This window comes from Scyliorhinus canicula, chromosome 17 (genome assembly GCF_902713615.1).
Source record: "Scyliorhinus canicula chromosome 17, sScyCan1.1, whole genome shotgun sequence".
Lineage (NCBI taxonomy): Eukaryota > Metazoa > Chordata > Chondrichthyes > Carcharhiniformes > Scyliorhinidae > Scyliorhinus > Scyliorhinus canicula.
Genome location: NC_052162.1, coordinates 19,033,409 through 19,177,587, shown reverse-complemented (window position 1 = coordinate 19,177,587; position 144,179 = coordinate 19,033,409). Strand labels below are relative to the sequence as shown.

Below are 144,179 nucleotides of genomic sequence, written 5' to 3'. Positions count from 1 at the left end.
TTCCCTCTCAATTAATGCTGCAACTTTCACTTCCCTTTCCTCTCAGTTAATTCCGGCTATCCCATTCTTCCCCCTCCTCCAACCAGCTCCAGCTCAAAGCACTTGTGTTTCCCACTACCTTCCAAAGTACTGCACTCAAATATCACCCCCCCTCCCCCCTCACCCCCCCCCCCCCCCCCCCCCGCCCCCCCCCCCCCCCCCTCCCCCTGTCAATTCCAGCTTCCTGCATCCCAAAGCACACTTCCCGCCTCGGATTTTTCATGTTTCACCTTCCTCCCTTCCTTCAGCACCACATCTACAGGAGTCCTGCTGCGAATTGAGGTCACTCTGAACAGCTACATATTCCAGGCAGGTACTCACACAAATCCCTATCCACTGTGTGCATGTGACTGGAATCACTTCTCATAAATACATAAGAATTAGGAGCAGGAGTGGGCCATCCGGCCCCTAAAGCCTGCTCCGCCATTCAATAAGATCATGGCTGATCTTTTTGTGGACTCAGCTCCACTTACCCGCCTACTCACCAGAACCCTTAATTCCTTTACTGTTCAAAAATCTATCTATCTTTTCCTTAAAAACATTCAACGAGGTAGCCTCAACTGCTTCACTGGGCAGGGAGTTCCACAGATTAATGACCCTTAGGGTAATGAAGTTACTCCTCAACTCAGTCCTAAATCTGCTTCCCCTTATTTTGAGGCTCTGCCCCCTATTTCTAGTTTCAGCCGCCAGTGGAAACAATCCTCCCTGCTTCTATCCTATCTATTCTCTTCCACTGTGAAGGATACAAAATATCTGTTCAATGCCTCGACCGTTTCCTAATTTCCCATTATTAAATCCCCCTTCTCATCCTCTAGAGGACCAATGTTGAACTTCGCCACTCATTTTCGTTTTATATATTTGTAGAAACTTTTGCTATCTGTTTTTATATTCTGAGCTAGTTTACTCTCATAATCTTTTCTTTATAGCCTTTTTCATGGCTTTCTGTTGACTTTTAAAGATTTCCCAATCCTCTAGTTTCCCACTAATCTTTGCCACTTTGTATGCATTTTCTTTCAATTTGATACCCTTCTTTATTTCCTTCGATCTCCATGGCTGATTATCCCTTTTCCTACAGTCCTTCTTTTCCACTCGTATATACTTTTGCCGAGCACTGTGAAAAATTGCTTTGAAAGTCTTCCACTGTTCCTCAATTGTCCCACCATAAAGTCTTTGCTCCCAACTTCTCCCTCATCCCATTGTCGTCTCCTTTGTTTAAGCACAAGACACTGGTATTGGATTTTACCTTCTCACCCTCCATCTGTATTTTAAATTCAACCATACTGTGATCGCTCCTCCCGAGAACATCCCTAACTCTGATATTATTAATTATTCCTGTCTCATTGCACAGGACTAGATTTAGGATAGCTTGCTCCGCCATATGTTCCATTACATACTGTTTGAGGAAAATATCGTGGACACATTCTATGAGCTCCTCCTCAAGGCTGCCTTGACCGACCAGGTTTGACCAATCAACATGTAGATTAAAATCCTCCATGATAATTGCTGTACCATTTTTACATAGAATTTATAGAATTTGCAGTGCAGGAGGAGGCCATTCGGCCCATCGAGTCTGCACCGGCTCTTGGAAACAGCACCCTACCCAAGGTCAACACCTCCACCCTATCCCCATAACCCAGTAACCCCACCCAACACTAATGACAATTTTGGACACTAAGGGCAATTTATCATGGCCAATCCACCTAACCTGCACATCTTTGTGACTGTGGGAGGAAACGGGAGCACCCGGAGGAAACCCATGCAGACTCCGCACAGACAGTGACCCAAGCCGGAATTGAACCTGGGACCCTGGAGCTGTGAAGCGATTGTGCTATGCACAATGCTACCGTGCTGCCCATGGATCAGTTATTTATTTGTTTATTGCCCACCCTACCATGATGTTATTATTTTGTGGCCTATAGACCAAGCATATCAATGACCTTTTCTCCTTACTATTTCTAATTTCCACCCAAATGGATTCAACCTTTTTCTCCATAGAAATTATATTATCTCTCACGACTGCCTGATGTCATCCTTAAATTTCAGAGCTACACCACCTTCATTACCTTCCTGTCTGACCTTCCAAATAGTCTGATACCCCAGGATATTTAACCCCCAGTTGTGACCACCCTGCAACCATGGCTCTGTAATAGCCACAAATCAAACTTTGTGCCGTCATTTACCTTGTTTCGGATGCTACAAGCATTCAGGTAAAATGCCTTTATACTAGTTCTTATAGCTTTTTCTTGCATCCGTACACCTCCATTAATAACATCTTCTGAGTTTTCCTTTTTTCATATTTTTCCATGTACTTGAACCCACCTCCCCACGTGATAACCTGCGGCCTTGCTTCCCATTAACAATTATACTCCCTGTAGTTTTACCCTTCCCTTCTCCTAACAACTTAATTCCAATAGTTGTGGTGTTGAGGTGGTGGGAGGTGGGTGGCTAGTCCACACAGATTTTTGTCTGTGCACGAAAGCAGCTCCCAAAACACATCTGTGACAGTAGGTATAGGGAAGGGTTACTTTTTTCCATTTGGGTCCACTGAGAATAATTTTAACTGCTCCCAATGCCAGTTGAGTTCAGTTCTGATAACAACATGAATTAGTCATTGCACTTGAGGCCTGCTTGCTCTCTCACCATCTTCCAAGCTGCTCCCATTTCATTGTCTTCTCGCACATTCAGTTAGCAGAGGTTCTGTCATCAATGAAGTTCACTAAAGCACGAGGGCTGTTTACCCTCTTCTAGCCCCACAAACCAATATTCCTCTTTGAAATTTTCCTACAGCGCACACATAGTCAAAAATGTGATCTAACATCATTCTGTCCAACAATAATTCCATGGAACTAATACATTTTATGCCATGCAATCTGCTAGTTGCAATGCATGCCAAAATTTACTGAAAGACTGTTTAGAATGTGCCTCAGAAAGCACATCAGAATCAGAATAACAAATAGTCTCTTTGAAGGAAAGCACAACATTGACAGAAGTGGGTGGAGAGGGCCTTTGTATCCTGGCTTGATGCCTCGTCTTTCCTGTGGCACTCTCTTCTTTCACAGCCACTCAGGAGTTTCTGTCACTCTCGTCAAAAGCGGCTGCTGAATTTTTTGCTGCCTCTCTTTTTAAATTATGCATTTCATCACAAAATCTTTGTAATTGTGTGATATGTTTGTTCAGCTGTTCCTTGCCGTACAAACGTTTAATTTTGCCTGTTCATTGATCACACTTAAATAAAGTGATAAATAGATGTACAGATGGTGGCAGTTTGATGTGGTAATGAGTGGCTGAGTCTATATAACCACATGGTTATGTGCAGTGCAGCCAATAAAACATCTGTCCTTCTGTCCCAAAGGTGTTGTTCACTTAATCCTTATTTAACACTAAGTCTAGTCGATCCAAAAAAAAGCAGTGCATCCAATATCCCTCCAATTCAGGTCATATTGATGGTGCCTTTATATAAGTTACATTCCAACTCTGTTCAGACTGGACCTGTGAATTGAATCCCCTGAGCTTTGCTCAAGTTTCTACTTCTCCAGATTACAATCTAGAAGCATTGAATTCAACAGCAGCAAAGGAAGCCATTCAGGCATTGAAAGAGCCATGGATTGAATCCCACTCCCTCAATTTTACCTTCTCAACTCTGCATCCGAATCTCTTTTGAAAATTATTAGTGGTATCGGCTTCCAACTCAGATAGGCGGGAGGGGGTGTGATTATTTTGGTTGTTCTTGCGAGCGGGATTTTCCGGTCCCGCCGATGACGAACCCCTGCCATGGGTCTCCCAGCAGCTGGGGCGGGGGAGGGGGGGGGGGCAGTGAATTCAGAGGGACATCCCACTGACACCAGTAGGAACAGAGATCCCGCCGTCAGCCGACGGCAGCTGCCTCCCACCACCGAGAAACAACGTGCAGAAAATCCCATCCTTAATTTCCAATCTTAAAAAAAAATTCCATGGACAATCTCCGTTGTCCTTCATTTAAAGTTATTTGTAGGTGAGCAGAAGGCTTTGCAGCTCAATATGACTCACAATCCATTTTTAAATGATGAATTAAAATTAGAAAGCCTGCCAGCACCATTTGTTGATGGTCTAAGTGGCAGTGATGATCAAAGTGGTATTCATTTAGTAAATTTGTGATTGCTACTGATTTTAATGAAAGTAGCAGAGCTGTGGTGATTAATTGTTTACCATGAGGAGCTGTACAATAGTCTCAGGAAATTGTCATGTGGCATAAATCATATATACCATAAGTTTGTCTTTACTCCCACCCGTGAACTGGACCCTGTACCATTTATGAAACATTATAATGATGTAACGCTCCAGTAAATTCTGGGATAATGATTAGACTATTTATTAAGCAGCTTTTGTTCTTCACAGTAAGAATTGATTTTTTATTAAATGATCTATTTAGAGATGAAATTTTTCCTTCTATAATAAATTCCGAAGGAAATCAAATATATTTCTTTAACAACAACAAAAATATAAAAGCTATTACTATCCATATAAATAGATCATTCTTGATGCTGTGAATTTCTGTTTTATTTAGATCAGAAAGCTATTGTTCGGGCAAATGACTAGACTGAGAAAAAGGGGGAATGGACCAAACACCCCTGCATTAAAATAAAGAGTGCATGCTAGTCAAATGCTCTACCTCAAAGATCAGCAGAACACGCCAGCAAGGTTATTTACTGTTCGAACAACAGAGAGTCTCTAGTGAGGAGATAGTAGCCCAGATTTTAGGTGAAAGATTTAAGAATACAAGTTTGGAAATTAAACAATGTTCTGTGTACTGACTAACTGTATAAGCAGTCTGTATCTGTGACTTGGTGGAGAGAGCTGTATTAAAATGCTTTCCCTGGGAGAGCTGTATTAGAGGAGAGTGCTGCTTCACAGGTTTCTCTGGGGTAGTGCTCTCCATGCTTGACGAATATATGGTTGTAACCTGTCCCTGGATCTCGTGGTTAGTCGGAAAAAGTCCACCAAAACATTATCATATTGTTTCTCCTTAGATTGCCTTGAAATGGAAATGAAGGTGCACACTGATTATTATAGAATATAAAAGTATAGTTTATTATCCATAACTAATACATTGTTTAACAAAGCTAAAGATCTTAAATAACCTTACCATAATAACATGTGTGTTATTCTAATTCACCAACTCAGCTTTAAAATCTATGAAAGAAAATTAATAAACCATATGACAGAGGTTCTTTATGCAGTAGGTAGCGTTCCATTCTCCTGAAGATCCTGGTCTCTCAGGGAAGGCAGGAAGTCTTGCACATTTAGGTCAACCGGTGGGTGAAAGGTTACAGGAGGCAAGAGGAGTTAAAGCCACAATCAGATCAGCCATAACCTTACTGAATGGAGGAGGCTCGAGGAGCTAAATCACCTACTCCTGCTCCTATTTTGTATTGTTAGATTTCTTTGTTGCAGGAAAGAGAAAAGTTATGTAGGTTCCCACACTCTGGGTTCTTGTAAAACACGATGAGAGATTTATTAGGTGGAGTTGTTCATCCAATCTAGGATGGTGATCTGCCCAAAAGGCTGTGCAAACCTTCTGATGACGTCGTTACACATCAAGTGATGCTAAACCAACAGGAATGTATACTCTGATACATAACACCCCTCCCTTTACCTCATTAGTGCAGTGACAACAATTAACATTTATACAACAGATCCTTATGCATTATTTCTTTTTTTTAAATAAATTTACAGTATCCAATTATATTTTTGTCCAATTAAGAAGCAATTTAGCCAATCCACCTAGCCTGCACATCTTTGGGTTTTGGGGGTGAGACCCACGCAGACACGAGTGACCTGGGGCTAGGACTGACCCCTGGTCCTCAGCACCATGAGGCAGCAGTGCTAACCACTGCGCCACAGTGCTGCCCCATGCATTATTTCTATACATATATACAATTCAAGAAGACAGTCTCTATTACTTTTCGGTAAAATTTGGTGTTGTTAAACTTGGCTACTTGAGATCTTGGAAGTGTCCTCATTCCTTTCTGTCGATGATACTTCTTGGATAGTTATTTCAATATCTGCCACTTTAGGGATTGAAAATCCCCAGAAGCAGATTCTGAACTTACCACTGTCTCTGGTCTTTGTTCTGAAGTATTGCTCTTTAGATTTTCCAAGGGAATAACTTCTTGAGAAGTTTTGGCAAAGTTACTTTGTGCAGCAAGTAACTGATCAGCATGACGTTGCCGAACTCTTTCTTCATCCATCTGTATGGTGTATACTAGACCTGTCTTCACTAGGATCATAGCAGGTACCCATTTCTCATTGGAGGTGTAGCTCCTAGCTAACACTCTCACTCCGTGGTTGAAAGTTGCTTTTTAGAATTTTCATCCTCCTATAAATTTGTGGTTGTTGTTATCATTTGAACAATAGCATTGTCGGTGAACTTTGTGTGGGAGCGTGTATAGTGCTCTGACAAGATGTTAGGAATTTGTTTACTCTTCTTGCCAATGTCCTTTGGTTCTTCGACACTTGGATAGAATGCTTTAATGATTATACAAAACTTTTGGCGAATCCATTCATTGCTGGATGATATGGAGCTGACTTGATATGGTGTTTACCCTTTCCCTTCATGTAGTCCTCAAATTCCTTCGAAGTGAACTGCGTACCATTATCACTGACAATCTTCTCTGGTGTTACAAATCCTGCAAATATTTTGTTTAGTTTCTCAATGGTCTGATCATAGAACATAGAACATAGAGCATACAGTGCAGAAGGAGGCCATTCGGCCCATTGAGTCTGCATCGACCCACTTAAGCCCTCACATCCACCCTATCCCCGTAACCCAATAACCCCTCCTAACCTTTTTGTTCACTAAGGGCAATTTAGCATGGACAATCCAACAAACCTGCACGTCTTTGGACTGTGGGAGGAAACCGGAACACCCAGAGGAAACCCACACAGACACGGGGAGAACATGCAAACTCCACACAGACAGTGACCCAGTGGGGAATCAAACCTGGGACCCTGGCGCTGTGAAGCCACCGTGCTATCCACTTGTGCTACCGTGCTGCCCCATTGTTGTCATTGACTTCATTATTGTGACTTCTGGCCATTTCAAGTGCGTGTCCATAATCACTAAGGACATGTGACCCTCCAGTGGACCAGCATAATCAATGTGAATTATCTGCCATGACTGAGTAGGCCATTCTCTCGGATGTAATGGTGGAATAGGTGGAGTGTTTCTTAGTTTTTCACAGGATTAACATTACCCTATTTGAGCATCTAATCCTGGCCACCAAAAATAACTGTGTGCCATTTCCTTCATCGTCACCTAACCAGATGTCCCTCATGCAGGCGATCAAGAACTCTATCACGTAAGCACGGAAGAATAATCACATGGGTTCCCAATAGTAGAACTTTATTCTGTACTGTCAACGCATGCCTTCATGTGATGTCAGGCTTTATTTTTGCTATGAATGTCTAACAACGTTTCTTTTTGTACCAAGTCCATCACCTTCCCCATCATTGGATCGGTTCTTATATATCTTTGAATTTGAGATGAAATCACAGGTACATATCCACGAGTGAGAAATACAAAATATTAACAAATGTTCTTCAGGGACATGACTTGTAACAGCAATCGTGACAAAGCATCAGCATTTGCATACGGCTCTGACTTGCGATATTGGATATCGTACGTCTGTGTAGACAATACCAATGACTGTCTTTATAATCTACCAGCTGCCAAAGAAAATACCCGTATACAGCCCATAGATTGTAGTGAAGGGTTGACGATCCATCAAAAGAGTAAAATGACTACCCAAAGGTAACGGTGGATCCTTCTTATACCAAAAATGATGCTCAAAACTGCTTTTTCTAGTTGAGTGTCATTTATTTCTGCACTAAGAGAGCGCGAAGCAAATGGTATCGGCCATTCCTCTTCTGAAGGCATAATGTGCGAGAAAAACCCATAGGGTGAGGCATCACAAGAAAGTTGCAACTTCAGATTTGGATTATAACAAACAAACAGCCCTGATTTCTGTAAAGCTTCTTTCTCTTCGGCGTATGTATTTTCTCATTCCTCTGATCAGAGCCTTGCCTGTTTGGTACAAATCCAAGTGTTGCTAAATTCGGTACCAAGTTACCAAAATAATTGACCAGTGCTTAACAGTGTCCCATTCTGTGGACATGGTGCATCTAAGATAGTTGACATTTTCTTTGGCCCCTTGTGTGAATGATATGACCTGGGTAATTTATGGATGACTTGAAAAAGTCTCCCTTTTCCATTTTAACTCTCAGGCTGTAGCTCTGCAAATACTTCAGGGTAGCTTCCGAATTGTCCAGGCTTCCTCATTCACTTGAACCAGTGATGAGTATGACATCTAAATAACAGCGCATTCCATTCAACCCATTTAGAATTTGATCCATGGATCTTTGAAAAGGAGCAGGTGCAGATGTTATTCCAAAAGGAAGTCTTCTGTAATTAAACAGCATCACGATGGTGTGTAATGGCTGTGATTCGGCAGCCACATTCATCTGCAGATATGCCTGTCAAAGATTAATTTTACTGCATTTCTGTCCTGCAGAAGGTCCAGCAAACAAGTCTTTAATCAGTGGCAGTGGACAATGAGCTGCACACAATACTGGGTTAATAGTAGTTTTAAAATCTCCACAAATTCTCATTGAACTATCCTGTTTTAATACAGGAACTATTGGTGTTGTCCAATCACTTATAGCAACAGGTTCAATGACCCCTGTTCATACTAATCTTTCTTGTTCTTCTTCAACTTTTGGTCTGATGGCGAATTGTATGGTTCTAGCTTTGAGACATGTGCTGTCTGGCTTGATTTTTTTTGATGTCCCTCAACTCCAATCATAGAGCCTAGCAAATCTTCAAACATCTTCCCGTACTTCATCAGAGGATTGTTGTAAGTTGCTCTTTGAATCCACTAATTGATTGATTGTTTCCCAGTCAAACCTAATCTTAGCCAACCATGCTCTGCCAAATAAAGCAGGAACGTTTCCACGGACAACGTGAAGAGGCAGCTTCGCCATCTGTCATTTGTTCTACTTTCACCATAATGCATCCTTTAAATGGTACAATCTCTTCAGTATACATCTTTAGGATCCCAATTGGCAGTTTTAAAGGCAAATGCTTCAGCTTTTGATGATAACTTTTCTCAGGTGTTAACGATACTGCTGCGCAAAAATGTTGTTGGTTGCCCTGCATTGACTAGACATTTAGTTTTAGCTCTTGCAGTAGCTTGGTTGAGCTGTCTTTTGAGTGATGCTAATTGTGATACGACTAGATTGTTTAGCTGTGTATTTTTTCTTGCATCTTTCATCCGTGCTCAACATGCCTTGGCAATGTGGCCCTTCTTTCCACAGTTCCTGCATGTTTTTGTTTTACTTCAGCACTCTCCCACTGAGTGTCCAATCTGTGTAGAATGGTGACGTGGTTGCACCCTTGCAGCCTTGTTCTGTGAGGTCTCTATTTTGTGGATCTTTGCTCCAGTCCCTGTCTTTGAAGCTTCTCTTGTTTCTAGCTCCATAGATATGGCAAATTCCACAGCAGCTTTTAAGACTTCAATCACTTACAGTAAGCAGCTTCCTCTGAATAGCTTCACTGCAGAGTCCACAAACCAGCCTGTCACGAAGGGTATCATTAAGTGTTGCACCAAATTCGGAATATTATATTAACCTTCTTAAAATCACTATGAAGTGTAATATGCTTTCACCTTTCTCCTGACTGCGGTAATGGAATCAGACCCTTTCTACAATCATTAACAGCCTAGGACAGAAAAATTCCTCTGAGGATTTTCATTAGATTTTTAATGTAAGATTTATCTCCTGGTTTTACTGGGGGAGTCATCGAGTCATAGATGTTTACAGCGTGGAAACAGGCCCATGAGCACAGCTGGTCCATGCCGGCCAGTTTCTATCACTAAGCTAGTCTCAACTGCCCACAATTGGCCACATCCATCTATACCCTCCCTGCCCATGTAACTATCTAACTGCTTTTTAAAGGTCAAAATTGCACCCGCCTCTACCATTACCTCTGGCAGCCTGTTCCAGATGCTCACCACCCTCTGTGCGAAGAAATTTCCCTTCTGGTCTCTCTTGTATCTCTCTCCTCTCACCTTAAACCTATGCCCTGTAGTCCTAGACTCATCTACCTTTGGGAAAATATGTCAACTATCTACCTTATCGAAGCTCCTCATTATTTTATAGACCTCTATAAGTTCACCCCTAAGCCTCCTACGCTCCAGCGAAAAAAGTCCCAGCCTATCCAGCCTCTGCTTATAACTCAGACTATCAAGTCCTGGTAGCATCCTCGTAAATCTCGTCTGCACTCTTTCTAGTTTAACAATAACCTTCCTATAATAGGGTGACCCGAACTGAACACAGTATTCCATGTGTGGTCTTACCAAAGTCTTGTACAACTTCAACAAGACGTCCCAACTCCTGTATTCAATATTCTGACCGATAGAACCTCGCATGCTGAATGCCTTCTTCACCACCCTGTCCACCTGCGACTCCACCTTCAAGGGGGTATGAAGCTCTATTCCTAGTTCTCTTTGTTCTGTAACTCCCCCCAACTCCCTACCATTAACTGAATAGGTCCTGCCCTGATTTGATCTACCAAAATACATCACCTCACTTTTATTCAAATTAAACTCCATCTACCATTCATCGGCACACTGGCCCAATTGGTCAAGATCCTGTTGCAATCTTATATAACCTTCTTCACTATCCACAATGCCACCAATCTTGGGGTCATCTGCAAACTTACTAACCATGCCTCCTACATTCTCATCCAAATCATTAATATATACCACAAATAACAGTGGGCCCAGCACCGATCCCTGAGGCACACCGCTGGTAACAGGCCTCCAGTTTGAAAAACAACCCTCTACAACCACCCTTCGGTTTCAGTTGCCAAGCCAATTTTGTATCCAATTAGCTACCTTGTCCTGGATTCCGTGAGATTTAACATTTTCAACAACCATGCGGTACCTTGTCAAAGGCCTTGCTGAAGTCCATGTAGACAACGTCGACCGCACTGCCCTCATCTACCTTCTTGGTTACCCCTTCAAAAAACTGAAGTCAAATTCGTGAGACATGACTTTCCCCTTACAAAATGCTGACTTTCCCTAATTAGCCCTTGCCTGTCTAAATGCCTATAGATCCTGTCCCTCCGAATACCTTCTAACAACTTACCCACTACAGAAGTAAGATTCACTGGTCAGTAGTTTCCGGGCTTATCCCTACAGCCCTCCTTACACAAGGGCACAATATTTGCTACCCCCCAACTTCAGGCACCTCTCCTGTGGCTGTCGATGATTTAAATATCTCAGCTAGGGGGCTGGCAATTTCCTCCCTAGCCTCCAACAGCATCCTAGGATACATTTAATCAGATCCCGGGGATTTGTCTATCTTGATACACTTTAATACCTCCAGCACCTCCTTCTTTGTAATATGTACAATCCTCAAGACTTCACTTTTTATTTCCCCAATTTCCCTAACATTTGTGCCTTTTTCAACAGTAAATACTGATGAAAAATATTCATTTAGGACCTCTCCTATCATTTTGGATCTGCACATAGAGAACCCTGTTTATCCTTAAGAGGTCTTACCCTCTCCCTAGTCACTCTTTTGCCCTTTATGTATTTGTAAAAGCTCTTTGGATTTTCCTTTGCCTTATCTGCCAAGACAATCTCATGTCCCCTTTTTGCCCTCCTGATTTCTCTCTTAAATCTACCCCGACAAGTCCTATATTCTACAAGGGATACACTTGTTCCCAGCTGCCTATGCATGTCATATACCTCCTTCTTCCTTTTGACCTCAATATCCCGAGTCATCCAGGGTTCCCTACTTCTACCAGCCTTACCCTTCACACTAAGAGGAATGTGCTCACCCTGAACCCTAGTTAACACACTTTTGAAAGACTCCCACTTACCAGCTGTCCCCTTGCCTGTAAACAGGCTCCCCCAATCAACTTTTGAAAGTTCCCGCCTAATACCATCAAAATTGGCCTTGCCCCAATTTAGAATTTTAACTTTTGGGCCAGAACCATCATTCTCCATAGCTATCTTAAACCTAATGGAATTTTGGTCACTGGTCCTAAAGTGATTCCTCACTAACACTTCCATCACCTGCTCTTCCATATTCCCCAAGAAGAGGACAAGTTTTTCCCCCTCTCTAGTTGGGCCATCCACATATTGAATGAGGAATTCTTCCTGAATACACTCGACAAATTTCTCTCCATCCAAACTCCGAGTGCTATGGCTTTCCCAGTTAATGTTGGGAAAGTTAATGTCTCCTTCTATTACCACCCTATTTGTCCGGCAGCTATCTGTAATCTCCTTACATATTTGCTTATTGATTTCCCACTGAATATTTGGTGGTCTACAAAGTCATCTCACTCTTCTTATGTTTTTAGTTGTATCCATGTAGACTCAGTGGGCGAACCCTTGGACATATCTTCTCTCTGTACTGCTGTCATGTTGTCCCTAATCAAAAACGCAACTCCCCCTCCTCTCCTATCTCCTGGTCTATCTTTCCTATATCATCTGTACCCCGGAACATTGAGCTGCCAGTCCTGCCCCTTCTTTAGCCAAGTTTCAGTAATAGTTATAATATCCCAGTCCCATGTACCTATCCATGTCCTGAGTTCATCTGCCTTTCCCGTCAGGCCTCTTGCATTGAAATCAATGCAGTTCAATCTGTTTCTCTGCCATCCACTTTTCTCCTTTCTGGCTTTTGTTTCTATCCCTTCTTTACTACCCTCTGACTTCCTGTATTGGTTCCCAATCCCCTGCCACATTAGTTTAATCCTCCCCAACAACGCTAGCAAATAATCCCCCGAGGACATTGTTTCCAGTCCTGCTCAGGTATAGACCGTCCGACTGGTAATGGTCCCATCTCTCCCAAAACCAGTTCCAATGTCCCAAAAATCTGAAATCCTCCCTCCTGAACCATCCCTCAAGCCACGCATTCACCCTGTCTATCATGTTATTCCTACTCTGATTAGCACGTGGCACTGGTAGTAATCCCGAGATTACTACCTTTGAGGTCCTACTTTTTAATTTAGCTCCAAACTCCCTAAATTTAGCATGTAGGACCTCATCCCATTTTTTACATATATAGTTGGTGCCTATATACACCATGATAGCTGGCAGTTCACCCTCCCCTTTTAGAATGTCCTGCAGCCTCTCTGATACATCGAGGACCCTTGCACCCGGGAAGCAATATACCTTCCTGGAGTCTCGTTTGTGTCCGCAGAAACGCCTGTCTATTCCCCTTACAATTGAATCCCCTAGCACTATAGCTCTACCACTCTTTTTCATGCCCTCCTGCGCAGCAGAGCCAGCCACGGTGCCACGAACCTGGCTACTGCTGCCTTACCCTGGTGAGCCATCTTCCCCAACAGTATCCAAAACGGTATACATGTTTTGGAGGGAGATGACCGCAGGGGACCCCTGCACTGCCTTCCTACTCTTCCTCTGCCTGTTGGTCACCCATTTCCTATCTCTCTCAGTACTCTTTATCTGCGGTGCTATCCACGACTTCCTCAGCATCATGGATGCTCCAAAGTGAGTCCATCCACAGTTCCAGAGCCGTCAGGCGGTCTAACAGGAGCTGCAACTGGATACACGTCTTGCACGGGAAGGAGCCAGGGACAGTGGACATGTCCCTGAGCTCTCACATCGCACACAAAGAACATGACACGGGTCTGGGATCTTCTGCCATGTCTCAAACCTTAACTAAATTCTGTAGCAGCAGGAATGTTTTGCCTGCTACTCACTGATAGATGTTGCGACCTTTAGGTCCTCCGGTGTCTGATTTGCTATCAGAAATAACTACAACCTCTCTGTGGTAGTCACCGCTGTTGTATATATATCACATATGAGGTGTAATACGGTAAGGCTCCTGTACTACAGGTGCGGGAGTAGATCCCTGTCTGCTGGCTCCACCCAGTAGGCGGGGTATAAATGTGTGGGCTCCGAGCTGCAGCCATTTCGGCAGCAGCTGCGGGAGGCTCCACATCTCTGCGTAATAAAGCCTCGATTACACTCTACTCTCGTCTCGTCGTAATTGATAGCTCCATCAATTTATTAAGCCGAGATTTTTATAGCGATGGATCTCCGCATCAAGCCGGATCGCCTGCAGCTGCACCCTCAAGCCGACAACGCCAAGTCAGCCTTAGCACATTGGCTAGCTTGATTTGAAGTCCACATCGGATCTGCAACAGAACCACCCTCAGAGGCACAGAAGCTCCAGATCCTGTAAACGCGGCTGAGCTCCGATATCATTCCTTTCATCTGGGACACGCCTACCTACGCTGAGGCCATGGCTGAGGCCATCCGGGACACGCCTACCTACGCTGAGGCCATGGCACTACTGAAAGAGAACTACACTCAGCAGATCAACAAAATCTACGCCAGACACCTCCTGTCCACACGGCATCAAATTCCCGGTGAGTCTGTGTAGGATTTCTGGCAGGCCCTGCACGCCCTGGCGAGTGAATGGGACTGCCAGGCCGTTTTGGCTGTTGAACATTCCGAACTCTTAATTAGGGTCTCATTCGTTACGGGCATAGGGTCGCCGTATATCCGCCAGCGCCTCTTATAAGGGGCTACCCTCGACCTCGCAGCGACCAAGAAATTTGCGAACTCACTAATGGTCGCCTCCCGTAATGTACAAGTGTACGCCCCCGACCGCACGGCACCCCCCCTCCTGGACATCATGGACCCCACCAGCGAACATCCCATCGTGGCCCCCGCCAGCGACCGCCCTCAGCCAAACCCGAGCCTGCACCGCGCGGCAGCCAACCAACCCCGGGGGATCCAAGTGCTACTTCTGCGGACAGACAAAGCACCCCCGGCAGTGCTGCCCGGCGCGGAGCGCGCTCTGCAAGGCCTGCGGGAAGAAAGGACATTTCGCTGCTGTGTGCCAGGCCTGCTCGATCGCCGCTGTAACCAGGCCCATTGTCCCTGCACCCCCCACGTGCGGCCCGTGGGCGTCGCCATCTTCCTCACCTCAGACCACGTGTGGCCCGTGGTCGCCACCATCTTGCTTGCCTTAGGACATTGGCAGCCCGTGGGCGCCACCATCTTCCCTCCAAGAGGCCTCATGCGGCCCGTGGACGCCGCCGTCTTTAACGCCGCCCGCCACGTGCGCCGCCTGGGTGCCGGCTCTTCCCTGCCTCAGGACCCCTGCTCATCGGGCACCCCATTGGGCCGCTCATCGCCTGCCAACCAGACAGGGGCCTCCCAACACCAGCCACGCCTCGCCTCCATCACGATCGACCAGTCCCGACTGCACAACCTCGCGATCGTGTCGACGACAGTAAAGGTCAATGGGCACAAGACATCATGCCTTCTTGACTCTGGGAGCACTGAGAGCTTCATCCACCCCGAAACGGTAAAGCGCTGCTCCCTCACGGTACACTCCATTAACTAGAGAATCTCCCTGGCCACCGGATCCCACTCCGTTGCAATCTGAGGGTACTGCACCGCCACCCTCACCATCCAGGGCATAGAATTCAGCGACTTCCGGCTCTAAGTCCTCCCAAACCTCTGCACTGCCTTGCTACTCGGCCTGGACTTCCAGTGCAACCTCCAAAGTCTAACCCTGAAATTCGGCGGGCCCCTACCACCCCTTACTGTCTGCGGTCTCACGACCCTTAAGGTCGACCTGCCTTCTATGTTTGCAAATCTCACCCCGGATTACAAACCCGTCGCCACCAGAAGCAGAAGGTACAGTGCCCAGGACAGGACCTTCATCAGGTCTGAGGTCCAGTGGCTGCTACGGGAAGGCATTATTGAGGCCAGTAACAGCCCCTGGAGAGCCTAAGTGGTAGTTGAGAAAACTGGGGAGATAAACGGGATGGTCGTTGACTACAGTCAGACCATCAATCGGTACATGCAGCTCGACGTGTATCCCCTCCCACACATATCTGATATGGTCAATCAGATTGCACAGTACCGGGTCTTCTCGACAGTGGACCTGAAACCTGCCTACCACCAGCTCCCCATTCGCAAGGCAGACCACCTGTACACCGCATTTGAAGCAGACGGCCGCCTTTACCACTTCCTTAGGGTTCCCTTCGGCGTCACTAATGGGGTCTCGGTCTTCCAACGGGAGATGGACCAAATGGTTGATCGGTACGGACTGCGGGCCACCTTCCCGTACCTGGATAACGTCACCATCTGCGGCCATGACCAGCAGGACCACGACATTAACCTTTCCAAATTCCTTCACACCGCCAAACTCCTGAACCTAAGGTACAACAAGGAGAAGTGTGTATTCAGCACCAACCGCTTAGCCATCCTCGGCTATGTGGTGCAAAATGGAGTTCTAGGGCCCAACCCCGACCCCGATCGCATGCGCCCCCTCATGGAACTCCCCCTCCCCCACTACCCCAAGGCCATCAAACGATGCCTGGGGTTCTTCTCATACTACGCCCAGTGGGTCCCTAACGATGCGGACAAGGCCCGCCCACACATTCACTCCACTGTTTTCCCACTGACGGCCGAGGCTCACCAGCCCTTCAACTGTATCAAGGCCGACATCGCCAAGTCCGCGATGCACGCGGTCGATGAGACGCTCGCCTTCCAAGTCGAGAGCGATGCATCAGACGTCGCTCTGGCCGCCACCCTCAACCAGGCAGGCAGCCCCGTGGCATTCTTTTCACGCACCCTCCATGCCTTCGAAATTCGGCACTCGTCCGTCGAGAAGGAGGCCCAAGCCATCGTAGAAGCTGTGCGACATTGGAGGCATTACCTGGCCGGCAGCAGATTCACTCTCCTCACGGTCGGTCGCCTTCATGTTCAACACACAGCGGGGCAAGATCAAAAAATGATAAAATCCTGAGGTGGAGGATCGAGCTCTCCACCTACAATTAGGAGATTTTGTATTGCCCCGGTAAGCTCAACAAGGCCCCCCGATTCCCTGATCCCGAGGTACATGTGCCAGCGCACAAGTGGACCGACTCCGGACCCTACACGACGCTCTCTGTCTCCCAGGGGTCACCCGGTTTTTCACTTCATAAATGCCCACAATCTGCCCTACTCCATTGAGGATGTCAGGGCTATCACGAGAGATTGCCAGGTCTGCGGGGAGTGCAAACCGCACTTCTACCAGCCAGACCGAGCGCACCTGGTGAAGGCCTCCCGCCCCTTTGAACGTGGATTTCAAAGGGCCCCTCCCCTCCACTGACCGAAACACGTATTTCCTTAACGTAGTCCACGAATACTTCAGATTCCCCTTCGTCGTCCCATGGCCCGATATGACATCTGCCACCGTCATCAAAGCCCTCGACACCATCTTCGCTCTGTTCGGTTTCCCCGCCTACATCCACAGCGACCGGGGATCCTCATTTGTGAGCGATGAGCTGCGCCAGTACCTGCTCAGCAAGGGCATCGCCTCAAGCAGGATGACCAGCTACAACCCCCGGGGAAATGGGCAGCTGGAGCAGGGGAATTGGTTGGTCTGGAGGGCCGTCCAGCTGGCCCTACAGCCCAGAAATCACCCGACCTCCCGCTGGCAGGAGGTCCTCCCCGACACTGCGACTAATGCAACCCCCCATGAATGTCTCTTTGCCTTCCCCAGGAGGTCCACCTCTGGGGTTTCGCTCCCAAAGTGGCTGGCAGCTCCAGGGCCTGTTCTCCTCCGCAAGCACGTGCGGCTCCACATGGCGGACCCATTGGTCGAGAGGGTACAGCTACTCCATGCAAGCCCGCAGTACACCTATGTGGCGTACCCCGATTGCTGCCAAGACACAGTCTCCCTCAGGGACCTGGCACCAGCTGGGTCCCCACACCCCCCCGCCCCGGTGCCACCCTTCCTTCCACCAGGGCACCTCACCACAGCCCCCACTCTACGACAATCTGTCCTCCCCTTGGTCCTACCCGGGGATGAAGATGAGTCGACACGATCCCGGAGTCACCGCCGACCGAACCGACGCCTGTATCGCCACCGGGACTGCGGCGCTCTCAACGACGGATCAAGGCACCCGATCGTTTGAATTTGTGAACTTTCCCTAAAATGTTAACCTATGCATGTAAATAGCCTTCCACCACCCCCGCTGGACTCTTTTTTAACAGGGGGTGAATGTGGTAGTCACCACTGTTGTATATATATCACATATGAGATGTAATACGGTAATGCTCCTGTACTACAGGTACGGGGGTAGATCCCTGCCTGCTGGCTCCACCCAGTAGGCGGAGTATAAATGTGTGGGCTCACCGAGCTGCAGCCATTTCGGCAGCAGCTGCGGGAGGCTCCACATCTCTGCGTAATAAAGCCTCGATTACACTCTACTCTCGTCTCGTCGTAATTGATAGTGCAGCACTCTCTTCATATGAATTCCATGTCTCATAACCCTCATCAAATGTATCCTTGGCTCCCATTTTTCCCCCGGCACCTTGGGTCTATACTTCCTTCCTTAAGATTTTTAATGTAATGTATGGCACAAACAATCCCCTTTTCAAGCAACTAGGAATTATTTTCCATTTTGCCTGACTGTAGTTTGTGTGTGTGTGTGTCCGGTCCTGAGAATTTTCCATTGCTGTCCCACTGTTAAGTCGATAAATTCTTATTTTTCAGCGATTATTCCTGCCTCAATTCTCGTCACCAGTTTTCTTTTCTGTTATGTTTCCTTTGTTGCTGCAAAGAGAAAAGGTGTAAAACACAATGAGAGATTTATTAAGAGGTGTTGCTGATCCAATCAAAGTCCGCACAAACACTCTGCTGATGTCACTGCATATCACGTGACGCTAAACCAGCAGGACTATATTCTCTGATACAGAACATTTATGTTCTTATAATTTATGATTTTCAGACAGAGCACATTACCTGCAATATATTACCGAAGAAAGGGGAATGTAAATCAGTGAATACCCTATGTTCTTGAAAAATATGTTTTAGAAGCTAATTTATTCTTAGCATGTTGTGGCCAAACGACCACCTAAGATGGTGTTCTGCAAAGCATACTGAGAAAATTAGCCAAGTGCAAGAACAAGCAGGCTGTAGTCTAAATGAATATTGATGAGTAGGCTGCAGCCTGGACATTGCAAAATACAGGAAATAGGCCATCTCCAGGCCATCCTAGGGACAATAGAACTGTCCAGTCAATCACGCTTTTTTACCAGACACTCCTTCCATTTTTCATAGACATCTAGTACCGGATCAGAAAAATGTTCCCGACCCGAGTGTCTTGTTCAGTATGTCGATGACTTACCAATACCAAAGAGGAGTATGTAACAAAGAGGTGTATGACTCGACCAGGTTACCCTGGAAGACTGGAGGGACCCGCTTCACACCTGGCTTCACAACATTATCGAGTCACCTGTAAGCTTAAGCCCCACTCGACCCAGACATAACAGCCCAGACCTGACTAATCGGACCACTTTGATGATTACACCCGACGGTGCATCACCCTTCCTGGGAAAGGATTTGGAACCCGTAGACTAATTAGGATAGGGGATGAGGACAGGGAGCTCCCGGATACCGTTACAAACCCCACTGTGTGGCCCAATGAACAGACATGAATCAGGTGATGGACCTCATCCAGCTGATAGACATTCACAAGAGGGCGGATGTAAATGCCACTGATGCGCTCTGACAGACTCTCGGGGAGTACTATGAAGACTATATCACAGACCCAAACCCCTACCAGAGGAATTACACCAGATTTGGATAAAGTTGGCTACCATCCACAGAACATTCACTGAAGTAATACTGCAGACCCAAGAGGTAGAAAGGCAAATTAAAGAAAGCACCACCACCTGGTGGGATGATTTGTGGAACTGGGACTCAATCATCCAGATGCATCCATTCATTCACCTGATGTCACACCTGGCTGCATTACTGATTCTGTTTACCTTGATATATCTTATCATCCTCACAGCCCAATTCCACTAATGGAAAGCAAAGATTGCGCAGCGGCAAAACGTAGGACCCATACTCGAATTGTGGTCCCCTCTAATCCAATAAAGACAGAAAACCCACCAGGATGGCTATTTGCACTCATGGACAATTAATGCCTCAGACTCACGAATGTTTATTGTAATGTTTCTATGAGTAGCAGTAGAATGTTTAATTGTTTGTAATGTTAAAATTAGTATTAGAATGTTTGCCACTTTGTAAATACGAGATAGGAATTCATTATCATATAAGCGCCTGGGCCTTGCTTAACAGCTGAGTGACTGGGGAATGCCCGACAGATATTGGTCCTGAGTCTGTGATCCAACACGCTTTGCGTTCATGATCAAGAGGAGGGACATGTGGCCGAACGGCCGCCTAAGATGGTGTTCTGCAAAGCATACTGGGAAAGTAAGTCAAGTGCAAGAACAAGCAGCAGTCTAAATGAATATTGATGAGCAGGCTACAGCCTGGACATGACAATACACAGGAAATGGGCCATGCCAGGGACAATAGAACTGTCCAGTCAATCACGCTTGTTTGATAGCGGTACCTAAACTCCTTATTTGGAAGAGCCTCAGTGCCCCCAACACTTGCAGGCATGGCCATTGAGTGCCCACCCTGAAATCAGTGTGGCAGTCTCTGATCGGTCTTAATCAATCAGGGTGATCAAACCCTGATCAATTGATTCATGATGATCCAGGGACCGCCCAAAAGGGTGCGAAATCAACAAAGGATAAAGATGCCGCACAAGCTCAGAAACTCTCTCTGCAGCAGCCAGCAATAGGATAAAGATGCCGCACAAGCTCAGAAACTCTCTCTGCAGCAGCCAGCAATAGGAGCAGAATCACCAGTCTTCACCGGCCACCACAAGGAGGACAATCATGCCATCAACAGAAGAAAGGCCAGAGCCAGAGCATCAGCCAGATTGAGCACCAAGCATCGGAGACTGCAAAAGCCGACACACAGATAAAGGACAATATCTGTTTGGTTACTTGTCAGTCACTCGAATTAAGTCAAGGTCTAGTATTGAACTTTAGCACTCTGTAGGATAACTGATATTGATGGTGTGATTGCTGAACATTAATACTGTGTGTGAATAAACGTTATTGAATTAACACAAATTCGACTTGCAGTTATTTGCCCACCATATAAGGGTTAAAGACACACTGTGCAGCAGGGACATAACAATGTGACCAGCCTGGTGGAGGAAGTAAGAAGAGACCTTCAAAGGTGGGGCTCACTCCCACTCTCCCTGGCAGGGAGAATGCAGACGATCAAGATGAACGTACTGCCAAGGTTCCTCTTCCTGTTTAGATCCATTCCGCTCTTCATCCCCAAGGCCTTTTTCCAAAATTGTGACTGTCTAATCATGGCGTTTGTGTGGTGGGGGTAAGAACCCGAGAATTACCAAACAAACACTGCAAAGGAGGAAAATCAAAGGGGGCTTGGCTTTACTAAACCTACCACTGGGCAGCAACGGCAGAAAGAGTGAGGGGATGGGTACAAGAACCCGACAAAGATTGAGTGCAAATGGAGGAGGCGTCCTGTAAAGGAACAACCCTCCGGGCCCTGGCCACAGCAGCACTCCCATCCTCCTCAACAAGATACAAAATGAGTCCAGTGGTAGCGGCCACGCTGAGAACGTGGACCCAGCTGAGACAGCACTTCAGAATAGCCACAATGTCCCCCATGGCTCCCATATGCAGCAATCACAGATTCCCCCCAGCCATGCTGGATACCGCCTTCAAACGATGGAGGCGGGATGGGGGCACATTAACGGTATGTAGGGCACAGACTGGCAAGACTAGATGAACTGACGAGGAAGTGGAGGCCAGCAAAAGGACAGGAAATGAGACACCTCCAAATAAAACACTTCCTCTGCAAAGAGACAGTAGGGTACCCCGGGGGCCCAGAAACCACACTACTAGAGGACCTGATAGGCACACGCAACGAGAAAGGGGGCTATGTGGGAAAATATATGGACAGCTACTGGACAGAGCCCGGACTCCATTGGACGAGACCAGACAAAGATGGGAGGACGAACTGGGGACAGAGGTAGGATAGGGATTCTGGAGCGAAGCACTGAGCAGGGTGAACTCCACCTCATCCTGCACAAGGCTAAGCCTAATGCAGCACAAAGTGGTGCACAGAGCGCACCTGACCAGAACCCGAATGAGCAGGTTCTTCCCAGAGGTGGAGGGCAAATGTGAATGGTGCCAAAGGGGCACGGCCAACCACACCCACATGTTTTGGGCTTGCCCCAAGCTTGCTGGGTTCTGGACAGCCTTCTCCGAGGCAATGTCCAAGGTTGTGGGGGTGAGGATGAAGCCATGCCCAATAGTGGCAATCTTCGGGTGACAACGGGGAAGGGGGAGGAACCATAGACCGATCCAGAGGGCAACAAAATGCACATAGGGTCAGTTAAACGAAGGACAAACTAAACTTCTCTGTATAATAAAAGACATTAGCGCGGGCGAGGAAAATGTGATGTGTATATATACAACTGTTTATAAATATGGGAAATGCCAACAAGATTTTTTTTTTAAAGGGACACAACAATGTTCTATTAGCACTGAAGGAGAATTCCACTAACAAGTATACTGTCCCTTAGCTGAGATATTAAATTGGGGCTGCCGTCTGGATGGACATAAAATTCCAACGGCGCTAATTTGAATAAGAACAGAGGCGCTCTCTCCAGTCCCGGACAATATTTATCCCTCAAGCAACACGATTAAAACAGATTATCTGATCATCGATATATTACTGTACCCGCCAATTTACTGCTTCATCCCCAACAGTGACTGCACTTCAAAAGTACTTCATTGGCTGTAAGGCACATTGGGATGACGCTGTCAAAGGTACTACATCTCAGAGGTTTGATGTGAACTTCAACTATTTAGGTATTTTTCTCACTATAGAAAGCAACAAAGCCTGGGTCAATCAGGAGAAACTGAATTTTTACTGGAATCCGAGGTCAGAACGACTCATTGTCAAATTCTCTGGCCCTGAAAATGTGATTGTATAAGTTTGGAGTCTTATTTCCTCAGATGAACATTTCAAAATTGTTGGGGATGTGTTTTAGATGAGGGGGCCATGATTTGTGGGGTGCCTGCGCCCATTGGGTACAGATGCATTAAAATACAAAATTCATCTACCCACCTCATATCCATAGTTGCCTTAAGTAACATCAGTGCAGCTCCAGCCTCCATTTGAGTGCAGGCACCCCCTTGGACACCTCAAGATGATAAGTAGCATTGTTCAAAAGCCACCGACTTTAATAACTAAAAGAAATCAATTTATATCCTATGGTTTAATTCTGTTTATTTTCTTAAACTGTAGATTTGTACTGTTTTATGTCAACATTATTAAATTATTTATTCTCATTTCCTGCTCAGATTAAAGATTAAATGAAATCTTCAAAATGGGGTTTTGAATTCGGCAACCAAACATTCCAGAACAATCTCCCTAATGATGATATTACTAAAACTAACAGTTTCAGAGGCACACAAAGATGAAGGGCTGCAAAGACAGAGGTTTCGACAGTGGAAGGCAAGATAAGCTTGTCAGACAGGGAGAGGAGAAAGGAACACAACTGGTAGGGAATTAAAAAGTAAAGTGACTTCAAATTCTCATAATCCCTTTTGGTAGATCAAGGTTTGGCTGATTGTCAAATGTCATACTGGCTTGCTGCACTGTACAGCATTCAGAACTGCAAGAGCATCTTTGCAATCCGAGGGAGCAATTCTGGATTCCAGCACACTGCTGAAGATACCATCAGCAAGGGTCTTGCTAAACATTCTTCCTGTCTGCTCAATCACCCTTGCGTGAATGTCAACTTAACCAGCAGCTAAATCTACTTTAAGTTTCCCTTTTATTTCTAGAATAGTAACCTCAGCTATCTTAATCTTTTCACTACAGTAAAACCCGGAGCTGGTAATTAAATAAGATCCAAAGAACTGAAGACTGATGGGAAGTCATCATTTAATAGCCTTGTCATATCTTGGGAGCCCATGATGTGACTCTACATTTTGTAATTATTTTACACATCCCTCAATAATCCTTTGGCTCCTTACATGGCTAGGGTTAGGGTTAGAGTTACACGGCTGTTTAAAATTTCTTTTTAATCTTTTCTACTACAATTGTCATGGAATGCATTCAAGAAAATTTTCTGAATAATGTGTTGAAGGATCAACTATGAAAACAGACTATTTTAAATCTAGCATTGTGCAATGGGACAGGATCTTATACTAAAGGATCCTCTGGAAGTGTGATTATAATATGATAGTGATATCTTAAACTAGGGCCCAAAACTTAAACAAACCAATGAGATGCCCCACAATAGGTTGTTACATAAAAATAAGGGTTAATATCGAGTGTGAATTGAGAATTGGATAATTGACAGAAAACAGACGAGGGATAAACAGGCAATTTTCAAGCTGTCAGCATTGCAGTGGAGTGCCACAAGGAACAATGCTTGGGCTTCAGCTATTTGCAATCTACAATTAGATGACAGGATAAAGTGCAACATACTTTGCTGATCGTATGAATCATATGTGGGAAAGTAAGCCATGAGGAAGAGGTAAAGAGACTGCAAAGGAGTACAAGACAGGTTAAGTTATTGCACATAAAGGTGGTTGATGGAAGATAAAAGTGTAAAATTTTCCATTTCGGTCAGAAAATAATGCAAGCAGAGTCTCTTTGAAATGGTGGGACGATGGTGGGAAATGGTAGATGTTGGCACTCAGGGGGATTTGGGTGTCCCTGTACACAATGAACAGAGTGTTAACAAATAGATACAGCAAGCAATTTGGGAGACCAATGATACGTTCGCCTTTATTGTCAGGCGGTTGCTGTATAAGAGTAAGGCAATTGTTGCAATTATATTATGGTGACATCACACCTTGAATACTGTTTACAGTTTTAGTTTCCTTACCTAAGGAAAGAAATTGCTTTCGAGGAGGATTGATTCTTGGGGCAAGAGGCTGGTTCTGTGAGGAGTGATCAATTATTCTCTGGGGTTTAAAACAGGATGGCAGACAATCCCTTTGAAATATATACGATTTTTTGAGGCCTCGTTGGGTAAATTCAGAGAAGCCACTTCCCTGTCTGGGGATTCTAGAACTCGGGTACATAGTACAGGAGAAACTGCTTCACTTAGAGGGCTACAAATCTTTGGAATTCTCTATCCCAGAGGGCTATGGATGTTCCATGAATACTGAGTATATTCAAGACTGAGACTGATGGATTCTGGGGCATCAAATTAATCAAGTAATATGATGATAGATCAAGAAAGCTGAATATGTAAATGTTTCTCCATGATCTTATTGAATAGTGGAGCAGGACTTTTGGGCCAAATACTCCTATTTCTTCACTTCTTGTATCTACCATTTTCTCCCATCTGCTCTGGTAGCCATTCTTGTTTATTCTTAATTGAGTACAATAGTTGACTCTATTCTCTTCTGAATTATTTTTCTTTAATTACATACATAGGGCAAAAATGCAGGAACACTTCTTGGAGCAGTTCTACTGTATAAATAGGCCATTAATATATCTCTGGAAACCACAAGAGATGAATAATTCTGGGAAAAGTTCCCAAACAAGTCTTTAGGATTCTGATTGGATCTTTGAATGATTGCATACCCTGGAGTGAAGATTGATCATTACAAGCACAAGGCTAAAGGTTGGAGTAAGGAAACAAATACTCAGCTCAAATTTGGGTCATTTTGTTTCTGACAATTGAAGGATAATAGGTTTTGAAGCATTTTTCTTGTACGTTTTCTCTAGCGCATAGATAGTTTTACCGTAGCAATTTTGGTTTTGAAATGTGTTTTCAGATATTCTTATCATCCACTTCAAACCTTCTGAGGGTTAGAATTAGAATTAGAACATTGCAGCGCAGTACAGGCCCTTCGGCCCTCGATGTTGCGCCGACCTGCGAAACCAATCTAAAGCCCATTTACTCTATTCCATTATCATCCACATGTTTATCCAATGACCATTTAAATGCCCTTAATATTGACGAGTCCACTACTGTTGTAGGCAGGGCATTCCACGCCCCTACTACTCTCTGAGTAAAGAACTTACCTCTGATATCTGTCCTACCTATCTCCCCTCAATTTAAAGCTACGGCCCCTTGTGCTAGCCATCACCATCCGAGGAAAAGGGTTCTCACTGTGCACCCTATCTAATCCTCTGACCATCTTGTATGCCTCTATTATGTCACCTCTTAACCTTCTTCTCTCTAACAAAAACAGCCTCAAGTCCTTCAGCCTTTCCTCATAAGATCTTCCCTCCATACCAGGCAACATCCTGATAAATCTCCTCTGCACCCTTTCCAATGCTTCCACATCCTTCCTATAATGCGGCGACCAGAATTGCACACAATACTCCAAATGCGGCCGCACCAGTGTTTTGTACAACTGCAACATGACCTCATGGCGTGAGTAAAGGAATAGTATTCACTGAACACTAGCTAGGCAAGGCTTTTTTAAAAATCCCATCAATTGATATTTATATTTTGACAAATATTTTAATGTGGTCATTAAGGAGAAAATCAGGGTGTTTCTGTTTTGATATTCACACTCACAGTTATTAAATAAATCATTGGCCCCAATTTTGTTGGAGCAATGTGATGGCATCTGCCATTGATCTCAAAAGAAGATGCCAATGCAGACTTAGCAATCTCTGTAACGCCAATTCCAGTGCTTCCAATGTGAATTACAGTCCAGCATCAACTGTAAGGAATCTCCGGCGTTTGACATTTCACAAATATATATTAGCTTTTCAGACCCAGAGAGGTTGTTCATAACTAATTATGTCTTAAATCATCATTTAAATTCCTCATTCCACAATGTTACCATGGTGTTGCAATCCCAGATGATGCTACTACTGGACAGTGTGGCCCAGAACGGAACCCTCGCTCAATAGATCATAACTTTAAATTTTTGTTTGGTGATGTGGATGAACCAAGTTACAGGGCTACTGATGAACTTTTAATAAAAGAATAAAACATTTATTAAGCCTGAAAAGATTAACTATAATATACTACTCCTTCACTCCACCTATATCATTACACACATATACACAGATATGTAAGAATAACGTAAGTTACAAAAAAGCATCTTATACTCTAATGTTCCCTGTAAGTACACAGCCCATGTAAATCTGTGATTAGCAACCTACGCTAGTGAGTGGGCCACATGAGTGGCCCTCCTTTATCACAGTGAATTGGGCATTTGCAGTATCCATGACCATGAATAAGATTAAATTCATTTAATACACGCCAAATGTTTCATAAACAGTTACAGAAGATGCCGAATCATTCATATATTAATAGAACGGTCATCAACTTCAAATGGCAAAATCAAATGTAATATTTACACTTACCTACATTCATGTGACTTCCGGCTGGATCTGTTCTCCACAAACTTCCCAAGATTTGGATTCAAGGATGTACAGTGGCTTCGTAATTCAGCACTGAAGTTTCCATCTGTTAGTCTGTTGCACTTCCTGCATTTGATGTGTCCCACAGCAGAAAGGTCTGCATGCATGTATATATTTTTTATTCGCTCATTGGATGTGGGCATTACTGTTTGGATCAACATTTATTGTTCATTGCTGAGGGCATTGAAGAGTCAACCACATTGCTGTGGAGTCACATGTAGGCCAGACCAGGACGACAGATTTCCTTTCCTAAAGGACATTAGTGAACCAGGTAGGTTTTAATTCCAGATTTTATTATTGAATTCAAATTTCTCCACTAGCCAATGCAGGAATAGAACCCAGGTCCCCAGAGCATGACTCCAGGTCACCAGCCCAGCAACAATACCACTGTCTCCCCTCATGTTGGTCCAAATATTTACATCAATTTTGCAATGCAATACCGGAGAACTGGACTGGGCCTATTCAACCAAAATTTGCGAATATCTTTCCTCTTTAGATGGTTATTTTTGTCTTCATCCAGGACACAAATATGAAATAATTCCTCCTCTTTTAACAACCCCAAGCCTTTGACATAATATGCCACCTTTGCTCAGATCAAATTCAAATAGATTTGAGAACAATGAGAGGAAAGGCTTCAGATCACTCAAGAAAAGTGGTTCTCAAAACATTCTGCCAGTGCAGACAGCGCTTGTCCGTGTACTGATGGATCAGATTTAATTCCTTGATCAGCGTGTTTTTCTAACCTTTTTTTCAAGTGAATGTAGCCATATGAAGGTAACTGAGTGGGCATTATCTGCAGGTGCAGTGTGAATTTTCTTATGCGAGCAACTAATGTGGGCAAGGGGTGATTTTTCCCCTGCAATGACTCATTCAACAAGTTCAGGTGATTAGTGATGTTGGCGAGAAAAGTAACATCCAAAATCTAGATTTCGTCTAACTCTGCTGGATTTCTGGTAGAACTGCCAAGAAGCGACCCAGCACTTTACCACAGCTTAACCAGCGCACTTCAATGTGCATGATAAGGTCTCCGTATCCTGTTTCAATTTGGTCCATAAGTTCCACAAACTGACGATGTATTGCAAAGAGATCGAACAAATTCATGAGGCACGTTCAGATTATTGTCAACACAACAAACCCATATGCAATGTTGTTGGTATCTTTGCATTCACCCAGTACTACACTGATAGCCTCACTTGAATCTACAGATCTGAAAAGGTGCTCCGCCAGATCGGTGGTGATTTTTTGCATAGTGCGCGTGAGGATTTGCAGATTTTTAACACATTTGATAATTTTCTCTTGGTTTTTAAACCCAGCAAATAAAACATCTGGATGATGGATTCTTTTCACTAATTTACCATCTGAGAATGGCTTTTCAAATAACCAAGCTGGCTAAAGTCACTCATTTAATGCTTGTGTAAGTAGCTGCCTCTGTGTTTCATGACTTCCTTCAGATTTGTAAGCTGTTGAACACATTGGACGGAACCTACTGGAAATGTTGCCTCTTTGAGAGGAATAGCATGTTTCATAATGTTTGTTAACATTGTACTTTTTTGGAGCTGCTATCGCCTCATTAATTGCAGCGGTCTTTCTGTCTATTCAGTAACAAAATAATCCGGCTCCCAACTCCCTTTGCCCATTTTGCCCTCATCACCCGTTTTATTCCTTTTGGCTACTTCTTTCTCTGCATGTTTTAATTTTGCACTGGATTGTCCTCCCTCGCCATGCCACTTTAGGGCGGCACGGCAGCACAGTGGTTAGCACTGTTGCTTCACAGTGCTAACCATTGTGGGTCCCAGGTTCGATTCCCGGCTTTGGTCACTGTCTGTGTGGAGTCTGCACGTTCTCCCTATGTCTGTGTGGGTTCCCTCCGGGTGCTCCGGTTTCCTCCCACAAGTCCTGAAAGACTGTTGTTAGGTGAATTGGACATTCTGAATTCTCCCTCAGTGTACCCGAACAGGCGCCGGAATGTGGCGACTAGGGGATTTTCACAGTAACTTCATTGAAGTGTTAATGTAAGTCTCCCTATGACAATAATAAAGATTATTATTATTCAACACAAAGCGTCCATTAGGCAGGAGCAAAGATAAAATAATATTAAAAAGTGCAACCTCCCACATGTGCTGCGGTGACCAAGACCAAGACGGCCCTGCGCTTGTACGGAGTGCGCTGGGCGCGCTTTTGGTGCTGCATTGACTGGAGCAGGATGACACTCTGCAAATGTTTCAACTAAACTAAGCAAAACAAAAGGTCCTTGCGTCAAATGTCTTTACTAAATGAACTCAATGCAAACACGTTTGTTTTTAGAAAACAAATTGCAGTTACATTAAAATAAATTAATTTAAAACACAGGTACCCGGCCCCCATGACAATGTTCTACTCCCAGGGTTAAATCGTATTAGAAAGTAACACTCTGCTAAGATAGTTCAATTTGAAACTTTTTTCCAACTCCTGCCGATCTATTTGATTTGAGTTCGCTCGCTGTGCTCTTCCGCCAGTGAAAACTCTTTGAAACAAAATAGATTAGAAAGCTTGAATCCAGACAGTCAGTCACTCTGGGATCATCTCCGTTTTATACTGCCACTCAATTCAGTCACAGCATCATTGGCAAAAGGCAAGTGGATATTAACAGCAAGGTCAACTTCTCAGGAAGACCTTTACTTTCTGTTAAATATGTGAACCTGAGTTAGTATGCAGGGTTTAAAACAGGAACACTCGGATCATTAATCAGAATGATACCAACATCCCACAATGTTTCAGCATTTTAACTATCTGGGAGGGGGTGGGATGGCGGGAGGTGCTCACCATATGTAACAATCTCTGAACAAATCATAATTTCGCTGGAATAATCAGCGCTGGAAATCTCCGTGAACAGAATGGCCACCTACCTACACATCAGCGCAATTCTTCTTGAACAACGAGAACGTTATTTTTTCCTTTACCAGTTTGGGGGATTTTTTGAAATATAACACGTGGGTTATCAATCGTCATTAAGGCACCGAGAGAAGTAATTAAAAACCTGTTGATCTATTGAGGAAATCATTTTTAGATTCAAGTGTAGCTGGGCAGTCAGGTACAGCGAGGAGACAGAATCTACCTGAACTGGCACCATTTGCATTTAAAACATGTCGATATCCCACGCTGAAAGTTAATGTTTTTCTTTTGCAGAAGGAGAATCAAAGAAAAAAGATTGAATTAAATGTCAACCCATTTCCCCCAAATAATTCAGCTGGTACCACTTTTAGAATATGATAGAATAGCATTTACCTTCAAGGAGAGAAATGACCGCGCTTTGTCCTGGATAGTGTCAAGCTTCTTGAGATTTGTTGGAGTTGCACTCATCCAGGCAAGTATAGAATATTGCATCATACTCCTGACCTGTGCCTTGTATTTGGTTGACAGGCTTTGGGGAGTTAGGAGGTGAGTTACTCACTGCAGGATTTCTAGCCTCTGACCTGCTGTTGCAGCCACAGTATTAATAAGGGTAGTCCAATCAGTTTCATTCAATAGTAACCCCCAGATATTGATGGTGGGGGATTCAGCGATGGTAATTTCATGGAATGACAAGGGGCGATGGTTAGATTCTCTATTGTTGGAGGCGGTCATTGCCTGGCACTTGTGTGGCACGATGGTGACTTCATAGAATCATAGAATCTTTACAGTACAGGAGGCCACTCAGCCCATCAAATCTGCACTGACCCTTGGACAGAGTCCCCTGCCTAGGCCCAGGCCCCCTCCCTATCCCTGTAACCCCACTTAACATTTTTTGGACACAAAGGGGCAATTTAACATGGCCAATACACCTACCCTGCCCATCTTTGGATTGTGTGAGGAAACCGGAGCACCCAGGGGAAATCCACGCAGGCACGGGGAGAAAGTGCAAACATCACACAGACAGTCACCCGGGGTTGGAATTAAACCCGGGTCCATGGCGCTGTGAGGCAACAGTGCTAACCATTGTGTCACCATGCCACCCACTTGCCCTTTGTCAGCCCAAGCCTGGATATTGTCTAGCTTGCTGCATTTGGGCGTGGACTGCTTCACTATCTGAGGAGATGCAAATGGTGCCAAACATTGTGTAGTCATCAGCAAACATCCCCACTTGTGACCTTATGATGGAAGGAAGGTCATTAATGAAGTAACTGAAGATGGTTGGGACTAGGACACAACCCTGAGGAACTCCTGCAGTGAGGTCCTGGAGCTGAGATGATTGACCTCCAACAACCAGAACCATCTTCCTTTGTGCCAGGTATGACTCCAGCCAGCGGAGAGATGCGCATTGACTCCAGTTTTGGTTGGGCTCCTGGATGTCACACTCAATCAAATGCTGCCTTACACTATTTATTCTTTGATCCTTGATGTTGCCTCAGGAAAGTAGCATCTCTGATGTAGAAAAGTGGGTTTTCTTTGAAAACAAAAGACGAAATGATACATCGGCAGCAGACCTAGAAAAATGTCACCGAAGTAAATGTCACTGGGATTTTATTTCGGGGCGTGTTGGGTAACATTCAGCCCAGCAGAGGTGTTTTATTCCCCGCTCCTATTCTGGCTGTCTCGGTGCTGGAGTGTTTAAGAAGTGTTGCTGGGTGTGAAGGTGGGGTTTAAGCTGGGAGTGGGTCGGGAGAGGCGGAGACTCCCCTGTGCACCGATGCTGCGGATTCGCACATACACACACACACACACAAAGTGGTGGAGCTGCTAGAGCTGAGCCTCAGGCAGCAGAATGATGGCACCTCTCTTCATGTCACTCGCTCTTGTCACTTTCATTGTGGGTGAGTCACCTTCCTGGTCAATTGCACTTTGTATATTTCTCAAAATCTCCGGCTAACATTCGGGTTTTCGCCCAAACGATACTTTATTTGAAAGGATAATTCAATCTGGCTGCTTTACATGAGCGCATTGTACCGCCGCTGTGCCTAACCTATATATTGGAAGTATGTGTGTGTTATTTTTTAAAACCTTATTATCTGCAGCCGAGATGCTGTAGTCCAAGTCTGATGTGAAAGGAGATTCGGTTAGTGGGAGGGAAAGATAATGAATGTGGATCTGGCTGTGAATGCGGGATTGGGATGTATCGTTCCCGGCTTGGGGCAGGCTGCAGAGGGAGGTTTAAAACTGTTCTCAGGTTTTATTGTGGGAATGGAGTTGTCACCTCATTGACAAGGGTGCAGTTTATGATTGCGCTTCTCTCCCACTGCTAAAATAAAGGGACAGGGGATAAACTGGCGATCCCGCAGTTTGCCATACTGTAATATTTAATTTCTGGAATATTCAGGCTGTAAAGAGTTGCTCTTGTTCAGATTAACAATTAGACCTGTGATCACTGTCCTCGATCCAAGAACCGCTGCCCAATGAATATATCACTGCAACTGAATAAAGTGCATCCCAAAAGAGCTCAGAGTTTGAGTGGCTGATCCCTCAGACGGAACGATTGAGAGAGAGCTCAGGCCAGGATTGTCGACACCAGTGACTGGGTGAAATGCTTTGAATTCAGTAACACGGGATCCTGCTTGTGCTCCGATGTGGGTACAGGCTGTGCACCGTCCTAACTCTCCAATGTTTCTAAGATTGGCGGCACGGTGGCGCAGTGGTTAGCACTGCTGCCTCAGGGCGCCAAGGAGTGGGGTTCGATCCCACCCCCGGGTGGAGTTTTCTCATTCTCCCCATGTCTGTGTGGGTCTCACCCTCACAACCCAAAAAGATGTGCAGGCTAGGTGAATTGGCCACGCTGAATTGGCCACACTAATTGGAAAGAAAATAATTGGGTACTCTAAGTGTATTAAGGGGTGGCACGGTGGCACAGGGTTAGCACTGCTGCCTCACAGCTCCAGGGACCTGGGTTCAATTCTGACCTTGGGTGACTGTGTGGAGTTTGTATGTTCTCCCCGTGTCTGTGTGGGTTTCCTCCGGGTGCTCCGGTTTCCTCCCACAGTCCAAAGATGTGCATGTTAGGTGGATTGGACAGTTAAAACTGCCCCTTCATGTCCAAAACAAAGTTAGGTGGGATTACTGAATTATGGGGATAGGGTGGAGGCATGGGCTTATTTAGGGTGCCCTTTCCAAGTGCCGGTGCATACCCAATGGGCCGAATGGCCTCCTTCTGCACTGTAGGGATTCTATAAAAAAAACAGTATTGTCAGTCACAACCTTCAGTCTTTGAGTCAATTTTCCCTGACGAGGACTGTAGAGAGAATTATCAATCACAATGTGTTCTGAAAGCGTGTTGAAAAGTGGCATGTAATTGGATTACAAAAATACAAACGTTAGATTTGCATGTCACCATATGAGCTGACAAAATTCTTGATGGTGAAACTGTCCTTTCAATTCAGGCTCTCGATGTAGAAATGAAATAGGGATTTTAATGTAGGTTTTTGGTTCTAGGATGTTTCTAGGATCTTAATGGCCTATGTCAAGAAATGCCATCGTATCCTTTGTGGATCATCTAAACGCGGCTCTCTGAGGCTAATCTGCTGGCCAAGCACAACCCCACTCTCCTCTCCCAACCCTGCTTTAACACATGCATGTGTGAAAATTCTTCTTTACACAATACCGTATCCAATTTACACGTAAAAGAGGCGAGTTCCAATAGATACATCTCCAATTGATTTATATTCTACTGGCATCGCACCACAACATGTGAAATTGTTTTCAGGGTTTCACTCTGCTACCAATAATAATTGTTGAAGTCCTTGTTAAGTTAAATGCTGTTTGAGACATTTTCAGGAGCATGGCACATGATATAGTCATATCTTATTCAAGCTCCGAATCTCTCTAATCGGAAAACACTGGACAAAATGGGAGCTGCTGGATTGCAGGATAGCTTTGCCATGTTAATACAAACCCCAATGATGAGGCAGGCGAAGAGGTCTTGTCCATGAGCTAATAATAATAATAATCTTTATTAGTGTCACAAGTAGGCTTACATTAACACTGCAATGAAGTAACTATGAAAATTCCCTAGTCGCCACGCTCCAGTGCCTGTTCATTACTGTTGCTTTTAATTTTGGGATATTAATGCATTTTTTCTGAGCAGTGCCCTGCTCAAAGCGGCGAAAACCCCCAACCTGAGGAAATGGAGCACTTCATTTATTATACCTATTAAAGAATTGTATATCACTGATGGTTTAGAATTGTCAATCTACCATCCTGCTCACTCGAACCTTTGATATGTTAAAATGTATAATATGAAATAAATGATTCATTATCTTTCTTTAATCTTCCAGTGTATGCTATACCATACCAATAATGCTATTTTATCTATGGATGGTCTCAGCAAGCTGCATGTTAGAGATTTTAATTGATAGTTTTCACATTTCTGAATCCCTGTTTCGCTCATGGACACAATACAAACCAGCAAAAGCAAACACTGAGTTCCAGTTGGTAGGATCAATGAGTCTTAAAATGTACCATTCCTTCAAAGCATGACTTGCCAATGAATTTTAGAATAAAGACATTGGCTGGTGAGATTAGGAATTCACCCATTGGGAGTAAACGGGTTCAGCCATTGAAATTCGGTATAATGAATAATGAGAAGAGTTTTGATTTTATATAATAATAATCTTTATCAGTGTCACAAGTAGACTTACATTAACACTGCAACGAAGTTTCTGTGAAAATCCTCTAGTCCTTGTTCGGGTACACTGAGGGAGAATTCAGAATGTCCAATTCCCCTAACATGCATGTCTTTGGGACTTGTGGGAGGAGACCAGAGCATCCGGAGAAAACCCACGCAGACACGGGGAGAAGTGTAGACTCCGCACAGACAGTGACCCAAGCTGGGAATCGAACCCGGGTCCCTGGCGCTGTGAGGCAAAATAAATGTACTTAATCCAGTCAAATTCTATACTTGAGCTGGAATAAAAAGGAGCTTAATTCATTTGGAGGGAATTATTTGTCCTTGTATATAAAACACAGAAAGTTAACATTCGGAATAGAGCAGGCAGTTAGAAAGGCAAATGTTATCTTGGCCTTTATTACAAATGGGAAGAAGTATGTCAGGCTTTGGTGAAAGTGGACCTGGAGTTCTATTCACTGCTTTATTTTCCTGACCCAAGGAAAGAATTTGCCTTCAAAGAAGATAGGTTCCTGGATTAAGAGGGCTGTCCAATGAAGAGAGATTGAGTTGAATGGCCTATATTATCTGGAGCTTAGAAGACTGACAAATGATCAAATGAATACATTTCATAGAGGGTTTGACAGGGTAGATAATGTGAGGCTATTTCTCTCCTGGCTGAAGGATCATCTCTCAAAGTAATGAGTCAGCTATTTAGGACAGAAATGTGGAGAAATCTCTTCACCCAAAGGATCACGAATCCTTGGCCGTCTGTACCTCACAAGGCTATGAATACTCCGTTGTTGAGTATATTAAAGACACATCAATTGGGCACTAAGGGAATCGGGAAATATGGGGATAGTAAAGCAGGGTTGATGCAGAAGTTCAATCATGATTTTACTGAATGGCAGAGCAGGTTCAAGAGGCGGAATGGCCAATTCCAGCTGCTAGTTCTATATGTTTTTATTCAGATTCTCTATGATAGGACAGAATGAGAGGGATTTTATGCTTCTGGGATTTTTTTACAGTGGGAGTGAATGATAAATTGTTTGATCCAATAGAGCTTATGCCAGGTGAATGATTTTTTAAAATATATTCATTCATGGGATGTGGGCATCCCTAATTGCCCTTGAGAGGGCGGTGGTGCGCTGCCTTCTTGAACTGCTTCAATCCATGTGGTGTAGTTTTACACATGGAGCTGTTGGAAAGGGAGTTCCAGGATTTTGAGGCAGTAACAGTGAAGGAATGAGAAGGAGTTCAAAGTCAGGACGATGCATCCGCTGCCCTTGTCCTTCGAGGTGGTAACGGTCGCAGGTTTGGGAGGCGCAGTCGAAGGAGTCTTGGTGAGTTGCTGCAATGTATCTCGTAGAGGATACATGGTGCTGCCACTGTACTCAGTGGTGGAGAGAGTGAATGTTGAAGGTGTGCACAGGGTGCCAATCAAGGAGGCTGCTTTGCCTTGGATGGTGTTGAGCTTCTTGAGTGTTTTTGGAGCTGCACTCATTGAGGCAAGTGGAGAATATTCCATTACACGTCTTACTTCTGTCTAGTAGATTAGTCCAGTCTTTGTGGAGCCAGAAGGTGGGTTACTCGCTACAGAATTCACATCAGAATTCTCTGATGTACTCTTGTAGCCATAGTATTTATATGGCCGGTCCAGTTCAGCCTCTGTTCAATGGTAACCCACAGATGTTGATATTGGGGATTTCAACAATGGTAATTCTCTTGAATGTTAAAGGGAAAAGGTTAGGTTCTCTCTTGTTGGAGATGGTCATTGCCTGGCACTTGTGTGGCACAATGTTATCAGCTCTGTGGAGAAATACGATCTGTTGGAAATCTAGGCAAAGTGATGGATAGGAATTCCAAACGTTTGGGGTGTATAAGTATTGGATTGGATTGGATTTGTTTATTGTCACGTGTACCGAGGTACAGTGAAAAGCATTTTTCTGCGAGCAGCTCAAACAGATCATTAAGTACATGAAAATAAAATAAAAAATTTTAAAATACATAATAGGGCTTTTGCTTTCATTGCTGGTTCCTTGTTCATTGTACTGACGTTGTATTCTGTATGTGTATAGTATGTAAAATACGCACCTTAAATTCCACAGCTTTTGCAATGAAAAGTTGAACAGGTCTGTTGTTCTGAAATAATATCAGGGATATCTCAGAAGGTGGCATCTATAAGGTATAACTGATGAGGTCTTAGGGAATAAATTAACATGTTGACAGAAACAATCATTTAAATTCATAAATGCAATTTTACAATTATGCTACAACACCATCCCAAATATTGATATAGCAACTAAAGCATAGTAAACGTCCCAATATGGTCCAGTGAGAATAAATGCATGGGAAAGAGCAGAAGTGGGAGACAGTTAAAGAAGTTAATAAACGTATGTTTTTTTTTTAGTAATTCCTTGAAGGCGGGGAGAGAATTGCAAAAATGAGAGATGGTGTGGGAGAGAGTATCAGAGCTCAAGATTGAGAAAGGTGAAGGGAATGGCTTCAGATGTCATCAGATATTAGAGGGAAATCTATCATAGTCTGGAATAGAAAATGCAAAAAGACATGAACGTGCACATAGGGCTGGAGGAGTTTGGGGAGGGCTGCTGGGTCGCCGTAGTGAGGTCAAGGAGTGATTTGTAAATTGGGATTGTGGAAAAGGGAGCAAATAAATGTCGACAACGGAATGATAAGCAAAGAGGCTGGGATACAGATAGCTTAGCTTTGGATGTGATGGAGTCGATAAGCTCGGGAGGCAGGAATAAGAGTGCTGTGAAAGATTAAATTAGCATTTCTGAAAGTTTAAATCATAAGCCAACAGCAGGGGTGAGTTAAGATGGGGGAAAACAATTTTGCAAAGGTAGAAGTAGGTAGTTTTGTCAATAGATATGATAGTGTCTTCACGCTCAATTCCAGGGGCAACAGGATACAAACTTTGTGCACATTTAGATTCAACTTATGCAAACAAAGGGATAGAATTGGGGGGTTGCATGCACTTTGGATGAATTGTTAGGAAATAGAGATAGCAAGGGCAGCATGGTGGCACATTGGTTAGCACTGCTGCTTCACAGCGCTGAGAACCCAGGTTCGATCCTGGCCACATGTCACTCTGTAGGGAGTTTGCACATTCTCCCCATGTCTGTATGGGTCTCACCACCACAACCCAGGGTAAGTGGGTTAACCACACTAAAATTTCCCCTGAATTTGAAAAAAAAATGGATTGGGTACTTTAAATTAGGAATAAGGTATAATGTTAAATTTAAGTTTCATTTGTGTTTTTATATTGTGTGCTAAGAAAGGGTTAGAGCTTCATGTTAAACAAAGGTGCCTGCATGCCTGTGGGTTTTAGTTTCACTTTAAGCTTGCCTGCATCGTAATTGAGGTTTTATGTCATGAAAGCAATTTCAGGAGTAAAACAAACAAAACTGTTTTAAGTTGTGTTTTTGTATTTGTGTGCTCAGAAAGGGTTAGACCTTTAGTTAGCTTCATGTTAAACAAAGGTGTCTGCATGTCTATGGGTTTTAGTTTCACTTTAAGCTTACATGCATCGTAATTGAGGTTTTACGACATGAAAGCAATTTCAGGAGTAAAGAAAACTGTTGTTGCTTAGCAACCAGATGCCTATACTGAAAATAAAGAAGCAATCAGAATTCAGTTGGAACCAGGTACCTGAGAAGAAATCAGCTCTCATAGAAACTGCCTGCATAGGCAGGACAATAGAGAAAGTAGAGATATGGCAGCACAGTAGCATTGTAGGGCAGCACGGTAGCATTGTAGGGCAGCATGGTAACATTGTGGATAGCACAATCGCTTCACAGCTCCAGGGTCCCAGGTTCGATTCCGGCTTGGGTCACTGTCTGTGCGGAGTCTGCACATCCTCCCCATGTGTGCGTGGGTTTCCTCCGGGTGCTCCGGTTTCCTCCCACAGTCACAAAGATGTGCAGGTTAGGTGGATTGGCCATTATAAATTGCCCTTAGTGTCCAAAATTGCCCTTAGTGTTGGGTGGGGTTACTGGGTTATGGGGTGGGTGGAGGTGTTGACCTTGGGTAGGGTGCTCTTTCCAAGAGCCGGTACAGACTCGATGGGCCGAATGGCCTCCTTCTGCACTGTACATTCTATGAAAACAAGTCTGAGAAGCCAAAGAACAGATAGTTCCAGAAACCAATGAATAAAAAGGGGAAAGTCCCAGGAAGACTGAATTCAAAGGGAGAAAGAACCGGAATCTGAATAAGATACTGTTCACTGAAGTTAAAGAGGGGCAGAGAGAGGCTCCTAGTTGAGCTGCAAGGAGCAGACCTGGTGAAATTGGCTAGTGATAAACCAGATATCTGAAGTAATTCTAAGGTTGGTGACACCTAATACAGCCTTGTGAAGCAGTAGTGTTCTGTTGGTGTTGCTGGGTACCTGAGAGATTGTGTGAAAGTTTGAATACACATGCTATTCCAGGGCAGAGCCATACGGAAAGGAGTGATTTAAATCCTGGATGTGGATCCTCGGTGAAGGCATCCGAGAGGAAGCATTGCTTGGGAGAAAATTCCAACCGTGCTCTTCAGGAATGAGGTTTCTTAAACACATTTGCGTGGAAGTCAGAGTTCCATTGAGACTGGTTAGCTTACAGTATAAAAGCATCTGCGGGAATTTGCTGTGAAATCCACAGAAGCTATATTGGGTAGCATCTGTCATTTGGTTTCAGAGTGTGGTGTGTCTGACCACACTTCAGCTATTGGCTTATATGGACTGTGCACTTACTGAGAACATTAGAGTATAAGATATATCCTCTAACTTATGTGTAGATATCTGTGAAGGTATAGCTGGGGTGATGGAGTAATGTATGATAGCTAACCTTTTCTCGGTTAATCAAGGTTTAATTTTTTTGCTAAAAGTTAATTGGCAGTCCTGCGACTCTGTTCATCTATGTCTCTAAACAAAAAATAAAAAAGTTAGGATCTGTTGAGCCAGGGTTCCATTCTCAGACCTGACTGTCCAGCAGTAACATCAGCTGGGATCGTAACAAGATAACTTGGTCCTGCGAACTTCAAACTGAACAAAGTTATAGATTATAAATTACTTAATTACTTAATACCATACAATTAGTGTTTGAGAAGTTGAAGATAGTAATACAGAGATAAAGCTAGGTGTTGTCAACATAAATGTGAAGGCTGACTTCCATTATTTTGAATGGCTGATGTGCATCTGAAAATTAACAGGGTCCAAAGATGGGTCCTTGGAATCTCTGAAATAATCTAGTAATTCAGATGAGTTCAACATTCATTTTGTTCATCACCCCTTGTGGATTCCATAGTTTGACCTACTCCAGATCCCACCATTGGTATCATTTTAAAGGGGGTGCAAAAACACAGATTCTTGGGAATGCTGTGTACAAATGTTTGACGGTTACAGTACATGTAAATGAAGCAGTTAATAAAGCATGTGGCATCCTGGACTTTATAAATAAAGGCTAGAGTACAAATGCCTTGAACTAAACAGCTACAACTGGCGTATTGTGTCCAATTCTGGAAATCACATGGTAGGAGCAATGTGAATGACTTAGAGAGGGTACGAAGAGATTTGCCAGAATGGTTGCAGGGATGAGGGATTGGGTTAACGGATAAACTGGAGGAACTGGGATTGCTCTCCTTAACGCAGTGAAAGCTAAACTGAGATTTGACACAGATGTTTAAATTCATGAAAGGTTTAGATAGAGCAAATAAAGGCAAGAGTGTCCAATGGCTAAAGGACTATAACCAACGGACACAGATTTAAGCATCAGCGTCTCATGCAGGATCTCCAAAAGTGCAATGCTTCCTGACTGGTACATCAGCCTTCAGTTTTGTATTTAAGTGGGACATGAATCCAGAACCTTACGGTTGTGATTGTTGGATACCAACCATCTCATGGTCTCCACCAACTAGAAGGACAGGGGTAGAAGATGCACGGGAGCACTAAAACATGAAAGTTCACCTCTAAGCCACACACCATCATGATGTTGAACGAAATCACTAGTCCTTAAGTGTAATTGGGTCAAAATCTTGAAATCTCCTCCCTAACAGAACTGTGGGTGGACCTACACTACATAAACTACAGTAAGCCAAATATGTAAAAGATGCTTAAATACAATGCACATTTGTCCCACTTTATTGGCGCTTGCAATGGAATATGCAATATACTAACCAGCACTAAATCGGATACAGCATAGCCAGTGCAGAGTAGAAGTGTACTTTAAACAGTAACAGTGCCTTTTGCATCTGTACCACGCTTGTGGCATCTGCAAATGAGATTAGCAATGTAGAACAGTTTTGCATGTTGGGTCAAGGCTTCTCAGGCACCTGGATAAAACTGCCCAAACTTATGCAGTGAATGCTATTCCTCAGCTTCATTTTAGACAGGTCTATTGACAGAAACACGGTATGTTAGCTTATTGGACCAACCTGCCCCTTGTCTTCCCTTTGAGCCAAGTCACTAAACGCAACAAACTGTTTTTATTTTGTTTGATGGTCATCCTGTACTTTGATAGAAGAACAAAATGAACAGAAAACACACCAGACTTCATAATTTCAACACGTTTGAGCCAACAAGTTGCAGGATGATATCATACGTTTGGAACAAAAGGCTATTGCCATTCTCTCCACACCAGTAACCAGCAGAGTGAAAGATTTTCACTTTGAAACATATTGTTCTTGTGTCAATTAAGTAATGAAAATGAACTGTTGGTGGAATTTGACAATGCATCAATACTTTTTGCAATGAATGTATGCTGTTTAGCATACTCTTCCAATATTTAATTCCCTTCTATAGATTAATTTGTATTCCTACATAAATAAGAGTCTAAATGAGGTAAAGCAGCAAAGGCATAGAGGGGTGCTGATACACAAATCACTAACATTAGTGATAAATATGAATAAGGCCATAAAAAAAGCAAACAAATAAATTTTGGGGTAGAGGAACATTAAAAATGAAGGAAATTATTTTAAGCTTGTATACAACCTTAGTTAGACAGACTTTGAGTATTGTGTACAGTTTTATTCATCATAGGACAGAGAGTCACTGGACATGGTGCAAAATGATTTACAAGGACAATGTCAGAAATGAGAAGTTCTGACTATTAGGAAAGATTGCACAGGCGGGGTTTTTTTATCTCCTGAAGAAAAAAGGATGAGGGATGATCTAGCAGAGCTCGTAGCAGTTATAAAGGGGTTTCACAGGGTAGATGCAGAGCATATGCTTCCATTTATACGACTGTCCAAAAGTATGGACTATACATGTATAAAAGAGTCACTAATAAAGAATTGAGGAGGAACATTTTTTACCCAGAATGTAGTTAGAACGTGGCACTTATTATCGCAAGGATTAATAGAGACAAACAGCAATCCTTTTAGGAGCAAGCTCCATAAGTGCACAGGAGAGAGAGAGAGAAATAGGAGGTAATTTTGGTGGTTTCAGATGAAGTGGGGGTCTGTGCGGAACAAAAACTTGGAATGGACCATTTGGGCTGAATGGCTGGATCAGCTAGGACAAGAGCACACCATCACCACCAGCAAGCTTCCCTCCAAACCACACACCATCTTGATTTGGAACTATATTGTTGTTCCTTCATTGTTACCAGTTCAAAATCCTGGATCTCCCTCCCTAACAGCACTGCGCGTGTCCCTACACCACAAGGACTGCAGCGGTTCAAGAAGGTGGCTCACTACCACCAATTAGGGATGGGCAATAAATGCTGGCCTCACCAGTGATGCCCGCATCTCATGAAATAATGAGAAAAAACAGAGAGATTGTTGCATTGTTGGAGGTGCTGTCCTTCAGCTGAGGCATTAAACCAAGGCTCCATCTGCCCTCTGAGTGCCTTAGGATATTATACATTCATCTAATTAGAATAAGAGCAGGAGTGTTATCACTGCTGTCCTAAGCAACATTTATCAATCAGCTAATTAATTATCTGGTCATTATGGATGTTGTACGTAGCTGAATGGCTGGAGGTGTGTGGTATGAGGCTGGCAGGATTGATAAGTGTGAGGGTAAAGTGGAGTATCTGGATATTAGGCTTGAACCCTGAGTGGCAAGGCATGCTGCTGGATGAGTGATGGTGCACTGAAAAATGTCTGAGGCTGGTGGTATGGGTGTGTGTGTGTGAAGATGCATTCATTGAGCTTGTCCGGCCACATGAGGTCATTAGACGGCTTGTGTTAATACTGCCAGGCCTGTTAGTCCACATTTTGTGAATTGACCTCTTCGACTACCTGCTGCCACTGCCTTCTGAGGTTGGGCCCTCATGGTCTCTGGGCCTCTGTCTCCACTTGCCCACCTGCACCACTAATGCTTGTTGCGTTTAAGAGGAGTAGGCTGGTTGTACCAAGTAGTCGACAAAAGGTGCTGCTGGACTCTCCAGCTATACACCAGGGCTGCAGGCAGCATTCAGGAATACAAAGCAGCACCGGAGCCATTTGGAAAAATAAAAGACACGGCGAAAGATAAGGTGGCAAACAAAGTTTCTGCATTGTTTAGCATGATCTGAATGGGTGACAAACACTGCACCCAAGGAGTGGGCTAACCAATGTCTAGCCTTAAATTTCTAGCCTCTCGTTGGGGCCGATTCTCCAGTCGTGTTGCGCCCGGTGCAAATCCCTCTATGTTGAGAGAATTGTGGGTGAGCTCAGAAACGGGATTTGCGCTGGGCACAAAATCGATTCTCATGACCCGCTCCAGCTGGCATGATCAGGATCTCACTCAGAAAGGGTGAGCAACTGATCACAGCTAATTTGCATTCATTTTCATCTGGTTAGTGAGATTGAAGTGGAATGCAGCCGGCCAACCACCACCCAGGTGCAAAATACTAATGGTCCTTGCAAGCGGGGACCAGGTGGAGACCAAAGGGCGGCAAGGTGGTGAGTACCTCTCTCCACTTACCTCCAGTGAGTAAGGCGGCACGGTAGCACAGTGGGTAGCACAGTTGCTTCACAGCTCCAGGGTCCCAGGTTCGATTCTCGGCTTGTGTCACTGTCTGTGCGGAGTCTGCTGGGTTACGGGGAAAGGGTGGAGGTGTGGGCTTGGGTAGGGTGCTCTTTTCAAGAGCCGGTGCAGACTCGATCGGCCAAATGACCTACTTCTGCACTATAAAATATTCTATGAAATTCTATGAGTACAAGGGCACAGCAGCGGCTGGCAAGATACCATGGGAGTTGGGAAGGGAGGTGTCCTTCATAGAAACATAGAATCCCTCCAGTGCAGAAGGGGGCCATTCGGCCCATTGAATCTGCACCAACCTCGGCCCACTCCCCTGCCCTATCCCTGTAACCCCACCTAACCTTTGAACACTAAGGGGCAATTTAGCATGGCCAATCCATCTAACATGCACATCTTTGGGCTGTGGGAGAAAACCTGAGCACCCGGAGGAAACACAAGCAGACATGGAGAGAGAGTGCAAACTCCACAGACAGTCACCCAAGTTCAGAATCGATCCCAGGTCCCTAACGCTGTGAGGCAGCAGTGCTAACCACTGTGCCATTGTGCCGCCCAAGGGTGCTGGGTGCTGGGTGTTGGGGCTGGGCTGGGGGGGGGGGGGGCAAGTTGGGGATCTCCTCCAGGATGGGGGTTGCTTTGGGTCTATGAAGCTTTAAAGCGTGCTTTCTTTCAGGTTAAACACCCCTTAGCAGGGCAAAGCACAGCTGCAGCCTGTCAGTCCTAAAATCCTCTCACAGGACAGTGCCATTCCCGCACTGTTAATTCTGTGATAATTCTATGATAATGCTGCAGCTTGTTTCTTGGAGAAGTGTTTCACTCCCCTTGAAGTTTCAACAGGCTGTGGTTTCAATCTTGCAGTATGCCATAATTTATCCCTTTGTACTTGGTTGTTTACATTGAATTTCACATCTCACTGACATTTACAAGCCTCTGTGGTTTCAATGTTGAAGCATACCTGTTTTATATATTTGCACTGCTTGTTTACCTAGAATTCCACACCTCATTGACTGTTACAAACCTCTTAATTGACAGCTGACAGATATCTCAAAGGAGGGATAAGCTTTGTTTGTTTATATAATACATTATGATCCATTAACTGTGAAGTTAATGAGCAGGTGCCCTATCTGGCCATATTTTTTCATGAGGTTTTTTCTGCACTGAAGTGCTTCCCAAAAAGCGCAGGTGCTCTGTCTGACTGCAATTTTTTTAGACAGGATCCTTTTCAACCTCGGCTGTCTGAACAACATGGCTGCACTGGAGGTACCTTTCCACCATAGAAGCAGGTGGCACCACTCAGACATTAAAGTCCAGGGGTTCCTCAATAAGGACATCTTCGCAGCCATTGTTGAATTCTCTAGATTAATTTGATGACCATGCTTGAGGCCTTGGAGGTCTTTGTGGTCCCCGGGTGATAAGGAACATGGTTAGACAGTGCCATCATACAATGTTGGCACTATCTTGGCGCCAGGGGGCACTTATAGGTTGGCACTGACAAGGGGAGGGGCCTGAATAGAGGACCGAGGAGGGCGTGCCTGAAGGGGGGGGTGGCCTGAAAGGGGGCTTTTGGTGAACCCAGAGCAGGGTTTTTCTCACTTGCGGGAGGTGCTGATGACAGCGATTCAGGGGTCTTTGCCCTTGAGAAGGGGATGGTCTTTGCTGGTGAGAAGTGGGAGCCTTTGCCGGCGAAAAGAGGGGCTGGGGCTGTAGAGTTGTTCTGAGATTGGGGAGCCCATAAAAAAGGTGCCCGATTTCTGTGGATCCGGCCTTGCCGTGCCTTCAGGTCCCACACTTCACATCTTCGTCACAGCCCGGCCCCCACAAAATGACTAAGTGTGGGAAGATCACAGTGGGAATTGTGCTGGAACAGCAGGCGCGATTCCCACTGACTTTCCTGCCCGAAATGACAATTAGGGCACAATTCACAGGCCTCATTGTGCTCTCCCTCGAGTGAATCAAGCCCAGTGAATATAGGGAGAGGCAGAAAACCAGAACCGCGCTGGGCTCCAAACCGTTTGCGATGCAACAGGCCCACTCCCTTAGGCAAAATCAGAATCCCGCCGTAGCGGGGCGACAAACCAGTTATCACCACTGAAGTCCTATTTCCACACAATTAACGAGTGCGACCCCATACCTACTGACCTCCCGTGATTCAGCGGCCTCCCCAGTAAGTGGTCACTCTGGCGTCGATTAGTACTCCTTTTGAAAAATGTGAATGTGGTGGAACGGCTGCTGCGGGGAGAAAAGGAGGTGAGGAACCATCTTCGTTCACAGGCAGTGAGCCCAGGGGTGCTGGGCTTGCCGTGCCAGTGCTTGGGCTGGGGGGGGTGGGGAGGGGGGCAACCAGAGGGTGCAGCCTCGATTGGGGGTGGGCCACCATGTGGGGCTGAGGGTATCGGGGCTGGGAGTGGGCCCTTCAGGTGGGGGGGGGCTGGGGGTGTTGAGGGGGGGGGGGAGGGTGGAGACAGTTGTGTGCTGTTCTGATCGGCCAACCCCATGACCATGTGTTCTTGTACCGGCGGCTGGGGGCTATTGCTAATAGGGAATTGGTAATCGTGGTTAAGTGAGCACTTCACACACCCCAAGTGGATCCCTGTGGGTGGGTGGGCCATGTAACATGTGGGGTTAATTCCCAATCACACCTTGATGCATAGACACTGTGCTTGAACACTGCGGAAGGCAGCATCACAGACGCAGCGTCCAAGCTTTGATCACACCGGGGATGGGCTCCAGCCCCGGGCACAAGTCCATGGCCTGGTGTGCGTGGGCAGGGTGTGTCGGGTGGAGCCCAGGGAGGGCGGTGGTCTGGCGGAATGGGGAATGAGATTGGCGATCGGCCGACATCGCGGAACAAGAGCCAGAGGCATCATACTGGGTGAGGGTATTTTAATATCCTTCGTACAAGTATGGACAGCACGGTAGCACAGTGGTTAGCACTGTTGTTTCACAGTGCCAGGGTCCCAGGTTCGATTCCCGGCCTGGGTCACTGTCTGTGCGGTCACTGTCACGTTCTCCCCGTGTCTGCGTGGGTTTCCACCGGGTGCTCTGGTTTCCTCCCACAAGTCCCGAAAGACGTGCTTGTTAGGTGAATTGGACATTCTGAATTCTCCCTCCATGTACCCGAACAGGCGCCGGAATGTGGCGACGAGGGGATTTTCACAGTAACTTGATTACAGTATTAATGTAAGGCTACTTGTGACAATAAAGATTATTAAAAAGTGTACACCACTGCCCCAATATCCCGACGGTGCCACCCTACTATCCACACCCTCCCTCCCTTGCCCCCTCAAACCCTCCACAATGCCCCCTACCTCCCCAAAGGACACCACTCCTTACCTACCCTCCCCCCCCCCCCCTCCCCTCCCCCCCCTGTTCCGTTTGCTGGCTGCGAGACATGCCCTCACCAGAGGGGTGGAACTCGGGGGAGCTGGTGGGTCCATATTGCCACCCAGTGCCCCCTCCTCTAGTCGGTGCCCATCTGGCCCTGGGATTCACCTTGGGACGGAGGAGCAGCTGGTTCGAGCCCCAGCTGCCCTTGTGATATCTGGCTTTGCCAGCTCTGCCGGCTCCCTATTATCTGCACCATGGTGTCGGCACCTTCGGCGATCCTCCTCAGTGACTGGGACACATCCCACAGTGACTGGGCCAAGCTCCGCAGTGACTCTGCAATGCTCACCTGCGACTGGCACAAGCTCCTCAGCGCCTTGGCCATTTCCATCTGAGAGCAGGACAAGTCCCACAGCACCTCATCAAGGTCAGCCTCGTACTGGGTGACATCCCCCTGTGAGTCAGACAGTCTGCGGACACCCTCAGCCATGGCCATCACCAAATGCGCCATGCCGTAGACACCTCCACTAATGCTGCCAACATTGTGCACCAGGCTGTCCACTGCGGTCGCCATGCTAGCAGTGTTGGCCTCAGTGCCAAGCATTGCCGGCTCTACCTCCTGCGGCCGTGGCCTCTGGAACTCCTGCAATCGGCTATGGAGCCTGCTGGAGTGTCGCTGACATCTTGCTCTGGATTCCCCGGCCACTCAATAACGTCTCCACCAGTTCCGGGTAAACCTGTTCCAGGGGCCCAATATCTGACTGGGACCGAGCTGAGTCCTGGGATCCAGCAGCCCTCCAACTGCTGTTTCACCTGGGGGTTCCTGCCTCCACCTTATGTGTATCAGCACCTGTGTGGTGCTCACCAGGTTGTGCCCCAGAGGTCTGACCAGAAATTTGTCACCGAGGTGTGTGTCCCTGCACTGGTGGGCGGTGGGGATGACAGCCGTGACGCATCAGCTGTGGCATCCTTGGAGCTCTCCCCCAAAGTGGTCTCATGGGAGGTGAGGGGGTGGGGCCACCAGGGATGGGCCGGCACCGTTGACTGAAGGACCTGCGAGGGATTGAACATGTGATCAGTGGGAGGGGCGAGTCAGTCAGTAAGTCATCAACAACTCACATTTGACAGTGCATCCGGGCCTGGTGGATCCTCACCTCTGCGGCGTCCGCCAACCTCCACATTGGTGACCACCCTATCCTCGGCCACCTCCGTCACCTCCAGGGCCCATTTCTCGAAGGTCATGAGGATTCTTATGTCTGGCATCGTGCCACCAGTCTGGGTTCCTCTCTCTGCGATTGAGGGAGAACCTCTACTGCGGAGACACAGAGAGGGCATCGTTAACCGCATGTGCAGTTCACATTGCTGGGGTGGGCATTGGGGGGTGATGAGAGGGTTAGGGTGAAGGGAGAGGGGGTGAAGGGTGGGTTGGGTGGGCAGATGGAGGATTGGGGGGGGGTGCGCTGGCCGCGTTTGGGGGGTGGAAGGTCTCCGGGGGTGGGGGGCTGGCTAGTGGTGTCAACTCACCGGTGCTGCTCGGTGTAGTCATTGACCTTCTTGTGGCATTGGAAGCCAGTCCTCCTGGTCAGGCTTCTCGAACTGATGGCTGCTACCACTTCTTCCCAGTCCGCACTTGCTGCCCTGATGCTCGCCCTCCTGGACCCTCAGGGTAACAGGACATCCTTCCTGGCCTCCACCATATCTAGGAGCCTCCCCAGGTCTGCGTCTCCAAACCTTGGGGCCGGATGTCTCAGTGCCATGAGTTGAGTGGGATTGGCTGTATAAGTGCTGTTTAAGTGGTGCTCAACTTTCTGAATTCTCCCTCCGTATACCCGAACAAGCGCTAGAATGTGGCGACTAGGGGATTTTCACAGTAACTTCATTGCAGTGTTAATGTGCAGTTCACATTACTACTTGTAACAGTGACAAAGATTATAAAGATTATTATTATTTGGTCCCGTCCCTTTTGCGCCAAGTTCCCACTCGACGTCCCGCGGGACTTGGGTAAACCCCACGAGGTGCCCAAACTCTGGGCAGGTCCGCTGGAGGCCTAATCTGGGATTCTCCAGCCGCGTTGTGCTTCGCTTGAGTGCAACACGGCAAGTATCCATACGTTTCGAACAAAATAAAACACAAGCTTTACTCTACAAGTTCAGAAAAATAAAACAATTTACAATATTTATCTCATACTCCTACACTTAGGTTAAGTTTGAAGTCTAATTTCATGGATTTCTCAAAACCTCTAGTCAGATGTCTGTCACATTGTGAACCGACCAATCATGCTGAACCTTGCCTTTCTCAGTAGGGTTGGCAATCTTCACTGTTGAAGATCCTGCCTTGAAATTCTCTCCAAATGTTGCTCTTATTTGGACGGTATTAACAATGGCCCACCTCAGGGTTTCGAACTTACCTTCCAAGATTCCTTCTTCCTTGTTTCCCGAGTCTGCAATCCAACCTCTACTTACTGGTATAATTTCAGCTCTTTACTATTCAGCCAGCTTCATTGAACTGGAACTGCGCTAGTTTCTCTGAACTCCTGTCTCTCAACTGAGCCCTCTTCAATTACCAGGGCTTCCTCCGATTACCAGGACCTCTCCTCAGAGCTAATTGTAGCAGTTTGGATGCATGGAACCTCTTTCGCCTGCTCCTGACTCTCCCAAAACTGACTGCCTCAAGAAGAGGCTTTCACTGACCCTTGAACTGATCTGGTGAATTATCAAAACATTCCCAGAAGGTACCACTCTTGGTAGTCGGCAGGCACCAGTGTAACATTCATTAGAATATCCTGTACCTTAAATGTTACAATCTCCACACACCACTAATTTAACACCAAGGGACACAAAGATAACTTCAATTAAAAGCCTGAAATGTGAAATACCTTTTTGTCCTCAATTTTCTTTCCTGCTCTTCTGTAAAGGAGCAGATTGCATTTCTGTCTCCTCCACACCTACAATCTTTTGCAAATTCAGTATTCCTCCAATTCCTCCAGTAGTCCCTTGTGTTCCACCCAATTCCTTTGCTCCATCCTTGGTGACTGTACCTTCAGCTGCTTCGATCCTTGCCCAAACCTCTGTGTTGCCCTCACTCCTTCCTCCTTTAAGACCCTGCTGAAAACCCAGCTCCTTGACCAAGCATATGGTCATCTATGATCAAAATATCTCCTCCTCTGACACAGGTGCCACTTGTTATCTGATTATGGTCCTGTGAGGTGCAAGTTGTTGTTGTTGGGATCTCGTTTTTATTCTAAAGGTGGCAGGAACCATTTTGTTGTTTCCCCCAAGAACAATGAATCGCGTGTGAGGCTGAACAGGGAGTCCATCATCCCACTCTGCTACTCTAACTACTGAGGAACGGGAATTGTGATACACCAGGGAGATGGGATCCCAACACCACAGTGTTTGGAATCAATTCATTTGAATAAAATAGGCATTCACCAGCACCTATCAGAGTGTCCTGCATAATCATGAGAGAGGTTGTGTGTAAAACGCACCACTTGCCTGGTGCGTGTGAGCAAACGCTGTAGACCATGGTCTAAAATATCAGTGAAGCCTAAATTCAGCTCCCTTTACAGGAGTGTTCTAATTCATCACTTTGCCCTGGGAATAGTCCCCATTTCATTGGAACTCATATCACTGACATCCTGTTTGCTTGGCATAGAGGAGACAAGAGAAGAGGGAATGACTGTGTATGGCACCACACCTGCCTTCTTTTGAGACATCAGGATTTGAGGGGGTGATTAAAGCTACTTTGCCTCTTCGGATTAGAGGTCTGCTGTTATGAGGCAACACTGTATTTCCCACCTGCTGCCATTTTACACCAACCATGGTTTCACTGCAACTTTGCCGCAGGGCCTGGCAACATTCAGGACCTGTAAAGAGGCAGCAAGCCATCCGCCGCATTGTCTATCGTACGCGAATCCTAAGAAAATGACCACCCGCGCGCACTTCACAGCAAGGATGATTGGATAATAATCAGGAATTTTTTTTTTTATAAATTTAGAATGCCCAATTCATTTTTCCAATTAAGGGGCAATTTTGCGTGGCCAATCCACCTACTCTGCACATCTTTGGGTTGTGGGGGCGAAACCCACGCAAACACGGGGAGAATGTGCAAACTCCACACAGACAGTGACCCAGAGCCGGGATTCGAACCTGGGACCTCGGCGCCGTGAGGCAACAGGGCTAACCCACTGCGTCACCGTGCTGCCCAATAATCAGGAATTAGGACTGCCTTACGTTTTATCTCTTTTGCCGGGAACACCATGGCCGTTATAATACCCCAAATAACATCTTAGTTGAGATCAGATAACAACACATCTGAGGATTAAACTTGGGGTGTTCTGGATCGTGTGGGTCAGCATTGCACCATTTGATCTGTTAATCCATTAAGGCAGAAGGATATTGTGGAATGTCTATTGCTAAAGAAAAATAGGCACTTTGTTATCTTTTATTCAAGATTGGAATATGCTTATTTCCTGTCCCACTGAGAAGTGAACAGACTAATTCCCACTGCATTGTCAATGTTTCTAAAGCGCGGGAGGCTCTTGCCATAACACAATGATCTTTATGCATAGAAGGTGTTCTAATGGGTGGTGTTGAGGGGTGATCCCTTTTCTCTGACGGTGACTCATTTTTTCAAGTTGAAGGGGTTTCTACATCTGATAGGTGGCAGTGGTCTGCTGTCATTGTCCAATTCCTTCTAAGGTAGAGTTCGTCATGTGTCCATATTTGTAAATAAAGAGGCACTGATGCCGGCCTTTAAGATTGAAACAAACGTTTTGACCTTGTGAATCCCTTAATATCGGGGCTCCAGCAATTTTGAGACATTAGGCAATTCTTTTAGATTTCTGTCTCTTTCTGGCATTTCGGATTGTGTAAATTTCGTAGAATACTTTTATTCTTTAAAGCAAAAGGGGAAAAGACACAGAGGCCTTAACTTTTAATCTCCAAAATGCTATGCAAGGCAACTCTAAGAAAAGGGTCACCGCGATGATTTTGTCACAGTTCCTGTTTTTAGTTTCATTACAGTTTTAATATTTCAGGCATGTTTGAATAAAACACAGATGCTGATAAATCAGCAATGCCGTACATGATGGTATAATATAGCAATAACAGAAATACAGCGACGTGCATGACACATTATTGCCATGGCAACGTGGCCCTCAGTTTTCTTGATAATTGAATTACATTACAGTGAACAGCTAATAAAAAGCAAAGTAATTCTCTGATGTTCACACCCCTGTTTGTCCATATATGGAAGCACCAACAGAGAGCCAGCGATAATGGAGAGTCACAAGGTTTTGTGTTTGGGAGCTTTTTGGCGTAGCTATTACGGGTTCAACTTGGTTTACATAAAAAGCTATGCTGGAATGGAATGAAGTCATTATTGAAAACTACCCTGATTGTTATTGTCACCTGAACTGTCAGTGCCTCTCAGGATGCTGGTTTCGTTTTCTGACTTAATGTGACTACGTTCTGTGCCCAATGGCACGGCATTCCTCTACATTTTATTTTGGAACACAATTAAACCCGTTCTGTTGGATGTATTAGGTCACGCTGACCATTCACTTTGTACTGGAGCTCTGCGCTATCCTGCCTGCATTTCCATTGTTTCCAATTGGACCATACATATTATAAGGAGTATGGTCTGATATCATTAGTTTGGCAGAGTTTGGGTATTCAAACACACCGTGGAACCATGGTGTTTTAACTTTGAGAGAGACTCACAGTTAGGATCCTGTTTGTGTTGATTAACCTAATGGTGAAACTCTCCCGCAGAGGTTGACAGCTCAGTAAACTCCCACTCTGTTTCATTCTTCAGGATTAGATGTATCATGAAATTCCTTTAACTCTCCTACATGAAATACATAAAAGTCAGACAGGCTATAGATTGCCAACAAAATTAAGCCCCCTCAACACTGTCCCATGAAGTACTCCAATGCCAGGCGTCACTTTGGTTATGAAGGAATAAAACTCCTTCTATTGATCTAGTCTGACATACCAACCTCCCTTGGACGTTATGAATTGTACACGCTTAAAAATACAGGACTCATTTTCTGAGGGAGACAGAAAGAGGAGACTTTTATCACGTTAGTCTGCTTGAATTTGAACCAAACTGGAGCAGTATATTAACCCTGTGTGCCATTCACTCCAGCCCCGCTTGCAATGTTTTTACAGTTATACTGGACTGAGTTATATCAGTAAAAATAAAATGCATTTATACAACAAGGCATTGGACAAAGTGCAGAAAAGGTTCATGTGAACGGTCCCAGGGTTGAGGAACTTGAGTTGCATGAATAGATTGAAGAACCTAGCAGGGATTCGCAGATGTCATGTCCCGGGTATTGAAAACTGGGATGGTAATGAGCCCTGAGGTGGCAATCTTTGGGGTTTCGGAGGACCCGGGAGTCCAGGAGGAGAGAGAGGCTGACATTCTGGCCTTTGCTTCCCTGATAGCCCGGCGACGAATATTGTAAGTATGGAGGGACTCAAAGCCCCCGAGGGCTAAGGAAGATGGTCTGTGGCCTTAACCTGGAGGGAAGAAAGCAACTACCTGATCCTGGGCTGCTTTGACTGACAGGACATCAAGTGTAGCTTCGAAAAGCCCAACTATCTGCTTTCTGGGGTTACATCATAAGTTTGTTTTGACAGTGGAGGCCCTTATGAGAGCTTGACTGAGTTTTAAAAGCTCATGAATCACTAATCTCAGCCGGAATCGCACATACAGTTCCATTAGCAGTTTTAAGATGCTATTGAAGTGTTTTCTGTCTTTGATATGGTTATTGAATAAATGTTCGTTTTTACACACACTTGAATGAGCACTTGAGGGAATGTACGTTTCTTTCATTGGGTTTGGATGTTTTTTTCCAGTATGAATGGTTGTGTGAGTGTCAGCTCTATTAGATTGTTAAAGATTTACTTTTTTCAAGTCCACTTCAAAGACCTCCATTGCTTTAATGACTCCTGATTTCTACTCATAGTGAACAATAGATGATTAGCTATGGAAGCTACGGGGAAGTGTGGGGTGGGGGGAGGGAGGGGAGACGGGATGGGTAAAGAGCAGGTAGGGGATATAAAGGGCATGGAGATGTTAGAGAACATGGAAGGGTTATGAAGAATACAGGGGAATGGAGGGGCATGAGGTGCTTGAGGATGCATAAAGGTGGGACATAAAGGGTGAAGGGTAGGAGGTGTAAGAACAATATGGAGAACTGGTCTGATACTCCGAGAACTGAGGCCTTCAAACTACCACCTGCACTCCTTCGGCACAGTCTTGGGCCTGCCTATGGAGGTGGTGTACCAAAGTTGTGTTCCTCATATCTTTCGGCAACAAAAATATAGCAGGAATGGGAGGAAATAATAGTTTTGGGTTGGTGAGATCAGGAAATGGCCCGGTTTCCTCCCACAGTCCAAAGATGTGCAGGTTAAATGGATTGACTAAGCTACATTGGCCCGTGGTGGGGTTATGGGGATCGTGTGGGGTTTGGGCCTATATTTAGGGTGCTCTTTCAGAGAGTCGGTGTAGACTTGATGGGCCAAATAGCGTCCTTTTGCACTGTAGGGATTTTGATTCTATAATAAATATTACCCACCGTTCAAGAAAGGAGGTAAAGAGAAAAGGGGAACCATAGATCAGTCAACCTGAAATCACTGGTTGGGAAAATTCTGGAATCTGTTAATAGGGATATCAAATTTGGCCAACACATATGCAGGCAGCATCTTCATTAACCATCCTTGAAACAACGAGTGCCATGAAGGAAGATTGGGTCCAGTTCGAGGGCTATTTTAAGTGAGCTGTTTTTGACTTACATTTGCCAAGGCAAAAGTTGATGGATAACTGTTTGGAATTGCTGGAGCAATCTGGAGATATTTGCCACACAGAGTAAGAGAGGGAAGGCCAGTGGACAGTTATTGATAATCACAAAATGATCTTAAAATTCACAAGCAATAGCTCTCTAGTTGATTGGATTCACTCAGAGTACTCTTTCGGTTTGTGGTTTGGGTGAATGTTCAAGATTTTAATATCTTTAGAAGAAAGGAAAGTTTCTACCTATTGTATTCGCAGCTTGCTGAAAACTAGCTCACAAAAGTGGATTATATTTGATGTGTATTTGCTGTCATCATTGGTAGCAAACATGTAGAAATGTTACATTCGGAAAACTCCATGCTCCCATGTGAAGGGATCGTGAAATCTCTTATGCCCATCCAAGCAAGCATTTGGTTCTGGTTTAAAATGTCATCTGACAGATTGCTAAGGAGCTCTCCTGATAGTCTGGCAAACATTCCACCTTTGAACTAATGCGAGCAAAAGCAAATTAGCTGGTCATTCATCTCAACTGCTACCTATGGGAGCATTTTGTTCTCAAAATAGCTACCACATTGGCCCACATAAAATTGACTGCAGTCCAAAAGGAACTAATTGTACATGAAGTTCCTTGCAATGTGATAAATTCTTATGTTCATTCACTTCAGCTCGACAGTGTGCTGAATGTACTCCTCACTCCCATTAGCTTCCTGTATGGTATCAGAAAGCATGATTGTATTTCACGCAATACATATTTTAAAACAGTTGCAAGTCTTTGCTCTATTGAACCAGAACCAATTTCTGCTTTCACTGTTTAGCCATCTGCTTGGCCCTTAACAGCCTGGACATTGTGTGTTTCTATTGCTTCCTTACTGTAATCTAGAATGAGATTTAAAAAATTTTTTTTAACCATGATGTTATTCAGATGATTTTCCCCCTATGACCTTTACTTTTTGAATTTCTGCCACTGTTCATCAGCGGTGGAGGGATTGAATGTTTGTGGAAGGGGAAGCAATCAAGTGAGTTGCTTTGTCCTGGATGCTGTTGAGCTTCTTCAGTGTTTTTGGAGCTGCCCTCATCCAGGCAAGTGGAGAGTATTCCATTACACTCTGACTTGTGCCTTGTTGATGGTTTTGGAGGGTCAGGAGGTGGGTTGCTTGCTGTAGGATTCCTAGCCTTTGACCTTCTCTGGCAGCCACAGTATTGATATGGCTAGTCCAGTTCAGTTTCTGATCAATGGTAATCCCCAGGATGTTGATTGTCGGGGATTCAGCGATGGTAATGGCATTGAATGTCAAGGGGCGAAGGTTAGATCCTCTCATGTAGCAGATGGTCATTGCCTGGCATTTGTGTGGTGTGAATGTAAGTTGCCACATGTCAGCCCAAGCCTGGATATTGTTCTGGGTTTGCTGCATTTGGACATGGACTGCTTCAGTATCTGAGGAGTCGACTTCCGGTGATGGGGCTGTGCTGAGCAGTCACACATCAGGTGGCTCTCCTGCGAAAGACAGAATTATAGGCACTTTTAGCCAAATTTAGCCCACATAATCAGATTAATACATCCCCTTAACCTCAGCAGTACAAAGTACAGCAAAGATGCAAAGAAGCAGCAGTTTGAGAGGCTGCAAAGACATCAAAATGACAGAAAGGGATAGGAGCAACGAGCAAGCAGATCAGCAGACCCACAAAGTGAAGGGTCCCCGGTCACTCCTGAGAGAGGGAGACCAACAACCCGAAAGACGAGCTCCCTCTCCCCTCCACCCCCGCCAAGCGATGAGTGGAAGACCCTCCTCACCAGGGAACTAAAGGAGATGAGGCCGAAATAAAGGCAGCAGTCAAGGTGGTGGAGCTGCTGGCCACCATGCAGGTGTCTCTCAACAGTATGGAAGAGAGATTGGAGGCCCAGGGCAGCACTATAAAGGAGCCTCAATGGACCACAGCAACTGGACCGGCGCCCTGAGGCTGAACGTTAGAGATTGCTGGTGACCCAGGGGAGCCTGAAAGGGAAGGTGGAGGATCAAGAAAATTGGTCAAGGTGACAAAATATTAGAATAGTGGGCTGCCCGAAGGAATCGAAGGCAGGGACCAGATCGATTACGTGGTCCAAATGCTGGGTAACCCAATGGGGAGAGGCAGCTGCCCCAAGCCTCCAGAGATTGATAGGACCCACAGGTCGCTCTGGCCGAAGTCCAAGGCAGGTGAGCAGCTAAGAGCGGTCATTGCTAAGCTGCACAGATACCAGGACCGGGAAAGATCCTTCGCTGGACCAAACAAATGAAAGCTTGCAACTGGAAGGTACACAAAATCTGAGTCCATCAAGCCATTGAGGCAGACCTGGCAAAGCGTAGGGCGTAATTTAATAGGGCGAAGTTGGCCCTATACAAGAACAACATTAATTTGGGATGTTGTACCCATACCAGGGCAAGGAACATTATTTCATTGTCCCTGCAGATGGGTGGAAGGGTTTGCCTAAAAAAAAACCAGACTAGACTGACAACAAGGGAGCCCGCGATAAGGAAGACATAGCGGAGGCAGAGAGAAACAAATGGACAATTTGCTCGAGACTGCATCACCTCGTTATGAACAGGGGAGCCAGTTTGCAGAAAGGACAAAGCGTGTGCTGCAGAGTGCAGGAGAGGATGAGGAGGAGATAGAACAGATACCAACACAGTAGGCGTAGGAGGGAGCAGACCGACCCCAACAGATTGGCTTCAGCAAATTACTCTAGGAAACGTGGAACAAGATGGCACTGAAAGCAGCCACTTTGGAAGGTCCCTGAAGAAAGAGAAACTCTGGAGTGGAGGGCTTACCCGCATGGCATAGACACATAGCGGCCATGCTGGGTGACCCCTAGACAAAGGGAAACCCCAGTGCACAGGGGTACAGTGACCGCACCCATTTTTGATGGCCCCCAACAAAGGAAAACACCAGAATGCAGGAGCGTATCCTCAAGGTAAGTATGGTTGATCCCGCAGGAGAGGGGGCGGGGGTTCAAAAAATCCCCTCAGAATCGTCACCTGGAACGTCAGGGGACTTAACAGCCCAATGAATAGATACAGAGTCTTCGCTCAATTGAAAAGTATGAAAGCCGACATAGTCTTCCTCCAAGAGATGCACAAGAGGGAGAAAGGACCGTCTGCGGTTAAGAAAAGGATGGGTGGGATGGACGTCTCAGGTTATGGACGATAACCACAGGGGGTAGCTATACTGATAAGTAAGAGGATGGTGTTCACTGCGACAAAGACGGTTACAGACCATGAGGACACTACATCATGGTCAGTGGTGTCCAGGACGGGGCACCAGTGGTCCTGGTCAATGTGTACGCTCCCAACTGGGGCGACATGGAGTTCATAAAGAAGACCATAACGGTAATCCCTGACATAGACACCTGCAGACTAATCATGGGGGGGCGGAGTTTAACTCTGTCCAGGACCCACTGACAGACAGGTCAAACCCCAAAATGGGGAGAACGGTAGGCATGGCTAGAGAACTAGGGACATTTATGGAGCAGATGGGGGCTGTGGATCCAATGGAGGTTCATGCACCACCCAGGTGAGAAGGAGTTCTCATTTTCTTCACAAGTACACAAGGTCCATCCCCCACATCGACTTTTTGTAGTGGGGAAATTGATTCTTCCAGGGATAATATGAATGGAATACTCTGCAATCGTAATCTCCGACCACACTTTACATACATGGATGTTAGGTTGGAGACGAGTCATGCCCAATGCCCACACGACCCACTGGCTAATGAGGTCTTCTGGCAGAAAACATTGCAAGCCTTCGGTGAGTATATTGCTAACAACCAGAATGGGGAGGTCTCACCTTCCACGTTCTGGAAGGTACTGAAAGTTGTATTTAGAAGAGAAATTATCGCCTATACGGTGCACCGGGACATGGAAGAGAGGGTGGCTAAGCAGCAACTGATCGACTCCATTCTAGAGGTCGGCAGAAGATACTCCGAGGCCTCAACCGTAGGTCTTCTTGTAGAGAGGAAAAAGCTACAAATGGACTTTAACCTGCTATCCACCAGGAAAGCAGTGCACCAACTCCGCCAGACACGGGAGACTTTCTCCGAACACGGTGAGAAGACGAGCCAGCTGCTGGCTCCCCAGCTGAGAAAGTAGGCAGCCACGAGGGAAATAGCGACGGTGAAGGATAACAGAGGCGGACTAGTAGCTAAACCAAAAAAAGTTAACAAAGCATCTGAGACCTTCTACCAGGGGCTGTGGGTCCTCAGGGCCCCCCAACGGGGACATGGGGATGAAATGGTTCCTTGATGGGCTGGACATGCCAGTCATTGGGAATGATAGGAGGAGGAGGCTGTAAGCACTGCTAGGACTGGAAGAGGTCATGGAAAGCATTAGCTCCGTGCAGGCGGGGAGGGAACCAGGACCTGATGGGTTCCTGGCGAACTTCTACAAAACATTCGCGACAGCACTGGCCCCACATTTGTGGGACACGTTCGCAGATTCACTAATGAGGGGCACCTTGCCTCCAATACTAACACACCACCGTATCGCTGATACCCAAGAAAGACAAAGACCCAGTGGAATGCAGATCATATAGACCCATTTTGCTGCTCAATGTGGATGCGAAATACTCGTAAAAAGCCTTACTAAGCGGCTGGAGAGCTGTGTACCAGAGGTGATCGCAGAGGACCAGATGGGCTTTGTTAAGGGTAGACAGCTAACAGCGAACATCAGGCAATTGCTAAACATAATAACGATCACCCTGGAAGTGGAAGCTGGAAGTAAATCCGAAGAGGAGACAGAGAGCACAGAGTCTCACTCTATGCAGATGACTTGCTCCTCTACATCTCAGACCCACAAAGCGGCATGTAAGGGATCATGAAGCTCCTGAGAGAGTTTGGAGCCTTCTCAGGCTACAAGCTCAACCTGAGCAAGAGTGAAATCTTCCCCGTGAACCCGAAAAGGAAAAAGGCAGCAGTGGAGGGACTACCATTCAAACTAGCCCAAAGCAAATTCCACAATCTGGGGTACCAGATTGTCCATGACTGGACAGGGATTCGCAAGTGGAACCTGACCAGTCTAGCAGAGGAAGTTAAAAGGATCTACAGAGAGGGGACACACTCCCGCTCTCCCTAGAGGGGAGGGTGCAGATGATCAAGATGAACAGGCTGGCCAAATTCCTCTTCCTGTTCAGATCCATACCGATCTACATCCCCAAGGCCTTCTTCAACACGGTCGACAAAAATGATCATGGCAAGAACCCAGCAACCTCAAAAAGTTCCTACAAAGAAGAAGAAACATGGGGCCGTCCAAAACCTACAGTACCACCAGGCAGAAAGAGTGAGGGGATGGGTGAAAGAACCAGAAATGAATGGGTGAGGGTGGAGGAGACTTCCTGTACAGGGACGACACTCTGGGTCATCGCCACGGCAGCACTCCCATCCCCGCCAGCCAAACACTCAATGAGCCCAGTGGTGGTAGCCACACTCCGAATCTGGAACCAAATGAGACAGCACTTCGGCTTAACCAAAATGTCCACTATGGCCCCATCTGCGGCAATCATAAGTTTGTGCCTACCATGCTAGATGGCACCTTCAGGAGGTGGAGATAGGACGTGGGACACTGACCATTAGGAACTTCTATACAGAGGACATGCTAGCGACCTTAGAGGAACTGACAGAGATTACAGCTACCAATGGGAACAAACTCTGACACTTACAGGTGAAGATCTTTCTCCACAAGGAGACAATCACATAGCCACGGACTCAGAGACGCACAATGTTAGAGGAACTACTGGACGCAGGTAACCTGGGAGGGGGATTTGTGGAGACCCATGTGAATGATTATTAGATTGCGCACGCTCCCCACTGGATGAAAGACGCAAAAAATGGGAGGAGAAACTAGGGATGGAAATAGAGTGGGGACTCTGGAACGAAGCATAGAACAGAGTCAGCTACACCTCCACGTTGCCTCATGCAACTAAAAGTGGTGCATCCTGTTCTCCCTGTGTCTGCATGGGTTTCCTCCGGTTGCTCCAGTTTCCTCCTATAGTCCAAAGATGTGCAGGTTAGGTGGATTGGCAATGCTAACTTGCCCTTTGTGTCCAAAAAGGTTGGGTTTGGTTCCTGGATTACGGGGATAGGGTGGTGGTTATGGAGTTTAAGTGGGGTGCTCTTTCCAGGGGCGGGTGCAGACTCGATGGGCCGAATGGCCTCCTTCTGCATTGTAAAGTCTATGATACAGAGCACACCTGACAAGAACCCGAATTAGCAGGTTCTTCCCGGAGGTGGAGGACAAATGTGAACGGTGCCAGGGAGGCCCAACCAACCACACCCACATGTTCAGGGCCTGCCCTAGACTTGTTGCGTTCGGGACAGCCTTCTTCAAAGCAATGCCCAAGGTTATGGAGTTGAGGGTACAGCTGTGCCCAAGACTAGCAGTCTACGGGGTCGGAGCAGCCAGAACTATTTATGGGGAAGGGGGCTGACGAACTTGTCTTTGCTTTGCTAATCGCTCGAGGAAGAATCCTGTTCGGCTGGCAATCAGCAGCATCACCCACAGCGGCAGACTGGCTGGCGGACCTGTCGGAATTTCTCCACCTGGAGAAAATGAAATTCACCATCCGACAGTCAGTGGAGGCTTTCCACAAAACGTGGAAGCCATTCACCAACTTGGTCAAGGCCAATACCTGATAGAGAGGGGGGCACACAGGAGCCAACAAAACAGCAGGGAGAGGAGGTGAGGGAGGCCAGGGAGTGAAGAGAGGGACGTTGGAGTACGACTGGAACAGATATTAGGGGGCCTAGAGGAAGGCCACAAAGAACAGAACCGCAAAGAAACACTGAAAATGGGGGCGGGAGGTGGGGGGACGGGGGGGATCGGCAAAGGGAGGGAGGGGAAGAGAAAGGAGAACGAGATGCACAATGTAAATAGATTACATTCACCCACTGTAAAATTATTATTATATGTGATCTAATAAAGCATCCTGAAGCAACAAAAAGGAGGAGGTTAACTAAGGAGGGGGAAGCTGTGCCGATACCAATCGGAACTTCTTGTATATTGTACCTGATTCATATACCCTTGTATATTGTACCTGATTCATATACCCTTGTATATTGTACCTGATTCATATACCCATAGAACATAGAACTGTACAGCACAGAACAGGCCCTTCGGCCCTCGATGTTGTGCCGAGCCATGATCACCCTACTCAAACCTACGTATCCACCCTATACCCGTAACCCAACAACCCTCCCCCCTTAACCTTACCTTTTTAGGATACTACGGGCAATTCAGCATGGCCAATCCACCTAACCCGCACATCTTTGGACTGTGGGAGGAAACCGGAGCACCCGGAGGAAATCCACGCACACACGGGGAGGACGTGCAGACTCCGCACAGCCAGTGACCCAGCCCGGAATCGAACCTGGGACCCTGGAGCTGTGAAGCATTTATGCTAACCACCATGCTACCGTGAGGCCCCAATATACCCTTGTATATTGTACCTGATTCATATACCCTTGTTTATTGTACAGTGTATAAAATTAAAAACTTTAATAAAAGCATTTTCAAAAAAAATTATCTGAGGAGTCGCGAATGGTGCTGAACTTTGTGCACTTAGCTGTGAACATTCCCACTTCTGACCTTGTGATAGAAGGAAGGTCATTGATGAAGCAGCTAAAGATGGTTGGGCCTAGGACACTATCCTGTGGCACTCCTGCAGTGATGTCCTGTAGTTGAGATGATTGATATTCAGCCACCACAACCATCTTCCTTTGTGCTTGGTATGACTCCAACCAGCAGAGAATTTTCCACCTGATTCCCATTGACTCCAGTTTAACTAGGGCTCCCTGATGCCATACTTGGTCAAATGCTGCCTTGGTGTCAAGGGCAGTCACTCTCACCTCACCTCGGACATTCAGCCCTTTTGTCCATGTTTGAACCAAGATTGTAATGAGGTCAGGAGCTGAGTGACCCTGGTAGAACCCAAATGGAGCATCCATGCGCAGGTTACGGCTGAGTAAGTGGCACTTGATAGCTCCTTCCATCACTTTGCTGATGGGGCGGTAATTGGCTGGGTTGGAACAATATTGGTATCTTTTTAACAGGCTATGGTCCTCCAGGAGGTCTGTCCTAGCTGCAGTTTTCAAAATGTGTGTTTGTAAAGCCACCAGAAAGCTGTTTCACTTCTCACCATTCTGTGGTTAGTGTGTAAATGCAACTTGAATCTGAATTCAAGATAGCAGAGTGAAATACAGTAAGACTTCTTGCAAGATGAAGTCTCACCATGCTTCACTTCGGAATCAGTTTGTACCGTAACACCTAAGTTACAATGCACAGATTTAGTGTTAGTACAAACCATTTTTGCAGACGACATACCGAAGAAAAACAATAGAGTGAGTGCGACATTGATTGAGTGACGAAAAGGAGTTGACAGGCAGAATTTATAATGGCATAAGATAAATGATGGGAGACAATGAAAGGCAAATGCAGGGTTCCAGAGAATATTTGAATTGTTAAAAAGCCGTTTGGCTAATGTGGAGATTAACCCTTTAAGGGCAACACAGCAGAGTAAAGGTCATGTGGCCTGGGTGATCAACCGGGACTCGGTATGGAATCACCCCCATGGTGAGCAAGGCTTCTAGGCAGAGACATTTTGGGTGAAAGCTACAGCCATGAGGTTGCTGTACAATCCTTACTGATAAATGTACCTTATGGATTTGTGATATAACTGGGAATACATTCTTTCTGCTCTGCATCACGTGATGTATAGTGATGTCAACAGAGTATTTGTGAGTGTTTTGAGCAGATCATCATCTTGATTGTATGAGCAACACCCTAAAGAAACCTCTCATCATGTTTTATAAGAATCCAGACTGTGGGCACTTCCATATATTTTTTCTTTGCGGCAACAAAGAAATATAAAAGTCTCTGACAGCTAAATTGGAGTTGGCAACATGAAAACCTAGAGAAGTAGAGTAAGACTTCAGTGGCCGAGAAGGCTGGAGGTGGCCTCTCTGTTGCTTCCAACAGGTATCTGAGCTTTTGGAGCCTCACAGATGATGATTACATGACCAACCAACCAGGAAGACTTCCAACCAGAGTGTCAACCCTAACGATAGTATCCACCCCAGTAATTAGAGAAATGAAGCAAATTTATCTGTAACACAGTAGGAGAGATTTCCAACAGTTTTACATTAAAAGATTACTTGCTGGAAACCAAGAAGTGCTGTTTGGAAATGCATCAACAAAGAAGCATAAATTCAGGATAGGCTGAGGGGAGGATTGAGTGAAAAGATAACAGAATATAGAGTAAACAAATGCTAGAAAAAGTTGTATTTCATATTTGAAAACAATAAATTTTATTAAAGGTCCCTGCACTGCTGAGAGAGTAAAAACAAAACACCTTCTCTCAACAGGAGACTTTTCCTATGTACTCTTTATTTCCTGTAATTCACAGGAGGTCTATGCTCACTCTGCTATAATGTCTGAAATAGCCATTCAGTTGTATTCAACCACTACAAATTCATGGGAAAAAAATGAAATCGGACGGACCACTGTGCATTGACCAAGGCACAGTGACAAAGTTGAACCTGCAAAGTCCTCCTTAGTAACAGCTGGTTTAGCTCACTGAGCTAAATCGCTGGCTTTTAAAGCAGACCAAGCAGGCCAGCAGCACGGTTCGATTCCTGTACCAGCCTCCCCGGACAGGCGCCGGAATGTGGCGACTAGGGGCTTTTCACAGCAACTTCATTGAAGCCTACTCGTGACAATAAGCGATTTTCATTTTTCATCTGGGGACTTGTACCAAAGTTGGGAGAGCTGTCTAAGACTAGTTGAGCAACAGCCTGACATAGTCATACTCACAGAATCATAATTTACAGACAATCTCCCAGGCATCGCTATCACCATTCCTGGGTATGTCCTGTTTCACCGGCAAGACAGACCCTGCAGAGGTGGTGACACAATGTATACAGTTAGGAGGGAGTTGCCCTGGGAGTCCTCAACATCGATTCTGGACATCATGACATCTCATGGCTTCAGGTTAAACATGGGATAGAAAACCTGCTCATTACCATGTACTGTCCACCATCAGCTGATGAATCAGTACTCCTCCATGTTGAACACCACTTGAAGGAAGCACTGAGGGTGGCAAGGGTACAGAATGTACTCTGGGTAGAGGACTTCAATGTTCATCACCTAGAGTGGCTCGGTAGTTCGACCGCAGGCCGAGCCTAAAGGACATTTAAATCAGTGCACTGTAACCCAGACCTGCATACTTGTTCCAACACACGTTATAACTCATCGAGAGCAGAGATTAGGAACAAATTCATAACCAGGAGGTTCAGAAAAGAAAAGAACATTTTGTAACAATAAGTCTTGGGTTAAGTGAAGAATGGGGTCATGCAAGGCCCAGGAAACAGACCTCATGGAAGTAATTATTAATATGTAAAATGCTTCAGAAGACCAAAAATGCAAACTGAGAATTTAAATTTTTTTTATTGACATTATTCTTCAGATTAAGATTTCCCCAGAGGTTTTACAAATAAGAATAGAAAACTTGAGCTTAAAAGTAAAATGGCGAAACTTCTTAATTCCCTTTTTTTTTAAATACTTAAATCGGTCAAATTTAAAATGGTGATCAATGGAGTCCAGCTTTAATATACCTACTGAAAAACAGGAACAAAGTAGTTTGCAATGCCATTTCATAGATGAATATAGAAATAGGAGTCAAATTAAAACCAAGGAGAAAACATCATGTGAGCAACAGAGGATGACAATAGGGGAGGCATTGAGGCTGGGAAAGAAGTCAAACATTTAAGAAGGAAAAGACAGACTTTGAAACTGAATAATTCAAATAACATGAAAAGAAAGAATAAAGCATTCTGCTGAGACATAACAAAGGAAAAACAGACTCGTAAAAAAAACACGTAATGAACTTACACACGATAAACCCATAGATAATGACAGCAAAATGGCAGAAATATTGGCCAGGATGGCAGGGTTACCCTCCTGCCATCTGAAGAGGCAGGAAGAAACACATCCCACCTGCACTGCCCTGCAGTCATTTATGCTCCAACGGGCATTAATTGGCTGGAGCTGGGACTCCAGCTCCTCACTCGGGAGGAAGTTCATTCTAGATTGGCCAGCAGCTCTGCAGTGCCAGAAGCTGCAGTGGACAGGACTGGGACTGCAAGTAGATCCCAAAGCCTTAGTCCTGGGAGTTTAGGACCAGGTAGGATTTGGGAGCTTTAGGGCAGAGAGGGTATGTGAGACCTGGGAGAATAGACAGAGAGGGATTGTAGTGTCGGTGGAGAGGCCAGACAGGAATTAGGACCTTTGTGGTGTAGGTGGGTTGGTGTTAAAGAAGAACTCCTGTTGGAGTCACATCTTCCCTCCCAAGGCCTGAACCTGATTTATTTAGGAGTTTCTGCCATATTCCAGGAATCCTCCCGCAGCCTGATAATTGAGGCTGGTAGGAAACAGTCCTTAAGAGGTCAATAACTACCCATTTATGGGGTTTGGTTCGGGAGTCAGACACCCACCCCAGCGTAAAATTGTGGAGAAGTCTGGATGGGCAAACCCAGTGGCGAATCCAGCTGTGGAAATTTACTCCCGCACCTACAAACCTGCTGGATTCTCAGCTTTGTTTCCATGATGAATTTTTAGTTGATCGGAATATTTTTCATTTTTTGAAATGCACCTTTGGCCTTTCCAATCCTTCTTATTTCTAGGTTACACCTTTTGCCCAATGGTAACGTTCTTCCAAGGTAACAAAATTTGCCAACCTGTCTGATATTTTCATTCGTCACTGTGATCTTGCATTCTGGCTTGATTTTCTTTTTGAACACAACTGGACATTTTGGGCGGGATTCTCCAGTCTCCGACGCCGAAATCGCGTTCGGCGATCGGCCGGACACTCCCGTTTGCGCCAAAATCGGGGGCAGCGCTGCTTTTGTGATGCTCCGCCCCTTCCAAAACGACAATTTCGCAGAGTACGCCGCGCACTATATGGACGGCCTCAGGACGTCACCAAAGGCCCTCCATATCACTCGTGCTGCCCGGTGTAGATCGTTGACCTTTTTCCGGCACTGAATCCTCCTGGTCACCCTCCCCGAGCTCACAGCTGCCACCACTTCATCCCAGGCAGCACTGGCTGCCTTGTGACTGACTGTACAGGACACTCGGGGGAACAGAACATCCCTTCTGGCCTCCACTGCATCTAGAAGCCTCCCCAGGTCAGCATTCCCGAATCTTGGAGCCGGTCTCCTGGGGGGCATTATTGTGAGCTGGCTGGGGCTGGCTGAGCAAGTGCAGCTTTTAATAATAATCTAATAATCTTTATTGTCCCAAGTAGGTTTACATTAACACTGCAATGAAGTTACTGTGAAAAGCCCCTAATCGTCACATTCTGGCGCCTGTTCGGGTACACGGAGGGAGAATTCAGAATGTCCAAAATACCTAACAGCACGGGCGGAATTCTCCGCTCCCGGGAAAAATCGGGAGGGCCGTCGTGAACTCGGCCGCATTTCACGACGACCTCGGAGGCCATTCCTCGCCCCCTATTCTCCCCTCCCGGCGGGGCTAGGAGCGCCACTCCGTAAATCTCGGCCGTAGGGGCGTAGCGCCGAGAATGACGCGATCGGCGCACCTAATGACGTCAGCTGCGCATGCGCAGGTTGGCCGGTTCCAACCTGCGCATGCGCGGCTGACGTCACGACGCTGACAGCTCGAACCCGCGCATGCTCTCAGCCGCCCCGCAAGACATGGATGCGGCACAAGGATCTTGCGGGGCGGCGGAGGGGAAATAGTGCGTCCGATTGAGGGTCGTGTGGGTCATAAATACTGATATAGACCAGTTGGCCTAATGGGCTAGTACTGTGCTGCAAAAACTTTGTTCTTGAGGATTTAACACTTTTTCAACTTTTCAACCTGATATCAACATCAAGCGGTCTCCGATGTGGTACTGTATGGATTTCATTCGTCATTCAATATTCATACAATATCCCAGAAAAAACTCCGAGGTCAGATATAACAGTCAAATGCTCCCTTGAGACATTAGTGCCAATTTCAAAGATGCAAAAGGAGATTTATTTCACAAACTGCAACGTTAATTGACATTGCTTGGGCTTTTGCGTCAATGGCAAGAAGAGTTTGCTTTCTTGGTGGAGCACAGTAGTTTGATTTGTTCTCCCAGTGCACACATAGCACATATCATCAAGTACAGGACCAGGTGAGAAAGTAGTAATAATTATATCTTGCTTAACTCCTCCACCACTGGAGAATGAGCATGCAGGGGTTGAAATACATGCAGCAATCCCCTCACTCAATCCTCACTGGCCTTGTGCTTGCATTGTTTTGAGTGTGCTCTTCCCAAGCCCAATTGTAGTATGCAAAGCATTGTCTTTGATGAGATGAGCTCGTTAAGTACAGATCTAGAATTCATGGGATTAATACCACACCATGTGGCTCACAATTAATATCAGCTATGGAATCTATTACGTTCTGGTGCTTGGCCGATCGAATAAGTGAACTAAAGAACGTCTAGTTCGTGACTAGTTAATTCCTTATTGTTAAACAATAACGTGGGTTAGATAACCATAAGAAAATTATCAAAATCTACTAACCATTATAAATATCTAAGAGCTACTACAATTGTGACTATCCACTACGACAATTATCTCCAACTCCCTGAGGTAACAGTGTCACGTGGTTGTTCTCTACTGCCACCTGCTGGTTGGAGGTCATATCTAATACTATTTACATGATTGCTTCTGCATATCATCACAGAGTCCACTTGAAACTTTGATGCAGCATCATAAGGAGTTAATTATTGACTGCTGAATATCAGCACTTGATAAAACTGGGGGTGTATTATGGCTAACCACATAATGATGCAGAATATCAGTATTAACCGGGAGGCCTGAGGAATTCTTCATGCTCTTCGTTGGATTAGCAATCTTTATTTTTTTCTCTAGTTCTAAATTAATTTAAGATTAGAATATTCTGTCATGCAGAGCGATTCCAAAGGATTTTCAAATTGCAAACCCTGCTTTTAGACTGACATATGTTATCTTTCTGTTTTCTTGTTGCAGCTTCCAATGCAATTCATCCAGGCCTCCAAACTATTTCCTGTCCCCTTGGATATTTTCCTTGTGGAAATCTCAGTGTATGTCTGCCACAGCCTCTACACTGCAACGGCATTATAGAGTGTGAAAATGGAGCTGATGAGGATGAATGTGGTAGGTATAGGATGGGTAAAGGTTGGCATTGGGTGCAGGAATCTGTCGCGGAGTTTTTCCGGCCTCACTACTAATGATATTGTTTAAGCTCTTGTCCGGCTAGGCTAAACTAGGCTCAGTAACTTGTCCAAAGCAGTTTTACTGACGGTGTCACACAGGATGAAAACACGCATGCAATTATAGTTTCTTGCAGATCTTCCAAATCTAGATTTTTTTCAAATGTGGTTGCAAAAAATTCTAATTAACTTCTCTTCAAATACCTCAAAGTGGGCTCAATTTTGTATGTGCTCAGATATGAAAGTTAGTTTCGAGTTTATCCCGAGAGTAAAGCCTAACTTACTGCATCATTTACTTATTTAATTATTCCCATTTCAGCTGACCTCCATGGCTGGCCAAACCTTGTAGATTGGTACTTTAACCAAGTTAAGCGCACTGATGGCGAACCAGAGGACTGTTGTGAGTAGACACATGTTTTACTCCATTTGGAGATTGATGTTTCCGATATGGAAAAAATAACTTACTCTATTACTGAAATTCTAGCATGCTCATTTTGTGGGCAGGCAGGGGCGCACAGTTACAACTGGACTTAAGTTCCTGAATGAAAAAATGTATTCCATTTTCCAGAATTGCATCTCTCGCTTTACATAGAAAAAGTTTTCTCCAAGCAAATAAAAGTATAACTCACAACCTTATGATATTGTATAAAATGTGTTAACTCTTAACTCATTGACAATTATAACCTTCCTTCTAGCACTTGACATGTACCCAGAACAGTGCACGTGTAATGGTATGGCCATCATCTGTGAAGACTCAGGGTTTCTCACTGTGCCAGTGGTTTCCTCAAAAGTAATAAAACTGTAAGTAATTTGACTATTCTTTCACTTTAGTAATGCAATCAACAGCAATGAAGTGACGGATGTCCTCATTGGACACCCATCAGTGTTTTTCAGAAAGCACAGTAAGAAGTCTTCCAACACCAGGTTAAAGTCCAACAGGTTTCGGAACACTGCTCCTTCCTCAGGTGAATTCCTCATTCACCTGAGGAAGGAGCAATCCTCCGAAAGCTAGTGATTCGAAACAAACCTGTTGGACTTTAACCTGGTTTTGGAAGACTTCTTACTGTGCCTACCCCAGTCCAACGCCAACATCTCCACATCATTTCAGAAAGCAGTTCTCCCATCTAATGATCAGACCTTTCCATTACACGTTACACATCTTCCTACTTGACAACAAAAGAAGGCTTTTACTCATCAAGCTCACAAACCATGAACAATCCATCTATTTTCAAAGGAAGACTGTGTATAAATACATGCAAAGTTTTGGGAGAAGAAGTTAAACCAGCGATCCCATTCCTCCCTGTATTTTTATAGTGACTTTTCCCCCTTTAGTATTTTTTTTGTCTGTGAACAAGACTGAGAAAATGTTTTTAAAGAAAATAATATTTAGCAATTAAATGATTCCAGATGTTTTTTGGATGTTCTTGCTGGAATGTAAGCTGGAATTTTCTGGCCATGTCAGGGCAAGACCTGTCACGGGAGATTCAGGGGCCCAGCCAAAGAGACTTACAGCAGGACTGGACGATCCCAGTAGCTGGCTGGGGCCAGAAAATCCCGTCCGTAGAGTGGAGAAGGTATCGATCCTCCAGGACAAGATCGCAACTAGAATTGTATTAGGATGTTATTTTTTTCCAATGCATAACCCTACAGCAAAGCGATCGTTTTTCCCTGAGTCGGGGTCCAATTGTTTAATCATTTCATGAGACGTGGCACAGCTGGCTAGGCCAACATTTGTTGCCCATCTGTAATTGTCTTTGAGAAGGCATTGGTGAACCGCATTCTTGAACCATGATCCATGTGGTGCAGGTACACCCACATTGCTGTCAGGAAGGGAATTCCAGGATTTTAACCCAGTGACAGTGAAGGAATGGCAATGAGCGCAATTTAACAGAAAGTGTCATTTTGGGCGCAAATGGCGGGGTATTTCTCGATGCCAGCATTGGCGACGTCTCAGACCATATTTAACAGCACATAGTGCCGAAAATCAGCCACCGCATACTTCTCGCCTTGACTGGCTGTCTCGCCGTCTGGTTCTCCAGACTCGCGCCACAGCTTCTTGCCGCTAACAAGAGAGAGCTGCTTTTAAACGCTCCCTCACCACTCGCTCCCTGTAAACACACAAGCATGGTAGTGCGCAAACATACTCCTTGCTACGGCAATGCCGACCTGGCCAGCTTTTTCAATGCTGTTGATGTGAGACGGGCATCCTGTTTCCCGAGGGAGTCGGAGGACCAGCAGCAGGGTCAGCAAGGCCGCCTAGGAGGCAGTGGCAGCAGCTGTCGGTTTGGAAACATAAGGGGCTACATTGAATAGCCTTCCCGGAGTCAGCAGCAGGGGTTGTGATGTGGAATAAACCCACCACCATTGATTGCAACGCCAGCACCAATATGGTGCTACCTGCTTATTGGAATGATATCTGCATGTAACTAGTGCTATCCGCACTGTTGATTGGCTGCATACATTAATAGGGGGGGGGCTCAAATCGTAGCTTCCTGGCACTGGTGAAAGCACTCAATACCACTTAAGCTTGTGTAAATAAATATTGAGAGATTGACAAAAGGGCACAGAAAATCATAGCTTATTTGAAGTTCAGTTAACTGTCAATCAAGCAAAGACCATACTTCTCTCTAGCTGTGTGAACAGATTGATCCTTTTATGAGAGTCTGGGCTCTCATCCAAGAATGCATGTATAGTAACTTCTAAGGAAACTATCATAAACATAGGTGGATTTTTTGTTTACATAGATACAAGTTACATTTTACATAGCATCTCACTCCCAGTGTAGACCCTCCCGGGAGGATAGTTCCTAACAGACCCTGACTTGGGCCTGCTTTTATCCTATGGTTTGAAGCCCCCCTCCCCCCCCCCCCTACCTAGGGAGCTTGTGGTCAATGAGCCCCATTGGGAGATCAGTGATTGTTTCCTCACCATGTTAAGGGCCTAAAATGTATCAAAATAACCAATGATGAAGTCCTAGAAAACTGAGGCTGGCCTTGTAACCAGCTCGCCTTGGGACTTGTGGCCAGCTCCGATCTGTGAACAGGGTGATGGGTCCAACTCCAATCTGCATCCAGGAAAACAGTGGGTAAAGGGCACTATATAGCAAGGATAATTCGTTAAGTTGTGAAATTTCCTGACTTGATAGCAGAAATCCATCCCTTAATCCAAATTCTACTTCACCCTCATCCCACCATCTCTTCTGAGTGCCAAGCTGCAGATGGTATCAGCATGCACCTTTCACTTTCCTTCACTCCCATCATCATAATCCCACCCTTGCACCACTCTCCTTTCATACACCCAAGAAGTGCAACGTGGCCAAGCAGAGGAGGAACACCAAAAAGACTGTGGTGAATAGACACCACAATGAGACATTGTCTGTTATTTAGAGAATGGTATAGAGATGAGATCTGCATGTGTAGGACACAGGACATTATAATGCAGGTACCAGATCACTAGAGGGTGAGGTTGCATATTAGTTTAAATACTATAGGATTTATTGGTTCTGTATGGAATGTATATTAAGTCATGGAAGAGTCATAATTTGCCATGGAGCTTATGAGGGGCTACTGTGGGTAGGTGGGGGCTTGAGTTAGCATTGAATTGACCTGAGGGCTATAAGGGTCCATGAGGGTGGGGTGTGGTGGAGCGGCATGGCTCGTCTTCAGATATCCATGACAGGTGGTGGACAATTAAACAACTCACTGGAGGAAATGGCTCCTCAAATATCCCCATGCTCAATGATGAAGGAGCCCAGCACTTCTGTGCAAAAGATCATAGAATCCCTGCAGTGCAGATGGAGGACATTTGGCCCATTGAGTCTGCACCGACCCTCAGAAATAAGACCATAAGACATAGGAGCAGAATTAGACCACTCGGCCCATAAAGTCTGCTCCGCCATTCAATCATGGCTGATATTTGTCTCATCCCCATTCACCTTCCTTCTCCCCATAACCCCTGATCCTCTTATTAATCAATACACCCTAGGAAGGCCCACTCCCTCCATGCTATCCCCATAGCCTACCTAACCTTTGGACACTAAGGGGTAATTTAGCATGGCCAATCCACCTAACCTGCATATCTTTGGACTGTAGGAGGAAACCGGAGCACCCAGAGGATACCCACACAGATACGGGGAGAACGTGTAAACTCCCAGTCACCCAAAGTCGGATGCAAACCCAGGTCCTTGGTGCTGTGATGCAGCAGTGCTAACCACTGTGCCACCCCCAAGTCTGAAGCATTCACAAAAATCTTCAGCCAGAACTGCTGAGTGGATTATCCATTTCAGCCTCCTCCGGAGCATTCCGGCACACAGATGTCAGTCTTCAGCCAATTTGATTCACACCACGGGATAGCAAGAACCAGCTGACCACACTGGATTCTGCAAAGGATATTGGCCCTGACAGTATTCTTCACAATAGTCCTGAAGAATTGTGCTCCAAAGCATGCCTCACCTCTAGCCAAGCTGCTCCAGTACAGTTACAACATTGGTATCTACCCAGCAATGTGGAAAATTACGCAGGTGTGTCCTGTACACGATAAACAGGACAAATCCAACCCAGCCATTTATCTCAATCATCAGCAAAATTATGGAAGGAGTCATTAACAGTGCCAACAAGCGGCACTTACTGAGCAATAACCTGCTCATGGAGGCTCAGTTTGGGTTCCACAAGGGTCACTCAGTTCCTGACCTCATTACTTCCTTGGTTCAAAAATGGACAAAACGCTGGATGCCAGAGGGGAGGTGAGAGTGACTGCCCTTGACATCAAGGCAGCATTTTAACCGAGTATGGCATCAAGGTGCCCGAGCTAAACTGGCGTCAATGGAAACCAGGGAGAAAACTCTCCACTGATTGGAGTCACACCTGGCACCAAAGAAGGTGGTTGTGATGGTTGGAAGTCAATCATCTCAGCTCCAGGACATCACTTCAGGGTTGTCTCCTTGGGCTAACCACATTCAGCTGCTTCATCAATGACCTTCCTTCCATCATTAAGTCAGAAGTGGGGATGTTCACAGATGACTGCACAATGTCCAGTACCATCTGCGACTCCTCAGATACTGAAGTAGTCCATATCCAAATGCAGCAATATTTGGACAATATCCAGGCTTGGGCTGATAAGGGGCGAGTAACATTTGTGTCACACGAGTTCCAGGCAATAACCATCTCCAACAAGAGAAAATCTAACCATTATCACCTGACATTCAATAGCATTGCCAATGCTGAATGTCCCCACTATCATGGGGGTTACCATTGACAACACACTGAACTGGACTAGCCATATAAATTCTGTGGCTACAAGAGCAGGTGCGAGGCTTGGAATCCTGTGACAAGTAACTCACCTCCTGACCCCTGCAAAGCCTGTTCATCTCCAACGCACAAATCAGAGTGTAATGGAATACTCCACACTTGCCTGGGGTAAGTGCAGCTCCACAACACTCAAGAAGCTCAACACCATTCAGAATAAAGCAGCCCACTTGATTGCTCCTCCTTCCACAAATAATCAATCCCTCCACCGCCGATGCACAGTAACAACAGTGTGTACCATCTACAAGATGCACTGCAGTAACTCGCCAAGGTTCCTTAGGCAGCACCTTCCAAACTCACATCCACTGCCACCTCGGAGGACAAGTGCAGCAAATACCTGGGAACACCACCCTGGAGGCTCCTCTCCAAGTCACTCACCACACTGGCGTGGAAATATACCGCTGCTCCTTCGCTGTTGTTGGGTCAAAATCCTGGAATTCCCTCCCTAACAGCACTATGGCTGCACCTACATCTCTAGGACTGCAACAATTCCAGAAGGAAGCTCATCGCCATCTTCTGAAGGGCAACTAGGGATGGGCAATAAATGCTGGCCGAGCCAGTGAATCCCACATCCTGTAAATGAATTGAAAAAAAAGAGAACTCAGATGCGAACTTAATGGCTACACAAGAAGGCTGAAATAAACACAGAAAATGATGGAAATACTCAGTAGGTCTGGCAGCACCTGTGGAGAGAGAGGATGAGTTACTGTTTCAAGGTGCTAGCCTTTCATCAAAACTGTTCTAATGAAAGATTATCGACCTGAGTTGCAAACTCTATCACTCTCCACAGATTCTGCCAGGTTTGCTGTTCCACAATTGTCTGTTTTTATTTCATATTTCCAGTGTTTTGCTGTTGTACATCAGAAGGTTGTTGGCTGAACGTGCACAATTAAATGCTTGGTGAATTAGATAGCCTGCCTGAAAGCCTGCATTCAATGTCAAGGAGCAGGGTGGCATTCTCCATGGCGTGAGGTTTTGTGTGGAGCTTGGGAGTCCAACTTTTCCAGCATGGAAATGGTAGCCAATAACCCAGTGCTGTTCTCAATGTCTCGTCATATAAAACCAAAACTGCTTTTATATCTTTCTGCATCTCTGTCTCAACCTAGGTGGCTAATGGGTAACGACATCACAACACTCGTTGATGACCAATTCACTCGGTACAAACAAATGGAAACACTGTGAGTATTTCCCTAATAACAAGAAAAACAAATTATTTAGCCCTTGAGCCCTTCACAAAGCAATGTAACCAAGTTCTGGCTGATGGTTAATATAATTTTGGTTATGCATAATAAAAAAAGAAGGTGCTGAACTCAAAGAAGAGTCATATTGGACTTCACATATTAACTCGGATTCTCAGATGCTGCCAAGCCTGCTCAGTTTTCCCATCATTTTCTGTTTTAATTTCAGATTTCCCGCATCCACAGTATTTTGTTTTTAATTTGGCATTTATAATTTTTCTCAAGAGTTGGAGAGCAAACGACATCAAAGGCAAACAGAAATGATACTATGGGAGACGGATGTATGCTTATTGGTATTGGCAAGTCTTTTAGGGAGATGTTCCTCTCTGAGTGATAATAGTCAGTTACCTGCGCTCCCCCTCCTCCACTCCCCCTCCCGTGGAGAAGCATCCATAGATAAACTGATTCCTCTGAGCCACTTCCTCTTTGCCTCATCATAGAATCATCATAGAATTTACAAACGTGCAGGAGGAGGCCATTCCGGCCATCGAGTCTACACTGCCCCTGAAAGAGCACCCAACCTAAACCCACACCTCCACCCAACCCCTAACCCAGCAACCCCACCTAACGTACGGGGCAATTTAGCCTGACCAATCCACCTAACCCGCACATCTTTGGACTGCGGGAGGAAACCGGAGCACCCGGAGGAAACCCACGCAGACACGAGGAGAAGGTGCAGACTGCGCACAGACAGTGACCCAAGCTGGGACGAACCCAAAGCCGGGTCCCTGGCGTTATGAAGCAACAGTGCGAACCACTGTACTTCTCATTTGTTCTTTAGCTAAAAATAGCTGCAAATTATAGATAGCACATGAACTGGTGTCTTGTGGAGAATTCCCCTCACACTTGAGTGTCATCATCATATCGAAGTACTTGCAATATGCTGGCACTGTGTGGGAATAGGCAATGGCCATTTTACACAGTTACCTATCGACCTCTGATCATCAGTTTGAATACACAAGTACAATATAAAACTGCAAGAATGCACAAAAAATAACCCATTACAACATTTTGGGATGATATGACTATTCACCATGTACACCTAATTTTTCCCCATTCACAAAGAGCGGAATCTTGTGGACGCAACAAGGGTCTTGATTGTCGGCTGGGGAGCAGGGGAGCCGCTGGTGTAACCTCTTTTCAAGAACACCTGTTGCACCTTGGGCCGTTTTTCACGGCGACCCGCAATTCTCCGGCCCTTCTGGGCCGAGCGGCCTGACGTTCCCGACCTGTTCACGCCGGCGGCAACCACACCTGGTCGCTGCCGGCGTGAACATCGCGTGAAAGATAAGTTTGGGGCCTGTGGGGGGGCGGAGGGGGGATCGAGCACCACGGCCGTGCTCGGGAGGGGACTGGCCTGCAATCGGTGCCCACCGATCGTCGGGCCGGCGTCTCTAAGAGACGCACTCTTTCCCCTCCGCTGCCCCACAAGATCAAGCTGCCACGTCTTGCGGGGCAGCGGCGGGGAAGACGGCAACCTGCGCATCCACAGCTGACGTCACTTAGGCGCCGCCGGCCGCGTCATTATCGGCGCGCCGCCTTGACGCCAGCGTCAAGGCCCGGTGGCCGAGTTCCCCGCAACGTCGCATCTAGCCCCCCGGGGGGGAGAATAGGGGGTGAGGAGTGGCCTCCGACGCTGTCGTGAAACTCTCCGGGTTTCATGCTGGCGTCGGCCATTGCGGAGAATCGCGCCCCTAATGTCAATCAAGCACCTAATATAGGAGCGATGGGCCTTCCCCTGGTGTCAAGGACACCTTGGGTGGGATTCTCCGCCGGCGTGATTCTCCGTTTTGCCGGCGCCCGGGGTTGCCCCACAATGGGAAACCCCATTGACCGGCCAGCGTAACAGAGTATCCCGGCAGGGGGTCGGGGCAGAAATGTGGCGGTGCAGGGCGGAGAATCCAGCCCAAGGTCAGAAGCACGCTTGACTCATAAAATTGCATCTACTGGGAAGGGGAGACAGTTCAAGCCAACTGTTTTCATGGAATTTCAGCTGAAAAGCAGCCAGTAATGATTCAGTGAAAAGACACATATTAATAACTAACTAACGCAAACTGGCAGCAGTCTTGTGGAATGCATGATTCTGCCAACAAATCTTCTCCACGAGCATAGAACATAGAACAGTACAGCACAGAACAGGCCCTTCGGCCCTCGATGTTGTGCCGAGCAATGATCACCCTACTGAAACCCACGTATCCACCCTATACCCGTAACCCAACAACCTCCCCTTAACCTTACTTTTTAGGACACTACGGGCAATTTAGCATGGCCAATCCACCTAACCCGCACATCTTTGGACTGTGGGAGGAAACCGGAGCACCCGGAGGAAACCCACGCACACACGGGGAGGACGTGCAGACTCCGCACAGACAGTGACCCAGCCGGGAATCGAACCTGGGACCCTGGAGCTGTGAAGCATTTATGCTAACCACCATGCTACCGTGCTACCGAGCAAGTTTTCTTTTATTGAAAAAAACAATGTTGAACTTGTTGATTGTTAAATTTCAAAAACTGGAAACACTTGGCAAAACATTTGTATATGTGAACCTGTGTATAACAAACTGAGCATATCTTGATTCAAGTTGGAGTTTTTTTTTAATCTGTCATTTTAGCCATTAAACAGAATAATGACAATTTCCTCAAGCTGGTCCATTTTTAGCTGATATGGACATTAAAAAATACTCTGATGGGAGGATTTACAGTATAACTGCAATAATATTCATCTTAATAGGGCAGCACAGTGGCACAGTGGTTAGCACTGCTGCCTCGCGGCACCAGGGACCCAGGTTCAATCCTGGCCTTGGAGTTTGTACGTTCCCTCGCGATTGCATGGGTTTCCTCCGGGTGCTCCGATTTCCTCCCACAGTTCAAAGATGTGCAGGTTAGGTAGATTGGCCATGATCATTGTGAAGGGTTACGAGATAGGGCGGGGGAGTGGACCGAAGTAGAGTTCTCCTTCGGAAGGTCGGTGCAGACTTGATGGGCTGAATGACCTCCTTCTGCACTGTGGGGATTCGATGGATAATCAACAGACTTAAATCTCTCTCTTCAGGTAAGAGTACATTGGCGACCAACAGACTTCCACATTAGTCATGGAGGTGTGGATCAATGAACATAAATGCCAAATCAAAATAATGAAAAGAGAAAACAAATAAGTTTAAAGCTTTTAATCTGACCGGCCCTTCAGACCTTAATCCCTCTGTTTTTGGATTTAACTTTACTTTTTTGCTGTTAGCCATCCCAGCACTGAAAAAGCTCTGCATCATTGGAAGTGTCGCCTTACGAATAAGACATTAAACTGAGACCCCCATCTAAACAATCTCAAAACACTATTTTAAAAAAGGGGTTTCCCACTGTCCAGGTCAACATTTATCCTGCAATCCACATCACTAAAACACTTTGGCTGGATTTTCAGGCCCCTCCTGCCAGTGGGATGTAGCGGTTCTGACAAAGTCCACCCCACCGCGGTGGGGCAGGTGAGCCATGCAAACGCCAATAGACTTTGGCGGATCTCAAAGATCCTGCAAGCAGCCAATGGCTCCCTGCATCTGTGGTGGAACAACCTCCGGCGGGAGGGAGGATAAAATCCCAGCATTCGCCACCTGTCTCTCATCACAATGCAGACGCCAGTAAAGAGTATTGCAGCTTCAATAGAACCGATGGCAGACCCTCAACTAAGAATGGCCATGGACTAATTGCCCTGTCTAACTCTTCCTAAACACACAGTACAGCTCTGCTAGTAACAGCACAGAGAATAGACAGCTGCCTGCAGAATACCTTCCAGAGCATGATGATCGTGATGCATGCTTCTGAGTTCCAGAGCTTTCAAGATCAGACAACTATTTTCCAAACAGCACGCTTTTATGGAATCATAGAATCATAGAATTTACAGTGCAGAAGGAGACCATTCGGTCCATCGAGTCTACCCTGGCCCTTTCAAAGAGCACCCTACTTAAGCTCACACCTCCACCCCATCCCAGTAACCCCACCTACCCTCTTTTTGGACACTAAAGGCAATTTATCATGGCCAATCCCCCTAACCTGTACATCTTTGGACTACGGGAGGAAACCGGAGCACATGTTGTTTTTGCTATTTTAACAATGTAAGTCAAGTGCAGCCACTGTAATAAAACCCCTGTCAAATTACAGAATTGATTGTTGTAGAGTAGATCCTGTCATGTACAGTTATCATATAATAAAGATTTTCCAGTGCATACAAGGTACCCTCCATTCACTCTTCCATCAGTGGAGACTCTGAGAGATGTCAATGAAAAGGAAGTCATTGTCAGGAAGAAAGAAGATCATTGCAACATTTTCAGATTGAAAGCTAGCATATTTCAAAAGCTGTACTGATTTTGTGTCACACAAGTGCCAGGCAATGACTGCTCCAACTAAAGACAAGCTAACCATTGTATATTTTATCTATCACAGAGCAATTTAAAGATGACACTATTTGCTATGTGCAACAGGTTTATTTTAGTAAGAGTTTTAAAATATCTGTGCATTCACAAAATCTCTGTAATCATGCTTGCAACTCAACGTCTAGTCGCTACTGTGGCATGTTTACTTCGCTGAGTCCACACCCAGGCTAAACCAATCAAACAGAGTGAGCATAGATCAGTTACAAAAGAGAAAGTGGTGGAAAATCTCAGCAAGTCTGGCAGCATCTGTAGGGAGAGAAAAGAGCCAACGTTTCGAGTCCGATGACTCTTTGTCAACCAGACTCAACAAATCAAAAACAGAACCATTGAAAAGTGCACTAACCTTGACATTCAATGGCATTACCATTGCTGAATCCCTCACTGTCAACATCCTGGAGGTTACCATTGACCAGAAACTAAACTGGACCAACCATATAAGTACTGTGGTTGCAAGAGCCTTGGGTGACTGCCTGGGTGGAGTTTGCACTTTCCATCCCTGCCTGTGTAGGTTTCCTCTGGGGGCTCCCATTTCCTACCTGGAAGAAACTAACACAGACACAGGGAGAAAGAGCAAATTCCACACAGACAGTCACCCAAGGCTGAAATTGAACCCGGGTCCCTTGCACTGTGAGGCAGTCGTGCTAACCACTGTGCTGCCCCATTTCAATGAGACTGACCATCACCGTCTCAAGGGCAATTAGGGATGGGCAACCAATGCTGGCCTTGCCAGGGGCATCCAAATCCTGTGAAAAAATGTAACAAGTTTTTGTCATCCAATTATTGCACCTTAAACAAATACTTAAAAATTAATTGATCCTCATGGTGCCAAGGACCTGAGTTCGATCCTGGCCCCGGGTCACTGTCTGTGTGGAGTTTGCACATTCTCCTCGTGTCTGCCCCGCCAACCCAGAGTTGTGTAGGGTAGGTGGATTGGGCACGCTAAATTAATTGGGGAAAAATTCAGAATTTAATTGGTGAGGCACATAATCTGATGTTAATCATGCACCTATACACTGACTAAGTGAACTGGGATGTCGCTATTGAAACTCTAGTCATTGATGCTAAAACGTCACAGGAAGCACGGTAACTTTGAAGGCAGCACGGTAATTTCTAAGGCAGCAAGCATAGTAGTTAGCACAGTTGCTCCACAGCTCCAGGGTCCCAGGTTCAATTCCCGGCTTGGGTCACTGTGCAAAGTCTGCACGTTCTCCCCGTGTCTGCATGGGTTTCCTCCGGGCGCTCCGGTTTCCTCCCATAAGTCCCGAAAGACGTGCTGTTAGGTAGTTTGGACATTCTGAATTCTTCCTCTGTGTACCTAAACAGGCGGCAAAATGTGGCGACTAGGGGATTTTCACAGTAACCTCATTGCAGTGTTAATGCTTGTGACAATAAGGATTTTTTTTTTTTTTAAATACCACCCTCACACTGTTAAATTCAACTGAAGATTTCTGTGCTGTGTCTGTGGTTGAGTATTGTGCGAGTCAGTTGTAGCCGGTCAGTTCTCTTGCATCTTTCTTGCTTGATTTTGAAGTAGATTTCTGTGATTTCTTTCACAGGGTGCTGCAAAACAATTCGATTCGCTCCATATCCAGCAAAGCATTTTCAGGACTTTTTCAACTGAAGAAACTGTAAGTATTTAAAACTTGAGGTCTTGTTAAGTCACTCTACTCCGGGGAATGATAGACCTGAATATTACTGATGTTCAATCCTTAGGCTTTGTGATTTTGAAGGAGTGCCTTATTTTCCATGGCTCCTCGAAAACTCCACAAGCTTAAGTGTAAAGTTTGCCAAAAAAACTGTACAAAGTACAAAGAACTAAGAACAATAACTTCAGCCCTCCAAGCCTGCACCGACCATGGTACCTGTTGAAACTAAAACCATATCCTTCCATTCCCACCCTATTCATATATTTGTCTAGATGCCCCTTAAATGCCGCTATTGTACCTGCTCCCACCACCTCCCCAGGCAGCGTGTTCCATATATTTACCACACTCTGTGTAAAGAACTTGCTGCGCACATCAGTTCTAAACTTTTCCCCATGCACGTTAAACCTATGTCCCCCTAGTACTTGACTCTCCTACTCTAGGAAAGAGCATCTGACTATCCACTCTGTCCATGACACTCATAATCTTGTAGATCTCTATCAGGTCGCCTCTCAACCTCCATCGTTCCAGTGAGAACAGACCGAGTTTGGCATTGTACAATTCTGGTAGCCACACTACCAGTTTTTATCTAATCTCTCCTCATAGCTAATGCCCTCCATTCCAGGCAACCTCGCTGTAAACCGCTTCTGTATCCTCCCCAAAGCATTCACATCCTTCTGGTAGTGTGGCGACCAGAATTGTACACAATATTCTAAATGAGACCTAACTAAGGTCATGTACAGCTGCAACATGACTTGCCAATTTTTATATTCAATTACCCGACCGTATGCCTTCTTGACCACCTTATCCACATGCGTTGCCACTTTCATTGACCGGTGGACATGCACGCCCAAATCTCTCCGCCTGTCAGTACTCGCAAGAGTTCTACCATTTATTGTGTAATTCCTACATGCATTGGACCTTCCAAAGTGCATTACCTCACACTTGTCCGGATTAAACTCCATCTTCCATTCCTCTGCCATTCCTCCGCCCAAGACTCCAACCAGTTTATATCCTGCTGTATCCTCTGACAATCCTCTTCACCAACCGCAACTCCACCAATTTTTGAGTCGTCCGCGAACTTACTAATCAGACCAACTACAAATCATTTATATACACCACAAACAACAAAGGCCCCAGAACTGATCCCTGTGGAATTCCGCTGGTCACAGCCTTCCATTCAGAAAAGCACCCTTCTAATGCTACCTTCTGTCTTCTGTGCCCAAGCCAGTTCTGTATCCAACTTGCCAGCTTTCCTCTGATCCCATGCAACTTCAACTTTTGTACCAGTCTACCACGAGGTGCCTTGTCAAAGGCTTTACTGAAGTCTATGTTTACAACATCTACTGCCTTTCCTTCATCTATCATCTTCGTCACTTCCTCCCGTACCAGCCTCCCCGAACAGGTGCCAGAATGTGGCGACTAAGGGCTTGTCACAGTAACTTCATTTGAAGGCTACTTGTGACAATAAGCGATTTTCATTTCATTTCATTTCCTTAAAAAACACGATTAAATTAGTGAGGCACAACCTCTCCTTCACAAAACTATGCTGTCCATCATTAATATGTCCATTTCGGGCAGCACGGTGGCCTAGTGGTTAGCACAGCTGCCTCACGGCGCTGAGGTCCCAGGTTCAATCCCGGCTCTGGGTCACTGTCCATGTAGAGTTTGCACATTCTCCCCGTGTCTAAGTGGGTTTCACCCCCACAACCCAAAAAAAATGTGCCGGCTAGGTGGATTGGAAACACTAAATTAACCCCTTAATTGGAAAAAATAATTGGGTAATCTAAATTTATAAAATAAAATAAAAAATAAAAAATTAATATGTCCATTTGTTTCCAAATGTGAGTAAATCCAATCGCTAAGAATCTTTTCCGATAATTTCCCTACCACTGACGTAAGGCTCACCGGCCTATAATTTCCTGGATTATCCCCGCAGCCTTCTTAAACAATGGAACAACACTGGCTGCTCTCCAGTCGTCTGGAACCCCAGCTGTAGCCAATGAGAATACAAAGATTATTGTCAAGGCCACAGCAATTTCCTCCCTTGTCTCCCTCAGTTTTCTGGAGTAGATCCCATCAGTCCCGGGGGACTTATCTACTTTAATGCTTTTTAAGATGCCCAGCACCTCGTCTTTATTAATATCAACATGACTCAGAATATCTACACACTCTACCCTTTACTCCTCATCCACCAAGTCCTTCTTTTTGGTGAATACTGAGGCAAAGTATTAATTTAGTATCTCTCCCATTTTCTCTGGATTCCCTCCAATATCCTTGAATGGACCAACCCTTTCTCTGGCTACCCTTTCCTCTTTACATATGTATAACATGCCTTAAGATTTTCCTGAATCCTGTTTGCCACCAACAACATTTCATGACCCCTTTTAGCCTTCCTAACTCCAATCTTAAGTTCCTTCCCACTTGTTTTATATTCTTCAATGGCTTCATCTGTCCTAATGCCTGACGAATGCTTCCTTTTTCTGTTTGATGAGGTTCATAATATCCCTCGTTATCCAGGGTTCCCTAGACTTGCCACCCTTATCTTTCGTCCTCACAGGTACATGCCGGTCCTGGATCACTCTGGTGCAATGCTGAGGGAATGCCGAATTGTCAAATGTGCTCTTCCCTGGATGAGACACCAAACGGAGTCTCCATTTAGGTTAAAGATTCCACAGCATTACTTGGAGAAGAGCGGGGAGTCCTCCTGGTGTCACAGCCATCCCACAAACTTAATGAACAGCCGCAAAGCCAACAGCTGTTTGTGGGATCATACTAAGTGCACGTTGGCTACAGCATTTCACTGTGTAGCAGTGAAAAGTAAGTTGCGTGAAATACAAACAGACAGTGCTGGGAAAATTAAGCAGATCTGACAGAGAAGCAGAGTTAATGTTTCAAGTCCATTATAACTTTTCTTCAGAGCCTCAGCAATTTTCATGAAGCGCTTTGAAACATTTTTTTCGAGTGGTAATAAGGTGCTCTAACAATGCGAATCCTCCTTCTTTGAAGAGCAATAATCTTTTTACTCTCTTACACTAGATTTCTGAGTAACAACCAAATCTCTGTACTGAAGCCGGGACTCTTCCGAGACCTCCATAAGCTTGAGTGGCTGTAAGTGTTTCACATAGTTTTGCGTTTGACCTCTGGAATATTTCTCCTAATATGGTTCAATTATCTTATTTTACACTTAAAACCTTCCACTATTAATCAACACTGAAGCAAGTCTTGAGTGCATTAATAAAAATTAAATGCTGACTGTTTTCCAATGCTTAAGGAAATTTCAAAGTGATAAAAGATCAAAATTCGGAGAGATCAAAGCAAAATTCTGAGCAAGTGGTCAATCCGAAATAAGACAGAAAATGAGTTTTTCTGGAAAGACAACACTCCACAGGCTATGAATGTTTACAGAATATCGTTTAATTTTTAAATAATTCAGAGTATTTGTGTTGTGTAAGCGCCACTAAGTACAACGGAGAATAATGGGAGGGAATCTCTGACCTCCCGCCGGGTCGGAGAATCGCCGGAGGGCGGCGTGAATCCCACCCCCGCCGGCTGCCGAATTCTCCGGTGCTGGGGCTTTGGCGGGGGCGGGAATTGCGGTGAGCCGGTCAGCGGTTGCTGGCAGCGCCCCCCCCAAGCGATTCTCCGGCCCACGATGGGCCGAGTGGCCGCCCGTTTTCGGCGGGTCCCACCGGTGTAAATCACAACAGGTCCTTACCGGCGGGACATGGCTCCACGAGCGGCCTGCAGAATCCTCGGGGGGACGCGGGGGATCTGGCCCCGTGGGGGGGGGGGGGGGAGGGAGTGGGGCGCTGCCAGCAACCGCTGACCGGCTCACCGCAATTCCCGCTCCCGCTCCCGTGCATACGCCAACTCGTGCCGGCCGGCGGAGGCCCTTCGGCACCGGCTGGCATGGCGCCAAGCCCATCCATGCCGGCTGGCGCAGCGCCAAACAGTCCGGTGCCGACCTAACCCCTGAAGGTGCAGAGGATTCCGCACCTTCCGGGCGGCTCGGCGCCGGAGTGGCCCACCCCGCCGGTTCGCGGAGAATCCCGCCCAATATATCCAAAATCTTTCTAAAGGTTTCTAAATTCAAGTTTTTAGGGGATAGCTTAACTTCCAATGTGGGATGGGGACCTTGCATCTTCTATTTGATGTTTATAGACGTTGCCAGGGTCTCATGCGTCTGGCGCCACTGAACGACAGGAAGGACAGTGACTCACCTGATCAAGGAGCTGCGCTCCGAAAGCTCGTGATTCCAAATAAACCTGTTGGGCTTTAACCTGGTGTCATTAGACTTCTTACTGTGCCCACCCCAGTCCAGCCCCACCCCAATGCAGCATCTCCACATCATGACCACTGAAGGAAGCAAGTGTCTACTTTGTGATTTTCCAAACATTCTCTTTGGCCAACACATTCTAATCTCTTTATGTACAACGATCAGCACCCTTCTTATCCTTAATCACCCCCATTTACATTCCTTTTGCCTTCTGTCCTCGACATCTTTGCCCATCTCCACTTATCACTGGCCCCTATCCAGTCCCACCGCTCCAAGCCCCCTCCCCGGACTACAGCATAAATCTGACCCCATTTCCAGTTCACTCTAGCTTTGAAAAAGAGTCATCCAGAGTAGAAACCTTGGCTCTCTTTTCTCTCCACAGATGCTGTCAGATCTGCTGAGATTGTCCAGTATTTTATGTTTTTGTTTCAGATTCCAGCATCCGCAATAATTTGCTTTATGTCTCTTTGGCCAGCCAAAAGTCTGGGTGTTGCAGTTGACGGGCAGATTGAAGTCATACAAGCTGGGACTGCTGCCAGCATTTCTCCAGATGCCGGTGTTGAAAAGGGCTTGCAGGGTGTTCAGCAATCTGTACTCCAATAAATAACTAGGATTACTGAGCTGCAGCCCCAGAGGAGTGGTAGTGGTTCCAACGGTCACATCCCTGCTATCCTCTCTCAGGATAGCAACATTGGTGCTGCCACCCCTGTCACTCTCTCCATGCCCTTCCCGTGGCTGACAGCCAGCTAGCTCAGGCTGCTGCCAGCTATGTCAGGAAGTCATTATCTGGGCCCGGAGCTGCTTGTAGTCATCCTCTCAGGCCATCTGCAGTCTCCTTCACTGAATGTCAGCATCCTTGTGCCTGCCATGTGGTAGCCAATAGGACAAACTGTGTGGGAACACCAGGATAGGCAAAGGCACATGAAAGACAGGCAATACTGGAATGCACAGAGGTGATTAGTTTACCCTTGTAAGCTATATGGCATGAAATTTTGGGATTGTTGTTTAACGTGGATTTGGGGTTAACATTACAGGTATGATATCCTTCATTACATGTTTTTAAGGTAAAGATAGATAGTTTTTTGAAGAATAAAGGGATTAAGGGTTATGGTGTTCGGGCCGGAAAGTGGAGCTGAGTCCACAAAAGATCAGCCATGATCTCATTGAATGGCGGAGCAGGCTCGAGGAGCCAGATGGCCTACTCCTGCTCCTAGTTCTTATGTTCTTATTTAGCTAGTTCTTTGCCTAGATCTGGGCCTCAATGTGCGTGCAGTCAGTGGCAATCTGCAGCAAGGGAACTTGCAATTCAAACAAATCCTCATTCCCGCTCCACCTGCTTGTCAGGTGTATGTCGGCTCATATGTGACATTAGATCAAGACTCAATTTGCATAACTGATTTCAAATATTGCGTAGGAGTCACAGAGTCTCAGAATCATACAGCACAGAAATGGCCCGTCACATCTGCGCCGTTCAAAAACAATCACCTAACCATTCTAATCCCATTCTTCAGCATTTGGCCCATAGCCTTGTACGTCATGGGGTCACAACGCACGTATACTGGGGGACATTGACACTATGCTGGATAACAAAATCAACAACCGCCTGGCAAAAGCAATCTCAGTGTTTGGTCAACTCACTCACAGACTTTGGAAAGTACATGGAGATTGCCTCACAACAAAGATCAAAGCCTGCTATACAATGGTTCTTAACTCAAAGACATTGACACAGGGGTACACATTCAATTCAGACCAGGTGGCAACCTCTTCAACTTGCAACGGCTCAAGGCTTACACAAAGGTTACTGAACAGCTACTGAATGAACTCTTGCTCTTGCACATCTAAATACTTCTTAAATGTTATGAGGGTCTCTGCCTCCATCATCCTTTCACGCAGCTAATTACAAACTCCTACCATCCTCTGGGTAAAAGGTTTTCTCCTCACCATCTCCAGAAGGTGAAATTTGAATTCAATAATAAACCCACAGCTACTAGACTCCTCAACGACTCTCCCTCGGACTGATCTGTTCCCTGTAAGAACACTATTCACGACGCCCTATGCCCCCTCATGTATTTGCTTTGTTTGACCCCAGCTTTGACAAAGAGTCATCGGACTCGAAACGTTAGCTCCTTTCTCTCCCTACAGATGCTGCCAGACTTGCAGAGATTTTCCCTTTCGTTTTCTCCTCACATCCCCTCCTAACTTCCTGCCCCTTACCTTAAATCTATGAAGTCAGTGATGGAGGGATAGATGGAGGTATTGGCTTTGCACTGTACTTGGTGGTTCTGATAAATGGGTTTATTTGGAGGTTTCTGAGCGCTCTCTGATGCCTCAACTTCATTTCTACATGTCCCCGGTGAAATCTCTTGATGTGTCTTCCCAAATGAAACTTCTCCATTTAAGTCGTCACAAGCCAGGGACTCCAATGAGTTGGCGGAGATATTTAATCTCTTCAGGAATGCTTTGAGGCCATCTTTAAAGTTCTTTGCTGTCCACCTGATAATCTCTTGCCACCATCGAGTTCAGAGTAGAATAGTTGCTTCAGGTGTCTCAGATACCCTCAGTTACATACTTAGACACATACCTTTCTCAAAGTCTACATATTTCTCAGGCTCTAAATTTCTGATCTCTTATGATTAACAGGAACTCTGCATGATATTGCTCAAATGTAAAAGGACAGTAATTCTGAGTACATGTGACTTTTTTTTAAAGGTACAGCCAGCTCTGATTCCATGGTAACTAAGATTGTCCTGATTCTGACTACTTCAGATTACAAATTCAATGAAGCCACCCAATTCCTAATGCTGACTTTGATTTGTGGTATACGTATTACAGTGCTGTAGTTGTAAAGAACTTTGATTATTTAAGAGATCAGCCATCTGGTAATCTAAATTATCCTTCTGTTGTAGCATCATAGACAACAACTTAATCGGAAGTCTCACACAAAAGACCTTTGTCGGCCTGAAGTCTCTCTTCTTCCTGTAAGTAATTAATGATCGAAACATCTTTTACTTATTGACAAGGTTTCTCTCACAATAAATTAAGATGGTGGCATCGTGGATCCCAGTGGCTAGATAGAGGTTGGTCATTGAAGAGTTTGCGTGGCAGTTAGGGCTCATTAGCTTTTACATTACGTGGAATTGTGCAATGTGAACAAGTGCTTTTCTACCAGCAGCGAGCTATGAACTAACGGTTTTCAACAGCACGAAAATATTATACCTGCTGAATTGTTAGAATCATCGGACCAACGTTAATGATAAGGCAGGGACAGAGAAGGGGGTGCAGTTTTGTGAAAACGCATTTTCCTCAGATGCTGCTGAATTTACAGCAGGAGGGCGACCTCCCTCACTGGCTCCCTTTCCCGATTGGAAGGCACCCACTGCCAACTGACCCCACCCCCAATCCTCCCAAGGGAGCCTTTGCTCCCAACCTGCCGTAACACAACCCCCCCCCCCCCCCCCCCCTCCCTCCCCTCCCACACCCGACTACTAACTCCCCACCTGCACCACCTGGTGCCTATCTCCATCCAGGCTCCAGAGCTGACTAGTGGAACTGTTTGTAATCTCAGCTGTGGCCACCACTCCTGGTGGCGCCACTACAACTGCAGAGTTGCAAGATTGCCCACCAGTTCTGTGAGGCAGTTCTCTTGAGCGAGAGGCAGAAATCTTGCCCGCGGCCAATTAAAGGTCCTCAGAGTGCCACCCATTTTTTTATACTCGTCTGAGGACATTTCCGTCTTGAGGGACCCTCGTGCGTTCAGATCTACTTCAGCAGCACTCACTCCGCCTAGTGGGGCTGCCAAAATTCCAGAACAGCCTTGGGAATCAGTAATAATTCTGTATGTTGTGGAAAGAACAATTTACAAGCAATATGTTACATGTAACACATAGAAACGTATAAAATTCTGACAGGGCTGGACAGATTGGATACACAGATGTTGTTTCCTCTTGGCAAAGAGGCGTCTACAGCAAGGGGTCACAATCTCAGGAGACAGGGTAGCTCATTGATGACCGAGATGGGAAGAAACATCTTCAGTCAAAGGGTGATGAACCTGTGGAATTCTCTCCCGCAGAAGGCTGTGGAGAAAAAGGTAACTTAATGTATTTAAGAAGCAAATAGACTCTAAAGGCATCAAGGGGGATGGGGAGAGTGCAGGCATATAGCATTGAGACAGAGGATTGGTCATGATCATATTGAAGGCTCGAAGGGCCAAATGACCCACGCTGCTATTTTCTATGTTTCTATGGTATGAAGTGCAGTCACTAATCCATGGACAAACACAGCACCCAATTTGTGCAGAGAATCATAGAATTTACAGTCTCGAAGTTGGCCATTCGGCCCATCAAGTCTGCACTGGCTCTTGGAACGAGCACTCAAGCCCACACCTCCACCCTATCCCCATAATCCAGTAACCCCGCCTAACATTTATGGACAATGAGGGCTATTTATCATCTAACCTGCACATCTTTAGACTGTGGGAGGAAACTGGAGCACCCGGAGGAAACGCACGCAGACATGGGGAGAACCGTGCGGACTCCACACAGACGGTGACCCAAGCCTGTGGCCCTGGAGCTGTGAAGCAACTGTGCTAACCACTGTCTAACCACTGTGCTACCGTGCTGCCCCATAATCTCATAAATAACCAATGGTTGAACAGTTAACCTATTTTGATGTCAGTGGTTGAAGGAGGAGTGCTTTTCGGGCAGCTGCTGTTTCTAAAATGGAGGGCGCGATTTAGTGAGAAAAAAACCGAGTCCCGTTTTGGGCGCCAAGATGACCCCACTATCAAACGTGATTTTGTTTTGTTTGACCTCAGCGAGGAACATTCCACTGAGAAACACCCCACTATTCGCGCCTAAAACGGGACTCGGATTTCTTTCTCGCTAAATCGCGCCCTCCATTTCAGAAGCAGCAGCTGCCTGCCGAGGCTGCACTTACGTCCCCTCCTGCAATGACAAGCTCATTTAAATATGTCTGCGCCCAGCTCAGTCGTCAGTGCAGGAAGGGATCGGGGCGCCATTTTATATGCTGCTCCAATCTCTCGACACCCTCAGCCACCCCACCACGGCCTCCGGACACCACCCAATATACCTCTTAGGGGGTCCTTGAGCGCTCCCTCACCCCGCCTAGCACCCTGGCGGTGCCACTGTGAGGGGGGGGGGGGGGGGGCGAGATGACAAACCAAGCCCCATCCTTTGAAAAGCGAGCGAGGATGAGGGCCTTCCTGGTCCTCCGGGCATGCCGGACCCTCGCCACCTCCAACCTCGGTCGGATCCCTCTAGTCCGCCCTGAGCTCATCCTCCAGCCCCTCCATGTCCGGTTCCTCCTCAGTGCGCGCAAGGTGTGCGCAAAGCGAGATGTACGCCATCTATTGTCCCTGGATCTGGAGCATCCCGGGAATGGCAGAGAATCCTGCAGTCCAGGCATCTTGACGGGCTTGGTCCAGGTCAAAGTTTATGTAGTCGGCCGCCTGGGGAAACAGGGCATCCGTGGGTTCAGGGATGCACTTGTGGGCTGTAGGTTGGGAAATGCCACAAAAGGTGGCAATGCCATCTTTGCTCACAAAGAGCCCAGGGGTGCTGGGATTGCTACCCCTGTGCTCGGCTGGGGGTGGGGGACCCTCTGCAGGGGTGGGCCATCATAGTAGGATGGGGGCCAACTAGGACTGCAATAGTTCGCAACAACACCATGTCAACCCCTGGATCGCGTGTACCCATTCCGGAGGCAAACCATGTCCCTGTCTGTCTTCCCAACCGACCACCCATAAACCCCCCAACGACTGCCGAGGCCTCTGGCCGTGCGACTGGAGGCTATTGCTAATAGGGAATTGGCAATCATGGGTAAGTGACCACTTCACACATCTCATGTGGATTCCCGTGGTTAGGCGGGCCATGTAACATGTGGGAGTCATTGCCTATCATGCCAATCACACCCTGATGCCTGGACACTGTGCCTGAACACTGTGGGAGGCAACACTGCACACGCAGCAGCCAACATCCAAACACCCAGGGGATGGGACACAGCTCTGGGGACATGTCCACGGCCTGAGGGTGGCTAGGTGCCATGGGGAGGGGGCTGGAAAGATGGGACAAGGGTTCGGACGTCGGCCCGCATTGCGGAAGAAATTGACAGACGCATCATACTGGTTGTGCACAAGGTGTTTAATGTGTTTAATACAAGTCCCCACTCTCCCAATGGAGGGCCCCGGAATGTTTGTCTGTGCCACATGCACAGCCGTGCCACTCTGTCCCTTTGAGACACGGCCTCATCAGAGAGGGGGAACTCGGGGGTGCTGGTGGCCACTCCATGGGACAGGTCTGGGTTGGAATTCAGCAGCCCCTACTCCTGCTCAGTGTTCATAGGGCCCTGGGGTTCACCGTGGGACGGAGGGGCAGCTGGTTCGAGCCCCGGCTGCCCCTCCACCATCGTGTCAACGCCCTCGGCCGATGCTTTTCAGTGACCGGGCCAAGCTCCGCAGCGCCTCAGCAATGCGCATCTGCGACTGGGCCAAGCTCCGCAGCGCCTCAGCAATGCGCATCTGCGACTGGGCCAAGCTCCGCAGCGCCTCAGCAATGCGCATCTGCGACTGGGACAACGTCCGCAGCGCCTCGGCCATTCCCATCTGAGAGTGGGACAAGGTCCGCAGCGCCTCGGCCATTCCCATCTGAGAGTGGGACAAGGTCCGCAGCGCCTCGGCCATTCCCATCTGCGACTGGGACAAGGTCCGCAGCGCCTCGGCCATTCCCATCTGAGAGTGGGACATGTTCTGAAGAACCTCATCAAGGTCAGTCTGGTACTGGATGACATCCCCCAGTGAGGCAGACATTCTGCCAAGACCCTCGGCCATGGCCGTCACCGACTGTGCGATGCTTTGGGCACCTTCACTAATGGTGCCGACATTGTGCACCAGGCTCTCCTCTGCGGTCGCCACCCCAGCAGTGTTGGCCTCAGTGCCACGCATTGCCGACGAAATCTCCTATTCCCGTAGCCGCTGGGACTCCTCCAAGTGGCTATGGGTCTGTTGGAGTGATGCTAACAACCCCCTCTGAATGCCCCGGCTGCTTCCTATCATCTCCAACAGCTCCGGGTAACCTGTTCCACAGGCTCAGCATCAGGCTGGGACCCAGCTGGGTCCTGGGATCCAGCAGCCCTCCAACTGCTGTCTCGCCTCGGGGTTCGAGTCTCCACCTGATATACATCAGCAGCAGTGTGGTGCTCATCAGATTGTGGCCCCGAAGCCTGTCCACTAACATGTCCCACCGAGGTGTGTGAGGATTGCGCGACTATAACGGTCACTATCCTCCGAGGTGGTCTCCTGGGAGGCAGGAGAGGGTGCCACCAGAATGTGCCGGCACCATTGGCTGGAGGACCGGCAGGAGAATGGACATGTGGTCAGTGGGAGGGATCGGTCAGTCAGTAAGGCAATAACAACTTTCCTAGCCTCCTATTCTACACTAAACTACCCCCCCCCCCCCCCCCCCCCCCCCCCCCCCCCCCCCCACACTCTACTGACGGTTAATTCTTCCTAAAGAAGTCAACGAACGGCTGCCACTTCCGGGCGAACCCTAACATTGACCCTCTCAAGGCGAACTTAATTTTCTCCAGACAGAGAAAGCTAGCCATGTCCGATAGCCAGGTCTCTGACTTCGGGAGCTTTGAATCCCTCCAAGCTAATAATATCTGTCTCCGGGCTACCAGGGAAGCAAAGGCCAGAATGTCTGCCTCTTTCTCCTCCTGGATTCCCGGGTCTTCGACACTTCAGATATCGCCACCTCTGGGCTCAGTGCCACCCTTGTTTTCAATATTTTGGACATGACGTCCGCAAACCCCTGCCAAAATCCCCTCAGCTTTGGACATGCCCAGAACATATGGACATGGTTTGCTGGTCCTCCCGCACAACTTGCACACCTGTCTTCCACCCCAAAGAACCTGATCATCTGGGCCACCGTCATGTGAGCTCGGTGAACAACCTTAAACTGTATCAGGCTGAGCCTGGCACATGTTGTGGACGCGTTGACTCTACTCAACGCGTCAGCCCAGAGACCATCCTTCAACTCTCCACCTAACTCCTCTTCCCATTTGTGTTTCAACTCCCCCGCCTGCATTTCCTTTGACCCCATAAGCTCCTTATAAATGTCCGAAACCCTCCCTTCTCCCACCCACACTCTGGAAACTACCCTACCCTGTATCCCCCTTGGTGGTAAGAGTGGGAAGGTTGAGACCTGCCTGCGTATGAAGTCCTGCGCAGGTACCTAAATTCATTCCCCCCTGTCAGTTCAAATTTCACCTCCAGTTCCCTCAAGCTGGGAAAGCTCCCTTCTATAAACATATCGCCCATCCTCTCGATCCCTGCTCTCTGCCACCTCCGGAACCCTCCATCGAACCTCCCTATGGCAAACCGGTGATTATTGCAAATTGGGGACCAGACCGATGCTCCCTCTGATCCCACATGTCTTCTCCATTGCCCCCAGACTCTCAGGGTTGCGACCAGCATGGGGTTGGTGGAGTAGCATGCCGGCAGGAACGACAGAGGCGCCGCCGTTACCAATGCTCCCAAACTAGTGCCCTTACAAGATGCCGCCTCTACTCGCTCCCACGCCAATCCCACTCCCGTGGCTGGGCTCCAACATCCCTTTTTTAACTCGAGGGGTCTTACGCACCCATACAAGCCCGAGATCATCTTGTTGATCTGTTTAAAAAAGGACCGAGGAATAAAGATGGAGAGACACTGAAACACAAACAGGAATCTCGGGAGAACCGTCATTTTCACTGCCTGTACCCTCCCAGCCAGTGACAGCGGGAGCACGTCCCGCCTCAGAAAATCCTCCTTCATTTGGTCCAGTAGTCGGGCCAGATGAAGCTTGCGCAGCCGTTCCCCTTCCTACGCCACCTGGATGCCTAAGTACCGGAAGCTTCCCCCTACTACTCTAAACGGCAACTCCCTAATCACCTCTCCTGCCCCTTGCCTGGATTGCAAACATCTCACTTTTCCCCATGTTCAATTTATACCCCGAAAACTGGCCAAAATCCCCCAGAATCCCCATAATTTCTTCCATCCCTTCCAGTGGGTCCGACACATATAAGAGCAGATCATCCGCGTATAGCGAGACTCTGTGCTCCACCCCCTCCCTACCCGCCCCGGACCAGTCCCTTCTAGCCCTTTGAGGCTCTCAATGCAATTGCCAGCGGTTCTATGGCCAGTGCAAACAACAGCGGGGAGAAGGGGCACCCCTGCCTCGTCCCCCGGTGCAGCCTAAAGTATCCCAATGTCAGCCTGTTTGTCCGAATACTTGCCACGGGCGCCTGATATAGCAGCCTGACCCAGTCAATGAAGCCCCACCCAAATCCAAGCCACTCATTCCACTCGGTCAAATGACTTCTCTGCGTCCATTGCGACCACTACCTCTACGTCCCTACCCTCTAGGGGCATCGTGATAACATTCAACAGCCTTCTTATGTTGGCCGTCAACTGCCTCCCCTGAACAAATCCCGCTTGGTTTCCCCCCCCCCCCCACCAAGGGGGGGTGGAGGGAGGGTCAGGGGGTTGCATGGAGAGTTGAGGGGGGTGGATGCTCCCTTGGGGAGGGCATTGGTTTCTACGCACCATGCTGTCCGGTGTAGATCATTGACCTTTTTTCGGCACTGGAGGCCAGTCCTCCTGGTCACACTCCCCGAGCTCACAGGCAGCACTGGCTGCCGTATGGCTCATCCTCTGGGACCCTCGGGGGAACATCCCTCCTGGCCTCCACTGCGTCGAGGAGCCTCCCAGGTCAGCATCTCTGAATCTTGGGGCTGGTCTCTTCGGGACTATTGTTGTGAGCTGGCTGGGGTTGGCTGAGCAAGTGCAGCTTAAATTCTGCTTGACCTTGTTAGCAGTGGGCTGGCTAGCTTGGTTCCGCCGAATCAGCTGGCCAGCCTTCATTAACAGCGAGAAGCCCATGAGCCCTCGTTAAGTGGACCAATTAACGTTGAATAGCGTTGCCGGCCTTGATGGGTCCAGCACCAGGAAGCCCGTGGCAAGTCCCGTTCGCTGCAACACTTAGAAACATTCCGGAAAATCGCGCCCTGTGTCTGAATCTGAAGAGGAGCTTGAATCCACAACCTTTCAATTGAAAATTTAAAATGTTACTAAGTTAAATAAAATGTAACTTGGGAGTCTCGTTCTGTAGACTGTAGAGGAAAAGGTGTGATAGTTTTGCACATTATCAACAGATAAGGAGTGATAATGAGCGAGATTTACTGGCTGTTCGCACCACTGCCTTCACTGCTGAAAAACTCGCGGCGGGATGGTCGGCAAATCCCGCCAATGATATATACTATGAAATGAAAGTAAGAAATAATGCTATACACGATGGAAAGGATTTGATTAGTAAAACCATACAGCACAGAAGGTGGGGCAACCAATAATCCTGCAGTTTGCCGAACAAGAGGAGTAATATTTCTGTCAATCACGGAAAGTTGCAATTGTGGTGCATGTATTATGGCAGCCATTCACCACTGTATTGCATTGTACTATGGTGTTGCCCTTCTGTGCTCCACCTATGGACTATTGTATGTATTACACTGCATTGTATCATGTTGGTGCCTTTGTGGAGTGCCCCCTTGAGGGGAGGTATATGGAGCTGCAGGCGGCCCCCAGTGCAGAGCAGTCGCAGGCAGGCACAGTTCTAGATGATTAAAGCCCACAGTTCACTTCAAGTCTCCGACTTGTGTGAATTGATGGTCATATCAATTTAATCAGCTACAACATTGCGATGGAGGCAGCCCTCAAACCTGACCGACTGGAATTCGACCCACAGGCCACTGAAGCCAAAGGGATTTTTTCGCACTGGCCTACCTCGCCGCCTCCTACTCGCCGTCCATCACCGACGAAGAGAAACTGAGCCTCCTCCACGCCATCGAATCTCCGTGCAAATCGAGGAAGCGACCACGTACGCAGATGCGGTCGCGATCCTGAAGCGGCAATACGTGAGGCTGGTGAACAAAGTGTTCGCGCGGCATCTCCTCACCACTCGCCGCCAACGCCCCGGGGAATCGCTGGAGGAGTACATACGCGACCTGAAAGTACTTGCGCGAAGCTGCAACTACATGGCCGCCGCGACCTCACAACACATGGAACTCGCCATCCGGGATGCCTATGTGGCTGGAATCCGGTCCAACTATGTCAGGCAGCGCCTGCTCGAGAGGGCCACCCTCGACCTAGAAGAGACGGTAAAACTAGCCACCTCCCTATAAGTAGCGTTTCAGAGCCTCACCGCTTTCCCCTCTGACTACGCAACCCCCCCCTCGTAGATACCCGACCAGAGAATACCCCAGGCCTGTGCCGCGCGGCTGCCCGCCCAACCCGGGGGGGCTACTATTTCTGCGGCCAGCACCAGCACTCCAGACAGCATTGCCCGGCTCGGAACGCGAACTGTAGCGACTGCGGCAAGAAAAGACACTTTGCAAAAGTTTGCCTGGCTAGGTCCAAATCCTCCAAATCACAGGCCTGACTCTCAGACTCACAGACCGCGCAGTGTGGCTGCATGCCTGCCGAGTCCGCCCCCTTCAGACACGTCACCCACCTCGTGTTGTCCATGGGGGCAGCCATCTTCAACTCTACACAACACGTGCGACTCACAGGGGCCGCCACCTTGGCTGCCGTCTCCTACGCGGCCTGCCATGTGAGACTCATGGGGCCGCCATCTTGGCCACCATCTTCATCGCCGCCCGACACGTGCGACCGTGGGGGCAGCCATCTTGGGACCACCCCACCACCTCTGACCACGCTGGCTACCCGCAACTTGGCGCAGTCACGCCCAAAGCACCTCAGGAACTCCATGATGACCGTCCGGGTCAATGAGCACGAAAAGCCCAGCCTGTTTGACTCCGGGAGCACGGAGAGCTTCGTACAACCAGACACGGAAATCCACCTCCGGGGTCTCTCTTCCAGCCTGGCTGACAACACTGGGGCCCGTACTCCTCCGAAAACACGTGATGAGCCATAAGTCCGACCCCCTGGTCGAGAGGGTCCAGCTCCTTCACGCCAACCTCCTGTATGCCTACATGGTGCACCACGACGGCTGACAAGATACAGTCTCCCTCCAGGACCTGGAACCCGCAGGATCCCCTATGACCATCACCTACCCCCCCCCCCCCCCCCCCCCCCCCACCTACACCAAACAGCATCCCCGCCCCTACATGGCCTCCACACCCCCTACTATACCCCCTTCCTGACCTACAGGGATAAAGCTCCAGAAGGCACGCTCCCGGAGTCCACACCCGTGCCCGCACCGACGAGTTCAACACCCATGCCCACAGCGAAACCAGAGCTCAGGCGATTGCAGCGCACGATCAGGGCGCCGGACAGACTAAACCTGTGAGCCACTCCCCACTGGACTTCCACAGATGCTGCCAGACCTGCTGAGATTTTCCAGCATTTTCTCTTTTGGTTTCAGATTCCTACATCCACAGTAATTTGCTTTTATTCACTGTTGCTCGTGTTGTACTGTTATTAACTCACACCTTCAACAACCTCTCAGGAAAAACATTTCTGAGCTGAAGAGTGCAGGAGAAATTCTAACACACGCCACATGCTGCAAGTTGCCCTGCTCCAGTATAATCTGACCTAATGTTTCAGCATAGTTTACAATTTAATTGCAGAACACCTTAAAGAAAAAGTTGTCCCATTTCTTTCTTTAGATATATGATGAACAATTCATTGGAACACATTCCGAGCATCTGTACAGTATTGCCAGAACTGAATTGGCTGTAAGTATGAGAATACATAGAAGCACCTTATATAATGTTAAATACTGTTTGGGAACGATATGACAGTGCTGCATACCTGTTGCCTACCTGTCCCTGTCCAACCCCACACTTACCTGTGGCCAGTTGAGACCCATCAATGTTTAATAACCACCCTTCATAGAATCTCTTTCATAGAATCCTGACAATGCAGAAGGCCAGTTGGCCCATCGAGTCTGCACCAACCCTCCGAAAGAGCACCCTATCTATGCCCAATCGCCCGCAACCCGACCAAACCTTTGGACACATAGCGGCAATTTATCATGACCAATCCACCTAACCTGCACATCTTTGGGCTGTGGAAGGAAACCGGAGCACCCGGAGGAAACCCAAGCAGACACTGGGGGAATGTGCAAACTCCACACAGTCACCCGAGTGCCTGGCGTTATGAGACAGCAGTGCTACCCACTGTGCCACCGTGCCACCCTTAAGGTTTCCCACACCCATCCATGGCCTCCCCTAAAGTCTCCCACCGACCCCCTTGTTTTTTTCTTCACCCCCTGCCCTGTCCACTTCCATGCCCCCCAATGTCTCGCCGGGGCCCTGTTCCAGGCTCCTGGTTCCTCTTCATCAGGTGACTCACTGAGTTCCTAACAGTGGACACCACTCTCAGAGGCACTGCCTGGACAAGAGAGCTGCCAGCTTTCTCATTAGCCTGTAGCTCTCCAAGACAAGACCGACTCTCAGAATGAGTTAAAGGCCAGTTAAAGGCCCAATGCAAATTAAATGGCTGAGGGTAAGCCAGTCAAACACAGGTGGGCTCACCTCCCGACTTTTACACTGGCTGCAGGTACCCTATGTAAAACCTCATGATCTCATTCACTCGTCTTAGCTGAGTTTTCTATACTTTGATCCCTAAAGGAAAGCGCGGGTGCACCACATAGTTGTATAGCTTTCTGACATGCAAACTTTAGAATCACATATGAAAAAAAGGCTATATGGACAAAGCATTAGAGGGTTTCTCGTGCTTATTGATCTTCAACCTAAACATAATTTAATGGAGAGCAAATGTAAAAGTTTAATGTGATGTAGAAAAGACGCAGGTGATGGGGTGGAACTGATTTTTTTAAAACATGAATTACCTTGCACTATACACCTGCTAACCTTCACACTTTGTTTCAATTGAAACAGGGATATGGAAGGGAATCATCTTGTGTCCATTGATAAAAAATCTTTTCAGACATGCAGCAAGATTACTGTCCTGTGAGTATATCCATGGAGCAAAACCTCTGCAGTAGACTCATTGGGTACGATCTTCGTCCTGTCTTCAGGCAGGAATGGGGTGACAGTCAGAAAAAGCGTGACAAATAGCCACCACATTCCCGCTGATGTACAATTCACTGCAATTTCAGAGTAGGCCAGGAGACAGGTGAGCTGTACACAAAAGAAACAGCAAGTCAAATTAAATTTACAAATCAATGTTGTTTGAAGGAATCTGAAGCAGCTTGCTGCGACTGGGTGGGAAGGGGTGAACTGGCTCACCCCTATTCAACCTCCTCGATTGGTCACATCAAAGATTGAAGTTTTGTTAGCCCACAAGTATATGCCTTTTCCAAATCAGGATGCTGTCCTGGCAAAAGTCAGCAATGGTATCATGTGTGTAAATACAGCCATAACTTGCGAGTCTTCAAATCCGCCAGAACCGTCAACATTTTTGGTCATTTTATTCTTCTCTGGGGTCTACCCCTGTGGCATTGCTTCTCTGGGGTCTACCCCTGTGGCATTGCTTCTCTGGGGTCTACCCCTGTGGCATTGCTTCTCAGAGGTCTACCCCTGTGGCATTGCTTCTCTGGGGTCTACCCCTGTGACATTGCTTCTCTGGGGTCTACCCCTGTGGCATTGCTTCTCAGAGGTCTACCCCTGTGGCATTGCTTCTCTGGGGTCTACCCCTGTGGCATTGCTTCTCTGGGGTCTACCCCTGTGGCATTGCTTCTCTGGGGTCTACCCCTGTGGTATTGCTTCTCTGGGGTCTTACCTGTTTCAGCATACTTCAGCATACACCTTACTTCTTCAAAGAGCTTCTATTCCCACATTCATGTCTTCTTATTCATCATGTGTAGGTCACCCTTGAAGATATTTTCCCTCATCCTCTGCATGTTGATATATCCAATATCTTATCACTGCAATACTTCAGGACTATTTCTTCACTACCTGGAAATCTGAAACTCGCTCCCCTAAAATATTGAGATTGCGGTCAATTGAAAATTTCAAAACTGAGTTTTCTTTTCTTGGGCAACTGTATTAAGGATTTGGAACCAAGGTGGTTAGATTGAGATATAGATTAACCATGATCTAAGTGAATGACAGAACAGACTCAGGGGCTGAATGGCCTACACCTGTTACTAAGCAAACAGGAAACAAAGGGTAGTCATAAATAGGTTTACTGCCTGGTTGCCTTAAATACTCACAAACATGTGAGTTAGGAGCAAGAGTAGGCCATTTGGCCCTTCGAGCCTGCTCCGCCATTCAATAAGATCATGGCTGATCTGATTGTAACCTCCAGTGTACCCCCGATAACCTTTCACCTCCTTGTTTATCAAGAATCTATCTACCTCTGCCTTGAATATATTCAAAGATTCAGCTTTCACTGCCTTTTGAGGAAGGAGTTCCAAAGTCTCACTACCCCTTAAGAGAAAAAAAAACCTTCTAATTTCTGTCTTCAATGGGTGACTCCTTATTTTTAAACAGTGAGCCCAATCCTAGATTCTCCTACAAGAAAAACATCCTCTCCACATCTACCCTGGCAATATCCCTCAGTATCTTATATTTTTCAGTTAAGTAGCCTCTTACTCTTCTAAACCCCAGCATGTACAAGCCAAGCCTATCAAATCTTTTCCTATAAGAGAACGCACCCACTCCTGATATTGGTTTGGTGCACCTACTCTGAACTGCTTCCAATGCATTTCTATCTATCCTTAAATAAGGTAATCGATACTGTACACAATACTCAGATGTGGTCCCATCAGTATCCTGCAAAACTAAAGCATAAACTCACTACTTTTATATTCAATTCATCCTCGCAATAAACAATACCTTTATATTGGCTTTCCTAATTATTTGCTGTACCTGTATACGAGTCTTTTGTGATTTATGCACCAGGACACCCAGATCCCTCTGAATCTCAGAGCTCTGCAATCGTTTGCCCTGTAAATAATATGTTTATCTTTTATTCTTCCCAGACAACTTAATATTTCCCATATTATCCTCCATTTGCAAGATATTTGCCCAATCACTTAACCTACCTGTTCCCTTGTAGCCTTATGTCCTCTTCACAACTTACTTTCTACCTATTTTGTATCATCAGCAAATTTGGCAACCATACCTTCGATCCCTTTGTCCAAGTAATTTGTATGAATTGTAAAAAGTTGAGGCCTCAGCATGAATCCCTGCGGCACACCACTCGTTGGATACCATCAACCCAACCAGTGAAAGACCTATTTATGACTACCCTTTGTTTCCTGTTTGCTTAGTAAAAGGTGTAGGCCATTCAGCCCCTGAGTCTGTTCTGTCATTCACTTAGATCATGGTTAATCTATATCTCAATCTAACCACCTTGGTTCCAAATCCTTAATACAGTTGCCCAAGAAAAGAAAACTCAGTTTTGAAATTTTCAATTGACCGCAATCTCAACATTTTAGGGGAGCGAGTTTCAGATTTCCAGGTAGTAAAGAAATAGAAATTAGATCACCCCTAACTCTGCTATACTCAAGGGAAACGTGTCCCCATAATTTAATCACTTTAGACTTGGTATTGTACTGGTAAATCTACACTGCACCCAAGACCAATTTAGCCTTCCTGCCTACAGCACAACCATTAGAAAAGTTGAAATCCTCCTGCTCAGCTCTTTCCTGTACTTAGATGTGTCTGATGCTGACACCTTCAGCCTCCCTGGCTGCTCAGTGAGGTCAAGTCTGGAAGTCCACAAATCCCTCTCAACTCATTTAACTTGAGATATACTTTTACGTTCCATAATACGAAAATGAAATGAAATGAAAATTGCTTATTGTCACGAGTAGGCTTCAATGAAGTTACTGTGAAAAGCCCCTAGTCGCCACATTCCGGCGACTGTCCGGGGAGGCTGGTACGGGAATCGAACCGTGCTGCTGGCCTGCTTGGTCTGCTTTAAAAGCCAGCAATTTAGCCAAGTGAGCTAAACCAGCCCCTAGTTTATTGTTTATTGCCCCTAATATTGTTACATTAGTCAACGTGAAAGGGCTGTGATCTGTGTGCAGTAAAGGAAATGTTATTCAAACATGTCAAGTATACAAATGAATGTGATTTTAAGCCCCCGACAGGACCAGGATCAGAAGTTGGAGGAACTAAAAATAGTGATGCTGGCCTTGTGGACTCCATCCCGCCCTTGAGCCATTTTACCAAGTGCAGGTTGTGAGAGCTGGGGTGATGTGACAAAGCCACCTGCCACACACAAACTGGTAGCCGATCCAGCTTATTATGAGCCACTTCTGGCCAAATTAACAAGACTGCCTGGAATGTCCCATTTGATCACAAGGTCTGTGTCAGTGATGGGGGCCAGGTTAGATAGCACCCGGTGGGAATTCAGGGGATCAATTCTCCAGCCAGGTCTGAAGACCATCCCTGCCTGCCTGGGTGCAACAATAGCCACAGGCTGCCCTGTGGAGGTGCTCGCCGATCCCTGCAGTGGTTGCCTGGCTGCAAAATTAAGCTATTTTTCAGTTTAAATTTTTTAAAGTTGGAAAGAGGGCACTTCCATTTTGAAGTGTCTTCTGCCTCTCCCACCTTCCAAGGCACCTTGCTGCTTCTTTTTGCCTTGAAAGGCCATTGATACCCCCCCTTAATTGGACAGTAAGCCTACCTCTGGCCGTTAATTAGCTGCTCCAGGGGCATGCACTTGAAGTGACTGTTTCCCCAACAGTGCGGTTTTCTGACCCCATTTACACCGAGAGTGGGATTCAGAAGCCCGCAGGGGAAATCCAGTCCCGAATTAGTTGCCTGTGTTTGTGCAGTCTCGATAAAATGATTGGCTTTCTGTGATCATGTAAACTGGGCCTATTCACACACAGCTCAAATTTTACTTCTGTTGATTTTCTTGCCATTGAAGTTAATGAAAATGAGAATCAGACATTTTGCTTGAGACTATATACCAATATTTTTCAAAGATGCTTTTTTTAATTTAAACTTACATCTTGAATTAGTGCTTTTTCATTCTAATCAGAATATTTTCTTTCTTATAGGGTTCTCCGCAACAATAAAATCAGATATATTAAGGAAGATGCATTCTCAACAATGCCACTCATGGTAGAACTGTAAGTGTTTCTTTGGCTAAATCTTTTGGTTATAATTCCTCAAAATGTTTCACTTTGACAATCCACATGTACTCAATTAAAATTATAAAGGGAGACTTTCCTCTAACCTATTCCCAAATACAGTAGTGCCTAAAAATGGATACAATGAAAAAAATAGACATTAAGGGGGTGATGTTCCGGCCACGCTACGCCCAATGAAGGCATGAACCTAAATACATTTAAATAGATTTGAATGTGCAAAGGCACCTTGATGCTGAATCAACCGGGAAAGTGCTATGTTCCCACCCCTCAGCATGACATGGGAATCATTGCTGGCCTCCAATAACAGAGACCAGATGTGATGACCACGTCAGGGGCCCCGAGGTCATTGTAGCCCCCGAATGGTCGGGGACCTGTCAGGGCAGTGCCCTGGCACTGGAAGGGCCCCGATGCCAGCAAGTAATGTTTGTGGTGTGGGGCTGGGGTCAGACCAGTGATCAATGTTCAGTTGGAGGGTGGGGGGGAAACTTGCCATCAGTTGGGGGGGTCCGTGTCTGTAAAGCTGTACTTGCCAGTGTGATTAGGCCCCACTCCTCCCAAAGACTCCACAAAATACGTCCCCATTGCAGCTGTGCTGTGAGATGGCTTTCACAAACATATTCAGAAATTTTGGAAAAAATAACAGGACCACGGATATGCAATTCACAGCTCCTGACACTCAAAGTTAATCTTAAAGCTCAGCATTCTTACTCGGAAACCGTCCAGATAATAAACTTGCCCCATTAACATAAATCCTCTGGTCTTCCACTGGGATTTAGCTGCAACCGCCCTTCAGAAGCATCAGGTTTGTCAGAGGATACAACAGGATAATAGATAGATTGGAATCTTTGGCACAGAAACGGCAGATGGAGTTTGATCCGGACAAATGTGAGGTGATGAATTTTGGAGCATCAAACCTAGTTATGAATTATACTGTAAATGGCATAACCCTTAGGAACATTAACATACAGAGGGATCTGGGCATGCAGGTCCACAATTCCCTAAAAGTGGCAACACATGTCACCAAGGTGATTAAGAAGACATATGGCATGCATGCCTTCATCAGCCAGGTCATTGAGTACAAGAGTTGGGAAATCATGTTGCAGCTATATAAAACCTTGGTTAAGCCGCATTTGGAGAATTGCGTGCAGTTCCGGTCACCACATTATCAGAAGGACGTGGAAGCTTTGGAGAGAGTGCAAAGAAGGTTCATCAGGATGTTGCCTGGTCTCCAGGGTGCTGGCTATGAGGAGAGGTTGAATAAACTATGACTGTTTTCACTGGAAAGACGGAGGCTGAGGGGAGACATGATAGAGGTCTACACAAGTGTGCTTGTTCGGTGAATTGAACATTCTGAATTCTCCCTCTGTGTACCCGAACAGGCACCGGAATGGGGTGGCGAGGGGATTTTCACAGTAACTTCATTGCAGTGTTAATGTAAGCCTACCTGTGACAAAAATGAAAGTTATTATTATTACGATTATTATTATGAGAAGCATACACAGGATGGATAGTCAGAGGCTGGTTTGGTAGCTGAGCTCTGGATTTATTTCTGCTGTGCTCTGTACTCGTTGAGCTTGCACACTGCGAGCAGAGGAAGATCACTTCCTAATATTTCAAGGATTAAAGCCCACTTCACTTCACTCCAGCCACAGTCCCCATTTTCTTTGAAGCCTCCATGACATTATTCAGTTAAACGGTTCATTTGTAAATTGGGAGGAAAAGTAAGTTTTGCAATTTGACTTTTAAATGTAAAATCTGAGTGTAGAGCTCTGAGTATTTAATACTGACCCATTGGTTGTTCCACCAGTAGCTCAGCTTTCAAGGTTAAGAGTGTGTTTAGATGATTAGGAATGGCCCAGGTTTAATCCCTGGTCTATGCTGAGTGAGTCTATCACGAGCCCAAAAGAGGGTTACTACAATTTGCCTCACTACTTCCAGTTAGGCAGGGGATAGTTGGGGACATTTTGATGGGCATTCAAAATTATGAAGGGAGTGAACAAAAAGATCATTGGTCATGTTTGATTGGTAAATTAAAGATAAAAGGCCATGATGTCAACTTACTCATTAAGTACAAATGAGAGCAGCGTAGATTAAACTTCCTTCTTGCAAAGAGTTTTTGAGATGTGGAATGCTTTGCCCCAGGTAGTAATCTGATGTTCTGTCCACTTTTCAATCCTGATAGGCTCCTGCATTGTAGATCTTAGCTTTGGGTTATTAGGTTATTGGCTGTACCACTTCATTTCTCTGATACTTTGGTCTTCCCTTAGCACCGTCCTTCTTTATGGTTCCAGACTAGATTCCAGACAGTGGTTAGAACCTTAATTCCTACTCTTACGTTAAAGTGTATCTTCTCAAACCATGAATTACTTAATGTTGCAGGTTGAGTGAAGCTTTGATGTGTTTCTATTTTGTGTGTAGACATCATCATTAGTACTTCTTACATGCTGTCCTGAAACACATGGCACCAGCTAGGTACTCCACTGACTATAACTATTGATTGACCTCAGAATCTCCACCATCTGGTAATTGGCATCACCATACCTGAAAATGTGGCCTTTATGAACATTTAATCCTTCACAATATATCTCATTCTTCTTGGGATAATTGTCCCGGGTTCTTTTCCCTCGTACTTTCTTTGACATGTTCTTCACACACTGTCCATTTCTCTCTTTATTTTTAACACTGCCATCACTTTACATTGTGCAGCCTTTTTAATATGAGGTTAGTTGAATAGATCTGTAACTCAACAACCAACTTTGTTAATAGTTTAAAAGTCTCTAGATTGGTTGGCAGCTAGTTGGCATGCCCAACATACTCTTCCTAATGCTTCTCTGAAACAAAGTGCTGTAACTGGTTTGGCCTGACTCATTTTAAATTATTTTCAGTACCATACCTCCGGCCTGGCTGGTTGCTCGGGCTAGATATCACTGTAACACCCTGGTGAACACGATGCACACTTCCTAGCCATACAAATGAAACCATCCCTGTGATTGGGAATGGGGTCTCCATCTTTGGGATAAGATGGATATTAATTTTGCTTCACCACACTTGTACAAACTAAGATCCCCAGAACTTCAGCCCAATGTGTTTTGTGTTGCACTAATTTATTCAAAGGTTTTGTCTGCTCTTCTTTCTAAGGGACTTGTCTTCGAATCAGATTCAGGAATTGTCTCCCTTGATATTCAGAGACTTTGAACATCTCCAACAGCTGTAAGTTACTGCATTTCACAATGTTTACTCCTTTCCTAATATTCAGTCATAATTTGGTCTTCTCCATTATTAAGATGATGAGAAAACATGGGCCAAGAATTGGTAATTTGACCCATCAAAGCAGTTCTTTCACAGGTCCTGTAGCATTCACTTTCTCAAATAATCTATGTCCCTGGCCGCGATCTACCTGAATGGGGACAGAATCCCGTAGTGTGCAGGATTAGCCGGGTGTTTCCCAGCGCTCACAGTGATACCTGCCCGGCGATCCAATGCCCACCCACATAGATCAGGGGCCTCAGTCTGAATTCCCTGATGAGGCCGCACTTAGCCCTGTTTTGTGCACTGAGGAGCTCCATTGGCCGGACCTCCTCAGTGCAGCGAGAGATCGGGATGCCATTTTTAAATAGTGTCCCAATCTCTCGAGCCCACGACAAATGCCCCCCCCCCAAAGCCCCAACTCACTTTCAGGAGGTCCCCATGGCCCCCTACACCTACGAAGGGCACACCCCAGCCCAATCACTGGCATGCAAAGAATTGCCAGCTTGGCACCTTGGCAGTGCCATCTGGGCACCTTAGCAGTGCAAGGCAGACACCCAGGTAGCAGTGCCATCCTGCCCAGAGGACATGAACCTGGGAGCCTCCAATCCCCTGGGAGCCATCCACAAATGCTGTTCTGTCTGGTCCCCTTTTTGAGGAGACCAGTACTGAATGGCACTAACTTAAAGTCTCCAAGGCAAGGGAGTTAGATCCCACGCCTTGGGTAGATCTCGGGAACACATATTAGATTGAGACTAGCTGTCTCACTCTAGTATGCAGATTTGCGAGAAAGTGGCTCAATGGGCGGGATTCACATTGCGATGTCTGCGAGATCACATTATCTCTCGCGAGGCATGGCAGGCCGGAGGTAGATCTCGGAAGTGGGATCTCATACAAACATAGAAAATAGGAGCAGGAGGAGGCCATTCAACCCTTCAAGCCTGCTCCGGCATTCATTATGATCATGACTGATCATCCAACTCAATAGCTTAATCCCACTTTCCCCCCATATTCTTTTATCCTTTCACCCTAAATGCTGTATCTAACTCTCTTGAAAACATGCAATGTTTTGGCCTCAATTACTTTCTGATAATGAATTCCACTGGCCAACCACTCTCTAGGTGAAGAAATTTCTTCTCATCGTTGTCCGGAATAGTCTACCCCATATCCTCAGACCGTGACCCCTGGTTCTGGACACACCCACCATCGGGAACATCCTTCCTGCACCGACCTTGTTTAGTCCTGTTAGAATTTTATAGGTTTCTATGAGATCCTCCCTCATTCTTCTGAACTCCAGCGAATACAATCCTAACCATTTCCATCCCTCCTCATACGTCATCCCGCCATCCAAGAATCAGTCTGCTAGACCTTTGTTGCAATCCCTCCAGAGCAAGAACATCCTTCCTCAGATAAGGAGACCAAAACTGCATACAATATTCCAGGTGTGGCTTCACCAAGGCCCTATATAATTGCAGCAGACATCACTGCTCCTGTACTCGAATTCTCTTGCTATGAAGGCCAACAAACCATTTGCCTTCTTTACCACGTACTGTACCTGCATGCTTCCCTTCAGTGACTGGAGTGTGAAGACACCTAGATCTCGTTGCACAATCCCCTCCTAATTTATGGCCATTGAGATAATAGTCTGCCTTCTTGCTTTTGCTACCAAAGTGGATAACCTCGCGTTTCTCCAAATTATACTGCATCTGCCATTCATTTACCCACTCACTCAACTTGCCCAAATCACACTGAAGGATCGCTGCACCCTCTTCACAGCTCACCCTCCCACACAACTTGGTGTCATCAGTAAATTTGGAGATATTACATTTTGTTCCCTCATCTAAATCATTAATATATATTGTGAATAGCAGGGGTCCCAGCACTGATCCCTGTACTAGCCCACTAATCACTGCCTGCCAATTTGAAAAATACCCGTTAATTCCTACTCCCGGCATCTACTGGTCACGTTGTGCCGTGCACATTGCAATCAATTCCATTCCACCCACTAATTCTGTAGAATATATCCCAGCCCCCAAAGGTAATTAAGCAAACCCCCAAAATATCCATTCCCATTATTCATTCTTGATCAGTTGTTCTCCATTGATCGCAGATCTTTGGTTCCAGCAGCAAAAGGATTATCATGTTCCAAGAAAATGTTTGTAGCCCTTGTCCATCCCTAACCTGGAGCCTCCAATCCCATTCCAAGTATAGCCCGCTCTGAATGATTCTGCGCACTGTTTCAGAAAGCATATGATAGCAACCCCCCCCCTTCCAAATTCAAATTAAAACAATGTGTTTGTAGGACCCAACTGCAGTCAGCAACTCAACAATGGCATTGCTTCACTAATTTTGTTACAGTGACTTCTATGTTTGACCTCAGATACTGGAGTGAAGGTTATAGGAATTAGTATAAACTAAAATGACAAAATGCTGCACTTAGTTTTTCTGCAGCAAATGCTGGAGGAGAAATAGTGGGAGTTGACATGAATGTTGTTTGTGGATGGCAGCAAGCCAGAGTCAAATAATAGAGATGAAAAGATGGATGGATATTCATCAATTTTGCTTGATTACTCTTGGAATCAATTATTTATACAGAATGTTCCCTCGGGGAATTAAGTGGCTGGATAAAGTCCATAATAGGACAAATTTTACTAGGTCTGGGGGAAACATAGGGCGAGATTCTCCCAAAACGGGAGAAATCGTAAAGCTGCCGTAAAACCCGGGCGGGTTTTACGGCAGCGCGCCCCTTCCCGACGGGGGACCGATTCTGGTCCCCGGTCGGGGCTAGCAGCCCGACGCCGTAGGCTCCGGCAAGACGGGCTTAACGAAAATCGTTAAGCCCGCTTACCGGAGTTAGCGCCGGCTGACGCGTCATATGACGTCAGCCGCGCATGCGCAGTTTGGAAGACTCAAACCCGCGCATGCGCGGGTGACGTCATCGCGTTTTTGCGCGAAACCCGCGCATGCGCGGGCCGGGTTGCCCCTCAGCCGCCCCGCGAATGGATACTGCGGGGCGGCGGAAGGACAAGTAGTGCGCGGGCATCGGGCCCGCTGCCCGCGATCGGTGCCCACCGATCGCGGGCCCATGGCACCCTTGGCACGGCCGTGGTACTGCCGTGCCAATCGGTGCCATGGTTATAAAAAGCGAGTTGGTGACGCCATTTTTACGAACGGCAAGACCAGGTGTGTTTGCCGTTCGTGAAAACGGCGGAAAGGGCTGGGACTTCGGCCCATCTAACAGCTGTGAATCGCTGCCGGCCGTAAAAAAAACGGCGGCAGCGATTCGGGTCGGGACTTCGGCGGGGGTGTGGGAGAATAGCGGGAGGGCGGGAAAAATGTTGGGAAGGCCCTCCCGCTATTCTCCCACCCGTCGTGGGGGGCGGAGAATTTCGCCCATAGGGTTCTGTGCAGAATGGGAAAAACAGACCAAAAAGCTTCTCATCTGTCACTTATATTTGTGTCGGTGGAAGGGGGTCAAATTGCCTATTTTCATTCTCTCTCAAGGAAAATTCAGGCCCAAGGATTAAATTGTGAGGATCGAATACACAAACTATGGTTATTAATAATAATAATAATAATAATCACTTATTGTCACAAGTAGGCTTCAATGAAGTTACTTTGAAAAGCCCCTCGTCGCCACATTCTGGCGCCTGTTCGGGGAGGCTGGTACGGGAATTGAACCCGCGCTGCTGGCATTGTTCTGCATTACAAGCCAGCTGGTTAGCCCACTGTGCTAAACCAGCCCATGGTTGTATCCCATAGTGTTTTTTTAAATTCATTCATGAGATGTGGGGCTTTGCTGGCCCTAGTTGTCCTCGAACTGAGTGGTGTCAGGCCATTTAGAGGACAATTAAGCGTCAAGCATATTACTGTGTGTCTGGAGTTATATGTAGGCCAGACCAGGTAAAGATGGCAGATTTCCATCCCAAAAGGAAATGAGTGAACCAGCTGGATTTTACAACAATCAATGATAGTTTCATGGTCACCGTGAACCCATGTCTCCAGAGCATTAGGTCAGGCAGAATAGACTCAAGGAGCTAAGTGGCATATTCCTGTTTCTATGTCTGGAATTTTACAAGGAGACAGTGGCCCCAACCGTCCCAGCTGAAAAGTCAGAGGTAAGTACGCCTCTGCTTGGGATGAAGACCAACCGCCGAGAGATGCTGGTTAATCATATGGCCAGAAGCGACCTGGTTCCAACAGCACCACCAGCAGCAACAGCCACTGCTGAAGGCTGCAGACGGAAGGCATACAATGGAGGGAGGGACCTCCATTGGGCAGGGTGCTTGAACAGATGGGACCCCCCTCAGCCCCCAGACACCTCCTGCCACTGATATAACAGCAGCAGCAGGAGGAGGCCCTGAGACCAATGAGGTGACCATTATTTGTCTATGTAAAGGCCACAAATGGTCTAAAGGCAAGCTGGCATTGCATATGATTCTATTGCCTATCTCCCTTCCCCACCAACCTGTCAGCCCATTCCCAGAATGGCCATTAAATTCCACCTGAGGTTTCCATGCATGCATTTCACTTCATAGTGTGGCTCCTTTGTAGCCTTGGTAATTCTGCTGTTAAAGCACAAAGATCTTGCATAGAGGTCTTTGGTGCAGTGGTAGCATCACCACATCTGGGCCAGAAGCTCTGAGTTCAAGTCCCACTTCAGGAATTGATGGCCATGCATTCTTAACATGGCCAAACAGGTTGATTATCAGGCTACAAATCCTGGGTGGCAGGCAGTACGAGTGGGAGAGTTTCCTGGTTACTCATACTGTAGAAGGCAACAGCAAATCACTGCAGTACTTTGCCAAGCAGAATCGTGGACCAATCCAGTGTAAGGCCATCATCACCAAATTCCTCTATCTGGCACAGACACTCAGTGTGTTATCTCACAGTATTCCAAGGATGTATACCTATTGTGTTCCTTTAACGGTCATTTCATGCACACAACAAAAAACACAGGGTGAAATTCTCCGACCCCCACGACGGGTCGGAGAATAGCGGGAGGGCCTTCACGACATTTTTCCCGCCCTCCCGCTATTCTCCCCCACCCCCCGCCCAACTCCCGACCCGAATCGCTGCCGCCGTTTTTTTACGGCCGGCAGCGATTCACAGCTGTTCGATGGGCCGAAGTCCCAGCCCTTTACGCCGTTTTTACGAACGGCAAACACACCTGGTCTGGCCGTTCGTAAAAACGGCGTGACAAACTCGCTTTTCATAACCATGGCACCGATTGGCACGGCAGTACCACGGCCGTGCCAAGGGTGCCATGGGCCCGCGATTGGTGGGCACCGATCGCGGGCAGCGGGCCCGATGCCCGCGCACTCTTTCTCCTTCCGCCGCCCCGCAGTATCCATTCGCGGGGCGGCTGAGGGGCAACCCGGCCCGCGCATGCGCGGGTTTCGCGCAAATACGCGATGACGTCATCCGCGCATGCGCGGGTTGGAGTCTTCCAATCCGCGCATGCGCGGCTGACGTCATATGACGCGTCAGCCGGCGCTAACTCCGGCAAGCGGGCTTAACGATATTCGTTAAGCCCGTCATGCCGGAGCCTACGGCGTCGGGCTGCTAGCCCCGACCGGGGACCAGAATCGGTTCCCGGTCGGGAAGGGGCGCGCTGGCGTCAAACCCGCCCGGGTTTGACGCCAGCTTTACGATTTCTCCCGTTTTGGGAGAATCGCGCCCACAGTTATTTGACAGCCATAATGCTATCAAAGCTATTTGATTTGCTCCCCTCATGGCCCTGTAGGTAGATACACTGTCTGGTATGAAACTGATCCATAAAGGTCACAAAGGTCTTCTGTCTGTGCTGAGTTAGCCGATCTCACTATTAATACATTTGGATGTTTGAGAAATGGTCTTAGTGCCCTAAGAAGGGACATTCCGCAAAAGTTCTAGTCATGATCACTGCCCAGTGGCCCCTGCTGGAAAGTGCCCATGTATAGACAGACCTTCATTGGTGACAGGAGGAGTATTGATGAAAGTTAGACAAGCAAAAGATTAGTTGCAGCTGGAATGGTCCCACTGTCAACTAACCTACCGTCACACAAAGAAAGGCTATTTGAGCAAAGTAGGTATAGGAGGCTGACCATCGCCCTAACAAGAAATAAATAACTTCAGAAGAGAAAATTAATGAGGAAGATAATTTTGAACTACTCACAACATGGGATTTACTGGAATGTTAAGGTTAAATATTTCTAGGGCCTTTTGGAAGTTTTGAAAAATGTACCCAAGTTCTCATGTATTTTCCTTTACAGCAATTTATCGCATAACCCGATGAACTATATCCACAAAGATCAGTTTGACCACCTTGTTACTCTCAAGTCACTGTGAGTACAGTTTATCTTTCTTTGATCGTTGGTAGAACATGTGTCTGGTTACTGGATGTTCAGTTTTCTTTTTGGTGAAGTGACAACTTTCCCACCGAACGAGAGCCAAATCCAGGCTCACAGCCAATGGCTACGTTTGGCTATTCATCTTCAAATTCAATGGTGTGGTGAACATATGGCTGAACTCCAAGTTTATAAACAAAAATTAGAGAAGAAACAAACTGAAACTCAATAGAAATAAAACATTGGGCTATATCCCAGCTTTGTTCAAGTACATACTTGTGGGTGTCAATAATTTAGTACTTATTATAATGAATTTATACTCCAGCCTTTTGCTTTCTTAAGACAAGTAGACCAGAGGGAAACAACACTGTAACCTTCTCTGGATTGGATTGGATTTGTTTATTGTCACGTGTACCGAGGTGCAGTGAAAAGTATTTTTTCTGCGAGCAGCTCAACAGATCATTAAGCACATGGGAAGAAAAGGGAATAAAAGAAAATACATAATAGGGCAACACAAGGTATACAATGTAACTACATAAATACCGGCATTGGATGAAGCATACAGGGTGTAGTGTTAATGAGGTTAGTCCATAAGAGGGTCATTTAGGAGTCTGGTAACAGCGGGGAAGAAGCTGTTTTTGAGTCTGTTTGTGCGTGTTCTCAGACTTCTGTATCTCCTGCCCGATGGAAGAAGTTGGAAGAGTGAGTAAGCCGGGTGAGAGGGGTCTTTGATTATGCTGCCTGCTTTCCCCAGGCAGCGGGAGGTGTAAATGGAGTCAATGGGTTGGAGGCAGGTTTGTGTGAAGGACTGGGCTTTGTTCACGACTCTCTGAAGTTTCTTGCAGTCCTGGGCCGAGCAGTTGCCATACCAGGCTGTGATGCAGCCAGATAGGATGCTTTCTATGGTGCATCTGTAAAGGTTGGTAAGGGTTAATGTGGACATGTTGAATTTCCTTAGTTTCCGTCTGTGACGGTGATGCATACTCATTTAAGTTGGTCGATGAATTCTTAAATATGGACCAGTTCACTGTCTCTAAGCAGTCACGTAAGAATTCTTCTGTTTCCTCGGACCAGCACTGCACAACCTTCTTAGCTGGATTCTCCCGCTTGAGGTTCTGCTTGTACGCCGGGAGAAGGAGCACCGTCTTCTGGTCTGATTTCCCAAAGTGCGGTCAGGGATTGGAACGGTAGGCGCCGTTGATTTTTGAGTAGCAGTGATCAAAAGTGTTGTCGCTCCTGGTGGGACAGGAGATGTGCTGGTGGAAATTTGGCAGTACACTCTTGAGGATGGCCTTGTTGAAGTCTCTGGCCACGATGAACAAGGCCTACGGATGTTCTGTTTAGTAGTTGTTTATAAATGTCCAGTTTGTCCAAGACCTTCCTTCTGCCTGGGGTGGGATGTAGACCGCTGTGATAATGGCTGAAGTGAACACACGTAGAAGATAGTATGGGCGGCACTTCATGGTCAGGTATTCCAGGTCCGGGGAGCAGTAGGTCGCCAAAGTCGCCACATCCAAGGGCCAGGAGGAGTTGATGAGGAGGCAAAGCCCTCCACCTTTCGCTTTACCTGATGACGCGGTGCGTTCCGCCCGGTGAATTGAGAAGCCTTCAGGTTGTATGGCACAGTCCAGTGAGGCAGGGGTAAGCCATGTCTCTGTGAAACAGAGCACACAGCAGTCTCTTACTTCCCTCTGAGAGGTAAGTCTGGCGTTAGGTTCATCCAGCTTGTTTTCGATCGCTTGGACGTTTGCCAGGCGTATGCTGGGACGAGGGGTCTTGAAACCGCGTTGCTTCAGTCTAACCTGCAGACCACCATGGTTCCCTCGCTTCCTCGGTCCGTTTCCGGGGTCACGTCTGGCAGGGTCCCGGACGCTGGTTGAGGTAGAGGGGTTGCTGGGGGGGGGGGGGGGCATGTTTGCGCTCCGGATGGGTCCCAGTGTTCTGCAGGAACGTGAGTACCTTGCAGCGCGTTCGGGTCCTCGCGCGGGGTCTCTTCCATTTCGGGGGTCCTGGGACGTGGGCAGGGGCTTCCTGAGGCAGGTTGGGCTGAGTCCCGTGGTTTGTTCCCTCCCTGGGCGCTCCTGGTGTTGGGTCTTGAAGTAGGCCCGGTCGTGCCTCCACGTGGATTTTTCTTTCTTCCATCACCAGGTAGGTCGGGATGCTGGGCGGGCCTTTTCGGGTCGGGTCGGTGGGCGGGTTTTGCGGGGTCGAGTTGGGCCGGGTCTCGTCGTCGGGGGTCGGGTCGGGAGCTCCGGGGACTGGACCGGGCAATCCGGGGGCTGGCATCGGTTGTTAGGCCAGGTTGGAGCTCCAAGGTCCGGGTCAGCTCCAAATCGAGGTCGGGGCTTCTCCACTTCCAGCTTGTGGAGGTCAGGTTGGGTCAGGTCAAAAGGTCTCTACGGGCCTCGGAGAATGTTCAAGCCTGCAAGAAAAGATAAAGAAGAGGTTAGTAATAATGTTAGTCTTAGAATTAAATTTTAAAAGATTAGAATGAGTATAAGTTAAGTAAAAATTGGATCTGTTGGGGAGAGCTCGCAGAGAGTCGCCTCGCTCCAACGCCATCTTCAGCTTTATACATCTCTGATACTGTCCTGAACAAACCACTGAATCATAGAATTCCAACAGTGCAGAAGAAGGACATTTGGCCCACCGGCCCACCGGCCCTCCGAAAGAGCATCCTACCTAGGCCCACTCCCCCGTCCTATCCCCATAACCCTCTTAACCGTTGGACACTAAGGGACACTTTATCATGGCCAATCCATCAGACCTGCACATTTTTGGACTGTGGGAGGAAACCAGAGCACCCAGAAGGCCCAGGGCTTCCTGCCTGCATCACTACCATTCTCCCCATCACCTCCCTCAACCCAATAGGGGCCCCAAAACCTTGCACCAACTCCTCGTCCACCCTGGGAAACACCAACCCACCCAGGAACTGCTGCATTCCCTCCCGCTTGGCCAGGGCTCCGACTCATACAACCTCCTGTAAAATTCCTCAAATGTCCCATTTACCCCCACCGGGTCCAGCACCATCCTTCCCGCCCTCCCTTCACTTTACCAGTCTCCCTTGCCACCTCCTGTTTCCTAAGCTGGTGGGCCAGCGTCCTACACGCCTTCTCCCCATACTCGTATATTTCCCCATTGGCCCTCCACATCATCTTCCCCGTGGACACCAGCCCAAACTCCATCTGGAGCCTCTGCCTCTCCCTCAACAACCCCACTCCAGGGCCTCCGAATATGTCCTGTCCACCCTCAAAATCTCTTCCACCAGCCTTGCCACCTTTGCCCGTTCTGCATTTTCCCTATGTGCCCGAATCAAAATTACCCCCGCCCCCCCCCAAACTACCGCCTTGAGTGCCTCCCTCAGTGAGGCCGCCATGACCTACCCTGTGTCGTTCAGCTCCATGTACCCCCGAATGGCGGCCCTCAACCACTCGCACGCCTCCTCATCTGCCACCAGCCCCACATCTGGCCTCCATTGCGAGTGCTGCCCCTCTCCCGCCTCGGTCCACTCGCAAATCCACCCAGTGCAGCAAATGGTCTGAGACCATAAATGCGGAATACCCCGCGTCGACCACCCCCCGCCAACAATGCCTTGTCCACCACAAAAGAGTCATCAGGGAGTACACCCGGTGCACATGGCAAAAATACGAGAACTAATTCACCCTCGGCCTCCCAAACCTCCATGGGTCAAACTCCCATATGCTCCATAAACCTCTCAGATCCTTTGCCACTGCCGACAACTACCCCGACCTTGGGCTCGACCGCTCCAAACTTGGCTCAATGGCCATTTGAAAATCCCCCCCCAATGATCAACCGGTGCGAGTCCAGGTCAGGAATCTTCCCAGCACCCACCTCATAAAATCCACATCATCCAGGACTGCCGGCATCCCCTGCAGCTTCCCACTAACTATCACGAAAATCCCCCCACCCTGAATTTGCCATAATATTCCCCACCTCGAACGCCACCCACTTATTCACCAGCAACACCAGCACCCTTGTATTCATATCCAGTCCCGAATGGAACACCTGCCCTACCCATCCTTTCCTCAACCTTGCCTGATCACCTATCTATAAATGTGTCTCTTGTAGAACAGCCAGGTCCGCCTTCAGATACCTCAGGTACATGAACAACATGACCGTTTGACCGGCCCATTCAGCTCCGTTATGTTCCACGTGACCAGCCTGGTTGGAGGGCTCCTCGCCCCCTCCCCTGCTGATCAACCATATCCCTCTTTGGGCCAGCCACGGATGTCTACTGTCATCACTCCCTTTCCAACTGCGCCACACCAGCCACACCTTTGTCAGCATTCCCTCCCCTGTTCCTCCAAAACAACACAACCATCCATCCCCCTCCCCTGTACCAACCACCTGACTGCCCCCCACTGAGCTTCCATTTACGTGCCCCCCACAACTAGCATGGCAGCCCATGCCCAAGGCCTCCGTACACCTCTGCCCCCAATTCCCCCCCCCCCCCCCGGTCCGCAACCCCCCAAGAAACAAAGAAACAGAACAACAGACAAAGGTACACTGTCCCATGATGCTCCCCAACACCCTGCCACCAAATCCAGCATGAATAATTCAAAGGAGAAAAAGCTCTCCAAAAACAACCAAAGATAAAACACCTCCTCACACCTCCCCAAAAGTTCAATGTCCTCCTTCTCGTGCCAGTCCATTGCCTCTCAAAAACCCCATCACTTCCTCTGGCGTTCCAAAATAGTATTCTCGATTCTGGAAGTCACCCAGAGGCAGGCCGCGTATAGCACCCCAAACTTCACCCCTTCTTGAAGGGGGTGGCCTCGACCGGATTAAACCCGGCCCTCCTCTTCGCCAGGTCTGCACCCAGGTCTTGGTACACCCACAGCTCGTTCCCTTCCCAGGTGCACCTCCTCGTCTGCCTCGCCCATCGAAGAATCTTCTCTTTGTCCAAGAAGCGGTGCAACCGCATCACCATCACCCTCGGCGGCTCGCCTGCCTGTGGCCTTCATATCAGCACCCTGTGCACTCAGTCGATGTCCAGAGGCTGGTTAAAGGCCTCCTCCCCCATCAGTTTTTCCAGCATATTAGGCACATACGTGCTAGCCTTCACTCCTTTGATGGCTTCGGGCAACCCCACGATCCACAAATTGTGCCACCTGGAGCGGTTCTCCAATTCTCCACCTTTTCCTTCAGCCTCTTTTGGGTCTCCTGCATCACCCCCATCTCGGCCACCAACGAGGTGAGCTGCTTCTCGTGCTCCCCACCGCCTCCTCCAATATCTGGCCCTGGTTGTCGAGCCTCTGCTCCATTCGGTCAATCCCTGCTTTGAGCGGCTCCGCCACCCTGGCCAGGTCCTCCAAGGCTGAACTTCTCATTTAAGAAGTCTACCAGCTGCTCCATAGACCACTGGGCGGGCAGAACAGGCCCTTTGCTCTCTGCCATCTTGACCTGTGGCGCACTAAGACTCTCCTGCTCCACCAGCTCCCTTTTTCTCAACCCATTTCTAGTTTGTGAATCCATCCACCAACCACGCCAGAGGAGTTACACTTTCTCCTGGCACACCTGCATCTCTTTCCATCCAGAATTCCACCCTTCGGATTGGGAAAGGACCAAAACAATTCCACCTTGAGCGGGAGCTACCGCTACCGGAAGTTCCCACATTGTTCTATATCAAAGGAACTAAAAACCCTGTCTGAGCTAATTGTTCTCATAATTTACCCCTTTTCCCCCAGTATCATTTTGGTGATTTTTGCATTCCTTCCAAGGACAACATATCCTTCTTGAGTTGTGGGGCCCAGAGCTGAAACGTTTCACAACTTCTATTCCTTTGCATTCCAGACCCGTTGAGATAAAGACAAACACTGCGTTAGTCTTTTAACTGTTTTCTTGCACCTGTCCACTACCTTACAGTACCTTTAATTCTCTTTTCACTATTGGGAAAATACTCTGATCTATATTTTTTGAGTCAAAAGTGGATAGTCTGACACTTCTTCTCCACATTAAACTTAATCTGTCGTAGTTTTGTTTACTCACTTAATCTATCAATGTCCCTTTCCAATTTTAAACTCAGATTTACACTTTTTAGTAAGCCACCTGGCTTAATGTCATCAGCAGATTGTGCTCTCAGTTCCTTTGTTTTAATCATTTATAAATATAGTGGAAAGCTAAGACCACAATACAGCTATCTGGGGACTCCACTAACACATGTACAATTCTGTCAATTTGAGTACATACCATTATCCCTATGTCTGTCTCCTATCTCCTACACTATTCCCTCCCCATGCCAATAAGTTACCTCCAACTCCAAGTTCTCTCATTTCTGTTAATAATCTCTGGTGTGAAATATATTCAATGCCTTCTTGAATCTCATGAAGGTAACATTGAAAGAAACTCCCATATCTACTACTTCAATTACCTCCTCAAAAAATTAAATGAAATTCAACACAATAAGCCATAAACTGGTTAATGAGTTTCATGAAGTTCACAAGATGACTGTTACAAAGAACAAAAGAGCATTATGAGGCTATTAACCTTTTCCCTCACAAACCATCAAATAGAATATTAGAGCCATTACACCTGAACTTGGTCTCTGAACAAGCCCTTTCCCCATACCTTTTTAATTGTTTTGTATTTCAGATTTTATCCATTTCTCTTTCAAAAGCAATTTTACTTTCACCACACTTTCTGGTAGAGAATTTCATGTCCGAACAGCCTTTAAGTTTAAAAAAAAAAATCCATATTTGACATTCCTTTGGGAAATGTAGTAAATGTATGCCCTCTAGTTACTGACTGACCAGCCAATGTGCATGTTTGTTGTTATCTTCCTTAATCTCATAATTTTAAATGCCTCCATTGGACCTTCTCATTATCTTCTTTGTTAAAATTCTTTAGTTCCTTCTCATAACTGAAACCTTTTATTTATAGTATCCTCTTGAATCGCTTTGATTTCCTTTCCATGACCTTGATTGCCTTCCTAAACAAAGGTGCCCAAAACTGCTCACAATACCTAAAATTAGCTTAGCACTTGGCTTTTTGAGATGCACATTAATAGTTCCTGGCTTCTTTATTTTTCAGAGACTTGGATGGGATCAACATTTTCAACATGCAGAACCGAATATTTAAGAATCTGGGCAATCTCTCACACATGTACGTTGAATCTTCCTAGTAAAGGTTTTCCTGGAGCGATAAAATAAACAAACTGCACTTGTTCTGGCAATGAATGCCATCAGTCATTAAGAGTTTAACAATATCTGTTTTACGAGATGACCTATTTATTGAGCAGTAATGGCACTATTTAAACAACTTCAGTTAGCCTGTTTTATAAAATAGAGATCCAATATTTTCTTAACTTAATGTAGGGTATTATTTTGACATGATGGGCTGAAGAGTCTTTCTCTGCTGTAAAACTCAATAATTACATACATAAAAGTACATAAAACTTTCAGCACAAAAACAGGTTATTCAGCCTTATTGGTATTTACTGGACTTTATACTTCAACCTACTTCATCTAACCCCATCATTATATCCAATTCCTTTCTCCCTTAGCTACTTATCTAGATTTCCCTTAATTCTTTTTCGTTCTGTTCCTAGACACACATGAGGCAGATGAAATGCATGCTGAGATCTGTTTCTATAGCTGTTATTTCCTGGGCACTAGCCTGTCGCCAGAGGCTATAGCTTATGGGGAAACCTAGCCACAGCAAATATGGCTGACCAAGAGACTCTCCCTCTCTGACCACCTGACAGAGGCATATTGGAAGAATTTACAGGCTAAATTCAACCTATTTGGCCACGTTGTGAACACACTCATCATGGCCATCAAGTCCTGAAGTGGGACCTGAGCTCAGAGCTTTTGGTTCAGAGACGAGGGCACTGCCCAGTGTGCACAAGACCCTCCACTCCCCTCAAATATCTATATTACTTGTCTTAACCACTCCAGGTGACACTGGCCGTGATCTACCGGCCACGCTGCACCCAAAAAGCAGCACACCGTGCTGCAACATAGCTAGTATCTGCTGGGAGAACCTGCTTCCTGGATCTATCCGGCTTGCCACACTTCGCGAGGTCCAATCTATTGTGGATGGGATCATCTTTTGCCAAATCTGCATATGGAATGAGACAGCTATTCTCACTCTAATATGCAGTTCTCCGAGGTAACAAAGGTGTTGGGATTTAACCTTTTGCCTTGGCGACCTCGGGTGAGCGTCATTTAGTACTGGTCTTCACAAATGGGGACAAAGTGGAATGGCACTCATTGGGGCTCCTAGGGGCATGCACTCTGGGCAGGGTGATACCCTGGCATTGCACGATCGTGTTTTTCTCCGCACGATCGTGTTTTTTGCGATTCCGGAGTTGCTGGTTGGAGAACCCAGCCCACTGTCTTCTAACTCATTCACTGCCACCCAAATTACATACATTATAAATATACATTATAAAGTGAGATCCTTAAACACTCATCAATGTCTCACACATTTATCTTGGGGGCTATCTCTTTACCAACCAATAATCCTCAGACACCTCCTTCCAGGATATACAAATACAAGGACTGATGTTTCTCAGTATTCAGTCTATTTCTTTTACAAAGGTACACTGATTAGAATTAACCAATCCTTTCCTCAGAGAGATCTATAAATTGATTGGCGCCTTTGGTTGTCCTCAGTGAGAGTAATATTTAGGTACAGCTTCCCACCTAGTGAACAGTTATATATGGTCTGATATAATATAATTGTACTAACTGCTGTATCTAATTTCTCCCTCACATAGTCATCTGTACACTTACTAAGAAGGCCGAGTAATGTTATTTGCCTTGGGAACATATTGGATTATTCTGATGAACACATTGCTGAAACGAAAACATAATCTAGCCTGTTAAACATTAGCCCAATCTATAAATCAACCCAGTCTATCAGTTTGCGGCACTTGGCCTGTGCAAGTGTACACATTGTTATTGCCAGTGTTCGAACGGTATGTTTTTGCAGTTCAAACTAGCCCTACCTTTGATTCTAAAATTTAAAAATTCCAACTGATCCTGTGTTGTTTTATGTACTGCCATTACCATATTTTATGCATAACTTTAATGTGATCCAAGTTAGTTATAAAACTGCGAATATGCACCCCGGAATCTCTTCCTTCTCCAGAATCAAACCATGCAGAACAGAAAAACCCACATTCTTCAAAGTGTGAAGAGGTCAAAATCTGCAAAGGGATGTAGATATGTTAAATGAGTGGGCAAAAAATTGGCAGATGAACTATAATGTGGGAAAATGTGAACTTGACGACTTTGGCAGGAAGAATCGGAAAGCAGCATATTGTTTAAATGGAGAGAGATTGTAGAACAATGCAGGACAGAGAGCTCTGAGCGTCCTGGTATATGGATCACTCAATGTTAGTATCCAGGTACAGCAAGTGATTAGGAAAGCAAATAAATATTTGTGTTCATTGAAAGGGGAATCAAGATTAAAAGTAGGGAAGTTTTTGCTACAGTTGTACAGGGTGTTGGTGAGAGCACATCTGGAGTCCTGTGCACTTTGGAAGCAGTGTGGAAAAAATTCTACTGATTCCTGGGATGAAGTCAGAATTTTCCCCCAAAATATTTAAGGCCGTAATTCTCCTGTCGTTCACACCGGCAGGATTCTCTGATGCTGCTGCCAGCACATACTCTGTCGTGGGTTTCCTGGTGATGTGGGGTGGCTTCAATGGGAATCCCATTGACAGCAGTGGGACCATCTCGCTATGATTGAGCTGGCCACATGAAAAGCAGTTAAGTGCTTTCTGCATAGAAGTAAAAGTGGAGGCACTTAACTCTGAGATGCTTATAAGCATTGTGGATAGGTTCAAAGCAAGCTACTTGAGAAGCATTCAAATCAAGCATGAAGGAAAATGAAAATAAAATATCCAGGCATCTGGCTGACTGGAAGCTGTCAATTACAGCCTCCTAAAAGCTACTTATCTTTGAAGTAAATGGAAGCCTTCCAGATCAAATGATCCAAAGGGGTTTAAAGCCTCGTGATGTGGTTTTGGTTTTCTATGAAGTAGCCGCTGCTGCTTTCTCGACATGATCTTATCAAATAGCAGAGCAGGCACAAAGGGACAAATGCCCTATTCCGCTAAAGTATAACTTGTGAAGTAAATAAATTCCAAATGAAATAAATTTTTACAGGAACAAATTTTATAAAACAAGAACTGAAAATGCTTGAAAAACTCAGCAGGCCTGGCAGCATTTGTGGAGCGAGAAAAGAGTTAATGTTTCGCGTCAGTATGACTCTTCTTCAGAGACTGCTAATTATTTTCCCACTCACTTAACTGGTCTACATCCCTTTCAAAGTCTTACAAAACTTTGGAATTAATCAATAAATGATATATATAAGGTTTGATGAATTGTGGAGATGGTGGCATATGGTATTGTCACTGGACAAGTAATCCAGAGTCCCAGAGTAATGCTCTGTGGACCCAGGTTCAAATCCCACCACTGCAGATAGTAGAATTCGAATTTAATAAAATACCTGGAATTAAGAAGTCTAATGATGACCAATAAACCATTGTCAATTGTCGCAAAAAAAACCCATCTGGTTCATTTATGTCCTTCAAGGAAGGAAATCTGTCTTCCTTACCTGGTCTGGCCTACATGTGGCTGCAGACCTACAACGATGTGGTTGACTCTTAATTTCCCCCTCAAGGGCAATCAGAGATAGGCAATAAATGCTGGCCTAGCCTGCATTGCGCACATCCCATGAACACATTTTTAAAAATGTACAGGCTTGTGTTGTGCCAATTGAAAGACTCCCAGGGTGCTATTTGCAAGATACATAAAATCACAAGGTCATAGGAAATAGGAGAAAATGTCGGCCATTCGACCCATCAAACCTGCTCCACCATTCGGTAAGATCATGGCTGATCTGATTGTGACCTTAGGTTCACTTTCCTACCTGACCCCCCCATAACCTTTAACTCTCTTGTAGATCAGAAACTCTGGGTGGGATTCTCCAATCCTCTAGCCGTGTGTTTATCAGCGGTGTACCATTTTCTGGTGACGGGAGTCTCTACTCCTGCCGCTTGTCAATGGGATTTCCCATTCAAGCTGTCAGCCAGAAAAGATAATCCTAATGGCTGGAGAATTCCAGCTTCTTGTCTACCTCTGTCTTGAATATATTCAATGACCCAGCTTCCATTGCTCACTGGAAAATAAATCCAAAGTCTAATGACCTTTTGAGAGAAGAAATTCTTTATCTCCATATTAAATGGGAGACCCCTTATACTTCCTTCCCCCCCGAAATAAAGACAACATTCACAGCATAACATCACAGTTATCATTAACATTACATGTAATGCTATCTGCCCTCTAGTTATCTAACAGATTCTCTCATCCTTTTTCCATGGAGTTTACACCAGTGCAAGTTCCCTCCTTTTGTATCAGTCTTCACAGTGGAAGACACCAGAACTTCAAGAGAGTCAGGGGCAGAGGTGAGTGTAGTGGCCATCACAAAGGAGAAGGTTCCGAAGAAACTGAAAGATCTGAAGGTGGATAAATTACCCGGACAGGATGGACTACACCCCAGGGTTCTGAAGGTGATAGCTTAGGAGATTGTGGAGGCATTGATGGTGATCTTTCAGGAATTACTGGAGGCAGAGAGGGTCCCAGAGGATTGGGAAATGGCTAATGTAAAACCCCTGTTTAAGAAGGGAAGGAGGCGGAAGATAGGAAATTTTAGGCCGGTTTGCCTGACTTCAGCTGGAACTAAGGAAGGATGTGCTGGCCTTGAAGAGGGTCTAGAAGAGGTTCACAAGAATGATCCCCAGAATGAAGGACATGTCATATGAGGAGCGGTTGAGGCCTCTGGGTCTGTACTTGATGGAGTTTGGAAGACTGAGGATCTTATGGAAACTTACAGAATACCGAGAGGCCGAAATTGAGTGAATGTGGAGAGGATGTTCCACTAATAGGGCCCAGCCTCAGACAGAAGTGATGATCCTGTAAAACAGATGAGAAGGAATTTCTTCAGCCAGAGGGTTGTGAATCTATGGAACCCATTTCCGCAGAGGGCTGTGGAGGCCAAATCACTGAGTGTCTTTAAGGCAGAGATAGATAGGTTCTTGATTAATAAGGTGATTGTGAGGGAAGGCAGGAAAATGGGGATGAGAAACATATCAGCCATGATTGAATGGCAGACCAGACTCAATGGGCCAGATGGCCTAATTTGTTCCTATGTCTTATCGTTTCCCACCCAACTGGCCATTCTTGTACAAGCAGGAACAGTAAGCCTCAGCAAGCTATTTCACTGTGGTGGCATCTCAGTTGGCTGATTCTGACCTTGTCCCCTTCTGACATTCAGGAAGACAACATTTTCAGCAGAAGTCTAGCCTGGCTGCAATAGGTTCACCATTTGTAAATGAAGGAATGTATTATTTCTGGGCTGAGATCTTATAAAAACTTTTTCTCATGCATTAGGGAAGGTTAGGGAACATTTTGAATAGCATGCAATGGAAACTCAGGCATTTGATTGTAAAAATTCTCATTACTTTTTTTTTAAACTTTGACAGATACTTTAAGAAGTTTGAATACTGCAGGTATTCTCCCCATGTCCGGAGCTGCAAGCCAAATACAGACGGAATCTCATCTTTCGAAAACCTGTTGGCCAACATCATTCTGCGAGTCTTTGTGTGGGTGGTGGCTTTCATCATCTGCTTTGGAAATCTCTTTGTTATCTGCATGAGGTCATGCATCACAACAGAAAACAGGCTACATACCCTGTCTATCAAATCACTTTGCTGTAAGTGGTACCTGGAGACATTTTATTCTTTAACTGGATGTCATAGGAAATAACTGGAAGCAAATAAGTATTTCACAAATGGAACATTGTAGTTATTGCGTAGAACAGTACAGATTTTTAAAAAATTCCTTTTTTGGATGTGGACATTATTGGCAAGGCTACTACATATAGCCCATCCCTAACTGCCATTGATAAAGTAATAGTTAGCACTGCGGCCTCATGGCGCCGAGGTCCCAGGATCGATTTCGGCTCTGTGTCACTGACCGTGTGGAGTTTGCACATTTTCCCCGTGTTTGCGTGGGTTTTGCCCCCACAACCCAAAGATGTGCAGGGTAAGTGGATTGGCCACGCTAAATTGCCCCTTAATTGGAAAAAAATGAATTGGGTATTCTAAATTTATGGAAAAAATAGATAATGTAATGGTGAGCCACTTTCTTGAATCACTGCAACCAGTGTGTTGAAGATTTTCCACAGTTCTCTTAGGGAGGGGGTCTCCAAGACTTAGACCCAGTGACAATGATACAGTTGCAAGTCAGAGTGGTGTGTGACTTTCAGGGGAACATGCAGTTGGTGGTGTTTCCATACTCCTTCTGTCCTTATTCTTCTTGGTGGTAAAAGTTATGGGCAGGATATTCCAGTCCTGCCACCGTCAATGGGCTTTCCCATTGTGTGTGCCCTCTGCCACTGGGGAACCTGGAACAGGGGGTTGCCATTGGCAGGATCAGAGGATCCTGCTGGTGGGCACGGCTGGAAAATTTCAGCCGTAATAGATGTTTTAAAAGTGCTGTCAATAAAGCCTTGGCGGGTTGCTGCAGTACACCTTGTTGGAGGTACACACTGCTGCCATTGTGTGCTGACAATTGAGGGAGTGCATATTAAAGATGCTAATGCAGAACTCACAGGTTTCCTATAGTTTAATATTTTTCAATATCCCATGGTTCAGTAAGTAATGGCAAGCTCTGTATTGAAATGATATATGCAAGAAACTGGGGCTGATACTGTCTAAGGGAGAATTCCAAAGACATAAACAAATGGTAAATATGAGGCTGGATTCTCCATTGACCATTGTCAGCAGAGAAACCCATGATTGGGTGGAGAACTAGCGTTGTCAAAACAAACAGGATCGACACCCCGTTTACAATGCTCCAGCCTCCCTGGCAGCGCCATCGTGGTTCACGTCCCACGCCAGCGGGAGGATGCAAATAGTTCAAATTGACCTATTTTCATCCTATTAATGTGCTGCACATCGGATTCACCACACCTCCGGATTCTCCGGTCCTCTGGTCTGGGCATGGATTGGTGTAAGTATTTGTCAGCATGGCCCTGGAGCAGTGGACCTCGCGGTGGGTCACGGGGGTCAGCCTTTCAGGTAGATTCCCCCAAAGTCCATGAGAGGGTCACTCCTCCCCCACAATACAAATCCTGCCCACCCCACCAGACCCGCCCACCAGACTCTCCCAGTAAGAGACCCCCAGAACAGAGCCCTTACCAGAAACCCCCCCCCCCCCCCCATAATAGAGACTCCCCTCCCCTATACAGAAACTCCTAACTGGAAGCGAGAGAACAATTCTAACAGAGACAGTAAATCACTACTTGAAAACTCACCTGTCCCCTACAACTGCTGCCTCAAGCTGAGAATGCAGCAGGTGTAAATTCCTAGAAAGCAAAAACCACATCTCTTGGGTTTGAACCCCCTCAGATTTTTGATCTGCGAGGCTCCCATTCACATCAATGAGAAATTACTTGTACTAAGTTGTGATTGACAGCTTCCAGACAGCCAGTTGTCTGGATTGTTTAATTTCATTTCTCTTCACGCTTGAATTGATCTCAAGTACCCGGCTGTGAAGTAAATGCAATACTTATAACAATCAAGCTACAAGCTATGATTGACAGCTCTTGACCACATCAAAACCAAGGAAAATTAAATCCACAGGAAATAATGGCGTGGGGCCTCACGGGGTGGGGGGGGGGGGGGGGGGGGGGGAGGAGGGGGGGTGCGGGGTTCCCCACCGGGGCCCAAAATAGCAAAAAAGTGCCATTAGATAGTGGGGTCATTCCCAGCGCTACAATTGCCGTGAACAACACCGGTAGTCCCGCCCAGAACAGACTTGATTTTTCTTTTTGGTTATATCACACCCAGAGTCTCCTAATGTCCTTATCAAAATTTATTCTGGAATAAAATTGTGGGAGTATGCTGTGCATTATTATCTTGTCACATTTCATACATTGCAACAATATTTCAAAGATAGTTAAGAAGTTGTACAAATGCAATATAAATATAAGACTTTGTTTCTTAATTTAACAGTGTGTTTCTTTCATAGGTGCTGATTGCCTGATGGGAGTTTATCTCTTCTTCATTGGTGCCTTTGACATGAAGTATCTTGGAGAGTACAACAAGAATGCCCAACAGTGGATGGAGAGCATGAAATGTCAGCTGATTGGTGCACTGGCCATGCTCTCCACTGAGGTTTCCGTCATGCTACTGACATATATGACATTGGAGAAATACATGTGCATAGTCTTCCCATTCACTCATTACAGGCCAGGCAAAAGACAAACTTTATCAACATTGGTATCCATCTGGATCGCTGGATTCATCATCGCTGTGATACCATTGTGGAATAGTACCATGTTTGGCAATTATTATGGAAAGAATGGAGTGTGCTTCCCTCTTTATTCTGAACAGTTTGAAAGTCTTGGCGCAAGAGGATACTCCACAGGAATATTTCTGGGTAATGGGAGTTTTGTTTCCAGTCATCTTAAAATGGGAGTGCAGGAAGGAAATTTTTCCCCATTGATAAGAAAATGTGTTATTCAAAATAAATACCCAGCAGTATTGATATGAAATAATATATTTCCTTTGTTGCTTCTGGTCAAAGTTTCTTTAAAAAGTTGTCAAGGCACTCTCAGCCTGTCTCACTGTTGTAACGGAACCCCAATCCTCAACACCCAATCGCAATCTGGCTAATGGCAGAAAGGTGAGCAATTGGTCAGGGAATGAGATGTTAGAAAAATATTTCCAAACAATGACCTGAAGAAACATCTATTATTTAACACACATACTGTTCCCCAACATATTGCTCAAGAAATATCTTTAATAATTTCCTCAACTACTGTCCTTTCTTCAACTTTAACTAAACTTTCTCCCTTAGAGTACATGTGCTCATTCTCTCTTCCTACTTCCATTCGCACAATGAACAGCCATGTCTTTTGCCTATTATAATGCTTTTATCCACAGTACTCCACTGCATCCCACCCTGTATTCCTACACCCAGACACCTCCTTCCCTCTCTCCCTCCCTCCCACATACATTGGGCGGTGTCATCCCAGTTCTACCTCAAGGCCAGTTTCCCATCATTACGACACAGAGCACCCTGCCACAATTTTCTCAGTAAGAAGTCTTACAACACCAGGTTAAAGTCCAACAGATTTGTTTCAAACACTAGCTTTCGGAGCACTGCTCCTTTGTCAGGTGAATGAAGAGGTGGGTTCCAGAAACATATATATAAACAACTGTCCTATCTTGAGACAATTCACACCTCTTTAACCTGGGATTACCCCTCTCTCTGGATCTGTAAAGACTTAATTACCTGCAAATGCTCACATTCAAAGTATCGTCTTGCATCTTTGACTTTGTCTATATATATGTTTCTGGAACATACTTCTTCATTCACCTGAGGAAGGAGCAGTGCTCCGAAAGCTAGTGATTTGAAACAAACCTGTTGGACTTCAACCTGGTGTTGTAAGACTTCTCACTGTGCTCACCCCAGTCCAACGCCGGCATCTCCACATCACAATTTCCTCAAGTCACAGCACCCATCTCCCATTTCTTCCAGACCTCAGGTCTCCTCTGTGCACTACCATGCCCTGGCGTCTCTCATCGAGCCCTTTGGTCTGCAGTACACCTTCCTGCTGCCCATGACTGTTCCTACCCGTACTCATACATCCTGAAAGCACCCTCCCCCCCATCCCACCCTCCAGTTCTCAAAATACATGTGACCCTTGTTGCGCATGACACTGCCCATTTTTCCTTGTTGCGCATGACACTGCCCATTTTTCCAAAGACGTTTGATTAATCCTACATTGAGTTTCTACACCTACCTTCTGCCATCTGTAACCTGGAACATCTTTCCTTCAATCATCCTTGGGCTTTACAAAGGTGAGATAAAATCAGCTATAGTCCTCACCATTTTCACCAGCCACACTTATCACAGGCAGCTGCCTACTTTGAGCAAATGGCACTGATCATTTGCAAATAACAAAGGCGTTGCTTACAAAGTTTCAAATGTGCCAGCGAATGCAGGCAGTTCCTTGTACTTCCAAATTTAAAAAGCGCTGCTGATTTCAGGAAAAGTCCAATTTTCAAACCATTTCAATGAGCTTGTGTCTCGGTAAAATGCAGTTATCTTATGATGAGATTCTGGGTGGAACCGCTAACTAAGCCAGCCAACTTTCTCAGTGAAGATACCCATTTAAAAAAGTTGGTTACTTACCTTTTTAGTTTTGCCGACCATAGGTACAGCTGTGAATTTCTATGAACACCAACATTCACACTATAAGCAGTGGGAAGTACAGACTGTTAACTGAGCTACTGTTTCTATCCTAATTTGAACAAATGTGCAACTCAAGTCCATAAAAATCAATAAATTCCCAACAATACTCTGATGAAAATACAATTTCACTTATCTGATCACTGAATGAGTGTGACAATGGGTCCTATACAATATGGGATTAAACAGATTATCTGCTGATACTTCCACTAATTTTCTCTGGAGATTTGCCAATAATTGCACATAATGAAAAGATTTTTAAAAATTAGAAAGACTGCGTAAAACATATTTTCAGATCAAGTAAATGTTTGAAGTTATACCAAAGAAACAAAATATACTCTAGGAATGACAGAAATACGTTACTGTGTTTTATGGAAAGTGCTTATCAGAATTAAATGATGCGTTTGCGATACAAAAACGGTGCCTGCCACTGTGGGTTGTCCACAACTCAAAGGCTATACCGTATTTAATAATGGAAGATGGAGGCAACAAATTCAGACAGCGGATATATAAAGAAAGTCCTGAAATATTCAGCATCTCAGCATCTGTGGAGGGAGAAACAAAATAAATGTATCAGCATCAATGACATCGACCTGAAACAGTTGCTCTGTCCATAGCAGCTGCCTGATCTGCTGAGTCTTTCCCAACATTCCTGCATTTATTTCAGATATCCAATATCCAAGATATTTTGATTTTTTAATACTAAACACAGTGTGATCAGACATGATCTTCAAGTTAATTTCTTACCTTCTGTTTCAACATCTAATAAAACAGAAAATTCTACCATTTTTCAAGATTCTTTTCACCCCAAATAATTCAGCTGAGCTACAATTGGTTGGTGTTTCCACTGGTCATTGTTCTTTATTGGAGGATGGGCTGTGTTACTTGTGCCTGTGTGCACGGTCCATTCATAGTATCCCTACAGTGCAGAAGAAGGCCATTCGGGAACTTGAGTGTGCACCGACCCTTTGAAAGAGCAGCCTACCCGAGGCCCACTCCCCCCGCCTGTCCCCGTAACCTCACCTAACCTGTACATCTTTTGACACTAAGGGGCAATTTAGCATGGCCAATCCATCTAACATATTTGGACTGTGGGAGGAAACCGGAGCACCCGGAGGAAACCCACACAGACACGGGGAGAACGCACAAACTCCACACAAACACACTCCACAAGGGTGGAATTGAACCCGAGTCCCTGGCACTGTGAGACAGCAGTCCTAATCACTGTGCCACCATGCTACCCATTGTCAAACCTCTGTATACAGTATGTGATCACATGGATTTCATAGAGAAAGGAATATTTGTTCCATAATACTTAGCAGGTCTCGTTCTCATCCTCAAATTGTTTGACGAATAATGGTGCCGTTTTCTTTTCTTGTAGGTTTGAACTTACTCGCTTTCATCATCATCGTCTTCTCCTACACCAGCATGTTTTATTCAATCCATAAAACAGGGGCCCAGTCAGCAGAGAGGAGCCTTTTCTCTAGGGAGGTAGCCATAGCGAAACGCTTTTTCTTCATAGTGTTCACCGATGCTCTGTGCTGGATCCCCATATTTCTGATGAAATTGCTGTCTCTGCTTGAGGTAGAAATACCAGGTAAGAAATCAAGACTTGGCAAGTTTGTGTGATTACCATGGGCTGGATTCTCCAGTCCCCCAGATATGTGTTTCTCGGCGGTGCGATGTTCGCTTGTGGCAGGGTTCTCTACTATCGCCGCTTGTCAATGGGATTTCCCATGGAAGCCACCCCACGCCACCAGAAAACCCACGGGCAGGGGTGTGCTGCCGACGAGAACAGAGAATCTCAATGGTCTGATCATTCCGGCCCATGAATCTGACTGCAGTCCTGTGATTGCAATAAGACATGGCTCAGTGGTAGCACTCTTGCCCCTTGAGTGGAAGGTTCTGGGTTCAAGTCAACTTCAGAAACTTGAGCACAAGATCACAAGCCATGGTGCTCCAGTTCAGTACTGAGGGAGTACCACACTGTTGATGGTGTTGTCTTTCAGATAAGCCATTAAATGGATGCCCTGTCTACCCTCTCAGGCAGCTGTAAAACATCCCACGGCGCTATTTCAAAGAGCAGGAGGTTTTCCCCGGTGCCATCGAACAACTTTTAAGTACGGATGGGATTAATGCAAATTGCAAGGAATTGGTAGTTCCAAAATTTCTGTTATTGTCATTTTATGGCAAGAAATCTAATGGATCCAGAATGAATCGTATAAGTGTAAAATATGATTGATATTCTGTTGTTTTCATTAGTTTACCGCTGAGTCTGTGGAAACTGTTTACATGGCTTATAATCACAAAATAAGGAGAATCTAAATTGGATATGGGAGGAACACGTGTGTGGAACAAATGGACTTATTACAAATTTTGGGATCCTTATAGGAAGGATATTGAGGCTTTGGAGAAAATACAATGCACATTCACTGGTGCAGAAAGAAATAGAAAGCAAGAATTTCTATTTAAAATTAGATTAAAATTCTATTTAAAATTAAAAATTAGAGGCCTACTTTTTGCTCTTGAGTCAGGAGCAAAACCAGATCTTCCACCCGAAACAACCTGTCCTCTCTGTTCAGACCGCTGACTCTTCTGGGAGGCCTGACGTGTCTCCACCCTCCCTGCCAAATTTGGGAATACAAGATCAAATCGGGTTCTCAACCGACGGCCCATGAGCAGTTTGGCTGGTGAGATCCCCGTGGTGGAGGGAGTGAGTTGTACAACAACAAAAAATTAACCAACCTCTGGCGAAGTGATTTATTTGTCTGATTTTTCATGGTGTTCTTGAAAGTTTGAACGGCCCACTCAGCCAAACTGTTTGACGCTGGGTGAGCCGGGGCTGTTCACGTGTGTTGTATGCCATTTGCTCTCACAAAACCCTGGAAATTGTTACCAATGAGGGGGTGCCATTATCCAAAACAGTTGCCTCGGGAAACTCAATGTTTTATACAGCTTCAGCATAACCTCCCTGCTCTTATATTCAATGTCTTGGTTAATAAAGGCAAGAATCCCATAGGCCTTCTTATATGATATACGTGACCTTCTCTACCTGTCCTGCTGTCTTCAGAGATGTGAACCTGCACACCAGGGTCCTGTTGATCCTCAGTACTTCCGAGGGTCCGATCAACCATTGTACACTTCCTTGCCTTGTTCGTCCTCCCAAAATGCTCACATTTTTCAGGTTTAATTCCATTTGCCACTCTTCCGACCATCTAACCAGCCCATCTATACTTTCCCATAATCTAAGGTTTTGCTCCTCACTATTTACCACACCACCATTTTTTGCATCATCAACTGATCTTATTTATCATATATTCTACATTCACATCTAGATCATTAATGTACACTACAAACAACAAGGTGTTATGTTCTCTTGCTTGGCCTGGTGGAATTAGTGCACTAGAGAACGTCTAATTCGTGACTAGTTGAATGTTTATTGATTAACAATAACGTGGGTCAGAAAACAATAAGAAAACTATTAAAATTACTAATTATTAAATCACTATTATAAAATTATCTTAGAGATATTACAAATGCGACTACCCACTACGATGACTATCTTCAGACTCCCTGAGGTTGCAGTGCCACATGCTTGTTCTCTACTTCCACCTACTGGTTGGAGGTCGTATCTGTTAATATTTACATAACTGCTTATGCATATCATCACATCCCCTTTCCTTTGGAAATGAACAATATTTACATGCATTATTTGAATTCAATATACAATACATATGATATGCATAAATATTTCAGTTATTTACATGTTCAATGTCCATCACAAATTCAATCTGTCTGACATTCTTCTGTGTCTTCTTCTAAGCACTGGTTGAACTTGTGAGTTTGACTGGCTTTAAGATGTTTCTGAAAATGGTCCTTGCTGTGTTTCTGTGCTTTGCACATCTTCAGCTTGTTCTGTTTCTGTGTGCTGAAGTAGCATTTGTTCAGTTGTCTTGAGATTGCTCTCTACATCATTTAGTGGTTCTGAAACAACGGGTTACTGAACCTTCAGCAAGGTTCTCCTGTTTCTTCGTAGAACTTGCCCTTCATCCGTGACGATGATCTATGACTGCAGACCTGATGGTTGTATGACCTTTGCACACTTCAACCATCCACATCCATCAGGATCCTCTATCCTGACTGTGCCATTTTTCACTAATGGTTGCAGAAATTTTCTAGAGCTATCATAATATTTCTTCTGCCTCCTTTTTTGAAATTCGAGCTTCTTCACGAGTTTCTGATTGGTTGGCTGCTGTGAAACATATGGTAAGGTGGTTCTGAGTTGTGGATTCAATTGTGACGGTGATAGCCCATTAATCAATGGTGCAGCTGGGGCATTGTTCAGCATATCCTTTCCTTTGCCAGAATCTAAAATAGGTAGTCCACAAAATATCTAGCCACTTTGGCTTGTCGCTGCTTTGTTACTTGCAGACTCTACTTCAGAACTTGATGTTGTATTCCTGCGATCCACAGTAATGGTTGCGAGAGTATTGACTGAAGTACTTATAATGATAGGTTTGAATTCATTTTATGTTACCCTCGACGAGCCACTTGCCCCGGCAAGTAAAAAAGCGTTAAAAATCCATTTTACTCACTGCTGCTTGCCGAATTCCCACAGTAGCTTCAAAATCATTTGCACTGCCATTAGCTTCCTCTGTACTTTGAGAGTTTGGGACTAAAAAAACACTATGGTCAGCATTAGTGATGAAGTTTAGTGAATGGCTACTTGTCACACTTAAATAGTCACTGATTATCGCCCAATTACCTTGCAGTTGTTTCAGGTTTCCCAGTATTCTGTTACTGTATACAGTTGCCTGCAAATCTTCAACTGCTTCACTGTCAGAAATGACAGTTTCCAGATCATGAGGTTTTTTTTCTGCCAAGCATCAGTACTGAGCAGATTCCTTGGTGCATTGCTACTGATTTCCTTCATATGTGGTAGCATGGTCCCTTTAAGGGGACGTGTTCCACTGACCACATGTCCAGCTCGGGGCCAATCGCGTGGGAGCATGCAAACCCCAGCCAATGGGGAGTTTGCACAGTGCTCCAGGAGCAGGATCCCAGTCAATGTGGACCAGAGAGCTAAAGAGTAAAGATGGGGAGGCAGTGGCATAGTGGTATTGCCACTAGACTAATAATCCAGAGGCCCAGAGTCATGCTCCGGGGATCTAGGTTCGAATCCCATCATGGCAGATGGTGAAATTTGAATTCAATAAAAATTCAATAAAAATCTCGAATTAAAAGTCTAAAGATGACCATGAAACCATTGCCGATTGTCGTTAAAAACCCACTTGGTTCACTAATGTCATTTAGGGAAGAAAATCTGTCATCCATACCAAGTCTGGTCTACATGTGACTCCAGATCCTCAGCAATGTGGTTGACTCTTAAATGCCAACAAGGATGGTTAATAAATGCTGGTCCAGCCAGCGACGCCCACATCCCATGAACAAATATTTTAAAAACTTGTATAGTGTCTGTGCCTGTTACCTAACTGCCTTTGCCTCTCATCAATAAACCCGTTTGTTCATTACTAAAAGTCTCCAGTGTCTGTCTCAAGCCACCACACTCTGTGTCCCCAACATTTCTAATACGTTATTTGTGTTCTCCTTTGTGAAGACAGAACCATATGTATTTAGTTAGTCAGCCATTTCATTGTTCCCCATTAAAAATTCCCCTGTTTCTGTCAGTAAGGGACCAACATTTGTCTTCACCAATCTTTTTCTCTTCACATACCTATAGAAGCTTTTGCAGTCATGTTTTGCACGTTATTGGCCAATGACAAAAATGTTAGTCAGTATTTGGACTGACACTAAATGCAAGCCCAAAAAGTGAATAAAATCATTGTATCAAATAAGCAATGAGAATCATTAATAATTAAAGAACTTGGAGGAAGTTAAAGGCAATAGTTCACATGATGGTTTGAGCCTGTTAAAGCATTCCTGTCAGTAGCACCATCTTGATCGGATTCCAGCCTGTAAATTATCCTTGGTGTCATCTTATGTGAACCCTTTGAGTCACTCCATTCCCAGGAAACTATCATGCTGTAATTATTTATTATTCTTAGGAAATGCTTGCATCTTTAAGAGACATTCTCTAAGGGAGGGCTCATGTGACCATCAGTCCAATCAGGTACAAGAGTTGGGAATTCATTGGGATGTATTGGGATTTGTCCCAGCAGTTTGGACCCTAGAGCTGATAATGGAAACCCCATTTTAAAGCACTCTGTAAATAGTTGTTTGTAGTGGAATAAATGGTTGCTCTTGCAAGTTAACTGGTGGAGCCAATTCTTGACGTTCTTAGACTTATTTTTCATTTTCATGTTTTGACAGGGTCTGTAACATCCTGGGTTGTCATCTTCATCCTGCCAATAAACAGTGCTCTGAATCCAATCCTCTACACAATCACAACTGCATCCTTTCAGGAAAAGCTGAAGCAGTGTTTGCACAACCAAGAGCTTCTTGGACCCAAAAAGAGCCTTACAAGCACTACACAAATGAGCAGTATGTAACACAACCAACCCTGACAGCATCAATCAAGAGAGTGTTAACATTTTACCTCCCTAGATGAGTGATATGTAGTTCAACCATTCTTTACAACATTGACTGAGTGAGCATTTCCACCTCATCCCTCACCAGGAGCAATGCTGTGCAATACAATTATTCCTGACAGCATAAATTGAGGGGGCTTTATCACCTCACTTCTCCAAATGAATGCTGTGTAACACAATTATTCCAAGAGAATTGAGGAAATGTATAATCTCAATCTGGACAAACAACCACTGTGTAGCACAGCTATTCCTGACACCATACCATGATGGAGTTCTACCATTTCACTTTTTCCCATGAATGAGTGGAGCATCTATTGAGAGAGTTTAATCATTTCACTGCTCAACAAGCAATTACTGCGTACATCGCCAACTCTGGCAGCACCGAGTAAGATCAATTTGCTGGATGGTCCTTTCATCCATCGGTGCAACCACTGGAGAAGATAAAGAGTCCCCTACTTCTCCCACTCAATTTTCGTTGACATGCATTACGTTATCCTCTACTCTCCTCATGTTCCAAACCCTGAAATTATCTGACCTCCCTACTGGAGAATCTTATCCCTAACTCCACCTTATAATCATATCACTTTGGTACAGATACTGTGCTACAGTCATCGATGTCCAAGCCCTGCTGTCTGTCAAACAATTTTGGATGCTAGCAATTGTGAGAAAACATTCTACCGTTTGTCTGCAGGCAGCCAAATCCAAACTATGTCATCTGAATCTCAGTGCAACACATGGTTGTGCAATCTATACAGCCTGAAAGTAAGCACTCTTACATGTATTATGTGTATAAGTCTAGTATTGTTAAGAAACTGATGGATGTGATTTGTACGGAGGTTTTAAAATCATGGTACTGTTACACACTTTTCCAGATGCTACAGAAATTAGCACCAACTTCTCCAGCAACAGCACTACTTGTCCTGCTGTAGGTCTGAGGTCCTCTGTTATGATAGCATTTCAACTCATCCAGTTGACAGCATGCACATAGAATAACTAGCAGTGAGATAGTGGCCTGTTACATGCCACATGACAGTGATACATTCCTTTTTTTAATGGTATATATCTACAGAATGTGACAGCGATGTAGACATGAACCGTGCATCACAAACCAGAAGCAAAATTCTCTTATTTTACTTAATGTAAAGATGTAGGAGCTAACATTGAGTCAAACATGAATGAGACACTAGTTATAAATAAATCACTCTCTTTTACTTGGTGTGTACCATACCATTGACACTTGTACAGTACCAGATAGAAGCTAATCATTCCTTTTTTCAATGTAAGACATTATTATTGTCCTTTGGTTACAACATGTTAATAGGCATTGTATTTATGATATCTCGTGTACAAGTTATAATACTCATTGTAAATTGTGGTAGTGAGTAAGTATTATTGAGTGGCTTAAGTTGGGTATAATCCCTGAGAGCTATTTAAGGGAATGCTAATAATATTGTGTATACTACTGTGCTTGCCCATTATTTTTGTGCTTGCCAACTGCTGAATTTATATTGTGCCATCAGGAAAATATTCTTCTTATCCAGTGCATGCTATACATGAATAAGGTATTGACACTGAGGTACAATGAAATAGTATACGAGAATATAAGATCGAGGCAACTCAAAACTGATGAAGCTTTGGAGGAATATCGGGAAAGTAGGACAAATCTCAAACACGCAATAAAGAGGGCTAAAAGGGGTCATGAAATATCTTTGGCTAACAGGGTTAAGGAAAATCCCAAAGTCTTTTATTCGTATATAAGGAGCAAGAGGATAACTAGAGAAAGGATTGGCCCACTCAAAGACAAAAGAGGGAATTTATGCGTTGAGTCAGAGGAAATGGGTGAGATTCTTAATGAGTACTTTGCATCGGTATTCACCAAGGAGAGGGACATGACGGATTTTGAGGCTAGGGATGGATGTTTAAATACTCTAGGTCAAGTCGTCATACGGAAGGGGGAAGTTTTGGGTATTCTAAAAGACATTAAGGTGGACAAGTCCCCAGGACCGGATGGGATCTATCCCAGGTTACTGAGGGAAGCGAGGGTCGAAATAGCTGGGGCCTTAACAGATATCTTTGCAGCATCCTCGAGCACTGGTGAGGTCCCAGAGGACTGGAGAATTGCTAATGTTGTCCCTTTGTTTAAGAAGGGTAGCAGGGACAATCCAGGGAATTATAGACCTGTGAGCTTGACGTCAGTGGTAGGCAAACTGTTGGAGAAGATACTGAGGGATAGGATCTATTCACATCTGGAAGAAAATAGACTTATCAGTGATAGGCAGCATGGTTTTGTGGAGGGAAGGTCATGTCTTACAAACCTAGTAGAATTCTTTGAGGAAGTGACAAAGTTAATTGATGAGGGATGGGCTGTAGATGTCATATTCATGGACTTCAGTAAGGCGTTTGATAAAGTTTCCCATGGCAGGTTGATGGAAAAAGTGAAGTCGTATGGGATTCAGGGTGTACTAGCTAGATGGATAAAGAACTGGCTGGGCAACAGGAGACAGAGAGTAGTGGTGGAAGGGAGTGTCTCAAAATGGAGAAGGGTGACTAGTGGTGTTCCACAGAGATCCGTGCTCGGACCACTGTTGTTTGTGATATACATAAATGATCTGGAGGAAGGTATAGGTGGTCTGATTAGCAAGTTTACAGATGATACTAAGATTGGTGGAGTTACAGATAGCGAGGAGGACTATCAGAGAATACAGCAAAATATAGATAGATTGGAGAGTTGGGCAGAGAAATGGCAGATGGAGTTCAATCCAGGCAAATGCGAGGTGATGCATTTTGGAAGATCTAATTCAATATATGGTCAATGGAAGAGTCCTGGGGAAAATTGATGTACAGAGAGATCTGGGAGTTCAGGTCCATTGTACCCTGAAGGTGGCAACGCAGGTTGATAGAGTGGTCAAGAAGGCATACAGTATGCTTGCCTTCATCGGACGGGGTATTGAGTACAAGAGTCGGCAGGTCATGTTACAGTTGTATAGGACTTTGGTTAGGCCACATTTGGAATACTGCGTGCAGTTCTGGTCGCCACATTACCAGAAGGATGTGGATGCTTTAGAGAGGGTGCAGAGGAGGTTCATCAGGATGTTGCCTGGTATGGAGGGTGCTAGTTATGAAGAAAGGTTGAGTAAATTAGGATTGTTTTCGTTGGAAAGACGGAGGTTGAGGGGGGACCTGATTGAGGTCTACAAAATTTTGAGAGGTACGGACAGGGTGGATAGCAAGCTTTTTCCAAGATTGGGGGTGTCAATTACAAGGGGTCACGATTTCAAGGTGAGAGGGGGAAAGTTTAAGGGAGATGTGCGTGGAAAGTGTTTTACGCAGTGGGTGCCTGGAACGCTTTGCCAGCAGAGGTGATAGAGGTGGGCACGATAGCATCATTTAAGATGCATCTAGACAGATATATGAACGGGCGGGGAACAGAGGGAAGTAGACCTTGGAAAATAGGGGACAGGTTTAGATTAAAAATCTGGATCGGCGCAGGCTGGGAGGGCCGAAGGGCCTGTTCCTGTGCTGTAATTTTCTTTGTTCTTTGTTCTTTTAATATACTGGGACTCAAGTATTTACATGCACAGGAGCTGACACACAGTCAGAGTGGAAGAATTATTCATGCTTGCTTGGTGTGTACAGTACCAAAATGAAACTTGATGACATGTAATAAAAGTCATAATAATGTAGTGGAATTGGCTGTGAGGATGCAAATATTCAGAACCGAGATAAAAGAAAGTAACCCAATGTTCCTTTGTGTTCAACAACGTGTTCAAACACAAAGTCCAAAACATCTATATTCTCCACTATAGTCAGCAGTTGGTGCCATATATTTAATATTGTGGTGCTTTTATGCTTTTCCAACTGATCATAATCAGGGTCATCTCCACTGCTCTAAATGAAATGCAAAAGTCCACAGATGCAATGGGGATGTGTGCAATGTCCAGTTTGTTGCACACAGCTAAGTGTAGGGAATTTTGAAGTGATGGATTTGATCCCATCCTAACCCACACCAATTGTACTCTATTATGTGCTGGCTACGATCAGGCCACAGATCAAACCTTGAATAGTCCTGGGCTCTTGGTGCTGGTATTATATTGAGCAATGCATTTATCAGCTGAGCCATGGGGAACTATTTTAACGTAGCTCACCAGGTGGGAAATAGGCAGATTGGATCTGGTGGCTATGTACCACTCAGTTGAATTTACGCTTAATTGAATCCTTGGGAGAATAATACCTAATGGAATGTGAAATGGGTGGAGGTCCAAAGACACTTGTTTTCTGCTCAACAGGCTAGATTAATATTATCTCAAAGTCTCTTTGACAGAATAAGAATTTGGATAATTATACTGTTCCCCATTTTCTTTATATATATAACAAAAAATTAATTTTTGACGTGTTTAACATTTTAATGGTTGACTCCTTGGAACAGGAGACATAATGACAGATGTATGCAATCCTTAATGAAAGCCAAGTCAATTTATACACTAAGAAACTGTCAGGAGAGAAGAAACTATCAGTTATCAGATAGACATACTGGCACAAGATGCTCCCTTCATATATAGCAGTTATCTTGAAGCACAGTGCAGAAAGGAAAGTATGTTGTACCAAATGATTCCGGAATACTACAAAAGCTTTCTCCATGCAAAGCCTAGTTTGAATATGGAATGTTGTGATTCAATTCCATTACGTCAGTACTCTAAAACTGACATTTTCTTGAAAAATAGAAATTTATAAGGATCTTGGGAGCAGACAGGAGGGTGGAGTTAAACCAGGTGGAGAAAACAGCTACAAAGACCTGGTGGGCTGAATGGTCTACATCTGGGCTGCAAAAAAATTGTGATTTCATGGTTTGCCAGTAACAGTCTGTCATTCTCTGTGACTGTGGGCTTATACTTTTTTAAAGCTGGTCAGAGGACAGATGCAATAGGGAACTGTTACGGGATCGGGGGGTGGGTGGGGGGAGCGGGGTGGGCAAGAGGTTGGGAGGGAGAAATGCGTCATAAATCATATTCAAGAAATTTACTCCCATCGCTCCGCTCTGCCTCTTTACAGTGCTTATGCTTATGGGTTAAAGATGGCCTGAGGGAAGATGCTTTTTAGTAGAATTTTATCTTGATTGGAAACAGTTGCTTCTGAGAAGCATTCGCCAATCAGGATATAACAGGGTGGAAATGTTATGTCAAAAGTGGAATAATGGCAAGAAGTAGGTTTAACGTGTAAAGTTTCTGATAGGGAAGAAATTGGGACAAAGATTAAAAGCAAGAAAAATTAAATTAGAAATGATCAGGAGAGATCAAAAATATGGAATGAGTATTAAATTACAGTAATGCCAAATTTTCGAACTAAACACTCAGCAAATAAAATGCAAGAAAGCGCACTTATAAACAATGGTGGGGAACTGAAATCAGGCATTAAGGAATCAGTGAGGCTATCATTTCTGTCTGGTTTTAGATTGTGCATTCTGAAAGGATTTGCTTAAATAATGTTTGGAGTTTGGAATGCATTGCTGCAAGAAACATCACTGTTAGCCAACTTATATTTTCAAATAAAGGACATGAATTCACATCAACAACAACTTGCATTTATATAGCACCTTTAATGTAGTAATATGTCCCAACATGCTTCACAGGAGCGTTATCAACAGAATTTGACACTGAGCCACAAAAGGTGCTAGGAAGAGAGGTGACTGAAAGCTTTGTCAAACAGTGGATTTTAAGGTGTGTCTTAAAAGAGAAAAGAGAGGCAAAATTTAAATAGGCTACAACGCAGGAGGACAACTGGAACAGTTGAGACCAGAACATATCATAGCTAAAATTAATGAATAAAGGAAAATGAAATGAAATGAAAATCGCTTATTGTCACGAGTAGGCTTCAATGAAGTTACTGTGAAAAGCCCCTAGTCGCCACATTCCAGGAGGCTGTTACGGGAATCGAACCATGCTGCTGGCCTGCTTGGTCTGCTTTCAAAGCCAGCGATTTAGCCCTGTGCTAAACATAGACCATAGAGGTGTTTTTCAGGGAAAAAGGATATAGTGAAAAATCAAGCAGATAGGTTAATAGTAATCAAAAAGAAGCCTTTTCCTGCTCCTAGATTTACCTAACGTAAATCCTTTGAGAGGAAATCCTAAGTAAAAAGTCTGCCTCAAGTCTGTTGAACTTTTAAATATAGTTACTGAGGACAATTGAGAAACACCAGTGGTAGCATTCATGGTTAGGACATTAAAACTGCTCTGGTGAACACACCTTTATAAAATGGTGAATTCACAAAAACATGTTTATAGTAAACTTCTTTACCTATCCGCAACACGGGCTCTAAGAAGCTGCGCTTTCTACTCAATTTTGCAGCACTCCGTCATTGTTTTTGTACAGAATATTTTGTGGAAAATAAACACTCTTAACAATTATTCTTGCCACATTTATCGAGTTGATCAAGTACTAGGTTTGAGATTGGTTAGGTGACAGTTCAGGAGCGAGGGATTGGGGAGGAAAGGATTGGATCAATCTAACAC

At 45.8% G+C, this 144,179-nt stretch overlaps 1 protein-coding gene across 1 annotated transcript; it reads left to right on the top strand.

Annotated features, from left to right (window-relative positions):
- Positions 1-32,072: 32,072 nt before the first annotated feature.
- rxfp2l (relaxin family peptide receptor 2, like) lies at positions 32,073-139,325 on the top strand. Its single transcript, XM_038776243.1, has 18 exons — positions 32,073-32,147; positions 69,081-69,227; positions 69,603-69,683; positions 69,979-70,084; positions 75,693-75,764; positions 81,802-81,873; positions 84,928-84,999; positions 89,074-89,145; positions 98,846-98,914; positions 100,082-100,153; positions 104,164-104,235; positions 107,395-107,466; positions 113,757-113,828; positions 120,882-120,953; positions 126,346-126,575; positions 128,897-129,307; positions 132,507-132,722; positions 137,456-139,325. The coding sequence occupies exons 1-18, from the start codon at positions 32,099-32,101 to the stop codon at positions 137,632-137,634; spliced, it is 2,136 nt and encodes a 711-aa protein (XP_038632171.1). The 5' UTR covers positions 32,073-32,098; the 3' UTR covers positions 137,635-139,325.
- The last annotated feature ends 4,854 nt before the right edge of the window (positions 139,326-144,179 follow it).

Bases quoted from the DNA above. Each gene is read 5' to 3' on its own strand.
- rxfp2l (XM_038776243.1), top strand. From the start codon at position 32,099: ATGATGGCACCTCTCTTCATGTCACTCGCTCTTGTCACTTTCATTGTG. The intron at 69,684-69,978 runs GTGAGTAGACAC...CCTTCCTTCTAG, and splicing joins TGGCGAACCAGAGGACTGTT to CACTTGACATGTACCCAGAA. The intron at 89,146-98,845 runs GTAAGTAATTAA...TTCTTTCTTTAG, and splicing joins CTGAAGTCTCTCTTCTTCCT to ATATATGATGAACAATTCAT.